Source organism: Alnus glutinosa, chromosome 6, assembly GCF_958979055.1.
Source record: "Alnus glutinosa chromosome 6, dhAlnGlut1.1, whole genome shotgun sequence".
In the NCBI taxonomy this organism is placed as follows: Eukaryota; Viridiplantae; Streptophyta; class Magnoliopsida; order Fagales; family Betulaceae; genus Alnus; species Alnus glutinosa.
Genome location: NC_084891.1, coordinates 26,240,512 through 26,366,253, shown reverse-complemented (window position 1 = coordinate 26,366,253; position 125,742 = coordinate 26,240,512). Strand labels below are relative to the sequence as shown.

The following is a 125,742-nucleotide window of genomic DNA, read 5'->3' as shown; positions in this document are numbered from 1 at the left end:
GCGGCGACAAAAAGTTGCTGCTATTGACCCTATACAATAAAAAAAAAATAGAAAAAAAATATTAATAAATCATATTTATTAGCGGCGACATTTAAAGTTGCCGCTGATGCTAGATCAATAGCGGTGGCATATAAAAGTCACCGCTATTGACCCTACACAATATAAAAAATTAAAAAAAAAACATCAAATTCATCTGCGGCGACATCTAAATGTCACCGCTAATAATTGGTCAATAGCGGCGATAGTTGGGTTCGCCGCTAGGGGTGTAAACGAGCTGAGCTACTCGTGAGCTTACTTGAGATCGGCTCGAATAAACTCGACTCGTACTCGAATCGATTATTAAATGAGCTACTCGTGAACACGAAATTAGACTCGATTATTAAACGATGCAAACTCGTATAAACTCGGCTCGACTCGATTAAAGCTCGTGAGCTCGCTCGTATAAGGATCGACTCGTTTATTAAGGCTCGGCTCATGTGTGTGTGTGTGTCTATATATATATATATATAATATTTGTTAATATATAACTTATTTTTGTAATATACAATATTAATAAACAATATACTATACGTAAGTATAAATTAAATAACAAATAATAATAGTCATTGGTCAGTATATATTAATTGGTTATATGTATATAAAATAGTAAAAGTGGATAATATTAATACTTAATTGTTGTTTTTAACGAAAGATTTAAGTATTTCACAGATCAAATATCACAATTATAAAGCTCTTACATCACAAAGTATAAAAGTCTGCGAAATTAGAGCCACATGCTATGATGTTACAAAGTCATAGATACAAACAAAATTCTTACAATAAAGTTCTATTTATGACTTTCATCTTCCGCTAACCCATGTACACAAATAATTAAAGAGCATATCTGCTCCGAGCAGATTAGATTTAAGATAAGGGTAGTCAAATATCATAGAAAAATTTATTTAAACCGGCCATGAGAGATAACCCATCACATAGAACTATCCAAACCGTGAAGGATAACCCCTCACACTTGACTAACCTCCATCCCATAAATCATCCATGGGGGCAGATCTATAGAGAATAAAACTCTTATTCAAAGCCAAAACACAACTAACAAACAGCAACAACGACAATGAAGGAGATGAACAATACAACACTGAGATAGATGGACGAATGCATAGATAATCTTATCTATAGCTAAGAATTATATAGTTAAGAATTATTAATATATAGTTAAAAATTATGAAAATTATGACTTATAATGATTATACTTATCATAGATAATTTCATAAGTTGAGTGATATGATATGATTTATAACTCATAGTCATAAATATATATATAATTATAAATTAAGCTATAAGTATAAATTATAGTCACATAATGCCATATAAATATACAAATACAATGATCAAGTATTTAGATACTTTATACTTAGATACACTAATTAAGTATGATTTAAGATTTTTTAAGTATTTAATAATTATTAATAATACTTAGATACAATGATTATGTATATAGATTACATACGTAAGTATGAATTCACACTAATCATATGATATAACAACATTTTTTTAAGAGGATATAACAACACTTTTGAAATTTAATCATATTATTCATATATAATGACAATGCAATTCATATAATTCCAAATTAAATTATTAGGATTAGAATTACAAATGTGTTAATTATAATTACAATTTAGGTATTATTATTATAACTTATATCATATAATCTAACTTTCTATTATACAACCATTAAATATGATCTAAGTATTATCATTAAACTTGAAAAAAAATAGTATGATTATTAGATATATAAGACCATATAATAATATAATAATTATTATTGTTAATGTTTTAACATAACATTTATATTGACTATTTTTACTTAATATTTTTTTTATAATTAAATACTGAATCATTATATACTTATATCGCATTATTTTAGATCAAATATCAAATGACAATAGTTGTGTGTTCGAGAGCATATAATATAATCACTATATCTATATTAACTTATTAAGTATATAAGTATTAAGATTAGGTATTTAGATTATGTTTCTCAAAAAAAGAAAAGAAAATAGGCATTTAGATTATGAATTGTATCATAATTCATAAAGCATTAAGATTAAATATTAAATTGGAACCTTATAATTATAAAAGATCTTGAAAGATGCAAATATGGGAATGGACTTGACCAAATCCATATAATAAACTAAGATTTCATTTTTCTCATAGTTGCATAATTTCGCTAACTTTTTAATTTTTAAAATTTCAAGGCAAAACCAAAAGGAAAAGAAATTTTCCTTTAATGAAACAATTTAAAATTTTGAAAAAATATTCTTATTTTCTATATATAAAAAAACATAAATTAAAAACCTAAACTTAAATTCCTATTCTTTAATTGCATTAATCGAATTAAACGAATTTCCCAATAATTGCATTAATATAAACAAAAAGAAATTTGATGCAGTACTAATTTTAAATTTAATTGCATTAAACATATTTAAACACAAATTTAATTGCATTAAGCTCATTCCCATGTGAATTCTGAGCGTCATATTTTTATTGATTACATTAATTAAGAAGATCAAATAAAAATTGAAGGTATTATTGATTTTAAATATTATTTGATGTTAAATTAGAACGTTAGAATTATAAAAGATTTTATAAAAGCAAATATAAAAATGAGATTGACCAAATTCACCTAACAAAATAAGCTTTCATTCTTTCAAATATAAATTTTTATTTAAAGATTTTATACAAGTTAATTAATATTTATATTAACTATTATTATAATTTTTTATCATTAGATACTTAGCAATAATTATATTACATGATTTAAGATCTAAGATAATCTGAATTATTAATATTAAGTATCTAATTATATACATAAAAATATAATATGTTATATATAATAATTATTTTTGTAATACAAATTATTAAAAAAAAAAAAGTTGCATTTTTTTTAGTCAAAAAAACATTTTAAAACCTCTAAATTACTGCATTTTTTTTAGAAAAAAAAACATTTTTAAACCTCCAAAATACTGCATTAAAAAAGGATTAGAATGAATTGTGTTTAATATTTGTGGACCTTTCCATTTTTCAATGCTCAACTCGGCATTTTTTTTTTTTTTTGGGAGAAACAGTTGTTCTAGTATATAGGCATATAGCAATTTTATAACTTAAAACTTTAAACATGAATGACACTTATGACAGCCAATTAGCCCAGGCGCGTGTGTAGAGATTTTTTTCAAATTTTTTAATTTACATTGCTATGAATGACAGGCGACAGTCTAACATTCACGCATACCGAGTAGGAGAGCATAAAAAAACGCTCCTCAAAATTTAATCTGGGTTGTTCGATTATTTTACTGTCAATCATAGCCGTTCATTTTTAATTATTAGAATACAGCTGTAATCCATTTCATTCAATTGAAATTATACTGTGTTTTAAATTTACATGAGCACATTATTATTGATATTATCCGATGACTTATATTAAATCGTGAATCAATCATTAAAAATTAACGATCAAGATCACATGTAACACTGATTTTAGCTACATGACACGCAAATTTATATAAAATCTCTGACACATGGATTGATACATTGAAAACCAAAGAATGGGTAAATATTTAGCTCGCCTAATTTCCTTACGCAGTTTTTTAACCCATCTTCTTCTCTCTCATTTTCTTCTGCAGTTGAAGAATGCTTCAACCAAAAAAAAAAAAAAAAAAAACATATTTACCCATTCTACAAGTATGATACACTTAACAATAATCTTATCATCTTGTAATTTTCGATCATTGGAATGGATCTTGTGACTGAATTTTCTCACATGCACATGGATCGGCGACCTACGAAGAGGGCGGGTCTGGGTGGGACATTCTTCCTCAGGTCTCAAAGGCGAAAGCCCAAAGAGATATTCTTTCCCTACCATCCTATACATCTCTCAGAGGTTTTTTGTATTTGTTTAAATTTGATTTGTAAGTTCAGTTTATTATAAATGTATAAATTTATTTTGTAATTGTTTTGGAGGAATGATTGATAGTAATTTTTGTTTCTTTTTTATTTTTAGACTTCAATTAAAAAAAAAATTAAAGAATTTTACTCGAGCCGAGCTTGAGCCGAGGGCTCGAGCTCGGCCAAAATGATCGAGCTCAAGCTCGATCTCGCACAGAGATCCCACTTGTTCGAGCCGAGCTCAAACACAAAAACTAAGCTCGTCACGAGCTCGAGCTTGAGCTTAAGAGAAATTTAAACGAGCCGATCCCGAACAAGCACTACTCGCTCAGGATCGGCTTGTTTACACCCCTATTCGCCGCTATTAACCCTACACAATAAAAAAAAATTAAAAATAAATAAATAAATCATATTCATCAGCGGCGGCATTAGATATCATCGCTATCAATAGCGGTGATATCTAATGTCGCCGCTATTGATCCTATACAATAAAAAAAATAGTAAATAATAATAATAAATCATATTCATTAGTGGCGACATTTAAAGTTGTCGTTGATGCTAGATCAATAGTGGCGGCATATAAAAGTCGTCGCTATTGACCCTACACAATATAAAAAATTAAAAAAAAAAAATCATATTCATCAGCGGCGACATTAGATGTCGCCGTTCATGTTAGATCAATCGCCTAAATGTTGTTGCTTATAATTGGTCAATAGAGGCGATAATTGGGTTCGCCGCTATTGACCCTACACAATTAAAAAAAAAAAAAAAAAAAAAAAAAAAATCAATCATATTCATCAACAGCGACATTAGATATCGCCGCTGATGCTAGATCAATAGTGACGACATCCAAAAGTCGCCGCTAACAATAGGTCAATAGCGGCGATATCTAATGTCGCCACTATTGATCCTACACAATAAAAAATAAATAAATCATATTCATTAGCGGCGACATATAAAAGTCGCCGCTATTGACCCTACACAATAAAATAAAATAAAAAATCATATTAGCCTATGAATTTTTTTTAAAACAAATCAACCCTATACATAAAAAATGATTTTTTTAAAAAAAATATTTTTAGTGAAGTTTTCGATTTACTATGCTTTTTTAATATATATATTCACCGTTTATATATATTTTTTTTTAGATATATATTAATTGTTTTCGCCATGATTGATCATGACAAGATCATAAGATCGATAAAAGATATGATCCATCCAAGTGTATTACTCTGATTGATTGAACATCTGATTGAACCTATTGCATTAATCTGATTAATCATGATAGAGTTCGGTCGATCAAACTTTTTTTCAAAACTCAGGTATTAATAAGATATTTAACCCTTTTTTTTTTTTTACTAGTTTGTTAATTTTTGGAAAAAGTATACATATCCCTTTTAAATTACTATTCAATTATCAATGTACCCAAAAAAAAAAAAACCACAAATTGTTTCAATGTCCCATCTCAAACAACTAAAAAATGTCAACGTCTCCCCTAAGACCAACGGAAGGACAAAATTGCCCCTAAATTTTGTTAATTAAGACAAAAATGTCCTTATAAATTCAAAAAAACAAAAACTAAAACTAAAAAATTAAAAAATATAAAAATTATTATTATTTTTTTTAAAAAAAAAAAAGCAAACGAAAAAATAACTGAAAATTATAAGAACATTTTTTTTTAAAAAAAAAAAACAAACGAAAAAGAAAAAAGAAAAACCAATTTTTTATTAAATTTATAAAGCGAATTTTATTTTATTTTACTTTTTTAAAAAAAAAAAAAACAAACAAAAAGAATAACTGATTTTTTTTTTTTTTTTTAAAGAATAACTGAAATCTATCGATCCTATTGATCTATCATGATCGATCGGATGATCTATCGATCCTATGGATCTATCATGATCGATCGGATGATCTACCATAATTGATCGGATGATCTATCGATCATATTGATCTATCATGATCGATCAGATGATCTATTGATCCTATGGATCTATCATGATCGATTGGATGATCTATCGATCATATTGATCTATCATGATCGATCGGATCTTCTATCATGATCGATCGGATCTTCTACCATGATTGATCAGATGATTTATCGATCCTATTGATCTATCATGATCGATTGGATGATCTATCGATCCTATTGATCTATCATGATCAATCGGATGATCTACCATGATTGATCGGATGATCTATTGATCCTATTGATTTATCATGATCGATCAAATGATCTATTATGATTGATCGGATGATCTATCGATCCTATGGATCTATCATGCTCGATCAGATGATCTATCGATCCTATTGATCTATCATGATCAATCGGATGATCTACCATAATTGGTCGGATGATTTATCGATCATATTGATCTATCATTATTGATCAGATGATCTATCGATCATATGGATCTATCATGATCGATCGGATGATCTATCGATCCTATTGATCTATCATGATTGATCGGATGATTTATTGATCCTATTGATCTATCATGATCGATCGGATGATCTATCGTTGCTATTGATCTATTATGATCGATCGAATCTATCATGATTGATCGGATGATCTATCGATCCTATTGATCTATCATGATTGATCGGATGATCTATTGATCGTGATAGAGTTTGATCGACCAGACTTGACTTAGTGAAGGTTCGATCGAATGTCCGATCGATCCTAGTGTAGTAGACTGATCAATTAGGATAGAATAATATGATCGATAGACCATCTGATCAATCATAGTGCATTAATTAGTTCGATCAATCGTGATAGAGTGAGATCAATCATACTTGGCATATATAAAACTAAATTGAAATTAAATTCTTTAGTGACGTATGAATTTAGTTAATTAAGAATATAATTATATTAAATAAAAATTATTTAGTAATGTGCCAAAATTGCCAAGTTATTTTTAAAAAACAAATTAAAAAAATAAAGAAAAAAAAAATTTCTTTTCTTTTCTTTTTTTTTTTTTTAAAAAAAAAAAGAAATAGAAAATTATGTTAACAATTTTTTTTTTTAGAAAAAACAAAACAAACGAAAAATAAAAAAGTAAAACTAGTTTTCTGTTAAATTAAAAAAGGAAAAAAAAATTAAAAAGAAAAACGAAAAAAAAAACTGTAAATTAAGAAAAAAAACAATTATATATATATATATATATATATATATATATATATATATATATATATATATATATATATATATATATATATATATATATATATATATATTTGTTTTTTTTAAAAAAATACAACTAATGATAATTAAGCATTTAAGGATTAAGCCTTTTGGAGGGGGTGTGGGGAGAGGGAGACGTTTCTAGTGGGTTTGCTGCCGCTGGGGAGGACGCCGACGCCGGCGATGTCGGAGAGGGATTTTTCCGACGCTGCCGACCCCCCTTGAATACATAATCCTTAGTCCGAGAGTCCATGACCCAAACAACCTAATATTATACTAACTCATGCGAAAATCATTTACTAATGCCATTCTTCCAACTATGAAATTAATATCCAAAATCACATTAAACACTACTCGGTTATTTTGAATAAAACATGATAATCTCCAAATTAACCTACAGCTATCACATAACCTCAACAAAAAATCACAGCAAAACAGCATACCCAATTCCCATAATTAATTCAGTTAAAAACAGAAGATAAACCTAGCTCCAAAAGTTAACAGATCACCAATACAATCGGACAAACACCTAACAAAATCTATACCCAATTTTCAGAACATAGACCAATCACTCTCAGCTCACACACACATAACCAGAATAGGAAACACAATAACGTAGTAAAATCAGGGACTATACAACTAACAAAACTCAAATCCTCAATATGAAAAACACATAATCATTCTTCAAAAAATACTGAAAATAGGGGATAATACTATAATCGGCTACACAGCTAAACAGGAAATCCAAATCCACAATTTATCAACTAAAATCAACCCACAAATCGGCTAACCAAAACAGCATATATACACAGGTTCTACCCGAGAATTCCATCAACGATTGATTATACCCCAAATCAGAGTACCCATCAACAATGGACACAAACCTAACCCATAAATCCAAGAACATATATATTCACGGCCAACACCCATATACACTGTCAGCCGACTACTAAAACAGGAAAAAAACCAACTCAAATGGAAACAAAACAAGCATCCGGCTAATCCACAGAGAACCCCCAAAAATCATCAACCCATAATCCAACAAAACCCAATTATCACAATCAGCCATACGGAACCCAAAATTCCCACAATCGGATACATGGGTTCAATAAGAACCCAAACCCTCAAAATTAACAATCTAAAACACCCAATTGTTTATCATCAACAATAAATCAAATAGAAATTACAAGAATCACTTACACAGGGTACTTCTGTTCAACTCAGAAAATCTACTATAAATCGCCAGAAATCGTTCACTGGACCGCTGGAAAACCAGCCTTCAAGCCATCAGAATTGCGCCTCCGGTGACCCATGGAAGATCGGGTCCTCACGGGTTCACGAACTGCCCGGGTTCTCTCTCTCAGGTCTGGCGGGCTGCGGGTCATGGCTTCACCGGAAAAATCGCACCCCTAGCTCACCGGCGACGACCCAGCTTCGGCCCCGACGACCCACAGAGGATGTCACGCCCCCGTTTTGGGAAAAAGGGGATACGTGAACTTGAGAAAAATAAAATCATCCACAAATTTAAATCTTTTAATATTAAAAGAGAATGACACAACAAACACAGGATGTAGATTAATACTTATAATTTCACATACATAATAAGTCTTAGTAACATTTCAGCTAATACAGATAGTCAAGGATCACAAAATAAAACACTGTTCATACAAAAAAATCATCCGGTCTTCGTACTATTTCTTGGAGGGATACTACTACTATCTCCATGCTGGTTCGGACTAGCAGTGTCATTAACTATACATAAACAAAAATAAATCCCTGACTAAACGTTATGATCACGGGCTATCAAAACAAACATAAACCCACTGATCGGCATCAATGGGCCAGAACTGTGGATCATCATAGGTAGCGACCCCTATGGGTACGCCCGCTATGAGGATGATGATGTGAAGCGCCATCTGTAAAGAATTGTAAGGGTAAGGGGGTGAGTTCAACAACTCAGTAAGTAACACAACAAAGCATAAGATATAATATAAAATTAATTTACACATTTTAAAAATTTTCACATAAATAAAAATTCAGTAATAATAAGAAATGTGCATTCATAATAATCATTCATAATGTGTAAGTTTTATCTACCACTGGCCCACTTCCGCTATTTAACCGTGAGCGGTGCACGTTAGGCTCGTCCATAGGACCGATCCCAAGGGATCCATAGGCTCATCCTGTCGTCACAGGGAAGAGCTGCCGGGTTAGGAAGCTCCCTAGGTGAGAACCCCCCGGCCGATAGCCCCACACTTTTGGTGTGGTTGCCCTGCTACCCATCATTATCATTAAAAGATCCGGATCACATCATTATGGTGCCGTGGGATTAAACTTTATGTGATGCATATAAAACATACATTCATGTAAGTGAATCATTACTTCATCAACTTGTTCATGTAACATATAAATTTATTTTGAGAATCATCATCTTCATTCATACCATAATCTTCTTACTTGTTCTTGTGGTTCATAGGTAACATATTCATTATTTCATAGAATAAACAATATTCAAGTAAAAGAATCTTTTGAAAATTCCCGACGTTTTCTTTTGAAAACAAAATTTTATTTAAAAATTTGCCGGGGTTTTTAAGGTTGTGTTCCCTTACCTTGGTGGTCCTGAGTGAGGTGTTGGATACTTCTACCTAGTTAGGATCACAGAAAAAAAAATAGATTTTAAGGATATATATATATATATATATATATATTAAAAAAAATAATTAACTTGAGTGCATATGACACTAAAGTTTTAAAATAAAGACATGTTTCTGCAATGCAAATTTTAAAATTTCTATAATCACATGGGTCATCACTTATTCAAGTAGTGGTAAAAAAAAATTCTAGCAACTACAATATTTCAAAGAAACTCATGTGGTTTTAAAAGGAAATTTCCTAGTTTTCATTATTGCCTCTTTGCATGATCTGAATTTTTCCAGGATGTTCCAGTTTTCATAGTGCAATACATCCATGAAAATTGTGCATATAAATCTAGCTTAGATTGTGGTAACCAAAGGATTAGTTCATGTTCCTAATTTAGACAGCACAGGGTAACAATTCAGTGTTTATATCCCAAGTTAGTAGCCAAATAACAAGTCCCTAAAACAGGAATAATGGTTCTGTACCGAATTACTCTAAAGAATTTAAAAGGATGCAATTTGGATATAAGTCTAACTCTATCAGTAATTTATTCACAGGGACTATCAAGAAGAATTTCAATTAACACAAATACTGAAACTCAGCAAGAATAATCTCAATTCACACACCAATAAACATACTTTGTTTAATAACAACTCAATTTTCATATAAAAGAGGTTCAACATATCTGATATACCAAAAGAGATTTAGTGGAGAGTCTCAATATTTCAACAAAAAATCCAGAAACAAACCCTATATTAATTTACATATCCAAGCGTAGAATAATTGATATAATACTTCATCCAAAAATAACCATTCAGCTTTTATAATAAAAAAAAATCCTCCACAATCGGCTACCCACTAACTGGAAATTCCAATTTCCAGACACTACAAATCATCATATAATTGCACCAAAATCCCAATAACAACAACCAACAAACTCAGTTATCCATACCCAGCATCCAGAAAAAAAAAAAAAAAAAAAAAAGATCTATTCAGTATCCAAAACCACGAGAGAAAACTCCTCATTCCAAAAGCTTACAAACCAGAAATTTTCTACAACACAAGCCAAAAATCTTTACACAATTAAACACCAATATGAACAAATGAGAATCCAGAGTGATTTACACAAAATAAAACTCCAAAAATCCTTCAATCCCATTCGGTTCCTCTGCCTGAAAAACAACCCAGATTTGTTTCCTATCACCTGAAACCCAATCTGCTCTACGAACCAAAAGAACTTCCCACAAACAAAACTGAAATCTGAACAAAGAAACCAACAAAACCCATCTTGAAAAACCAAAAAAAATCGGACTCCCCTGCAGCTTGCCGACGCCGAGCCGTGGCCTACCGGCCCACTGCTCTAGTCCGCCCCAACCGGTGGCTCACCCACCGGTTCTCTCTTCCTTCTCCCTCTTTCGATCTCTCCCTCATCTCTTCCTCTCAGTTGGGCTCAACAGGAAAAGAAATCAAGGAACCCAAATAGAAACAAGATCAAAACTCTAAAAAATCTCTCAAGATCCATTCAACCTATATTCTGAAAATTTAAAACCCATAATTTAACACTCACAGGGAGCCAGACATCGCCGGAAAGACGCCCTCCGGTGGCGTTGCCGGCGCGGGGCCGCGATCTGCCGGCCCTGCGGCACCGTCCGCCCAGTCCGGTGGCTAGCCCACCGGCTGGGTCTTCTCTCTTCCCCACCTCCCTCACTCGGCCGGTCTCTCCCTTTCCCTACTCTGTTTTCTCAATTTCTCCCCTCTCTCCAACTCTCTCTCAGAAACAAGAAAAGAAAAAGAAGAGAGAAGAAAGAAGCAGGGGAGAGAAGAAATACTAAGGGGGAGGTGCGTCCAACCAAAGAAAAGAAAGGAAGAAAAAGAAAATAAATCATAGTGCTCAGGAGCCAAAAAAAATCGCAACCCATTTACAGAAATTAAAGCTTCAACTCAACACAGTTTAATTGATTTACAAGCAGAGAGTTCACAGAACTAAAACACTCTGAATCACCTAAAAGCTTAACGAAAGAAACAAAGAGGAAAATAAAAAAATACCTGCTGGATTAGGTTTTGAAAATGGGCAAGTACTGAATTTTCTGCCGATGCTTGGAATGCATGGCGAGAAGAGTAGTTAAATAGAAGAAGAGTGGAGCTATTGGCTAACGGGTTGATGCATGGGCTCAACGTGTTTACTCTGGACTGAAACATGGCAAGAAGTGGCTGAAGGTTTTTGAAAGGTGTCGATGTTTTCTGCTTCAGGCCATACTCTGAACGTGCAAGGGTATGGCAGCTTGTCAAGAGAGAGACGAAGGGTGGAAAACATCGTGTGAGAGAAAAAATTTACTCCCTTAATAAAACGACACCGTTCAAGAGCATTGAAGATTTTTTTTTTTTTTTAAACATATGTATATATATATAAATTTATATATATTTTTTTTTAAGCCCAAAAATATTGAAAAAAATTTGAGGTGTTATAGAGGATCGGCCTCCGGCTCTCCCTCTCTGTTCCGTCTCTGTCAGACCCGCCGAAAATCGAGCCAGAGTCCCAGGTTCACAGTCTCCATCTCTCTCGATCTCCTAGCATCTCTCTCACTCGATCTCTCATCTCTCTCTCTCTCTCTCTCTCTCTCTCTCTCTCTCTCTCTCTCTCTCTCTCTCTCTCACAATCTCTCCGTTCTCTCTTGGTCTCTGTGGGTCTGTGCACTCGGGAGAAAACAAGAAAGAAGAAATAAGAATTAAGAAGAAGACAACTTGCACAGCAAGTTGTTAGTTTTTTTTTTTACAACTTATTGAATAAGTTAACTTAACTTACCTAATAAATTTTTTGTATTTTTTATTATTAATATTGTGTCAATAATAATTAAAATATGGGGCATTACAGATGGCTTGTTATGAAACTTTGTCTGTTGGCTTGTACGAAAGTTCCATCGTACAGTGAAGAGGGGGATTAAATTCAACCGTTTATGTTGTATAGGTTTGTTTTCCTCTATTGTTCTTTTTTTAGGGGTAAAAGAAAGTTATGCATTGAGCCTCAAATAGAGATGGAAAATAATTAGATCGAGCAACAATTAATTAAAGGATAAAGGTGAAAATTAAAAGGAAAATCAGAAGATGGAGCAGTTGGAGGGAAACGAGGTTTATGTGGACAAGGGAAGGTACTAAAAGTAGGGCCTTAAAATTGCCCACATAAATAAATAAATATTTAAGAAAATTATAAAAAGAAAAATTGCATGTTACACCCACCACCTTTCTCTCTAGCTCATTTTAAACACATTTTTCACACTCTTGAAAAACCATTCCACACCCACTCTTTGCGGACCTCAAATCTCTCAATCCCTCTACTCTTCCATATCTATATATCTCTCTCATTTCTACTAACCGGATTACGTTGAAATCTTCTAAGATCGCGATGAAGAAAGCTAAAGTTTGCGAGCTCTGCAGCGAAGAGGCTTCTCTGTACTGCGCCTCTGACGCTGCGTTTCTTTGCTTCCACTGCGACGCTAGGGTTCACCAGGCCAATTTCCTCGTCGCTGCCCATCTTCGCCAATCACTCTGCTCCAAATGCAACGCTTTCACCGGATACCGAATTTCCGATGCCGGAACTTCGATCCTCCTCCCTCAAATTTGTCACTCTTGCTTGCCGCCATATGCACTTTCCGAAGACGTCGATTCCTTGTCGTCTTCTTCCACTTGCGTTTCCAGCACCGAGTCTCACGCCGCTGCTCCGAAGAGGATCGCGCTTGATGATCGGAGAATAAGAGAGCATGTATTGAAACAGAGCGTCTCAGGCTCTTTCACGGAGATATCCGACATGAATGAGAATGTTCCGGGCCCGGCGATGTTCTCCGCGTCGGCAAAGATGAAGGTCAAAGGAGTGTCGCTGAGCGTGGACGCGAAGGCCGAGGGCATTTTCATGAATTGGTGCAGGAAGCTGGGGGTAAATGGTATTTTGGTTGTTCCCTCGGCAGCGAAACATTTGGGATTTTGTTTGGACTGGTTGGCGATGTTGCCCTTCAGAGTGTCTATGGCGGTGTCGCTTTGGTTGGCCTTGAGATTTTGCAGGGACAGGTTAGGGTCACTGTCCACGTGCCAGAACCTGAGGAGGCTAGAGAAGGTGTCTGGAGTGGCAGCCAGGCTGATTCTGGCCACCGAGGCGAGGGTCACAAGTGTGGTAAGAGCCAAGAGAGCGCGACGTGTTTTAAAGGAAGGATGGGCCGAGTGCTCCACCGCCTGAGACGTCGCACGTACGAGTACGTACAACTTTAAGGAATGTGTTATTCCTACATCAGATTATCTTACATTAATTCTACACCAAGACACATTGAATGTGAGACTCATGTATATGAGACTCACATATATAAGTCCTACACCCTATGTGTCTTGGTATATGATTGATGTGCGATAATGTAATGAAGAAAAATTATTTCTCCAATTTTAATTATTTAATTATGAAGGAGATTGATTAGGGCTTAGCTGATGAGAATCATATTTAATTTTGTACGTTCATTTCTTTAATTTGGATGCATGCTGCCTTTTGTGATTGTACTTGAAATGACACTACGATCATTTCTTTTTAATTGTGTCTTTTGAATCTCCATGCACATGATTTAATTTCGGTTCCACGACTCGCTCAATACCTGTTTCTATAAATTTGATTCGAACTCTCAATTATTAAATGAGTTGTTTTTGTATAAACTCGACGGCCTATAAACTCGTACAACTTTTTTTTTTTTTTTTTAATAATATTATTTTAATTTCGTAATTAAAACAACTTAAATAATGAGAAATTCTCTTGCTAATATAATATATATAGCTTGAATTATTATTATTGTGAATCTTGATTTAGATATATGAGTTTTTGTGTGGACATGATCGAGTATGTTTATGTGTGTGCATCATGAATTTATATACATATTATAAAACATAAATATAAATTCGAGATTGGATTATTTAAGATTAAAGTTAATTTGTTTAACTAACTTAAATGATTAAATCTTACCAATAATTAATTCAATAAAAATTATTATAGATTTACCAAAAAAAAAAAAAATATCATGATATTTACTTTATATAAGAAATGAATAAGTTATTTGAGCAATTTGTAAACAACCTTGAGTTCATTCAAAAAATAAATGAGTCAAGCTTGAACAAATTCTAGCTCTGTGATATGTTCAAGTTCTATTCATTTAGTTCGGCATGTCGTCGCTATTGACCCTAATCAATAAAAAAAAATAGAAAAAAAAATTAATAAATCATATTCATTAGCGGCGACATTTAAAGTTGCCGTTGATGCTAGATCAATAGCGGCGGCATATAAAAGTCGTCGATATCGACCCTACACAATATAAAAAATTAAAAAAAAAAATATCATATTCATCAGCGGCGACATCTAATATCGTCGTTGATGTTAGATCAATAGCGGCGATAATTGGGTTCGCCGCTATTGACCCTACACAATAAAAAAAATTAATAATAAATAAATAAATCATATTCATTAACGGCGACATTAGATATTGCCACTGATGCTAGATCAATAGCGGCGACATCCAAAAGTTGCTACTAACAATAGGTCAATAGCGACGATATCTAATGTCGCCACTATTGATCCTACACAAAAAAATAAAAATAAAAAATTATATTCATTAGCGGCGACATTTAAAGTTGTCGCTGATGCTAGTTCAATAGCGGCGACATATAAAAGTCGTCGCTATTGACCCTACACAATAAAATAAAATAAATAAATAAAATCATATTAGCCTATGAAATTTTTTCAAAACAAATCAACCCTGTACAGAAAAATTGATTTTTTTAAAAAAATATTATTAGTGAAGTTTTCGATTTAATATTCTTATTTAATATATATTCACCTTTTTTTAAAAAAAATAAAAAAAAAAAAAAAAAGCAAACGAAGAAATAACTGAAAATTATAAGAACATTTTTTTTTTAAAAAAAAAACAAACGAAAAAGAAAAAATAAAAACCAATTTTTGATTAAATTTATAAAGCGAATTTTATTTTATTTTATTTTATTTTATTTTAAAAAAAAAACAAAAATAATAACTGAAATTTATTTTTTTTTAAAAGAATAACTGAAATCTATCGATCCTATTGATCTATCATGATCGATGGGATGATCTATCGATCCTATGGATCTATCATGATCGATCGGATGATCTATCGATCATATTGATTTATAATGATTGATCAGATGATCTATTGATCCTATGGATCTATCATGATTGATCGGACTTCTATCATGATCGATCGGATCTTTTACCATGATTGATCCGATGATTTATCGATCCTATTGATTTATCATGATCGATCGGATGATCTATCGTTCTTATTGATCTATCGATCGATCGAATCTACCATGATTGATCGGATGATCTATCGATCCTATTTATCTATCATGATTGATCAAATGATCTATCGATCCTATTGATCTATCATGATTGATCGGATAATATATCGATCATATTGATCTATCATGATTGATCGGATGATCTATTGATCGTGATAGAGTTTGATCGACCAGACTTGACATAGTGAAGGTTCGATCGAATGTCCGATCTATCCTAGTGTAATAGACTGATCGATTAGGATAGAATACTGTGATAGACCATCTGATCAATCATAGTCCATTAATTAGTCTGATCAATCGTGATAGAGTGAGATCAATCATACTTGACATATATAAAACTAAATTGAAATTAAATTCTTTAGTGACGTACGAATTTAGTTAATTAATAATATAATTATATTAAATAAAAATTATTTAGTAATGTTCCAAAATTGCCAAGTTATTTTAAAAAAACAAATTAAAGAAATTAAAGAAAAACGAAAAAAAAAAAAAGAGTTTTCTTCTTTTTTTTTCTTTTCTTTTTTTTTTAAAAAAAAAAAACAGAAAATTATGAAAACAATTTTTTTTTTATTTAGAAAAAACAAAACAAACGAAAAATAAAAAGTAAACCCAGCTTTTAGTTAAATTAAAAAAAGAAAAAAAAATTAAATAAAAAAGGAAAAAAAACTGTAAATTAAGAAGAAAAAAAACAATTATATATATATATATATATATATATAAATAAAACTAATGATAATTAAGCATTTAAGGCTTAAGCCTTTTGGAGGGAGGGTGAGGTGTGCACGTGGGACACGTGAATTTCGTGTCTTGCACGCGCCACTTCCCAAAAGTTAAAAGAAGAGCCTCTTTTTCTTTTTTTCTTTTTTTTTTTTGAATCTGCTTACATATTCTTAATTTGCACGTTCTTCTTCCTCCTAATTCGTTCTTTACTTCTTTTCCTTCATATTTTTTCTTTTCTTTTTTGAGAGGCCGAGAGAGGGAGATCAAAGAGGGAGAGGGAGATGTTTCTGGTGGGTCGGCTGCCGTTGGGGAGGACGTCGACTCCGACGATGTCGGATAGGGATTTTTCCGATTTTTTTTGGAGCCCAAACAACGGGGATCCGATTTTGGGGTAAGTTTCTTCTCAGATTTTGAATTCTGGTTGATGGGTACCGAATTTTTGGGTAGAAAATCTTTGGGAAAGCCGTATGGGTATGGGAAAATTTCCTGGGTTCTTGAGGGTTTTCTGGTGAAATTTTTTTGGGGTTATTTTGGGAGAGGACCGAATGGGCTTTGAGTTTAATTTGTTTCCCTGTTTTTTCCCTAGCAGGATGAGTTTAATTCATGATGGAGAAGAAACTAGCTAGGATGAGTAAAATTTTGGTTTAAAGGTTCTTGTTTTCAGAACAATGTGACCTGGAGCGTGATTTCCAGCAGGCTAGCGACTTATTTTCGGCGAAATCAGGGGTGCGACTTCCGGCGAGTCAAACCTAAATCTCGATGGTTTGGAGGAACGATTTCCGGAGAGTAATGTGACTGTCGTCGGCGTCTCTCCGGCGACTTGTAGCTCTTCTTCTTCTTTTTATATATATATATATATATATATATATATATATATATATATATATATATATATATTAAAAAAAATAAAAATAAAACATTATTAGCGGCGACTTTTTTTAAAATATCATTAGCGGCAACGTATTGGGTCGCCGCTATTGGTCAAACAATAGCGGCGACCTATGATTTTGGTTGTAAGGTATTTTACAGCGAGGAAAGAACGTTTTAGCGGCGACTTTTGTCGCCGCTGTTGAGTTATCAATAGCGGCGACCCATGATTTTGGTTATAAGTTATTTTGCGGCGGAGAAAAAATGTTTTAGCGGCGACACTGTGTCGCCGCTATTGATCATTAGCGTTGGAGTGTTTGCAATGACCACATCAGCGGCGGCATGTCCCCACTATTGAGCAATAGCGGCTACAAAAAGACTTTTAGCGGCAACTTTTTGTCGCCGCTAATAGTCTTTTTTTTTTTTTTGTAGTGTTGGTAGATCTCTGTTAGGCAATTTCAATAGTCCTTTTTCTTGGAGTAGATAGATCTAAAGCCTATAACAGAGATGTAGGTGCCAATTCTTTTTCAGATGAAGTTGTTGACACATTTGGTTGATTCAACTAAGTTTGGCTTTCTATGGTGGCCATGGATGATGTTCTTGTTTTTATACGTTTGGTTAATTCCTAATTCAACATAAAGTAAGGTTTCTGTTTTAATGAGTTTCACATCTTTAGTATTTAGTCTTATCTTTCATGATTGCTTCTTCTCCCATTTTGGGTCAAGTGAATCTTCATATTGGCTCCAATTCTTAATTCTCTCTACTCTCAAGTCTCTCACCTGTCTAATGATTTGCTCATGCTTGGATGGCGCTGAGCTAATTTTTGAGTTGCTGTCTTAGGTAGTAGAAAACTTGATGGTGCCTAGCAAGTATAACAAACGCTCAAACCACCTACTACAGAGCAAATTGCTGAAAAGCAGTGTCATTGCTTAATTTGCTCTTTTACCTTTCTTGAAGACTCCATCAGCACATACAAGATCCATGTGAATTCCACTTAGGTAGCCGGTTGGGGTTAAGTTGCATAAAGAAAAAGTTATCTTAAATCAAGAGTTTTGTTCATGAATTTTTTATACAAACTCAAGTCTTTTAAGTGACTTAAAAACTCCCAACAAAAAAAAAATAAAAAAATAAAAATAATGAATAGCATGCATTTATCATTGACAAGCTGAAAATGGAAGTATAAAAGATTAATAATTAATAAAACAACAGTGTGCTGCGTGAAATAATATTATTGTAAAAGTCATCACGGATCCTATAGTCCTTGCGTCGTTGTCGCGCAAGTGGTTCGAACCCTTGGGATTTGCTGGGTGCCTTAACTGACCAGTAGATTGGCTGCAATTCCTGTTCGAATTGTAACATGTCCGATTGTAATTGTAAAAATGCCTTAAGCTTGTTTAGACATGAGCCCATTAAGTACCTTCTCAATTGCCTGCCCGATTGCAGGAGGCGGGCAATGGTTTCCCACACAGGACAGAATTAACAAAAAATTTAATATTCACATCTCCTAGTTGGATTCCTACTCATCACTACCCTTCTCCTTCTGTAGTGGGGAATTAACCAGTAGATTGGTTGTTTGTAGTTTTTATTGTTGTTGTTGTTGATTTTTTTTTTTTTTTTAATAAGTACCTTGAAGAGAAAACAACTAACAAGCTTAAGAATAGACCATTTATTTAGGGGGAAAAAAAAGCTTAAGAATAGAAATAAACAAAGCAACTAATAACTAATAACTATCAGCTTATCAGCCTAATAGGGGTGGGTCTTTCCCGCTTACAATAGGAATTGAGGTAAGGGGAGGGGGAGCAGTGGGAATGCAACCAAAAAATGATTTAGCTGCGGCCCAATATGCCACTGAATGGGCATAGAAGTTTGCACTTCTATTGACTTTTCTGGCACTCCATGAGATGGAGGCTGGAAGGGAGTCAATGATATCAGAAACAACATGTGAGATGCGCCAATCAAGCATATTTTGGGGATGTTGCAGGGACATAATAACAACTTGTGAGTCACCCTCTATTATAAAATTCTCAAGATTAATAGAGGTGGCAAGGGAAACTGCTAGGCGCACAGCTAAGGCTTCGCCATAATTTGGCATGCAAGGAGGACTGATCTTGGAGATCATACTAATAATATGACCCCGATGATTGCAACAAACTGCTGCTTATGTTGAAAAGGTATCTTGAATTGCCGTGTCAAAATTGATTTTGTAGCCAGGACTTGTGAGAGTTAGCCAGGGTTCCGTTGGAGATGGAACTGTATGCCAAGCATCAAAATGTTCCATAAAGATCTTGTTAATATGCTAAGAGACATTAATAGCATCAAAAGAAAGGGCATCATGAAAGACCTTGTTGTGACAATGCCACAGAAGATCACATGACACAACAACAAAGATTTGGAACCCGTGGTGATCATTTATGGGAATGACAAGAGAAATTGGGGAGATAATTAACCCTGTCTACCATATTAGAGAAATTGAGGGTCGTAGAGTCCAATGGCCAATAGGAGTTTCGCCATACTACTCAGGCAAATATACAATTGAAGAACAAATGCTGAAAAGAATCTCCCGCTGATTTACAAAGTGGGCATTCATTCAAGGTGGAGGATACCTTGCTTTGACAGATCAAACATACTATATATGAAGTCATTCCCTCTCTCTGCCTCTCTTAATATATAGACGTTAGTGTTGGACCTAAATATAGAATTATCCTTCAGCAAAATGGGTTCAATTATGAGTTTCATGGTAAAAGGTTGGTTCTTTTTACATGCTTGAAACTATTTTTAGTTTTAGTTTTTTTTTTTTTTTTTTATTCGTTGTATCATGTACTTAAAATAAAAATAAAAAAATTGATAACGGAGATAACCAAAATGAGAAGAGAGTTTGTCTCCCCATAAATTTATTTTAAAGATAACAAAGGTGTCAAGTAGTGGAATTTCAACTACAATGACTGTGATCGGAAAAACCGATGGAATCTGAGTTATAAGATATTTAATGAAGATAGCATGTTAAACATTCATCCTAAAACTATTTTTTATTTATCTCCATATAATTAAGTTTTAAATTTATAATTGAATTTGTGGGATCTAATGTGAGTCTTACAAATTTAAAGGAAAATTGTATCATTGGTCTCCGTAATTGGCTTAAATTACAAATCACTCATTGTAGTATAAAAAATAATTGTACCGTCCTTGTAGTAGGCAAAAATTACAAATTACTTCCAGAAGTCGTTTTCCGTCTACAAACTTACTAGAGTCCGTCAGGTTGCCATGTCAGTCCCATTAAACGTGACATGAGTCACTCTTAATGAAAAAATATTAATATATGAAAAATTAAAAACATAAATGTTTTTTAAAAAAGAGAAAAAAAAAAAAAAAAAAAAGAGTTTGAGACTTGGGAGGAGTGGTTGCCACCGAGAGGGCGATGTGAAGTCCACCCCCTGCTCTAGGGTGGCCCGCGAGCCACCCTAGATGGGGTTGGGGTGGCGCGCAGCCACCCCCGGTCCATGGGGGTGGCTCACAAGCCACGCCCCTCCCAAGTCCCAAACTTTTTTAAAAAAAAAAAAAAAATTAAGTTTTTAATTTTTAATATATTAATAGATATATTTTTATTAAGAGTGATGTGTATCACGTTTTTATTGGAATTGGTGTTGCAACTTAACAGACTCTGTTAAGTTTGCGAACAGAAAATTACTTAGGGAGTAATTTGTAATTTTCGCCTACCACAATGATCTTACAATTATTTTTTAAACCACATAGAGTAATTGTAATTTAGGCAACCACAAGAAGTAATGGTGCAATTTTCTCACATGCTTTTTTAATAGCATTAATAAAAAAACATGTGATTCTCACATACTTTTTTAATAGCATTAATAAAAAAACATGTGATTCTCACATGCTTAAAGGATACATGTCATTTTTATATGTGGGTTGTAGAAGTACGAAACTTATGTTCGGTATAAAATGTATGAGATATGATATTTTGCTATCCAAAGACACAAGTTGAGTAAGATCAACTTGCGGCTTGCCAAAGAGCAGAAATTAAGAAGAAGAAAAAAAAAAGAAAAAAAAAAAAAAAGGAAAATTTATAATTTAACCCTCAAAACTACCAGTCGTTCTTCAAATAGCCCCTAAACTACCAACACTTGGACTCTAACCCCCCAAACTATCAAAAAGGCCAAATTTGACGAAAAATGCCTATAATACCCTTGCTACGTGTCATTTTTCAATTAAAAAAAAAACTAAAAAACAATTAAAAAAACTAAAAAACTTAAATTTTATTTTTTAAATTGAGAATAATCTCAATTGATTAAAATTTTATTTTACTTTTTTTTTTAATCTTTTCTCGAAATAAAATTGTGAACTCATTTTAAAAATATATATATTAGATTTAATCATTTAAAAAAATCACGTTTTTTGTAAGTTGCTTTTTTTTTTTTAAAAAAAAAAAAATTATTAACAGAATTTTTGTCATATCAACGAGTCAACAAATCACCATCTAAAACAAATTTTATTTAATAAATATTGCATACTGAATCTATCGACTAATTTTAATAAAATCTTTATCCAAAATTTGCGATTCAAATTACGTTTTCATTCGATTTAATCAAGGTTTTTATAAAATAGACTAAAAAGAGTTATGCTTTTATATATCTAAAATGGTAGAGAAAAAAAACTACATATTATTTTTTATATATACACCAGATTATGAAAAAATTATATGATAAACATGGGGCATTACTTTTTTTGGATTTACTAACCGATAAATTCTTACAGATTTATAACCTTATTAATCCAACGACCTACAACAAAGAACTGTAAAAGTGGACAGTTAAGATCTGTCCAAAAAAAACATTGGTGTTTGGGGGTGGCTCGCAAGCGGCAACCACCCCCCAAACACTTTTTTTTTTTAAAGTAAAATATAAATTTTTAGTTTCTAAGTTTTGAAGTTTTTTTTTTAATTTATTATTTTTTAATTGAAAAATGACATGTGTCAAGGGTATTATAGGCATTTTTCATCAAATTGTGCATTTTTTTAAAAAAAATTGGTAATTTAGGGGGCCAAAGTCTAAGCGTTGATAGTTCTGGGAGCTATTCGTAAAATGACTAGTAGTTTGGAGGGCTAAATAGTAATTTTCTCAATTGAAAAAAAAAAAAGAGAGAAAAAAAAAAAAGAAGTAGACAAAAGAGAAAGGATAAAGGGGTTGAAGTTTGTTTGTTTGTTTGTTTGTTTGTTTGTTTTTTCTTTTTCTTTTTTTTCTTTTTTTAAATACTTGAAAAAGAACTACAAACTAAAGCCAAAGCTAAGCTTTAGGCTTAAAGAAATGAAATTACAACAAACTAAGGCCGGCCTAAGTAACCCAACAATAAACACCTAAGAAAGTAAGGATGCAGAGGCAATACATCAAATGAATGACGCGGGCATATTGATTCTTGACATGGATGCCAAGAACCCATGCCGCCAATAAAGGCGATAAAAGATGTACGGTTAGGGCTCTAAACCCTATCCAAACACTTATTATGTATTTACAACGGGGAATACAGAGAATGAACATATAACTAAACGCCCAGAAACACAAAAATGGAAAAACAGGCAGGGAGGCGGAGCTGGGGCTGGGAGTCGTCGACGCCGGCGCGTGTAGACCACGCACCAGCACTGGAAGACCTCTCTCCAACAAATTAATCGCTTGCCTAACAGATCCGATCGAGTGCAATAGGGCAGCGTATGTGACAACATGTGGTGGGCCCCAAATGTTCAGGTAGGTGTCGGGCAGTCCAGGACCTACCTACTCAGGGTAGATAGAGACCGCCCCAGCTCTCACATGGGGCTGCCGTATTGAACTGAATTCTGATCAGCCCATAATGGTAATTTCGGGTTACCTCTTCTTCTTCTTTTTTCCTTTTTTTTTTTTTTTCTTTTTTTTTTTCTTTTTTTTGACATGTTTACATAAGAGGAGGGAGGGGGGGATTCGAACTAGTGACTTCCGCTTCATGAGGCGTGGCCCCCAGCCGATTGAGCTACCCCTTGGGGACGGGTTACCTCTTTTTGGACAAACATTATTTATATATTCTCTTAAGCACAAATCTGGAGTTACGGTTATTACTTTATGCTACATTTTATGGCATAAAGAATATATAATTATAAAGAATGAAGTAGACCCACATTTTATTGATACTTCTAAGTGCATGGAATGATCTTATTTTAGGTTGGTTGTCTTCTTTTATGACCGCAGAAAGGGATGCCACCGGAGGTCAATGTCTCTACCCGTTGCACCGTTGTAAAACTCTTCACCTGGTTTGTAAAAATCTTGTCCTTCTTAATTATATTATTGGTATTACTATTCTTATTGTAGACGGTTTAGGATTTATAGAATTGATGCTGATAGAATTGACGCTGAATAGGTAAAACACTTCACCTGGTTTTAAAAGCATCGATCTCAGTCTTATCAATCCATGTGTACATGCAGGTAAGGCATGCCCAAGGGATTCACAACGTGGAAGGGGAGAAGGACCACAATGCATACTTATCTTATGATCTTTTTGATGCACACCTTACCCCTTTTGGCTGGAAGCAGGTAATTGCTGGTTAATTATGTTCTAATTGTTACTTCATCATAACTATGTTCTTGTTAAGTACTGTTCTCTTATGAAAATAGTTTTATATATACCACTGATTTCCTGGTGGAAAACTTAGCTTGTTGTTCGTGAGTTAACTTTTAATCCTTAGAAAAATTTGAACGGCCAAATAGAACTTTGTAACAATTACTCTATACTGAGTAAAACTTTTGAGTCTGCAGACACAAACAAAATTTGGAAGAGACTTTTTTGTTGTACATATATAGGTTTCTAGATTTTCTTGTCTTGGCCTGCTATTTTGAATTGAATGATTCCATTGTAAATATTAATTCAATGATTTTGTGGTGCCATAACAGGTTGATAATCTGCGTACGCATGTTCAAGCAAGTGGACTTTCCAAAAGAATTGATTTAATCATTGTTTCCCCTTTGTTAAGGTAAACTTAGTCAGTGCATATTTGTTGCCTCTGTATCTAGAAATTTTCAGTCACCTCCTTGTGCTTAATGGTGTGTAAGTGGTGCAGATCGACCATCTTTTCTACGATTCTTTCCATAAGCTCATCACTGGATTCTGAATCTCTATTTCCATAGGGCCTTTGTTTTAGAAGAATTTACATGCCATCCCACTCATTGAACAAATTGGAGTCTACATGTTTAAATTGCCAGAACTCTTGAGCTATAAGTCATGATCAACAATGGCTTCATTACAGGACTATGCAAACAGCAGTTGGAGTCTTTGCTGGTGAAGCATATACAGATGGGGTAAATGTGCCTCCTGGCCCTCCTCTAATTGTTGCAAATACGGGGAACAGTGACCATCCAGCAATTTCAAGCCTAAATTGCCCACCATTTTTAGCAGTAGAGCTTTGCCGAGAAAGTTTGGTATGTCATGGTACATCTAATAGACATTGCAGGGCATTCTGCATTTATGTATGAAAATTTATTGCATTTGCAACATATTTCTCAATACTTAATTCAATTATTGATAAATAAATGAGTGAAAATTGTAGCAAATGAAGGGCCCTTCGATCCCCACTTCCTCCTTTTAATCAATTACTAGTTGTCATCTGAATTTATTTGTGTTAATTTTCTTACTACAGGGTGTTCGTCCATGTGATAAGAGAAGGAGCATTAGGGAATATCGCCCTCTTTTTCCTGCAATTGATTTTTCACTGGCAAGTAATTTATTCACTGTCAATTTTCCCCTGACTATTGATTTGTTATCCTAATCTTCAAGTCAATTTAGGTTTGGAATTCATTCTTGTTTTAATTCTTGTTCAGATAGAAAGTGATGATGACATTTTGTGGAAGACTGACATTAGAGAGAAGAATGAAGAAATTTCTGCCAGGGGAATGAAGTTTTTGAAATGGTGGTTGCCTATTTTACCTTCTTCTTTTTTTTCTTTTTCTTTTTTTTTTCTTTTTTTCCGAACTTTCCCAGAAACTTAATATTATATATGTTCTTCAATTTAATAGAACATGCCCTAAAATAATTTCTTTTCCTTTTCCCATTCCTCAATCGGTCAAGGTTGTGGACACGTGAAGAGAAGGAGATTGCAATCGTCACACACAGCGCATTCTTGCTTCATACCCTAAGTGCTTTCGGAAATGATTGTCATCCGTATGTGAAGAGTGAAATATGCGCACCGTAAGTATTGTATTCGTTTATATGCTTCACTTGTTAATAATCATCACTATTCATCAAAAAAATACGTCTGTGTATGCAGTTTTGCGAATTGTGAGCTTCGGTCAGTTGTCATCATTGATAGGAGGTAAGCATTGCCATTTACAAAATGTAGATCCCATATTCTATCTTAATATAGAAACTCATTTTCTGGTTCTTCTTTTTGCAGCCTGAATGCATCAGCTTCCTCAACGACTAACTATCCTGGAAAAATCTCTCATGGACTTGATCTTCCCAGTGATGTTGCAACTGAGAAGCATCCAGAGAAATGAGTGACTAACTAACTCTAAGCCTATAACTATGCTCATGTTGAAGATAAAGAGACTGTTGAAGATGAAGAAGCTCACGTAGTTTACATTTGTAAAGCTTTTAATTCTAGTGGTCAGAAAGAGTGATGTTAAATTTGTAACGTTTAGTATTTGTAAAGTCTTTTAACTTTTGTAACGTTTAGCATTTGTAAAGTCATATTCATGCCTATATAAACATATGATCTCTGAAGGTTAGTTAGAGGGAAAAACCAAAATCATAGTCTCTAACATGATATCAGAGCACTAAGACTTACTGTCGTATTTTCTTTTCTCTCTTCCTTTCTTTTAGCCATTTTGCCAAACACTTAGTCTACACATGGCTACTTCTTCAAGATCGTCCACCACAACTGCGCCCAATGCTACTCCCACCTCTTTCTTCTCTGCCCCACCAGTAAACATCAATCACACAATTCATGTTAAGCTGACTCATGACAATTTTCTTGTTTGGCGAACACAACTTCTTCCTTTCTTAATCGGCCATGATCTCCTTGGTTATGTCGATGGTAGCCGCCAGCCTCCTCATTCCATTTTAGTCCTAACAGAGGATGGGACTCAATCCTCTACACCCAATCCCACATACCAGACATGGGTTCAACAGGATCAACTTCTTCTCTCCACCATCATCTCCACCTTGTCTGAATCACTGATTTCTCAGGTAGTTGGCTTGCCGACTTCTCAAGCTGTGTGGGAGACTCTTACCAGCATGTTCTCTTCTCAATACCAAGCCCGGATTATGCAAATTCGCTACCAACTCTCCACAATCAAGAAGGGGAACCTCTCAGTCAGTGAATACTTTCAGAAAGTTAAGCACCTAGCAGACACGCTGCTATTCACCAACCTCTTCAGGACTGTGAGACAGTCTCTTATTTACTCGGTGGCTTGAGCACCGAATTTGATTCCCTGATGACTTCCGTGACAACCCGCATTGATCCAATGACACTTGATGAATTGTATAGGCATATGTTGAGTCACGAGCAACGCCTGGAACATCTTCACACATCTGTTGATCAATTGGGTCCCTCGGCAAATATGGCCACTTATCAACCATCTTTCAGAGGAAGAGGTAATCGTAATGGGTATTCTGGTTCTAACAATCGTGGTCCCATGAATTTCGGTGGCAGGGGACGTGGTGGTCGTGGTGTGCTCGGTGCCGGTCCTTCCTCAGGTGGCTCACGGCTCATATCTGCCAACTTCGCCAGAAACCAAGCCACACGGTGCTCCAATGCTACCGTCGCTTTGATGCTTCCTTTAAAGGATCCTCTACATCTTCTTCACAAGCTTATACACCTTCTCCACAGTCTGTCCCAGATCCCTCTTGGTATCAGGATACCGGTGCCAACACTCATATCACATCTGACCTTGGAAATTTGACTCTGGGTGCTGAACAGTACACTGGGACTGATACGGCGCAAGTAGATAGTGGTCAAGGTTTGCCCATTCACCATATTGGCTCTTCTGTTTTTCCCTCTTCCAAACACAATTTTACTCTTTCTAATATTCTTACATGTTCCTTTGATTCAAAAACATTTAATTTATGTTCATAAATTCACTAATGAAAATCAAGTCTCTGTTGATTTTCATCCCTCCTATTTCTATGTTAAGGATCTGGCAACGCGTCGTGTCCTCCTCACAGAACCGAGTAAGAACGGTCTCTATCCCCCCATGCTTGGAGCTGTCAAGTCTTCTTCCTCTCCGCAAGTCTTCTTTGGTGAACGAACCAGCCTCCATCAGTGGCATCGTTGTTTTCAAGTCGTTCGTCGGGTCCTTTCTCAATTCGGTCTTCTTTTTACATCAAATAGAGCTCCAGCCGTTTGTTCTTCATGCCAACAAGCCCGTAGTCATAATTTACCTTTTCCTTCTTCTCAATCTGTGTCCAATAATCCATTAGATCTAGTTTTTAGTGATGTATGGGTTCCTGCACGTGTGCTTTCCTCTAATGAAAGTCGTTATTATGTATCTTTTCTGGATAATTTTAGTAAATTTTGTTGGCTTTATCCCATTTCTTCAAAATCAGATATTCATTCTGTTTTTCTTCGGTTTCAAAATAATGTTGAACGGCAATTAAAATTAAAATTCTTCATCCCGATGGCGGTAGTGAATTCCGTGACTCACTTTGCACATCGTCTTTCTTGTCCACATACACATCAACAAAACGGTGTAATTGAAAGAAAGCATCGTCATATTGTTGAAGTTGGGTTGTCTCTTTTGGCGAATGCTTCTATGCCTCAATCGTTTTGGGCAGAAGCATTTCAAACTGCTACCTTTCTAATCAATTGCATGCCCACACCAGTGCTTCACCAAAAATCACCTTTTGAAGTTATTTTCCATACACCACCTGACTATCGGTTTTTAAAGATTTTTGGTTGTCTCTGTTGGCCCTGTATTAGACCATATGTAATAGACTAATCTAGACTATCGTTATGTACCTTGCCTTTTTCTTGGCTATAGTGCTTCTCGTAAGGCTATATTTGTCGCACTCTTCATTCTTCTAGAATCTACAAATTTTCCTTATGCTCATTTATCTCCCCATGGTCCTTCTGACACACTCAATAAAACTTCGTGTATATCTTCTCCTCTTCTCTCTCCTGCTCCCCCTATCCAGACAAGGACAACAACCCCATCTCTCATGCCAACTCCTTTGCCTTCCTCAAGTCCATTTTCTGTCATGCCGCCCCCTGAGCCTGAATCTTCAAATTTATCATCCTCCAATTCTTTAGGCACACCGCCCTCAAACTCTTCAGAAAATACCTTGGCCAAGGCTTCTTCACAGATACGCACCCATATGATGCGTACCCGTGCTCAGAATCAAATTTTTAAACCCAAACAATTTTTGGATGACACCATCAGGTATCCTATTTCTCGGGCACTGTTGACCACCATTACTTATCAGGATGATATTGAACCCACGTACTATTCGTCCGCCTCCAAAATTGCCGCTTGGGGTGAGGCTATGAATTCTAAGTTTGATGCTCTTCTTTGCAATGGTACTTGGCAGCTGATACCTCATACTTCCAACATGAATGTGGTTGGTTGTAAGTGGGTGTTTAAATTTAGAAGGAAAGCAGATGGCAGTATTGAGCCCTATAAGGCTCGTTTAGTTGCCAAGGGCTATCACCAACAACCTGGTGTGAAATTTGAGGACACTTTTAGTCCTGTGGTTAAACAAACCACGATTCGGGTGCTTCTTTCATTGGCTATTTCGTCCAGCTAGTGCCTTAAACAAATTGACATTTAGAATGCTTTCTTATATGGTTTTTTGAAAGAGCATGTCTTTATAGAACAACCCCCTAGGCTTACTCATCCACAATTTCTGAATCATGTTTGCCACCTGTGGAAGGCCATCTATGGATTGAAACAAGCTCTGAGAGCTTGGTTTTCTCGTTTGAGCAATAAACTTCTTCAACTTGGTTTTGTGGCTTCTCAAGCAGATTCATCATTGTTTATTCTTTGGAGCCGTACTTACTGTTTGTTCATTTTAATTTATGTTGATGACATCATATATATTGATTGGTTCTTCAATTGCAACAATTGAATATTTACTTGTTCAACTTCAATTGGAGTTCGCTATTAAGGATCTTGGCTCTTTGCATTATTTTCTAGGCGTTGAAGTTATTCTAATTAGAAGTGGTAGTTTACTTTCACAACAACGTTACATTATCTTTCTTTTGCAGTGTGCTAACATGGTGACAGCAAAACCAATCACTTCTCCTATGTCATCTGCCCATAGCCTACATTTATTTGATGGGGATCCTTTTGAGGATCCCAGTCTTTATTGTAGCATTGTAGGCTCTCTCTCCAATATTTGTCCTTCACCAGGCCTGATATTATGTTTGCAGTTAACAAAGTCTGTCAATTTATGCAACGGCCAACAATTACTCATTGGAGTCTAGTTAAATGTATTCTTCGGTACCTGAAGGAGACTGTTGGTCATGGATTGCTCATTCAACGCTCATCTTCTTCTTCTCTAATGGCCTACTCCGATGCAGATTTGGCAAGTTGCCCTGATGACAAAAAATCTATAGGTGGTTATTGTATTTTTATGGCTTGCAATTTAATTTCCTGGTCTGCAAAGAAGCAAAGTACATTCTCTCGTTCTAGCACAGAAGCAGAGTATCGTGCAATTGCTGATATCACTGTCGAGCTCACATGGTTATCGTCGTTGTTGCATGAACTTGGTATTTCACAATCTCAATCTCCTACACTATGGTGTGATAATATAGGTGCTACTTATTTAACTATCAATCATGTGTTTCATGCGCGAACCAAGCACAGAGAAATTGATTGTCACTTTGTTCATGACAAAGTAGCATCCCGTCAATTGACTGTTCAGTTTCTTTCTAGCAAGGATCAGATTGCTGACATTTTCACTAAGCCTCTTGTTGCTACCCGATTTGCTACATTACGCTCCAAACTCAGCTTCGTTCCTTGCCGTTGAATTTGAGGGGGCGTGTTGAAGATAAAGAGACCGTTGAAGATGAAGAAGCTCTCATAGGTTACATATGTACAGCTTTTAATTCTAATGGTCATAAAGAGTGATGTTAAATTTGTAACGTTTAGCATTTGTGAAGTCATATTCATGCCTATATAAACATATGATCTCTGAAGGTTAGTTAGAGAGAAAAACCAAAATCATAGTCTCTAACAGGTCAAGATGGAATAAACTTAAATACACACAATATGATTATTAAGCTTTCACTGAGGTAATTTCCAACTGAATATCTTACTACAGAAAATAAGGAGTCCATTTTTGTGAGGTTGGATCGAGTGTCGGGCGAGTAAATTGAGGCTCAAGATGCCAATGGTCGTTTCTACGTCGAACTTAGTGCCACTCAATCTTGGAGAGAGACACTTGTTGGCGATTTGACCGCTGCTCAAGCCGATAAAGAGAAGGCGGTGGCCGAAGATAAGGACTTAGACAGGAGTCCATTTTTGTCAAGAATTGTTTTTGTTAATGAAATGAACTCTTGACTTCAATGACATGTTATGTTTAATGCCGAGCTACCCCCCCAGTAATTGAGACAAAATTCAGACTTGTCTGAGTTATTTCTGAGGGTGTTAATTATTTGATTTGACCGAGTTACCTTCCAATCTCGAGAAGGTGGCTCGTGCATGTGACTGAGTTGGCTTCCAAACCAGAGAAGGCAACGCTACTAGTTTAATATTTTGTCCGAGGTACCTTACAATCCGAGGAAGGTAGCTCATATATGTGACCAAGTTGTCTTTTCAAACTGGTTGTATTTGAATCATCGTTGAGGGAGATAATCGGAGTGACTTGGATGTATTCCCGAACCGGTTGTATTTCAAACCGAGGAAGAAAACACTTTGAGTTGAACCGAGTCACCCCCCAGTGTTACCGAGGAACATGATCGGGGTGTGTGTTCCGAGCCGGTTGTGTTTCAAACTGAGGGAGACAACACTTTGAGTTTATCTGTTTTGAGTTGAACCAAGTCACCCCCCAATGTTACCGAGGGATATGATCGAGATGTGTGTTCTAAGTCAGTTGTGTTTCAAACCGAGGGAGACAACACTTTGAGTTGATCTGGTTTGAGTTGAACCGAGTCACCCCCCAATGTTACTGAGGGACATGATCGGGGTGTGTGTTCCAAGCCGGTTGTTTTTCAAACCGAGGGAGACCACACTTTGAGTTGATCCGGTTTGAGTTGAACCGAGTCACCCCCCCAATGTTTCCGAGGGACATGATCGGGGTGTGTGTTTCGAGTCGGTTGTGTTTCAAACCGAGGGGGTTTTCTCCCCGTATGGTTTGTTGTAAGGGTTTTCTCTCCGTATGGTTTTCTACCATGTATATATATTGAATAATGATTAGTTTCAATACTTGGGTTGATAGACTGATTTCCAAAAAACTGTGGTTTCTGGTGTTGTAATACAGAAAAAGCTCTTTGAAAGCACAACTGTTGTTGATTTAATTTGGTTTGAGTTGAAGCGATTATCTTCCTGAACTAGTTGTATTTCAAACCGGGAAAGACAACCTTTGTTGATTTGATCTGGTTTGAGTTGACTTGGTGGCCCGAGGCTAATGGTGGCTCGGGGACACGAGTCTTTGGTGCTCGAGTCATGCCGAGTCTACTCAAGCATGATTAGCCCACAGTTAAGGCCCTAAATAATATTAGGTCAAGCCATCAGGTTTGTTGCGACTTCTCAGCCTATAAATACATATTTATAACAGGTATAACTCTAGACTCAATTATCTTAAGCACACTATCTCTCTGAAATCATAATTAATATTCTCTGACTCAAGCATCGAAGGGGGATTGTCGACACTCCCGATGCAGTTATTTGTTATTTTGCAGATCATAAAAAACAAAACGAATCATCAGGTAACACGTCACCATGCTAGAAACTACATCAACACTATATGAAGTCATTCCCTCTCAATCTATGCCTCTCTTAATCTATATATATATATATATATATATAGGGAAATGCTTGATGGGGGACACTCATCCGTCCCCCATCATCCATTTATAATAAAATAATATTTTTTTATTAAAAAGTATGCTTTGATGTGACATCAAAGCTTACTTTTTAATAAAAAATTATTATTATATTATAAAAGGCTCACAGGGGACGGATGACCGTCCCCTGTGTAGCAAGACTCCTCAAGGATAGTGATGGTTGGGGGACGTTTTACCGTCCCTCAACCGGCTTTTTGATATAAAAAAATTGCTTTTTAATTAAAAGTGGAGGGCTGGGGACGTTTTACCTGCAAATTTGACTAAGACGTAAAGGCCACGTGACTTTTTTGTCCCAATTATGAGCCTTTTTTTTTTTTTTTTTTGAAGTGAGATTTCATTGACTAAAAAAAGACTAAGAGAAGTCTTGCTCAGTACTCTGAATAACCATAGGGCCATCCTCCTTCCACACTTGGTTAAGAGACTGATGGAGGACTGCTTTCGCCAAATGATGAGATGGTCGTTTGCCTCCCCCTCTGGCCTCTAGTGTGAACTGCATATAAAGATTGGAGACTATTTAGTCTAGCTTTTGTATCCTCAATCAATTGACCGTACGGACTCAGACAACACTCTTCCTGCCGCAAGGCTAGCACATGCAATTTCCGGTACATCTCCCTCAAGAAATACCTGTTGGAGCAAAATGGGTTCGAGTATGAGTTTCATGGTAAAAGGTTGGTTCTTTTTACTTCTATTCAATTTTTGTTTTATTTTTTAAATATATGATTCTTATTTATTGTCTTTCATCATATTTCTTTTGTTTCTGCATATTATCATTTAATTTCTTTTTCTATGGATATTGTCCAGCTGATCAGAATAAGCTCAGTCATGATCATATAGTTCATTAATTAGATAGCTTTCAATAGCTAAATTATACATGCTTGAAAGTTGAAACTAATATGTTAAACATTCATCCTTGCTATTTTTTATTTATTTTCATACACCTAAGTTTTAAATTCATAATTGAATTTGTGAGATCCAATGTGAGTTTTACAAATTTAAAAGAAAATTGCATCATCGGTCCCTGTGATTGGTTTAAATTACAAATCACTCATTGTGATATAAAAAATAATTGTAAGGTATTTGTGTTTGTGGTGGGCAAAAATTACAAATTACTTTCAGAAGTCGTTTTCCGTTTACAAACTTATCAGAGTTCGTCAGGTTGTCACATCAGTCCTAATAAAAACGTGACACGTGTCACTTTTAATGAAAAATATTAATATATGAAAAATTAAAAACATAGATTTTTTTTTTTTTTTTAAAAAAAAAAAAAGGTTTGAGACTTGGGAGAGGTGGCTGCCACCAGGAGGGGATGTGAAGTTCACCCCTTGTTCTGGGGTGGCGTGCGACCACCCCCCTCCCAAGTCCCAAACTTTTTCTTTTTCTTCTTTTTTTTGTTTTTTTTTTAAAAAAAATAAATATTAAAGTTTTTTAATTTTTAATATATATATATATATATATATATATATATATATATATTAAGAGTGACATGTATCGCGTTTTTATTCGAACTGGCGTGGCAACTTAACGGATTCTGTTAAGTTTGTGGACGGAAAACGACTTCAACGAGTAATTTGTAATTTTAGCCTACCACAAAGATCTTATAATTATTGGTTTACGTAGACAAGAATGATAAGAATGGAATGGAAGTAGGAAGGACACCAAGCATTTCTCTATTTTTTATACCATATGGAGTAATTGTAATTTAGCAACTACAAGAAGTAATTGTGCAATTTTCTTCAAATTTAAAAATAAGATGGGTATAAAATGTATGAGATATGATATTTTGCTACTCAAAGAAACAACTATTGACTTTTTAAAAAAAAAAAAAAAAAAAAAAAAAAAAAAAAAAAAAAAAAAACCACAAAACTAGACTCCAACCCATTTACATAGTTTTGTAATTTTTTTTTTTAATAAAAAAAGTCAATAATTATATCTTTGAGTGATAAAATATCATATCTCAAGATATATTTATATAATTTCTCTTTTTTTAATAGACTGCCATTGAAAATAATATCTCATTTAACGAGATAGATATCCAAATATCTGAAGTTTATTTTTTGTTCAAAGGGCAAAAAATAAATAAAAATAAAAAATAAAGACCAAAGACAAAGGATATAGGGGTTGAAGTTTGACTTGGCAGTTGTCTTCGTTCCTTTTGCTTTTGCTTTTTGTTCTTTATCATTGCTTTAATTGAAATATTTTGCACACCATGATTGATCGCTTGCCTAACAGAACCGATTAGGTGCAATAGGACAGCTTATGTGAGAGCATATGGTGGGTTTCAATTGTTCGGGTAAGTGCAGGGTAGTCCAGGACCTACCTGCTCGGGTCGGTCAGATAGAGCCCGACCTTGCTCTCACATGGAACTGTCGTATTGCACTGAATTCGATCTGAACGGCCCATAATGGTAATTCTCTTAAGCACAAATCTGGAGTTATGGTTATTACTTTTAGCCACATTTTATGGCCTAAAGAATATATAATTATAAAGAATGAAGTATACCCACATTTTATTGATACTTTTACGTGCATGGAATGATCTTATTTTAGGTTGGTTGTCTTCTTTTATGACCAAAGAAGTGGATGCCACTGGAGGTCAAAGTCTCTACCCGTTGCACCGTTGTAAAACTCTTCACCTGGTTTGTGAAAATGATCTTGTCCTTCTTATATTATTGGTATTACTATTCTTATTGTAGAAGGTTTAGGATTTATAGAATTGACGCTGATCCACATTCTTTTGGGAGATTACTTCTTGGGGTTTTTTGTTTGTACTTTCAAAAGTATGTCAGTCTTGTCAATCCATGTGTAAAGGTAAGGCATGCCCAAGGGATTCACAACGTGGAAGGGGAAAAGGACCACGATGCATACTTATCTTCTGATTTTTTTGATGCACACCTTTCCCCTCTTGGCTGGAAGCAGGTAATTGCTGGTTAATTATGTTCTAATTGTTACTTCATCATAATTAACTATGTTCATGTTCTTGTTAAGTGTTCTCTTATGAAAATAGTTTTATACCACTGATTCCCTGGTAGAAAACTTGTTGTTCGTGAGTTAACTTTTAAAAGTAATGTCGTTGAATGATATTGTGGTGCCATAACAGGTTGATAATCTGCGTACGCACGTTCAAGCAAGTGGACTTTCCAAAAGAATTGATTTAGTCATTGTTTCCCCTTTGTTAAGGTAAACTTAGTCGGTGCATTTTTGTTGCCTCTGTATCTAGAAAGTTTCAGTCATCTCCTTGTGCTTAATGCTGTGTAAGTGGTTCAGACCATCTTTTCTACGATTCTTTCCTTAAGCTCGATCATCACTGGATTCTGACCTAGATATAATAAGCATTATTTGTTGATGAGAGCTATTTCATCGACACGCATTTCCAAGTGATGCCTTCTGACTTGAGCTTGTGATTTCAAAGATATTTATTTTATTTCTGGACACATATTTGGCCGTGTCCAAGTTGTATCCTTGTCCAATATGTGTCGAACCTTTGATATTTCAAGGGTTTTGAAGTATCTGTGATTCATAGGTTCTTACATCAAGTAAAGTAAAGAAAAAATAATTATTTTTTAGAAGAATTTACATCCCGCTCTTTGAACAAATTGGAGTCTACATGTTTAAATTGCCAGATCGAACTCTTGACTTATATAAGTCATGACCAACAATGGCTGCATTACAGGACTATGCAAACAGCAGCTGGAGTCTTTGGTGGTGAAGCATATACAGGTGGGGTAAATGTGCCTCCTCTAATGGTTGCAAATACGGGGAACAGTGACCATCCAGCAATTTCAAGCCTAAATTGCCCACCATTTTTAGCAGTAGAGCATTGCCGAGAACGTTTGGTATGTCATGGTACATCTAATAGATATTTCAGGGCCTTTTTTCTGCCTTTGTGTATGAAAATTTATTGCATTTGCAACATATTTCTCATTACTTAATTCAATTATTGATAAATAAATGAGTGAAAATTGTAGCAAATAAAGGGCCCTTCCCACTTCCTCCTTTTATGTGTGTTAATTTTCTTACTACAGGGGGTTAATCCATGTGATAACAGACGGAGCATTAGGGAATATCTCCCTCTTTTTCCTGCAATTGATTTTTCACTGGCAAGTAATTTATCATAGTTAGTGCTTTATCATGTGAACAAGTGCCTTTGACAGTCAATTTTCCCATGACTATTGATTTGTTATCCCAATCTCCAAGTCAATTTATTCTTGTTCAGATAGAAAGTGATGATGACATTTTATGGAAGACTGACATTAGAGAGAAGAATGAAGAAATTGCTGCCAGGGGAATGAAGTTTTTGAAATGGTGATTGCCTGTTTTACCCTCTTTTTTTTTTCCCAGAAACTTAATATTATGTTCTTCAATTTAATAGAACATGCACTAAAATAATTTCTTTGCTTTTTTCTCGTTCCTCAATCGGCCCAGGTTGTGGACACGTGAAGAGAAGGAGATTGCAATCGTCACCCACAGCGCATTCTTGCTTCATGCCCTAAGTGCTTTTGGAGATGATTGTCATCCGTCTGTGAAGACTGAAATATGCGCACCGTAAGTATTATATTCGTTTATATGCTTCACTTGTTAATAAATACATAAATAGCTCAAGAATGGAGATGTTAATAAAAAATTTCAACTTATAGGATATACTGTTTTTGCCTTAGATCTTCGTCCAATGTGACTAATTAAACACAACAACAACAAAAATACATATGTGTATGCAGTTTTGCGAATTGTGAGCTTCGGTCAGTGGTCATCATTGATTGGAGGTGAGCATTGCCATTTGCAAAACGTAGATCCCCTATTCTATCTTAATGCAGAAAAATAATTTTTTGGTTCTTCTTTCTGCAGCCTGAAGGCATCAGCTTTCTCAACGACTAACTAACTCTAAGCCTATAACGATGGTCAAGATGTAATATACTTTCACTGAGGTAATTCCCAAGTGAATATCTTGCCACAGAAAATAAGGCGTACATTTTTGTGAGGTTGGAAGATCTGTTAGGCAATTTCAAGAGTCCTTTTTCTTGGAGTAGACAGATCTAAAGCCTATAACAAAGATGTAGGTGCCAATTTTTTTTCAGATGAAGTTGTGGACACATTTGGTTGATTCAACTAAGTTTGGCTCTCTATGGTGGCCATGGATGATGTTCTTGTTTTTTGTACGTTTGGTTAATTCTTAATTCAACATACAGTAAGGTTTCTGTTTTAATGAGTTTCACATCTTTAATATCTAATCTTATCTTTCATGATTGCCTTTTCCCCCATTTTGGGTCAAGTGAATCTTCATATTGACTCCAATTCTTATTTCTCTCTACTCTCAAGTCTCTCACCTGTCTAATGATTTGCTGAGGCTTGGATGGCACTGAGCTAATTTTGAGTTGCTACCATAGGCAGTAGAAAGGAAAATGATTGGTGGGGGACAAACAACCGTCCCCCATCACCCTCTTTTGGTTTTTTAAATCAAAAAATATAAAAATTTGTCCTTTGATGTCACATCAAAGGACAAATTTTATTTATTTTTATTTAAAAATGAAAAAATAGGTAATGGGGACGAAAAACGTTCCCCATGTATCACTACTCAAGTAGAAAACTTGGTGGCGCCTAGCAAGTATAACAAACGCTCAAACCATCTACTACAGAAAACAAATTGCTGAAAAGCAGTGTCATTGCTTAATTTGCTCCTATACCTTTGTTGAAGACTCTATGCAGCACATACAAGATCCATTTGAATTTCACTTGGGTCATAGATCATGATTTCCTGAACCGGTAGCCGGTAGCCCGTTGGGGTTAAGTTGCATAAAGAAAAAGTTATTTTAAATTAAGAGTTTTGTTCATGAATTTATGATACAAATTGAAGTCTTTTAAGTGACTTACAAACTTAAAAAAAAAAAAAAAAAAAAAAAAAAAAAAAAAAAAAAAAAAAAAAAAAAAAAAAAAAAAAAAAATTGAATAGCATGCATATATCATTGACAAACTGAAAATGGAAAAATAAAAAATAATAATTAATAAAACGGCGGTGTGCTACGTTAAATAATACTATTGTAATTTCCAAGAGGAAGCAAAAGCCATTATGGATCCCGCAAGTGGTTCGAACCATTGGGATTGTAACATTTCTAACTGCAATTGTAAAAGACTTTGGCTTGTTTAGACATGAGCCCCATCGAGTGACTTCTCAATTACCTACCCGATTGCAGGAGACGGGCAATGGTATCCCGGTCCTCCGGAGCCTCTTTCCTTTTTAAGTTAATGGCGGTCCCTCCTAGACCGTGTTAGGGAAAATGACGGTTTTCCTTCTCTCCTTTTTTGGGCCTGAGCAAAATGACCGCTTTCCTACATGACTGATTTTGGTCTTGTAATGATAAATTTTGATCATTGGTTTTCACTTTTCAGAACGAATATGACCACGTGCTTGTGAGAAATGTGTAACGCAGAGTACGTGTAAACATGGAACATGTAATGCGTATATACATTCTCTGGAGATTGCCTGGGATTCATAGAATTATGAGTGTGGCCCATGTACTGGAGCCCTACCCCCCGTAGGCTCATAATGAATTTCTTCTTTTCTTCTTCTTCCCCCCTTGACTGATGTTCAGATATATTCGAATTTATCGTGGAAATAGCTTTCAAACCAGGGGCTGTCATGTCATGGAGCTTGGCCGTCTCGGCTAGAAGGCACAAACCAGAAATGGACGTTTTTAAAATAAAATTTCAACAAATTAAAAGAAACTGCATGTCAACAAATAAGATTCAACTCAACACTTTTCCCACACAGGACAAAGAATTAACAAAAAAATTACTTTTCATTTGTAGGCCTACAAAAATTAACCCCACTAGATATTGTGACTGAGGCTTTACCTGAAGAACTACGACCTTGATCCCCTAAAAACATAGAGAACAAACCCCACTAAGATAGATAGGAGAAGGAAGAGAACAGCACCCATGCCGTTGACACTATCTGACTTAGTAGATTTTTTTCTAATTTCCTCTCTCCTGTCACTTCCACCTTTCTCTACGGGTGAGATAGATGCTGAATAGAAGGGAATTGCCACATCCCAGAAGGACTTGGTGACCATAGATGGAGCTTCATTTTCTGGTTCCAAGATTGTTGAGGTATCACTTGGAGCTTCCATGGACATTAGCTCAACACAATGATCTTTTAGAACCTAGGTTGAACATAGAAAGCAGGAGTAAGAATAACTAAGATAATGCTAATCATTTGGGGGAGGGAGGACCAACTGCTGAGCATAACAGAAAGGCAAATCAATTTTGCAAGAACATGTTATTTCAAGATCATCAGAACATATAAAATTCATTAGTTTGGTTCAATACTAAAAAAGTTGTTTTGTCATATGGATATTATGATTGACATCAAGATGATCTGTGAAGTACGGAAAATCATTATGCAGGATTGTCCAGACCATGCATAACCACACAAACAACCCAAGGAAGAATTCCAGAATTCCATTATTCATGATACGCCAGTCCAATTAATCTTCTGTTGTTTAAGAGAATCCCTTTTCCTAAAAAAAAATCCTTGCAACAAACCATACAACTAGATATTTTACTCATTTAGTTAGATGTACAAACCTCAAGAGTCTCGGATGACTGTAAGTAGTCGCATATGTATGTGCCTGCCAACCAAGGAAGAAATACTCTTCGAGGAAATGAAAGACTGCATTCTTTTCTGTTCTCAAACGTATAACAAAAGATGTAGTCAGTGCTCAGATCATGTTCTGGCAAACAAAAATAAGTATCAATGAAATGTGATTGCATAAATACGATGATTCAACTCTTAAACAATTGCTTCACAAGAGATAGATTAACCGCCTAAAAGCAAAGTGATGATGGAGGAAAGGACGGAGTTGCAATGAAAAACTAAAGGTAAAAATAAAGACCTTGTCACACACAAATAGACCCCTTAATTTAAATTAATTCTACTTTTAACAACAGGCTCACAAATTGTTGTAAACCCATGGTAGATGGCAGCAGTAAAACAGCTACATTACACGAGCCCAGGCATCCTCCATGGATCCTTCAAAATGTCACATAACTATGGAGAGGGAGAAAAGGAAGGGAGGTGGGGAGCCTAGGTATTGTCAGGTAATGACACATGATTGATAGCTGCATACATATCAAATATGGCAGATCCATGCCATTGATCAACATTCCTCACAAAATTGATGGAAATGACAGTCATACACGAATTGTTATACTGACAATGACCGTTAATTTCCTGTCAATACTATCCTCATAAACAAAACAAATACATATCAATATAGAGCTAACACACCTTAATAGGTGCAGGACGAGTTGCGAAAGAGGTTTCTCAGTCAATATCAGATCATTTGCTTCCTGCCTAACATCATCTCTTGGCCCCACATCTTCATATGCCTCATCACAGATGATATCTAATCTACTTCGCAAACTCATGATGATATCCCCCTATACACAAAAGGAAGCGAAGTTTGCACAGGACAATGAGCAACAACCATAAGCTATTCATAAGAGTAAGACTCTCGAGAACTATTTATTTTCCTAGCAGCAAATATCAAAAGGCAAAAAACAAAACAAAACTTCAAGTCTTGCATTTCATGGGCAATAAAAATGTAGCTGATGAGAAAAGCAATCCGAGTCGTACTTTGAGAAACTAGCAGCAACTACCTGAGATGGAAAGACAGGACTAAAAAATATGCAGAAGTTTTATGTGATAATTATCCACTTCTTGTTAGTGATGAGCCACCCTTTTCTTTATCTTTTGATAAATACAGCCACCATATGCAAGCCTTCCACTTCAAAAGTACATATAAATGAATATCATAAGTTAGGCAATTGTAGTGCAGCACATCAAAGAGACAGAATGCTTTGGCTAGAGACGCCTAAAATCTCGGGTATACAAAAAAACCACACTTGCTAAGTTGCTGACACCATTTATCGTATTCATCTGGTTTTTAAGTATGTCTGCAGTGAATACAATAAACCAGCATGAAATTCAATCAACCAATAATAATTCAAGGCATTTCAAAGGAATGTCAAATTTACACGACCCTTCAATACTGAAGCAAGAACAAATCTTCATTGTAAACTAAAAAATAAGCCTGAACTGATTATTGAATACCTTTATATCAGAGACAGCTTGTGAAATTGGTTCTTTCGGATTCAAGTATGCAAAAGAACACACGGATCCATTGAAGGCAAGAACACCAAGAACATCTTTTTGGCTGCATGCTTTAGAACACGTAAACAAATAATTAGACATAGACATACAATTATAATGTAAAACAATGGAAACATCACGAAGAATGGCATGGTCAAGAATTGGAAGAAAAAAAAGGAGTGGGGGGGGAGGGAAAGGAATTCCCAGCACACCTTCTGCATATGTATCTTTCATGAATGGTAGAAGCAGTTCAACTTCATGCACCCTGTCCAATGTGCACGGTTCATCATTAAGAACCTAAAAATGTATGGAAGATCCAAAAAAGGAACTCATAAAAAACAGATATTACAGGAATCCACTGACAAAGCGACTTCATTAAAAAATGGCAAATTATAGAAAAATACAACAAAAGGCAATGTTGTAAACAAACTTTTTAAAAAATATATATAATATATATATATAGATATACCACTGAAAAAATCCGATAAATCTCACATTATAGATGACTGGACCACTTATTAGCTCTTACTATTAACATATCAAGCCATGGCCTTCCAAGGACTACTAACATGTTTGCTTGTCAGATTTAATCCATTGTCCTTTGCTTTTTATGGAATAAGTGGTTCCTACAGTACTCAGTGCCAAAGCTTATCCTCATCAAATCTTCATTGCACAAGGAAAAGTCTGCTGAGATTTGCATCTCAAGCAATGAAGGAATGGAAATTTAAATTTTCTAAGCAGTGCTCTTAAGAGTTTATAGAGACGCAATGAAATCTTTCAACATGGAGTAAGAAACAAAAAAACAAAAAAAATTGTGTAACTGAAGTCTGCCTAGCAAAAGAATTTATTAGTAAAAGATGGATTCTAACCTACAGGCCTACCTACTTTCCATTGTTTGCCTTGAGATCTATTATCCTTTCAAGGTATTCAGATTACACTGCAATCAAGTGCAATGCCATTCAGATACACAAGAAGGACTGCATCCTGATGTTGCATGGTGGCTGTGCTGATGCAGATAAGCTAACGTGCATGTCAACTTTGATCTTATCTTCTCATGGAAATTGGAATAAATCTGGATTTAGTATCTTCTGGAGTCATCATGTCATATGTTGACGTAGACTAGATTCTAGTTTCATTTTCCTGCTTTTTGAAGCAAAAAGGATTTAGTGGTATACTGTAAACATTTTTTTACACCTGACCTAAGTTTATGCATCTATCAAGAAATATCCAAGTTAACTTACAAATGACTTTCCACAACACCATTCAAATTTGACAGACATTAACTACCATTCAGTAGCACAAATTTATACACTGGAAAAAAAAAAAAAAAAAAAAAAAGAAAGAAGAAGATCAAATTCTACATGATGTGTAACTTATGCAACTGAGAATTTTGATGAGAGAACTATTTTGGCTAAATGGGACATATTTGATAATCCATTACATCACCAAATATCCAGATATTATATCTTTTTGAATGGATAGTTAGATTGACAGATAGAAGATAAATAGACAGAAAAGAAATTCCAAACGGCATATCATAGATTGTCTTACCAAATTACCATCAATCACTGCCTTTGCATCTTTTAGCTCTTTAGCATGATGAGAAATTCCTTGACGAAGAACATCACTTAATGTTCTCACTTTTGATGCACTTTCATGAAATATGGGCCATCTGTGAAAAGAAAGCTTCAACCATGAGATATTACTCAGTAAACATTTAGGTCCTACTGTGAGTCACATCTTAGAACGACAAGCACCAAAAATACTGTTGAAATTTTACAAATAGAATAAGAGGTGACAGTACGATTGCCTGATATTCTAGTCCCAAAGGTGCACAGTGATGCTTGCATCTAATGCAGCCAGCACAGCTTTACATACAGAAAGAACCAGGTCCAACTTCAAAATTGACCTCAGACATGACTTAATTGCAGCTAACTTCATTGACAAGTTTTTGAGTGTTTGTGGAGTGGATGATAAAATATGCAAGATGGATTCTAGTTGCACCTTGGTTAGATACTGATAAAACTTCTTGGGGCATTTATCAGTTCATGCTTGACTTCAATATATTCATGATTTTTTTCCTCGTCATTCTCTTTACAAAGATGACATCATATCTAATGTTTGGATACATTAGTGTCTTCACACCAGCTCATATAGGGAAAATTCTAACAAAGAGGATCTCCATCAAACCCAGCCTCCTAAATATTAACTTATGTGGCAGAAGATTTTTTATCCGACATAATGCAATGAGATATGATTATATGAACAGAAAGCATCAATTGTCATAAGTAATGAAAGACATTACTGAAAATTAAATAAGAAAGATCATTAACCAATAGTTATGATATGGAAGATTGATGGCTGATGCAATTGTTACCTAAGGTTAAAATTGTAGGTGCACTTGAAGGTCTGAAGGGAAGCTAAAACCCTTCCCATTTTGAAATCACAGGGTCGTAGGCAGCTTGATGTAATATTTGATGTCCATGTGCAGTTTCGACATGTCCACCTTCACAAATCAAATCTTTTTTCAGCATGACAACCTATAAATTAATTAAGATGGTACAGTTGGGAAGAGGAAGGACATATTATTATTATTATTTTGATAAGTGAGAAAGGATATATTATGTTAGATAAGATTCAAACCTCATTGGACTGTAACAAATGTGAATGAGTAGTCTTTCCTCCCGATCAATCTCTGATACAGGTGTTGCTTCTGCAACTGCCTTTACAGTCTGCAAGAGCTATTTTATTAATTGTTATTAATCTAAGAAGCATCAATATTGACATGGGACACAAATACGACACGGTAGAGGTACAGCAATGTGACAATCCTTGAAAAACTAGGATTCAGTACAGTATAGACACATTATTAATTGATTATAATATATTATAAACAAATATTTAAAAGACAAAAAATAAGCATAGAAAAAGTTCGATAATGTATTTACTGTCTACAGATACGAAAGAACAGGGCTCGCAAATAATGCCCCTTTTTTTTAACTTTTTGTTTTAATATCAGTATATTAGGTACAAGAGGTGCACTAGACCCAACTAACACCACATATGGGCCAGAATATAATTCATTCCTTTTGCTTCTTCCAAATCCAAAAAAAGTGTGAAACATGAAGCAAGCTATAGTGGTTGTACAGATATCATGTGAATGCAGCACAGGCAGAGGTTGTATATTGAAGCTTGATCAAATTTGCAATACTTGGCTTGATCATAAAGACCCATCAACGGCCCGTATCTATAAAAGCCTCTTTATTTGGATAGTAGAATACCTTAATCTTATACCAGCTTATACAGTATAACAATCCATCAACTCTTTATTCTCCCCATTCTGAGGTTTTAAGCACAAGAAGCTTTCTAACCCACGAGCAAACACCACAGTCCACCTACCTATAGAGAGAGAGAGAGACGCAAAAATGGCAGAGGAGGTGCAAGACAGCAAAAGCTCTAAGACAGATGTGAAGGAGTCAACACACTGTAACGAGCCCCAGATTTAGAGCACAATCGCTCAATTTGTTCACTTCAAAGAACAATCCAGGACTCTGTCTTTCTCTTATCTTAATTGATTGGTGTGCTTTTGGAGAGGAAAATTATAATGTTGCGATGCACAAAAGACTGAAGTTTTTCTTTCTTTTTTCTTTTGTGTGTTTGATTTAAATGTACGTATAATAAACCGTATCGGTTACATATAGTTGAAGGGAAAATGATTGGGTGCCTCTACTACAAATTTCTTACAAACTCCCGTAACTTATGAAAAAATTAAGTAACCAAATTTAAAAGGCAAATTTCATTGTTTAGCTACAATTTCCTTACAAACAGCAACCGAATCTTATGAAAAAATTTAATTGTTTAGTCCATGTCATGGTAAGTGTCACATGGAGTGCTGTACGGGAGTTGTATTAAAGGCTGGCTTAGGTAAAGTGTCTTGCCATGTCCCAAAAGTATCAAATTTTTAATTCAAAGCTAAATCAAGTTGAATGAGAAAGGCAAAAATTACCTGACAAAGTGTTATGGTTGAATTTTTGAAAGCACTATCGCTAACCCATATATAGATGCCAACCACTTTTATGCCGCCCACTAGCATTCTAGCCACCTGAGAAACCGATATAAGAGCTGTAAGCAAAGCTCAAAAAAATTGTAAAAAAAAAAAACACATGATTAAAACATTCAGAACAATGTGGTTCCAAGACAAACCTGACGAGCGTGTTCGGCGATCCAGTCGTGATCGATGAGCAAGGAGGAGGAATCGGCGGCCTGGGATTTGGATTTGGGCCCCTTTTTCTTGTCATCCTTGACGGTCTCGACGAGGGAACACGCGGGCTCTCCGGCGTCGTTTGCTGGGGTTGGGACCAAATCGTAGATGAAACCCCGGTCTAAAGGCGAGCTCAGCTTGCCTATTACGAGACCCACCTGCGTTAAACAAAACCCTAATTCAGATTCATCTAATTGAAATGATATATATATATATATATATATATATATATATATATATAGAGAGAGAGAGAGAGAGAGAGAGAGAGAGAGAGAGAGAGAGAGAGAGAGAGAGAGTGCCTGGACGGGGAGTCCGGATTGGCTGAGGCGATCCTCGATCGATTTGAGTCGGGTTTCTTCTCCAACCACCGCTTTCACCATTTTACTGACAGACTGAATGTTCTTCGTAGGATCAATTGCTGTGACACAAAACAAGAGCTCTAGAGCGAAGCCGTCGTGACTCGTGATTCACTTTTTTATTATTATTATTATTTTTTATTTACACGTTAACTCAGCTTTAAAATCACAATTTTTAATTATTTTATTTCAAGACTTGAACTTTGGAGTTTGGAATAGTTTCAATTTCTTGATGGACATGATTTGTTTTAAGATAATCTTTTTTAGAAAAAAAAAAAAAAAAAAAAAAAAAAAAAAAAAAAAGGAAAATAACTTAAAATGCCACACCTCAACAAATATAAAATAAATATAATAAATAGATATAAAGAGCAGCATTATTTTTTTTTTTTTTTCATGTATCAATATCACAGGTAACATAAACTTATGATTATATTTCAAAAAAAAAAAATCAACAAAAATCAAAATAACTCTACAAGTTTTCACAAGATTTCAATTTTCTCGTTTTAAAGTCAGCTCTTAATTCCCTAAATTTTTCTTGTTATTAATTCATTCCTTCCGTTGAAAATTGATTATATGATAATTATGTATGGGGTCACGTAAACAATTTATCATATAACAATATTCATGTGTTTAAAAAATTAACTTTTATTATATTCAAATAAAATAAAAATTATAAATAAATATAACTATAAAAAATAAAAATATGGCCCAAAATCTCCATAAAGGTTGCCGGACCTAAGGAGGTTAGGCTACCTTCATGAGGATTTCGGACCATCCTTAAATTTTTCAAAAAGAAAAAAAAAATCTTGTAATTTTATTTTTCTTTGAATATAATTAAAATTAATTTTTAACAGATGACATACGTGACGTGGCAAACTACTTATGTGGCATTAATGAAAGCCGTGTTTGGCAAAGGAAGGAGAGGAATCAGTCGTGCTCTTGACAGTGTCAAGCAGAGCACCGCGTAACCACGTTTACTCAAGTCAACTGAATAAAGTGAACTTCAACTTTGAATTGATTATTTTTACTAATTTTCAGTTTTGCTCATCAAAGACGTCAACTTTTGTTTAATCTTCTCTCTCTCTCTTCTTAGGCAAAGATGAGCAAAACTGAAATTAATAAATATAATCAATTCAAAGTTAAACTTTACTTTGTTCAATTGATTTGAGTAAACGTGGCGCTCTACTCGATACTGACAAGAACACGACTGATTCTTCTTCATTTTTTTACCAAACATGACCGAAGTGGTTCGGCTACCTTATCGGAGATTTCATACCCTCCCTTAAATTTTTCAAAAGAAACTTATTGTAGGACAAGGCCTTAGGCCTAACCACAGCTGTGGCTACCGGCTAGGTAGGGTCGTGGCTACACAGGCACCCAGGCAAATGATTTTTTTTTTCTTCATTTTTCATTTTTCTTTTTAATTTTTTTCATCTTAAAGACGTAATTTTAATTTCACATTATCAGTGTTATTAATTTAACAGAAAAAATGGGCAATGATTATCTCATATTAGAAATTATGTAAAGTTCCAGTCTTAAAATTAAAAAAATTAAATTAAATTAAAGCTATAGTGTTTTTTTTTTTTTTTGAAATGACTATAGTGTTAAAATTAAACTAAAATAGTCAAGTCCTAGAACAAAGCATATGGATCACATCCCAAGCACAGCAAGTGAGCTCAACTTGTACTAAGAAACGACCAAAAAAAAAAAAAAAGAGTGAGCTCAACTTGTGAAACTAGGATTTGAGAAACTATTTTCTGGGAAAATTGAGGAAAAGAAATGTCAATCGGACTGAGGATTACAGTTTTCTTTACCCTCTTGTCAGCAGCTAAATATGCCTTCAGCAGAAGAAAGATGAAGCAGCAGCTTTTTGTCTAGTCTGAACTGAAAACAATTAGGTCTGCTTCACTATGAATGTTACATTGATACAGAAGAGATGTCCAGTCCTGATCATAAGCCGTGTGAAGCTTCAGCCCATCAGGTAGTGACCAGTTCAAGAAAATCCCCAAGTCCCATGTTACAATTCAATGGATATAGAATGCTCCAAACCTTCCAACATAAGAAGATGATTTCCCAAGGGTAATATCTTCACGCCATCATCATTCACAATGCTAAAATGCTTGCATGGGTCAACCCCAATGCTTACTTGAAGATCACTCAAAGCTTTTGTATGTACACGGGCAAATTCAATCAAAGTTTTCCGCGGGGCTCCTCTGATCGAATTGGATGCTCGACCAAATAACATTATCACATGGCTCCCATCCATAGCCCCAAGGTTTAACACTGAGATCTGCGCTTCAAATTTCAAGCGATTGCAGGATGTTATGTCATCAACATGGATATAATCAAACCCATCTGAAGTCTGGTGAGTCATCATTTTACTTGGACCATCCTTGCTAGGAGCACTTGATACAATTATTTTGTCCAGCACCAACGTATATTTATAACTGTAATTGGAATAACTCAACCCATATCCAAATTCATATACCACCTCTCCAGTATAGAACCGATATGTTCGTCCCGGATAGCCTTGTGAAGGGTCCGGCCGCAAGCTCATGTCGTTCATCGGCACACTGGTAAATGATTCAGGATACCAAGTGATTGGCAGGCATCCACCTGTTTCTCTCAAAAACTGTCCAATAAATCTCTTTATGACAAAATATTGAATATTCAACATTAAGACTTCATTTGAGCTACAAACCTGGATTAAACTCTCCAAAGATAATTTCTGCAACCGCTTGCCCACCAGCCTCACCTGGGTATCCAATCCAGAGAATGCTTCCGATTTGTGGGTTTACTTTAGCAAAGGATACATCAATTGGTCCACCGCCAAGTAGGATCAAGACAATAGGCTTTTCACTTGCAGAAGAAACTGCAGAGATGAGATCCATCTGTCTACCAGGCAAGAGAAGGCTCACCCTGTCAAGTCCTTCATCTTCTTGGGACAGATCAAGCCCAGCAACTACAACTACTGCATCAGCTTCTCTGGAAATTCGAACAGCTTCTACAAACCCATCACTGGAATTGCATTGAGTGTCACCACAACCACTAGCATAGATAGTTTTGATGTAAGGTTGCAGTCCCTCAAAAAGGCTTCTCGGATTGCATGGTACACCTATACATTTAAGAAAGCCATTAAAAAATAACTTTAACCCAATAAGCGATCAATATAAGGGACAAGCAATCCTTTTTTTCAGAGAAACCTGTATAGTCACCACCCAGTCGGCTGGAATCATTTGCTGAAGGGCCAATAATGGCCAAGGAGGTGATATCCATTCGATTTAATGGCAATAAATTATTCTTGTTCTTTAAAAGCACCATTCCCTGCCTCGCAGCATCTAGGGCCAATTCCCTGTGCCCCAGAGTGCATACATCTTCCCTTCCCAAACTTCCAAAGTGTCCCTCAACAGGGTCTCCATTGAAAAGGCCAAGAAGAAGTTGAACAGAAAACAAATTTGATAGAGCTCGGTTTATGTCCTCCTCCTGAATTTTCCCTTGTGCAAGCGCCAACTGGGTATACCGCAACAAATACGTGCCACAATTTATATCCATTCCTGGTTCCAGTCAAGCCTTTCTCAGAAACATTACAAGCAGTACCGCTTAGTTTTATGAAGTTGATGAAGCTCATTTACAAGTTGGTTCAAAGGCTAAAGTATCACAGGAACAAAATGCATTGATTTCAGAGGCTAAAATACAAAATCTAATTCCTCGTGATGGAGGCGCACATGAGGTGTTTGCCTCTAACATCAAGGCTAGCCTTAAACCCTCATTTAGTATTTATCACATCGACAAACCAAATATCTTCAAATTCTGCACAACTATATGGCCAAGTCTAACTTCTTTTTGAAGATTTTGTATGCTCTCTTATTTCCTCAGCCCCTTAAAAAGGAAGATATATCGAGGCCTCAGTTCCTTAAATTCATTTAACAAACCTTAAACTTTTCAAGTGCAAAATAGTTTGAATATTGTATACAAACCTGTATGCATATATATAAAATATTTAACTGTTAGCGGCTATTTATCAACATCAGTGCTTGAAAATGAAGATATTCGCAGTAATAAGTCATGTTTATGCCAGTTAAATTTGGCAATGACAAAGCTTCAAGCACAAGCATCAAATTTCTAATGCATACAGGTTGCACATGTGTTTTTCCCATAAACCTAATTACACCATGCAACAAACTGACCTGCTTTAATAACATCAGCAACCGCATCTTCAGGAGCCTTTGCATATTTATGATCTTCAAACATTACAGCAACAGCATCACAGTCAGATGTGATGTATCTGCATTTTCCATAAAAAAAATTGTAACACAACACACGGAAGATAATTCATTCAGATGGCAACATTGCAATCCAAGCTTGCGATGTCAGTACATACCCTTTAAAGCCCCATTCCCTCCGAACTTTCTGTAGGAGATCATGATGTGCACATGAAGGCACTCCATTGACCCGGCTATATGAACACATCAAACAGGTAGCTCTGCCTTCTTCAACGCAGCTCTGAAATGGAGGCTGGTATGTATCCTCCATATCTTGCTTAGAGACCTGGTAAAATAGCAAAAGCCACCACAGGACAAAGAGAAGGAAACCAAATCATGTTCTTCATTTCATTAACACGAAAAAGCTTTCAGAGCATTTATTTTTATTCAATGTTTTTTGTTTTAGCTAAATTCAATGTCAAGAAAAATGTGTGCACGCTGTCAGATGAGACAGGATATCATCAAAACTGACTTCAATTTAAATCATTTCCACAAATGAGTTCAATTAGACTAATATATCCTGATTAAATGATTCTTCGCCGGGAAGGACACCCACTATACCATTGTGAACAAGAGTTCAATTGTTCCCTATAAGAAAAACAAAAACTTTGTGCTGGAAGCCCAAACTGTCTTGGGTTTTTAGAGTTTTTCCAACAGCAACCAATGACATACAAAACCAGAACATTAGACACTTCCTTACCATTGCATTGAAGCTAAAGCTCTTAAAATCCCCCCAATTCTCCAAATCATAAGCAGTGTAATGCTTGCAACAAGCAGATACCATGAACCCACCATCCCCATCACCCAGCTCCTCCCCCTGCAACCCCTTTACATATTCAACAGCATAAGCACTCGCTACCATTGGATCCTCGCCCGGCGTCTCTTGCCCTCTCCCCCATCTGGGGTCCCTGAATATATTAATGTTCGGTCCCCAAAAAGTCAACCCAGCCTGACCCTCATTGTACATGGCCCTCCCTTCAACCCCAATAGCCCGCCCAACCAAAAACCACAAACTTCTATTAAAAGAAGCCGCGGTAAGCAAAACCTGAGGGAATGCAGTCGCAGCTCTAACCGGGTCACTGAAAGAGACACCGGGGCCGTTTGAAGCTATGCCGTGGAGGGACTCGGACCACCACTCATAAGCAGCCAGGCCGAGCCTGGGTATGGCAGAGGCGTTATTGGATAGGAGGAGGACCTTTTCCTGGATGGTCAATAGGGAGATGAGGGACTGGGCTCTGTTTTTGACGGGGAGGGATTTGTTGCAGAAGGGGTAAGAGTGATGTGGTGAAGCACAAGAGAACTTCTGTTTTGAGGGGCGTGGTGGGCTTGTTGTGAAGGTGATTGGGAAGAGAGAGATTGGGTAGAAGATGGTGAGGAGCGTGAGGAGAACGAGTATCACAACGATTGCGTTCCATTTCCACTGCCATCTTCGGTACATTTTGCAACCAGCGAAACTCGAGATTCCGGGTGTAATGAAATCCTCATTCCTCTCTGAAGTCTGAGGACTAGTAGTCTACTACAGTAAGCATTCTCTTTCATTTTTCGTTTTCCGTCTTTGGGGTCAACAAAGCCCAAAGGGTGAGCCGTCAAAATATAAAATTGCAATTGGTACTGGCCTACTGGGTGGTGTTTTCGAGACCAGATCCTCTCCGGTTATCTTCAGTTATCTTCCAACTCTGCAAAGACGAATCTAGAAGAAATTTCATTAAAAATATATTTGCTTTTCCAATTGTCATTGCAATTAAAAAAATACATGTAAAAAAATAAGTGATAATTTTATAGATAGAGTTGAATGAAGTTTTTTCAACACAATTTGATATAAATCTTTGTAAAAAAATATTAATAAATGAAGGCATAAACAATATTTTTGTTAGCACAAGGAAAAATTTCCCAATTCCCATGCACTTTTATTTCCATGAAAAAGTCGTTGGATCTTAATTGAATTTGTTCCTTAGAACAATTTAGTGCATTTTTAAAATGTCTAGGAAGAGCTTTGATTGATAACACCTTTTTTTTTTCTTCTTTTTTAAATAAAGATATTAATAAACAACTCAAAATAAAAAAAAATATTTAAAATTAATTTCACATTTATGTCATATTAGAACATTTTTCAAATAAAAATAAATCATACTCTAAAAAGCATTAACAACAGAAATATTATTGCAAGATATAAATGTGACAATTGGTTTTTTCCTTGAGGTTGATAATAGGTCAACGGGGATGGAATGAGATCTCCTATAAGTCTATAACTGATTAACTGGGGTGCTTCAGTTTTACTAAATTAGAGGAATTTCCTCCTATTTAATTGATACGAAAACCTTGTCCTTTTCTTAATTTTGAAGTGTTTTTTTAAAAAAAAAAACAAAATAAAAGTAACATTAGGAACTATCACTGTTTTCGCGGCTTATTCTGCTCCACCCACACAGTTTTAATCACAGTCTGCAATTGGTAAACAATATAATAATCATTCATTTGCCATGTGATTAAACCTCAGCATATTATTTATTAAGAAATAGTGTCATTTATTAAAAGAATACGGTGCATAAATATAAAAATGTTGCCTTTTTTATGTGAACGAAGTTATCATAATTAGCGTATGATTAAACTTCAGCAGCATGTTCTTAGGAAATTATTATTTATTTTATTAGAAATATTCTGCCCACAAAAAAATCAATTTGTCAAATAAATAAATAAACTAACTCCGATACTCAAAAAAAAAAAAAAAAAAAAAAAAAAAAAGAGTCTCCAACCCTTCCTTTTCACGCCTCCACAAGGACCCATTATTTTTCCTTCTTAATCAATCAAACAAAACCATAAAAGGTAGGTCCCCCGTTCCCAGATGCTCCCAACCCCGACAAACTCCACAAAAGGACCTTCTTGTGCACGACAACGCCGCTTTCCACCCAGTTTCATAGCGTGTCCCCTAAATGGATTCCAAACCCCAATCTCCTCAAACCCTAACCCTATCCCTCTAAAACCCCAGATCGTTTCCAAACAAAATTCAATCCAATCCAATGGAAAACTACGCGTACTCGTCCTATCCGGATTCCGGAGACTCCTCCCCTCTCTCCCGAGAAATCGAATGCGAAAACTCGTCGTGGGACGAGCCGCCGCAACAGGCTTCTTCTTTAAACTACAAAGTGAAATTCATGTGCAGTTACGACGGGAAAATCCAGCCCAAGCCATACGACAACCAGCTCGCTTACGTTGGCGGCGAGACCAAGATCCTATCCGTCGATCGTACCATCAAATTCTCCGCCATCAAGTCAAAGCTCTCGTCTCTAATACCTGATGTTGATGCTGTTTGCTTCAAGTATCAGCTTCCAGGTGAAGATCTTGACGCTTTGATCTCCGTCACCAACGATGAGGATCTCGAGCACATGATGTCGGAGTACGACCGCTTGTACCGCGCCTCCGCTAAGCCCGCCAGGCTCAGGTTGTTTCTATTTCCTTTGTTAAACCCTAATGCTGCTCCGGATACGGCTCCGGCCCTGGCGAGCTTCGGCTCTTCGCAGCGGCAGCCGAAATCGGAGCGCCAGTGGTTCGTCGACGCTTTGAATTCAGTGCAGATCGACGGTTCCTCACCGCCGGGGAATCCGGATTTTCTCTTTGGATTGGACAAGGGGTTTCCCCCGACGAAGTTACCGGAATCGGCTCCCCCGCCAACGGTTACGGACGCGGCGACGAAGGACGTATCGTTCGGCTCCGATTGCGGATCGGAGGATCGGCACCTGGTTGGCGAACCGGCGATCTCTCCGACGGAGATCCAGAGGCAAATCCATGAACTGCAAAGATTGCACATTGCTCATAACGTCCACGAGCAGACCGTATTCCATAGAAAAAGCGACGAGGGAAACCCTAGGGCATACGCTGCCGGAGACTTCTACGCACAGAAAGTTCCAGAGAAAATCACACCGGCGCCCGCGACACAGATCCCGGTGCCGATACCAGTGAATCTTACGGGGAATTACTTTCCGGAGAGGGTCATGACCACCGGAGGGGGCTATCATCCCGTCTCGGCTACTGGAACGGACCATCACCAGCCGGTGTATCTGATTCCCACACCAACTGGAGTCTATCAAGCCGTACGACCGATGACCGGCCCAATCGGTCAGGCATACTACGGGGTTCAGAGGATGGTTCAAGAGGCGTACCGGGAACAGCCGGTATACAATGCAGTGCCTCAGCAGCAGCAGCCAAAGGTTGTCGGGGGAGCTTATAGTACCGAGGGGAATAGTCAGATGGTGCAGCAGCCAACCGAGCCCGGGTACACGCAGGTCTATTACACGACGCAGGGAGGGGTTATGTCCGGCTATCAGACGGTCGCGGTTGATGCTAGACAAGGTGGCGGCGGTTTGAATCAGGAGGGTAAGGCTATTGCCAAGACCTCTGCTGTGTGAATTGTGTTTTGGTTATTAATCTATACTCTATTATTATTATTGTCGTTATTGTTATTATTCTTTTTCATAAGTGGAGCTTAAATAAAAGGAATTAAGGATTTATTTAGGTTTTGGTGAATTTTTTGCTTTCTCGAGGGGACCAACTCTTTGGTGGTGTGGGTTTGAGTTGTGTGATGATACTTGTTTGTGTACATACTGGTTTCAGTGTTGGTTTGTGTGCACATGAGGGATTTGTTTAAGAGTGTAAATTTTGTGATGTTTTCACAATATTATTTTAGTGCAATTTGGTGTGAGGAATGTAAGGAATATGACCATGAACCACATTTTCATCTTAACGCCACTTTCAATTGGCTGTTAATTTTTTATTTTTAACAAAAATTGATTTAAGGCTCGATTGGAAACGTCAGTAATAATTGTGAGATAAGAATATAGTTTCTAGTATTACTCGTAATGCTATATGCAGTCTATAACTCTTTTAGAATTTGTTGACATGTGAGAGTGTATTAACAAATTGTAAAAGAATTGTATACTAATTGGAGGTAGCATTTTTTTTTTTTTTATATAGGTACGAGTATCTTAGTTTACCTATAGCAAGGTTTACCTTGAAATAGTTGGCCCATATAGTGATAGCGTAGCCGAGCACAGGATCTCCACACTAATCTCATGCTCAATGTTGGACGCCAACATTTTTTATTTTTCTTTTATATGCAACCCTTAAGTAACTTTTTCTGTATAAGTTTCACTTTTAAGTATACTAACTGACATGACAATAAAATTTATAATTAAATTTAAAATTTAATAGTAATTTATTAAAAATTTAATGATAATTTTTACCGTTAGAGCATGACTTAGAAGCGAATGTATGTGGCACTACACTTTCAATACTAGTAGCAAATATAGAATTGAGTAGTTGATCGAGCTGCATTTTTTTTTTTTTCAATAATAAAGAAAAACCTTGCATTCTTTTCACGTTGAAGAGAAATTAATAAGTTAACTATATTTTTTTTTTTTTTTTTGACATGTTCACACAAGAGACATGATGAGAGTTTTAATAAGTTAACTATTATGAACGTTGAGTGTGCTCATTATATGTGGGAAGCTAAATTTTAAATGGATTGTGGTAATTAAGGTACCACCCTCTGGCAAGCATAAACGGTGCCGTCTTTGTAGCCTTTACCGTTGGAGTTAACCTCAACAAATTCTTCCTCTTATAGGGATTAATGGTGCAATTTTTTTAAAAAAAAATAATAATAATAATAAGTAATTGATGTGATATAGAGCAATGAGAAAAGGTGAAATAATAATAATAATTGTTAAAAAATAATTGGTTATATAAAAAATGAAAAAAACTAATAAAAAAATTATTGATGTGATATAAAAAGTTAAATGTTTTGGAGTTGACTTTTTCAAGGCAAAAAAATAGAGTGGTTTGCCAAACATAGGTATGTTTTTTAATGAACTTTTTGTTTAAATAATAGGATAAATGTCTAATAAATCCCTGAGTCGGAGCGCCATTTGAATTCAATCCCTCACTTTTTGAAAGTAAGAATTCAGTACTTAACTTTTTCGCGAATTTGAAACAGGTTCTTTCGTCATTTTTTCATCCATTTTTCTAAGGAAAATGATCGTTACACTTCATCTACACAACTTGTGCACTCACACCAGACACAAGGAAGGGGGACCCACACACTGGGCCCCACTTCCTTGTGTCTGGTGTGAGTGCAGGAGTTGTGCAGCATAAGTGTAACAATCACTCCTCTTTTCTAATCACCGTTAGTGCCACGTCACCCTTTTTGTCATGTCATCCTAAAATATTATTATTTTATTTTATTATTAATTTTAAAACTTAAAATTTATTTTTTATTTTCTAAAAAAAGAAAAGTAGGGGGTATGGGGCCGCAACCACCCTCTTGGACCGGTGAGTTTTTCGGTGAGTGCCTTTTTTTTCTTCGTTTTTGTTTGTTTGTTCTGTTGGGTGGTTGTTTTCTGATTGAATAACAGAGGGTTTAGGTCATCCCTCTCAATCTCTCCAGGACCGTAACAGCAACAGTGGGTCAAGAAGTCGATGAATGCAGATCAACCCAAGTTGGAGTTGGATGTGTTTGTTGGAAGTGCATTTGGTTCATACTTGTCTGAAATTTGGGTTGATGGAATAGGCACAAAAGGTGTTCGAGAGATTGCCGATGAGGGATGTTGTGCTTTTGAATGCAAATTCCATCCATTTTTCTGCTTTGTTGCTTGTTGTGCATAATGTGAGAAAAGAATTGGCCTTTACTTACAAAAAAATAATTGTTGTGCACAATTTAAAATAAGTTGAAGCGAAAAAGAATAATCAACTAGCCAAAGAATCCGGTTCAACCATTTAGAAATTTTACAAACAAATAACCAAAATATGTTAAAGGGAACACCACCAAGCGCAGATCCATGATTCTGACCTGGAGGGAGAGGCTACTTCAACAGTTCAACTTGTTAGCCTTTTCTTGGTCGAACACGCAAAACGTGTAAAGGTACTTGGAGCAACGAACCTTGAACTTGAGTCTTGACAACACCTTTGCTCTTCTTGATCCTCACCGAGCGCGCATCTTTCCTTCTTGCGATGACAATGAAATCTTTGATCTCCTGGATTTGCATAGGCTGTGGGTTAAGCGACAGAGAACAGAAAAACACTCACCGTAGAACTCATCAGTTCAAGGGAGGTGGCTGCCGCCCCATACCCCCTACTTTTCTTTTTTCTTATTTTAGAATTTTATTTTATTTTTTTTAAAAAAAAAAAAGGAAAGAAATTTTAAGTTTTTAAATTAATAATTAAATAAAATAATAATATTTTAGGATGACATGGCAAAAAGGGTGATGTGGCACTAACGGTGTTTAGAAAAATGGATAGAAAAATGACAGAAGAACCTGTTTCAAATTCGCGAAAAAGTTAAGCACCAAATACTTACTTTCAAAAAGTGAGGGACCAAATTCAAATGGCGCTTTAACTCAGGGATTTATTAGACATTTACCCTAAATAATAATACAAAATTATTGATGCAATATAAAAAGTATGGATATTTTTAGTTTTATTTTTTTAGAAAAATTAAAATGGTTTGCCAAATGGCCGTTCTGTTTGGGATTCAATTTTAAAAACGTAGAAAAATGGTGGTTTCAAATAGCAAGCTATTTTTAAGAAGGTATGATTATGAATGCTAAACCGTAATTTTACTAAAAGTTTAACCGCATTTTTAAAAATTGCTTTCTCATTAACTACATTTTGAAATTCTAATGATTGTTTGTTATTGTGTTTTAGAATTTTTTTTTTTTTTTTTTTTTTTTTTAATTTGAAAAGGTGTTGTTGCATAACATAAACGCACAAACTATTTTTGTGAAAACTGTTTGAATTGTCTGCTAAAGGTGTAACACCAGTGGTGGAACATTATTTATTTATTTGCGTCTTTCACGCCTCTGAAATGCCATTAATTAGTCCATTCCCCAGCTTATAAATTGCTTATTCATTATTGTCAAATAAATCACTTCCATGTCTACTCCATGTCTTTCTGAAGAGTAAAGAATTACTGTTTACCTCCCCTTAACTTTTTATTTTTTGCAAGTCTGCCCTCGACTTCTTAGTGGTTATACAAATGGGCTTCTATAATTTCATCAGTTGTTGTTGTTGTTGTTGTTTTTTTTTTTTTTTTTTTTAATAAAGTTATAATACTTTTATTACTCAATCAAAGAAATAGAGCAGATTACTCTAACAAAACAATTTCACATATACAGTCAGGAATTTATTCAATTCAAACCTTCTATGATATGTTTAACAACAGTTTTAGCTAACTCGTGCGATAATAGCGATATTTTGAAGTGTTTAAAAACGTGCTTAACATTTAGACCGCAGGATTTCAATAGGGTGCAATTACTCGCTCATATCCAGTAATTTGATTTCGATCGGGTGCATGCAAATTGATTCACCGGATACGGGCAGCTAATTGCACCTTATTCCGGTTCGGAGTGAATATAATCTTCCATCAATTGAGTCTTACTTTGTTAGTACTCTTTTATGAGGTGATATAAGTTTGCAATCTCATTCTTCTCAAGGTGATCACTTTTTACATCTTTTTTAAAATGTTGTGCCTCTTACCGTAGAATGTAGATTTGTATACAAACTCCACTAGTATTCACTTCAAACTTTTGGTAACCGAAATGTTTCATTATACACGACTATATAAGCTGCTATATATCTAGGTAGTATAGGTTGAATTCAGAGCGTAATGTGGCCTAATCTTATGCAGCAGGTGCCTTATTTATGCTGATTATTGCTGCATCCTTGTGGGGCAGCCTGAATGCCGCTGGATTCATTTGTTTATTTATAACTCCCACAACCGCCGCCACCTCTACAACCTCCTCCACAACTGCCCCTACAGCTCCCACCTCCACAGCCTCCTCCACAACCACCCCCACAGCCCCCACCTCCACCACAACCGCCACTCTTCACAATATCTTGATGGCCACAACCTCCATTACACCTGCCAAGTGCGGTGCCTTCCACCAGAGCTTCACACTCTTTGCTGCAGTCTATGTCATTTTCCTGTTTATCCTCTCTGTTGTCAGTGATGAAACCACTATAGCCCTCCTTCCTCAAAATATCAGAGATAATAAAAGCTGATAGGATTCCGGGCATTACAAGCCATTCTTCCTTGATCTGTTCATCAAATATTAGAATCTAAGCATCATTATCATTGTTATTATTCTGCTAAGCTTTATGTCTAACAAAACAAAAGAAAATACCTTTAGGAAGCCAGATTTTAAGTTGAGCAAAGCCACGGCTTTTCCATAAGGATTTTCTGCAGAGAATTCAACAGCAGTCATGAAGTTCTGTTCATTTTTTGGCTTCTCACAGCAGTCGGTTTCGTACTCTAGTTTTCTACCAGGAAAAATGATCACCTACAGGAAGAAGATACAGAAGAGTGGTAAGCTGCAAGCTGAATATTAGTGCTAATGATATCGAATAAAGTCTTCCCCATTCTAATTTGACCTTTCAAAAGGGATCATCTACTGCAGTTGATCATCAGTTGATCCAACCATCTAAATCAAGCTAGGAATAGAATTGATACTCACCTTCTTGATGCCTTTGAGCTCAAAAACATGGCCATCTACACTGAGTTCCTTATGAAGCTGAAGTGACCAGTTTGAGTTCATTAAGGACCACCCTTTTCCAACAAACTCTGCAAGCACTTGATTTTTACCAGATTTAACCATGCCAATCACTTCTTTCTTGGAAAGACCATTGCTTCTTCCATCTTTTATTGTTGATTCCCTGTCATGCGCAACAAATGAGCAGAAAATTAGTGCTGAAACTGTTGGAAAAAAAAATGAAGGGACTTTAAAGCAAGTTTAAACAATAATATTTGGTTCTTTTATCCCTAATTAGAAAAAGAAGAGCAGAAATTTTTGGCTAGCCAGATTCATGCTTCTATGCATGCATGAGCACAAGCCAGCAGAGATAGCATGACAAAATGATCATAGGTGTCAGCTGATGCCTTACAATTAAGTGCTTACTGCAAATTGAAAATTCACCTCATGAGGAAGCTGATGACCTCATTGCCAGCCTCATCCAGAACACATGTCCAGCTATTAGCATGGTGAGACCTTCCAGGGAGTGGAATGAAACATGAACCTTTTGAGACTGGACACATCTGAACCATTTGCACCACATAGGGGGCTGGAATGGGAGCAGTCAAGGAGAGAGCAATACGTAAACAGATTGGCTCGGAACCCACGACTCCAGAAGTTGGCATCAGCTCAAACCAGTTCTCTACATGGATGGGATTCAGAAGGTTGTCAAGAGAGATTGAAGCACTCCCCAATACTTTGACTGGCCTTGCAATGGGCAGGTTAAAGGATAAAGATGTCATAAGGTCAAAGACAAGCTCTCCATTAGGTTCACATTGGAAGACAGCAACCTGTTTCTCTCCTGAATCAGAGGATATGCTCATTTGTTTCCTGGTGTTGAGGATTATATCTGGCTGTTTCTTACCAAAAGAGATGAAGAGGTTGCCCTCGCTCTCTAATGGTAAATCTTTGACCCCCACAATCTCCAGCATAATCTGAATGAGAATTAGGGAAAAAAAAAATGTAACTACAGTAGTTCAACAGTGTCTGAGCAATAATAGGTAATAAAAGTGCCTGTGACAGAATTCATTTCTTTGTTATGAGTTATATGTGTTAAAGTATTGATTAAATAATTAAATTGACTCCTTTATTATAAGCTTAAACTTTTATGATAAGTGATAATTTAACAGAACGTTTATAACAAAGATAAAGTGGCAGAAGATGATATTGGAGGCCACCTCCACTAGAGTTTTCTTGGGAAGCCGAATCATATTCTGATACTCATTGGATGGAGCAGCTTTCATGCTCACAGTTTTCAGTTTGTGCAGATTGGTAGTGAGAGGAGATGGTGCATGCCCTCTATACAATGCTCCTGCCCTCCAGTACCTCAAACCAAATGCCTCTTCCCACTGTTTGGTGGTTTCAGAAAACCCAACATCCAGCTTTTTACCCTTGGTTCTATCAAAATCTGTGTCATCATGCTCTAATACCTTCCCCATTGTTGCCACCAGATCTTTACAGTAAGAGGCAGGATGCAGTTGGTGTGAGTGCCAGATGAGATCAATGTCGTAAGTTGGGACACAGAAGTAATTGATTCTCTTGATCAAATGTAGAAACCCCTTATATCTGGCCACTGCTCCTTCAAGAAAGTGATAATCATTCATGTTGGGCCTAGATACCTGCAACATATATTGGCAACAAAATATGATGCCAACCTTCCACTGATCAATTACAAAATATTATTTGTCTTTTCCAATGCTATGCCAAGAATGGTTGCAGCATAGTGCTTTTGGTAGTAGTTTATTATGCCAAAATTGAAATTTAAGAACTTTAAAGCATTTCAAAGACCAGTCATATTCTAGTATAGATATTTCATATAGAATTCTTTTGACACCTGAAAATTTTCTTCATTACCTGGTAGAAGAAAGAGGTTTGCCTTCTGACAGCTGAATCTAAATCATACTTGGTGCTTTCTGAAGTTCCCAAAATTGTTACACCAAAATTCTCTGTCAACTGGCTCCTCCAATTGGGTTCATATGGTTCACTTGGAAATATCCTGTTCCAAATTTCTTCAGTTTGCTTTTTGCAAGTTCCCTGAATAGAGGATTCAACATTCCAGTTGTCAAGAACTCTCCCATAAAGTTCCTGGCAGTCATTCTTGTAGCGCACCTGAAAAACCAATAAACTTTTCTACTTAATCCAAGCATACTAAAAAGCAGACAGTTTCAAATTATGTTGTGAGTTCTGAGGCAGAAGCCTACCGGATTAAGCCTATGACAATGCCATATCCATTCACAATCAAGAGGCACAACCAGAGGGCCTTCTGTAACATGAAACTTGGTGTGTTTGGCAAGTAAGGGAAGCCAGCAATATTTGTACCTAACATTGAGCATAATAAGAACAAACAAACCAAAAAAAAAAATGCTGGATTGGTAACATAGTTTGATGACCTATGCATACCTGCAGCTTCATTATTACATTTATCAGTACAGCCATGGGGCCTTGAATTGTTAAGCCAGAAATTCCCAAGTATATAATACCCACTAAAAGTATTGGGAGAAAAAAGTCTAAAGGGAGCTGGTAGTTGGAGATTCATGGCCCTGAAAAGTTTTGATCATTGTTGAGTTCAACCTGTCACACTCCCCTACATCTTCTTACCACAAAATCACAATAATGCTGCGCCTCTGAACATTTGAAGCCTTATACCTAGCACAAAATGGGTATATAGTGGCTTGCTCTAAATCGCAAAGTATTTTGATGACATCCTAACATTCCATGGGTAAAGTGAATGTTCTTTTTTCCCCTCTTTAAAATCAGTGTTGAGACGATCTCAGCTGTTTATCATTGTTGTTCATTCTTGTGTGACTTTAGTTTTCATCCCCAACAATGTTTTGTGTGTGTGTGTTTTTTTTTCCCGAGCAAAAAGACAAAAGAGGACAACCAAATGTGCCATGCCTACTCCGGACATAACCCTCTCAAGCCTTAAAACTGTTAGAATATAAATTAAATATTAAAATTAACCATTTTCGTATCTCTTAAGCTTTTGAGATAACTGGTGATTTAACATGGTATCAAATCAAATGTCATAAGTTCGAACCTTAACCCTTAACTTCGTCGTTCATTCAATTAAATATTTCACATATTGGACCTCACTTATTAAGAGAAAGATTGAGCCTCACACGTGAATGTGAGTATGAATATAAACTAATAAATAATTAAAGTTTACGTTTTTTTTTATCAAGTTAAGCTTTTGAGACATGTGTTGATTTAACAAAAACAATCCTTAAATTTGACGACTAATAACGAAAATGCCTAGAGTACTACAGTTTTCCTATAATTCCCTTACAAATTTACCCGGCGGTTGACGTGAGTTTTGCACAACATGGGTGAAAATGAAAAAAAAAATTAAGCAACAAGATTCGACATGTAAATTTAATTGTTTAGTGATTGATGTGATAAATGTCACACAGACTATCATATCAGTTTGTAAGAAACTTGTGGTAAAAGCTACAATACCTCTAAAAACGTACACTCAAACTAATAAACCACGGTCGTTTTCAGCCCACCTAAAGGATTGGCATTTTCATCCGGACCAAACAACCACACCGACATGCTAACCTCAAAACATGTTTAAGAGTGTGTACAGTACTAGTACCTCAAAATGGCTCGGTCTAAAACAGGGCTATCATAGAGGTGGCGGTTCCTGTCAACCTCCGCAAGAAATCGTAGCTGATGTTTAGCCGCGGCCACAAGGTCCTCGCTTATCACAATCTGCTGTGCTTCGGCCCACTCCAACGCTTGCTTCTTCTCCATTAGAGGCTATAAGTTGAATATTCAACCTCAGGAAATTTGTCTGCTGCCAATGGAGATTTGGCTCTTGATATTTATAGCACTTCAAACATGTATGGAACCTAAAGCAGAAAGATTCAGTAAATTACCAATCTACTCTCAATTCGATCAGTGTGACAGGATTGCACCTAGACTCCATGTATATTGAACTGGTTCATGCAACTTTCTAACACGACTTTTTGTTTGGGAGATAGATAGCACTTACTAAAGAGACTGACACATTGAAAAGTCTTTTAGTGACACCATTATATTGTTTTAAAATTTTAAATTTATAGATTTAGACCAAACTATGTTATATGAGTAATGCTATTAGTTATACACAACACTTTTATCTCACTTTGCTGATATGATAACACAATCAATTTGCTTTTGTATTTTTGTTTTTTAAAAGGCTTAATGACAAAGCCACATTTTATATACCACATTTTTATCTAAGAACTATCTCACATTTTCTTTTTCTTTTTTAACAAGAATTTATCCAAAAATTAATTAAAACTATTAGATAAAAAAAATATAATTTTTAACATTACTTTTATTAACCATTTACACTTCTATAACGCTTATCTCAAAATCAGGCTTCGAAATGAGCGGAAAACAATAAGGGCCTACTTTCTTTCCGATGAGTGGTACATGCACAATAAGACACATAGATAAGATTCATCCATGTGGGTTCCGTATGCATAGATTTTATCCATGTATTTTGTTATACACATGTTGTGCAAACTTTGTTGTGTAAAAATTATTTTCCCCTCTCATTAGTTGTACTTTTTGTTTTCTTTTTTATTTTTTTCTAAGCAATGCATTAGTTGTACGTATTGTTTGTCACGCCTTTGGTACTTTGCCTACAAGCGGACGGGTTTCGTGGCACGCAAATAAGAAGCTTCCTTAGCTGTTTGTTTTGTGGGAAGATTATGATTTATGAATCATCCAACCACACATGCAACCTTGGTGGTGGCCGGCCTTCATCTTCATGAATTGTGTGTGAGTGAGTCCGCTTGAAAAAAAATACGTCACGTTTGCAGCACTGCCAAATTGATAGCAAGGTGCCAAATATGCACTTTGCCCAACGGGTGCTGTGCGATAAGGGCAAGTGATATTTTGTTTTATTTTCTTTTTTTTATACTAATAATAATAATAATTATTATTATTATTGTTATTATTTGGGGAAGGAATATATATGTTGAGTGTAATAATGAAATATACCAGTTTAATAGATGGATTAAAAAAAAAAAAAAATCAAACCATTTTTTTTTCAATATCTTTTATTTTTTATTTTTTATTTTCCTTCTAGCTCTTTCGTGCACGTACCAGTTTTCAATAGAAAGTAATCTCGTTGTCCAACCTAAACCACAAATTTCGTCCCTTCCCAGATAACGTATCCAAGTATGAACTGTGAAGTATGGACGGTACAAGTGGCAATGAATGAGGGTTTTAGGCAACGTTTTCATGCTGTATATATGTCTCGATGGAGTTGATTTTTCCTAGCTTTTCCATCACACGATATCTTCCACTTTCTCGCAATACGACTCTGAAAACGTTATTTATTTATTATTATTATTGGAATCGAGCACTTCCCTTATAAATAATAAATTAAGTACAACCTTCCATGCAGAAATGATGTCAGAAATCAGGGACGAAAGGAGGGGGCTGGCAGGGCCATGCCTCCCCCAATTTCTTAAAAAATAAAAATTATTAAGTTAAAAAAAATAAAAATTCTAAAAAAGTACAAGATAAAAAATAAAAATTTAATTCACTCAAGATTATAAATACAAAGTGAACTTCATTAAGAAAACATTATTCATCATATAGGGATAATGTTTCCTTTGCAAGACAATAAGCCGCACCATTAAAATTACGTTTAACATGAATAATCTGTTACTTCTGAATACCATTCAAAAGTCTACAAGTATTTTTAATGAGATGGTCATAGTTGCTCCAATTTCTCCTTTCTTTTCTCGGTGCTTGTACTATTTGAAAAGTATCATCTTCTAGAACTAAAAGCTCCAATTCACAATTATAAGAGATTGCCCTTAATGCCGTCATATATCCTACAATATCAAGTTTAATAATATAATTTATTTGTTCAGACAACGTGCCATCACCTCACCCATTTAGATAATCATCTTCATTGAATTTTTATCGACAGTCGTACCTCAAATGGCTTTGACAAACCCCGCCATTGAAACTAGACAGCCATTAATGACACGAAGGGCATGCAAGAGCCACCTCTCATTTCAAGTATGCAGGAATCCAAGATCATCATATCTTGGTTGATGAAGCTATTTTCAAATCATCTATCGGTATGTCCCCTCGCCCACCGACCCAACCCCCCCCCCAAAAAAACTATATTAATAGAGCAATAATAATTTTTTGGATTAAGATCCATGGTGGGGGTAAATTTAAACTTTTCTTTATTGTATATCTACAAGTACTGGTAAATCATCGCTAGCTCTAATAATTATAAACTAATGTTAGCATTATAAGAACACAAAAATCTAGGGAAGAGTTGAGGGGTAAGATAGAGAGACACATAAAATTAAGGTGGTTCGATTTATAACATGCGTCCACACTTTAAAGCATTTTTTTGATTACATCTTTCTTTGATATATTTGATTGTATACAAGATTCTATTTATAGAGAAATAATATGAACATTACAATTTAATTTTACTTATACACTAATAATAATTTATCATCTTGTAATTCTTGTTTCTTGAGTGTATGTAATTTTTGTCTCTTGAATGCTTGTAACTCTTGTCTCGATAAGCATTATACAATTTGTTAAATCAATATTCCTTACATAGTAATTCTCATACCTATCAACCATACCCATCATATTGCTCACTTGTAATCACACAATGTTTATATCTTAGGCTTACTATTGGATTAGGATTTATTTAAAATCAAGCTGTTTTTTATATCAAAATAACGTGAAAAATGCTACATATTAAAGTTAAACAAAAAAAAATATTTTAAAAAGCTTTTTCTTTACTTTTAAAAAGACGCTCATTTTTTACTAAATCGAAAGACAATTTTTTACTCAAAGCTTTTATACGACATAAAGTGTAAGAAAAAACATTTTGAAATGATTTTTTTTTTTTCATTATTAACATGTCATATCTTTAATATGTAACATTTTTCACGTTATTTCCATATAAAAAACGGCTTGATTTCAAATAAATTTAAAATTTTCAAATTTATTTGAAATTGTAAGAAATCCTAATCTCTTACCATCGCTAGCTCAAGCTCCGAATTTTGTCAGCCGCGTTCATGGTGACTTACTAAAATCACATAATGTTTTTGTAAAAATATTTGTACACTTCTAAAAATTGGGTGGCTTAATTATGGAGGGTTTTTTTTTTTTGGTCACTGTACCTTATATTCTGATTCTTTAAACTTTTCATTTTTTTTTTCTTTTTCCTGTATCACTCATTTTTCCTTTTCCTGTTTTCTTATAATTGTTTTGATTAACCACCAAAATCAAGATTGTATTAACATGTTGTCCCACATATTTAATGATAAATTCACAAAAATAAAATAAAATAAAAATAAGAAATGAATGTGCAATGTATATAGCTCGCTAATGAAACGATCAACCTCTTAAGAGCATTCCTAGTAGCCTCACCAAAATAGTTTTTTAGCTATTTTGATGAGCCAATTTGATGAAAATCCTGAAAAACCACTCCCAGCAACCTCACCATTTTAACCAAAAAAAATTGATGACTAAAATTACTAACCAAATTAGATGAGGCATTTTCACTCAACAACCCACTCACCAAATTTTGGTTCACCTTTCTCTCTCACATGATTAGCACACTTTTTTCCTTTTTTTCTCTCATTTTCTTATCTCATATCTCATCTCTCACACGACAATATCCTTATTTCATGGATATGAATGATTTTTTGTAAAAAGATTATATAGAGAAAAAATAAATAAATATGAAAAAATTATTATTTAAATGGAATAGTGAATATTAATTAGTTAAAATGATGAGACTGTTGGGGAAATTTTAATAAAGTGGCTCACCAGAATAAAAAAAATAATTTTTAATTATTTTGATGAGTAAAATTTGGTGAGGTTATTAGAAATGCTCTTATCTGTGTAATTAACTTTCTCTCCTTCATAATTACTTTACATTTTTTAAAATGATGCTTATCATAATTCTCCAAACAAAAATAATTTAAAAATCCCACTACGCTCTATCTTTTCCGGGAGGGGAAGCAAGTGGATAAGAAAGGAAGATGCCCATGATCCCAAAATGACCCACCTCCTCCCATCAAGCTACACATATTTTGTCTTCGGTTCGCCTAGCTAGGCCCTAGGTAATAAATTAATTAGTATATTGCTTTAAATTTTCACTATATTTGATTCTCGAAAATATCGAGATTGCAGAATTCTCTTTACCTAACGTACCCCCCACCACCAAATAAAAAAATAAAAAATAAAAAAGTTGTCCTTACAATAGTCACAAAAATCAAAGGCCGGACAGCCGGAGGATTATTGTCGTTGTTCGTCCGTAGGTCAGAATCTGTTTTACATTTTCGATTTTCCTTTTGTTTCACACAAATAACTTCTCCCTCTTTAAAAAAATATTGATTCAAAAGATAATATTAAATGTTTTCTATTTACTTCTTCCATGTTAATCTAAAAATGAAAGAATATATATTATATTATCGATAAATAACGTTTTATATAAAAAATAAATAAATAATATGTTTTTTTTAAAGTTATTATATTCTATTAAGGAGACAATTTTCTTTCACAGTGGGTTAAAATCTTTTTCCTTAATCAAGTCTATTTAACTAACATGTATTGGAGCTCCAATCCGCAGTGACAGAGGGGGCTCCCAATTTCTTAAAAAAAAAAAATCAGAAGATTTAATTTTTTTTTTAAAATAAATATAAGGTAAAAAAATTAAAAATTTAGCCTATTGGCTCATGCCAATAAATTTCTTTGCCCACTGGTCCCTGCTCATAAGAGCTTCTAGTTCCGTCTCTGCCTATCCACCAGCTACATCATCGGCGCTGGCCTCTCTTTCGCTTGATCGGTTCCCCCTTCATCCTCCTGCTCTAAGCCATAGTTCCCCCAGTATCTTGAAGTTTTTAGATTTGATTTTTTTCAAGTCAAATCTACTAACTTCAGGTGGCTTTTTCACTCATTCTTCTACACCACTAGGTTACATGGCCTTCCAGCTCCAATCCACCAGTCACGGCTTCTTCAACGAACCTCTCCACACTTGAGCGTGCACTCTATGCGCCGACGCCCGTTTGTGAAGCTATGGCTCTCCGCCAGCTTTCTCCAGTTTGGCCAACTTCTGACAATAGTTTGGCCACTATCGATGATGTATTTTGGATAATGTTACTACTTTTTGTGTTTGTTTGTTTATGGGTTTTCCTGTTGTTTCCTTCTCATGTTTACTCATGTACTTGTGTTTTGGGTTCTTGTGGCTCCAAACACACCCCAAACAACTTTTACTAGTGCCCCCCTAGATTCTTGGCTTCCGTGCCATGAATCTTTTGACCCGTATATTTTAAAGCATTGTCATCACATACTTTCATGTTTAAGTTTAATTTTGGAATGTCTAGATCATGTTTGTTGTTTTTTCTTACGGTAATTTCTGATGACGTATCTATTAAAAAAAAAAAAAAAACTAGCATGTGTTCAAAATGCATGTGAGAGCATGTAAGAATCACATGTATTTTAGACATATGTTAATGTAATAAATGAGATGCGTTTGATGTCATTCTTTTGCACATTTCTTTTGAAAATCTACTACTAAATCTGCATAACTCACATGTGGCCACACAGATTCAATAATAAATTTGCATATCTCTCATACAAAGATAAGCAAAAAAAAAAAAAAAAAAATCTAAACATTTCTCTTAATAGATTAGATTTATTCAACCAACTTTGGAGAAAAACTTCACCCCCATACTAAATTGTATGTTATGGTAGTAATCTCCAACCCATTTAACTATACATAATGATTGAAATTACTTCAAAAAATAAAATAGAAAAATAAAACCATAATCCACTTTTGCAATATAGTGTGTGTGTAAGCCTTTTTATTGCTCAGTAGTAGCCACTTAACAAACCATAATGTCCATTTATAGTCACTTTTGTTTTTCATTAGTCCAATCGCATTTGGATTCTCTCTGGTTCATCCAATTAGTGTTATTTGAATGGTACAATTATCCATAAAAATGTGAAAGAATAATTTTACCTCTTAAATAAAACTAACTGGATCCTCATTCATTTCTAGTTCAAATGAACTAAAGATGATCGTTGTCCAGTCCAATCGGGTTCCTATTTGATTGGTTATTGCTATTAAATTGGTAGGAGCGGATGGCTGGACCACCCAAAGCTCACATTAGGAGTGATTCGACCACTACCTCCCACGGGAGAGGGTGGCTACCTTGGGGGGTTTGAGTAGGCTTGGCAATTCGGGTTAGCGAGTCGGGTTTATGTCGACCCAATTGACCCGATTATACAAACGTCGAACCCAACCCGATTATTAGTCGGGTTGAAACTCGTGACCCGAACACGACCCAATTACAAACCGGGTAACACGAACCGACTCACTGAACACGATTGAACTTGGTTATTTGGAGCCCCATTCTGGTGGATCTTGTTTCTTGTGGTCATGACCCATTACCCATAGCTTGTAAAGCTCTGTAGGAGATGCAATTGTAGATATTTTTGACGGATATCAACCAGATCTTGTAAGGCTCTAATACCGTTTGGAGAAGGTGCTGTCGGAGGTGACTGAGATCTTGTTCTTCTCGCAGGTGACGGTGACGGATTCGCCGAGAGTGCCGACCTTGCTGAGATCCTGGAGGAACTTCTCCAGTGAGGCGATGTCCATGATCTTGTCCTCCACCGGCTTCGCGTAGTGCCGCAGTCGACCACGAAAGCCGCTCCCTTCTTTTTCTATGTCAAAAGGCGTGCTGTTGGTTTTGTTTTGTTTCTTTTCTTTTATCTCCTTTTGATTGAGGGGGGAGATTATTTGGTGGAGGAGGGCTTTCACACCGGTGGAGAAGCGTGGTGGGGATTGTGGGTTTGAGATGGGTCTGTAGGTGCAGTTATGAAAACATTGAAAGGGCCAAAAGGCGTGTGGTGAGGCTAGGGTTCTTCACTGAAGTCTGAAATCTAAATCACTATTTTTATTTTTTATTTTTAAATAAGACGTGTCATAATCGTGTTCGCGGGTCAACCCGCGAAACACTATTATAAAACGGGTCACAATCGGGTCAACCCGATTATGTCCCGAACCCGATAATGTTAAACCCAAACTTGGTTTTCTCATGTTGTGTTCGTGCCGAATTCGCAGGTCGTGTTAAAAATTGCCAACTCTAAATTTGAGGCACGATGGAACTACCACCAACCCATCTACCCTCACCCTTCTATTATTATTTTTTTTGCATGACGTGGCATATATGTCATAGACAACATGGTGTAATGTTGTATTAATGGTGGGATATGGTAAATTATGCATGTGGTAGAGATATCGTTAATTATTTGGATGATAGGTTAAGTGAGGATTTGATTTGAAACGTGACTAAAATCTAAGAAATTAATTGTTAAAATTAGAAATATGAAAACTAGATTGAAATCTCAAAAATGTTTAGGACTAATTTTATTTTTGTTTTTTCCCTGATTTTTATTGAATGTTATTTGCTTTTAAAAAAAAAAAAAAAAAAAAAAAAACCGACCGATTAGATTAGACCATTTGTCAACGACCAGTTTCATTAGAGCGTCCCACCTAATCCCTCCAAAATATAAGCCCAAACGGGACCCTTCAAATTCCCCATAAAAATTCAAAAGATTTCTTCACTGCTCCCGGTTTCTTTCGGAAAATCGACTCGCCCGGAATGCCAAATTTTCTACGATTCGCTTTTTCTTTTGCTTTCTGACCTAACGATAAAACTTGAATATTTAGGAAAGCGAAAAAGCGGCCTATTTAGTAAAGCTTTGTTTGTTCTGCTTTGCTGAAATATCTTGCTCTCTGGTGCGAATGCTGAGATTGAGTTTAGGGAAAAGATAATTCGAGATAGAAAGAGATAGAGATGGTGGTGAGGAAAGTAGGGAAGTACGAGATCGGGAGGACGATTGGCGAGGGAACATTTGCGAAGGTTAAGTTTGCTCAGAACACGGAGACCGGTGAGAGCGTCGCCATGAAAGTCCTCGATCGCAATACCATTATCAAGCACAAGATGGTCGACCAGGTTATGGGATCGATCGGAACGGTCTAGATAACTCTTTGATTTGATTGCTTTGCCATATATGCCGCCTGAGCAGGCATAACGATATAAACATTAGATAATCTTGATCACGGCCTCTCGTAATCCGATTTCAAATTTCGTTTCTCATGGTGTTTGATTGTTGTAATCTTGCAGATTAAGAGGGAGATAACGATAATGAAGCTTGTCAGGCATCCTTATGTTGTTCGTCTTCATGAGGCATGCTATTTGTTTTCTGAATTCTAAAATTTGGACATTGATTTTACACTGATTTTAACGCTCCATGCATCTTCTGAATCTCTCTCATAATGTTCGTTTTCTCTAGGTTCTAGCGAGCCGTACTAAGATTTATATAATATTGGAGTTCATCACAGGTGGTGAATTGTTCGATAAAATAGTGAGTAGTCTAATTTTAGATCCAACAGCAAATTGTTATTGAGGATTGTTTTCTTCTTTCGCTTTTGAGTTAAGTTAATGATTTATGCAGGTTCGTCACGGACGTCTTAGTGAAGCCGAAGCTCGAAGATACTTCCAGCAGCTTATTGATGGCGTGGGTTATTGCCACAGCAAGGGAGTCTACCATAGGGACTTGAAGGTTCTCCTTTGCTGGAATTTGGAGCGCAGTTGTTCAATTTTAGTTTAGAAAGATTCTTATAAGTTATAACGGTTTCCTTTTTATTTTACAGCCTGAAAATCTTTTGTTGGATTCCCAAGAAAATTTAAAGATTTCAGATTTTGGTCTGAGTGCATTGCCTGAACAAGTGAGATTCTTGTTGGAGTTATCATCGTCTCAGCTTTTTTACATTATCATAATCTGTGTGAGATGAGATCAAATGGGTTTTTACTTGGTAATTTTTGCACCTAGGGAGTTAGCCTTCTTCGGACAACATGTGGGACTCCCAACTACGTAGCACCTGAGGTAAATATAAGGGTGGCTAGCTTCTAAGTTGGGTTTGACATTAGCTGATATATATTTCTTAATGCATGCTTATCAATCGATTATTTTCATTTTTGGTTTTAGGTTCTCAGTCACAAGGGTTACGATGGTGCTGTGGCAGATGTTTGGTCCTGTGGAGTCATCCTTTATGTTCTGATGGCTGGATATCTCCCATTTGATGAGCTTGATCTCACTACGCTATATAGTAAGGCACGGGCTATTATCATGAGTACTATTTGATGATTATCACGCAGATAAGTAGCTTTGCATATTGCAATCAGCAAGTTTTTTTGGTGATGGGTGTAAAAGTCTTCAACCAATATTTGGCTTTAATGGTGCAAACCGTGAAAATTAGTAAAATTAGCCAGATTTGTAAATACAAAAAGCATCTGTGCTTTGCATCAAAGATGTTAAACTTTCATAATGGTAGCATTATTTTTAATTGTTTTCTGCAGATTGAGAAAGCAGAGTTTTCATGTCCATCCTGGTTTCCAGTTGGAACAAAATCCTTGATTCATAGAATTTTAGATCCAAATCCTCAAACTGTAAGTATTGGCTCTATGACTAGACATTGCTTTTTATATTTATCATTTGCACATTCTCTTGGCTGTGTCTGATAATTAGGATTTGTGACAAGGGCTCAAACACAATGGTTTGGAATCAAGTTGATGAAATGACGACATGAAAAGCGTGCAATGCGATAATGCATGTGCCACTTCCCAATTCAGTATGAGTTGTTGGGAAAATAGATTGGCAAAAAGAGGACTTTCCCTGTTACTGTCTTTCTGACATAGTGTTTCAAGAGCATCAGTAATTTTGGTAATTAGAAATCTGACTTGGTCTATGCGGTGGTTGGCCCGAATTCTAAGCTTGCACCGAGAAAAGTTCATTCTTGACTTCATTGCCTTTTCCATTCTATTGTTTTCTTACTTATCTTCTTTTCATTGTGTGTGTGTGTATATATATATATATAATGAAAGTTCACGTGTCAAAGGGGATGGATATGCATAAACAGATAAACTAGCTGTAGCAGTCATGGCCATTCGGTTTATCAACTTGCGCATATTTTCTTGCTAGGCTAAGGGTTTTATGTTTCATGGGTCTCACACAAGCAATCAATGTCTTGAAATGTTTCCATGCGAAAGTATATTGAAGTAAGCTAAGAATGTGCTTGGGCCATAAAAGTCGAGATTTTTACTTTTAGTTATCTAGTTACTTAAATTATCCTGGTAAGTATTGACATCCTTTATATGGACTACAAATTATTATTTATTTGTGAGCCACGAATTGAAACAAATCAAGTTTAATCTGATGAGATCTCTTTCTAGAAATAGAAAACTAGATGACCTCTTAGAAAAAATTATTTATCTACTTCATTTTCCTTAATGGAAAATCGAAAGCTTGGACTCTATTTCCAAGCCATATTAGTTGACATACTGGGTCAAATGTTGGTGATAATGGATAATTGTTGCATATTTAATGTGATACCCCAGAAGGTTATGTCCTACACTGGGTGGGTGGATTGTAATGGTGTTATATAAGTATCAAGTCCCACATTGGTTCCTTATTAGGTGAGACTGGTTGTTGTAAGTGATTCTAAGGATCTTCAGTTGTAACTTGACTAGTAATTTTGGAGTAATAGCGCAAATGTGATTAGTGTATTCTCTTGGTCATGACAATTAAGAAATAAGAAATACTTTTTTTTTTAATATCTTATCGATAGCAATATGGCGCGCCTTCCTCATATAGTAATCCAATTTTCCTATTTCCTTGACATCACTGATTTGGATTGATTGGTTTGTTTGAAAATCAGCTGTGTCCTACCATGTCTCGTAGACAATCAATGGAATCACATTAAAAGCATACCCTTTTTAATGACTTAGGAGGGCCAATGATTGAGGCTAATAATTCTGATATTCCTACAGTTTGATTGAATATCAGTTATGTTCTCCCCTATCTAAGAGCAATTATGATGATATTAGACAACGCGTTGAACCATAATAAAATCATCTCCCTTCTGAAGGCTTAACTTCTTAAGGGACCCTTTTGTTTGATGCTCATAGAACTTATTTTACCATTTTAGGCCACCTGAATGATGTAGTTCCTATTTGCATTGCCTTATAACACTCGGTAATTAATGCTGACTTGTTTTTATTTGAAGTTAGTGCATTGGTTCCTTCACTGTTAAGTTCCTTCTATCGTATGTTTGTACTACTAGTAAAACAGCCTTAGTGCAATTGATGGCTTTGATCTACTTACTTTGGTTCTGGTTGTTTCTGAGGAGTTCCTCTGTGTCCTGTGCAGCGTATTACTATTGAAGAGATCAGAAATGATGAATGGTTTAAAAAGGGTTATGTTCCTGTCAAACTTCTTGAATATGAAGATGTAAACCTTGATGATCTAGATGCTGTTTTCGATGATTGTGAGGTTGGTAAGGCTTTGAAATGCTACGTCTTTTTCCCCTTTATGATGCCTGCTTTGATTGAGAATTTAATGTGCTTTTGGTTTTATCGTCGCCATAAAGGTTTGACGATTTGGTTTATGTTGTAATTGGAAAAGTTTGTTGCTAGCAGTCACCAAATTCTCCTAGTATAGGTGTTGCTCCTACACTTAAACCACAAATGGGAGGATGGGGCAATCCTTCCTGATCTCTACCATCCTCCCGTTCAATTCAATAACCATTGACTATTGTAATTATAGTTGTTCTGGACGACGCTCTCCTCTCCTACTTTTGGGAAACATAATGTAGAAGTCCTTGTGGTTTGACTTTTATCAAATTACTCTGGGGTTTAAAATGCATCAAATCACTTATTAAGGTATGGACCATTATCAAATCACTCAGTTAGATTTTTGGGAAAAAATATACATACACCTCTCAAACTACCACCCATTGTCAATGTCCTCCAAGAAGTTATGGCTTTTGGCCAAAACGGTTGGTATGGCTGAGCCAAAGTGAAGGTAGTAGATCTGGATGCTAGATGAGTATACCTGGCTTCAAAAAAATCTAATAACTATATAAAAAAAAAATAAAAAAAAAATAAAATCGGCCACCCCCTTGTCTTTTTTTTTTTTTAGTTTTTAGTTTTTCCTTCTTCCCCCCACCCCCGCTCGACAATTTATAAGAGTATTTTTGCATTATTAAAAAGATTTTAAGGTTATTTTTGTCTCTTTGCTAGCCTTGGAGGGGGGGGGGGGGGGGGGCATTGACAATTTTTAGTTATTTGGTGGGAACACTGACAAATGCAATGGAAGTTTGAGAGGAGGGGATATGTGTACTTTTCCCTAGATTTTTTAACAATGAGTAATGACACGTAGACTGATGGCCACATTATATTCAATAAAATTTTGATATGTATACATTTTATTGAGACAACATCAATTAACTGTGCCACAAAAAAAGAAAAGGAAATGAGAGAGAGAGAGAGGTGATTAGGGGGTGGTTCGGCCATCCCTAACCACCTCCAACCTATCCCTTGGCCATTGGGGGTGGTTAGGCCACTTCCACCGTGGCCTTTGGGGGAGGTGGTTAGGGGTGGTTATACTTTGGCCATTGGGGGTGGTTAGACTCCACCATGGCCTTTTGGGGTAAACGCCTTTTTTTTTTTGAATAATAATAATTATTATGTAGTATTTATAAATGATTTGACAAAGTTAATTGGTGTTGATTCAACGACATGTATACGTGTCAAAATTTTATTGGATGTAACGTGGCCATCAATCTACGTAATCGCTCATTGTTAAAAAAACTAACGAAGGGAATGATTTGATAACAGTGCATAACTTAAGGAGTGATTTGATGCATTTTAAACCAAAAGGAGTGACTTGATAAAAGGCCAAACCATAGGACCTCTACAATATTTTTCCCCCTACTTTTTCATTTTCTTAATTTTGGATTTTTTATTTTATTTTATTTATTATTATTTTTTTACATATTCAAAAATCAAATTGTACCAGTTGCAAATTAGTTTTTCTTACACTATAACTTTGTGATTGAAATATTTTTCTAAGCCCACTTGGAATACGAGTCCTGCTATGCCTATCAAGCTTACCAAATATCAAGTTGATTATTGATTAGGAGCTATCTCATCCATTAAGGGCTCAGGATTTTTAAGGTCCGTGCTGTTTTAAAACATTAAGAAACATGCTTTTTTTAGATCCAATACATACCAACATCCAATCAATATGAGCTTTAGAATTGAACAGTAGTTGACTAGGTTTACATTTTGATGCTGTCTTAGGTGACTGTTGAGAGCGTTGATTTGCAGTAAACCGTAGGAGTGGATGTGTCTTAGGGCCCGATTGGGATTGTGTTAAGAAGCTTAAAAAGTACTTTTAGTACATAAAAAGCTGTGCAAAGCAAAAACTGGTCTGTTTGGTAAAAACCTAAAAAAATACGTTACTTTTTTGTTCTAAAAAAGGCCAAAACACACTTTTGAGAAAAGCTTGAAAATGAAGCTTTTTCTCAAAAGCTCCTTTTGACTATAAAAGCTATATTTCCAAACACAATCCCAAACAGGCCCTTAAGAGTGTGCCAATTTTGATATATAGCTAATTCATACAATCAGTAATGAGATCCTCATTGTAGTTGGTTGTCACATTCTCATTCTAGAGTCAGATTCTATAATCATGTCTTCTGCCTTCTAAATAAACTGTCCTGTTAGCGTGTGTGGAGGAGGTTGATCTGGTGTGTGCTGGAGTATAGGCATGTATGCAGGATGAATGCGGATCTGGTGTGTCTTAGTTCCCCTGGAACTTGTGAGTGTTGAGAATTCATGCTGTCATTTATGGAATCTGTAGTACTACGGATTCACCCTCAGGGCATCAATCTGTGCTCTGAGAGAGCATATTCCCACACTATACACTTAGTTGAAGCTGTATGTGTTGGGAACATTCTTCAGTCTCCATATGACAGCTTAGATGATCAACATTCAAGATAAAGTTCTTCAGATTGTATGTTTTATTTTTTCTTCAGTTCTGAATGAATACATCATACAGATAGTATACCCATTCAAGATACTGATATACACTGAATACATATGATTGTCCGACTCAGGTGTCTTTGCTTATTTGCATTGGTTTGGTAATAATCTGCTTTATTCTTTTAATTCTCTTGAAATCATGGTTTACTGTTAGGAACAAAGGGCTGATGAGCGATGTGGGAATGAGGACACAGGTCCTTTGATTCTTAATGCTTTTGACTTGATAATTCTATCTCAAGGATTAAACCTTGCATCGCTGTTTGATCGTGGCCAGGTATGGGTTATTAATTTTTTATCTTTTGATATTCATTTAGCTAATACCTACTTTAGCAATACCATCGCTAGTGTGAAAATATTAAAATATCATATAGATCAATGTAACATATTAAGCTGTGATTTGAGGACACACAATTGTCTTGTTCTGAGACGAACATGGACATGAGCTGTTGGACAGGCAACTTCTTGAAACCTAGACTATGATGGGACATGGATATTTATGTGCATTTGTGGATGCCAGTTGAACAGATGTTTTGATCAATGTAATAGTGCTTCTTGGCATGTCAAAGAACCATATAAGTGAGACATGATAATTTGTACTCGGTAATAACTTCATTAACAAAAGGCACATAGTCTTTTACTCCTAAACATTTCTTAGGTAAATAAAGGTGGACATTACTATGAGTTCCAAAACAGGTGTCAAACATGCGTTCTCTCTATCTAATGTTGCCAATCATCCTTTGGAATAAGTGTCACACAGATCACAGAGATAAGAAACCCCATGCAAAATTGGACCTGCTAATATAATAAAATCTCACCTTACATCTGTGATATAATAAAATATCAATAGCATGCAATAAGTGTATGTTTTCATTATATACTTTAATAGATGTTTCCTAGTTCCATCAAGATGTTCAAATTTCTTGCCCTCACTTACAGGACTCTATGAAGTGTCAGACACGCTTTGTTTCACAGAAGCCAGCAAAAGTCGTTTTATCTAGTATGGAAGTTGTTGCACAATCATTGGGTTTTAAGACTCATATACGCAACTTTAAGGTTAAACCTCTGACCGTTTGCTACTATAATACTCTAGCTTTTTCAGCTTTTCTATTTTGTTTACTCTTTTTTTCTTGGTAGTTATTATTATTATTTTTTAATTTTTTTTTAATTGATGTCATTCTACCAATTAGTTTGTCCTATGGCACCTTTTTCTTCTGCTCTATAGATATATAGTTTCTTAAGGGGATAGTAGTCCTGCCAATAGTACTTTCAAGCTCGTGTATATAACATTGTATTAAATTTCAGATGAGAGTGGAAGGTCTTTCAGCAAATAAGGACAGTCATTTTTCAGTTATTCTGGAAGTAAGCTTTCTGACCTGACTTCCAGATTTTTACCTGCCCCTTATTTCTTTCATCTGCTCATTTTTTATATTAATTTCAATTTTAATTGTTTTGGCTGAAGATTTTTGAAGTCGCTCCAACATTTTTAATGGTAGATATTCAGAAAGCAGCTGGAGATGCTGGTGAATATGTCAAGGTCGGTTATGTGTAATTTTGTCATTGCAGTTATATTCAAGTATTGTCTTAACAATTTACAGGTTAGATCGCCTCACAGATCCAACCCCCCCCCACCCACCCTGCGTTTCTTGGTTTTGGATCCTGATAAGAGAGTTTCACTTGTTGCAGTTTTACAAGACTTTTTGTAGCAATCTTGACGATATCATCTGGAAACCACCTACTGACTCAAGCAAATCAAGGATCACCAAGGCAAAGAGTAAAAAGCGTTGATTTTGTTTCCTGTAACATAATCTAGTGGGTTACACGTCCCAATCTAGGGTTGACCCTAAGTTGTTTTTGTTTCCTGTAACATCATCTACATTGTTACACATTCAACTCTAGGGTTTACCCATATAGGCTCTCAGATGTTACAACCTGAGGTTAGGACTACAGCTTACCTAAAGTGCAATCAATCCTCAATACCCCACCAAACATCCTCCCCATTTTTTTTTTTTTTTGTCAGTTGAAAAAAAGAGAGGAATTAGTGTTATACATGCCTATTTGTTCCCTGCCAGTCTAATGCTAGGTTTAAGCCGATGGGAGTGTACGACTTTGTTGGTGAATTTGAGTTGAATGTAATGTTATAGTTCTTTAATTGCCAAACATAGTGTAAGTTCAGAACTTATATTTAATTTTTGCAGCTTGTATTATAGTGAGATCTATTTCAGTTTTGGGACGATGGAAAGCACCCCTCCCACTCTCTCTCTCTCCATTTACTTTTACTTTTTGGTGACCTTGCTTATTATAATATGATGTCACAATTTTAAATGATATGACAATATATTCATGATTAGATTAGATCTGATCTGAACCATAAAATGGTCATCTCAATTTTACTTCAAATAGAGAGGATTTTAGTGGCCGATTTCTCTTGTAGCGAGAAATACTTTTAGGGAATATTATAACCAAACATCATTCCATAAATCAATGAAATTTATTTGATTCCCCTTGCTTATGTTCGACATTTTTCTCTACAGAAGTTAGCACTAGTTATGTTAAGCACAGTTCGACCACTTAGAAAAAGGGAAGAGATGTCATATTGGACCTTATAATCTAGTATTTTTGTTTAGTAGTCCCTCCAAACGAGACAAAGTCCTTTTTGATAGATATATGCAATATTCTGATTGTTTACATCCTGAAGAAAATTTCTCACCAATTGTTTACATCCTAAAGGAAATTTCTCACCAAATTGGTTGTAAAAAAACTATGAAATATTTAGACCATGGAATATTGGGGGTCTACTGTATTCCGAAGATGCATGCACAAAAGTGAATACAAATGGTAGAATAAAGGATAAAGAAATGCTTATTCAAAAAAAAAAAAAAAAAAAAAAGGATAAAGAAATGCTAAAAGTGAGCCAATAGTGTAGGTACTACTGGGCTTGTTTGGCAAGTGACATTACAAAACAGAGTAGTGGGTTGTTAGTTTTTGAAATTAGTAAAAAGTGATGATGTGATATAAAATAAAAAGAATTTGTATAAAAATGTGAAAAAGTTTTGTATTGTAGTGAATTTTTTTATTTGAATAGTAATAAAAAATTATTGATGTGATATAAAAAAATGAAAAAAGTGATAATGTTTTGATGTCGATTAGTAGTGAAAAGTATAAAAAAAAGAAAAAAAAAAAGTACATGAACAGTACTGTAATGTATTGTTCATTGACAAACAACCCCACTATTTGTGCGTACAATTTATCCACGGCTAGCTTAAGCGCTAACGTGGCAGTGTGACGTGACATTGCAACGTCAACTCCCCTACCCCAAAAAAAGAGGTTGGGTATTTTCTCCTGACGACCTCCGAGGGTTGTCTGCACTACCATTGAAGCCCTTCTCGAGGTGGCCACGACCACTCTGACATTCAGTTTGTTTGTCGCGGCCATCAGACGTTTTTGATCTAGTAGTTGCGATTATCAAATCTGATGGTCACAACTACCTCCACGTGGTGGTTGGGACTGACACGTCCAAAGGGCTTAGAAAAAAGGTTGGGTACTGTGCTCAAAGCCATAGCTTGTTAAATTCATCGGGTTAGGCCTGGCTCAGCCCAAAATTGATTGACGGGCTTGGACTAAAGTCACTCAACCAATAGTGGTTGAACGTAGACAAATTACAAGACCTAAAACCAAAAAGAAGAAAAAAAATATTAAAAAAAATAAAACGACACCGCAACGGCATATTAGTTACGACGTCACACAGTGACGCTGACACGCGCGCTTTCCAGTCCCGCAGGCCCCCCTCAACAAATCAACCTCTCGACCAACCCACCCACAGTCAAAACATAGAAACTCAACAAACACACACACTCTCTCTCACGCGCAGTTATGGCAATGGCGGCAATGGCTCTTCGCAGAGTCTCCTTCTCCGTCAAGAACACTGTTCGACCATTCGTCAATCACATGGTACTTTTTTCGATTTTGAAATTATTTCTCCGCGAGATCGTTTTCTTTTTCTCTATCTTGATCTTCATTTTTACCCGCCATATCCTTAATGTTGATATTGACTTTGGATCGCAGTCCTCTTTGCCCAGCGAGGCAGTTCAGGAGAAGGAAAAAGCTCGCGCTACCGTAAGCCATTTCTTTCTTAACAAAACGCATTTAAGATCTCTGATTTTTTTTAAAAGTTTATTCAAAAGCTTTAGCTGATCTGGTTCTGATTATTTTTCATCAAATGAAATGAATTTCGTGCTAAGAAGTTTTTATTGCAGTGGATTAAGCAGTTGAATGCTCCGTTGGAGGCCATGGATCCGGAAATCGCCGACATAATCGAGCTCGAGAAAGCTCGGCAATGGAAGGTGCAGGCGTACATACATCTTATCGAGCTTCTCTTTTTCTTCAAGTTCATTTTGAGCGATAAGATTACTTTAGATTTTAAATCTTTAGAGTGGATGTCAGGATGTGATATAATTGTTGTTTAGGACATTTCAATCTGAGGTTTAATTTGAAAGTTTTAGTTTGTGGTGATTGGGACAATCTCATTTTTGTATATGTAGGGGCTTGAACTTATACCTTCCGAGAATTTCACATCGTTGTCAGTGATGCAAGCTGTTGGCTCTGTCATGACCAACAAATACAGTGAAGGCTATCCTGGAGCTAGATACTACGGAGGAAATGAGTACGTGTCTCTGTGTGTGTGTGTGTATATATATGTATATTTATATATAATAACCGGTACTGTCTCATGCAATGAGGGAGTTTTTGATATTAATGAGGTAAATGAAATGACGGCTTCCTTATTTAGTGTGTTCTTTTCTTCTTCTTCTTTTTTTTGTAAGTGGCTTGTATTTTTTAGTTTTTTTGATTTATTGGTTTTTGCTTCCACTTTAAATTTCAGAATCTATATATGTTATATATACTTTGAATCTTTATCTGTTCAGGTACATCGACATGGCTGAGTCCTTGTGCCAAAAGCGCGCATTAGAAGCTTTTAATTTGGATCCCGCAAAATGGGGAGGTATCGAACTAAACATATGATTTGTATCCATGGTTAGGCAAACATCAGTATTATAAATTTAAGTATACCTTATATATATATATATATCAGTTTGATGAGCGTCCTCTCCCAATTGTTTGCCTAAAGTTAATTTCACAGTTTTGAAGAAATAATTCCAGAGAGCCTTACTGATACAATAATCAGATATTACTGATAAAAGACAGCCCTTGAAGTTGGAGTTTAGTGGTTCCCAGTGCTCTATAGAGGTGGGCCAAAAGCCTCTAGATTTTGGGGTTTGTTGATTGGAAGGCTAATTTAAGCCAATATATGGGTTTCCTTTTTGTGTTTGAAGTCATTTTACAAGCATACAATTATCGTAACCTGTTAGTCTTGCCCTCATTTTGTGAGATAATATTTATATTTGTATGGGCAGTTAATGTGCATTTATGTTGTCAGGAACTTGTTATATTCGTTGGCTTTATCCCTTGCTTTTGTTGAGTCATGCTTATTTCTCTTTTATATCATTCGCATTTTCATTTTTGCCACACAAAGGGAACTGTATCATGAATTCTTGCTTTATAGAAGTTACTGCATGCTTTATTTTTGCAGTCAATGTGCAATCGCTATCTGGATCCCCTTCTAATTTTCAAGTTTACACTGCATTGTTGAAACCTCATGAGAGAATCATGGCTCTTGATCTACCTCACGGTGGTCATCTTTCACATGGATATCAGGTGCCTATACCTTTGGTTTGCCCGATGAATTGGGTTGTTTTTTTTTCTGCTTTTGGTGATTACAAATGAATACCTCTCTCTAGTTCTCAGTTGGTTGGTACTTGGTGCCTTTGCTTTCCTTTTTGGCCTGGGAAGCAAAAGTCAGAGCAACAACCTTTGTCAACAAAATTTAACAGTGCTTTTCTTTTATCAATTTAAACTTAAGTTTTAGATGCACAAACAGTATTTGGCACATGGTGATGTTGTGTATGATCTTATATCTATGTCGAGCATGTATTAACTACCCATGTACATAACTATTATATATAATCTTATAATCTTTTCAAATGTAAAGTGGGTTTTTAGATTTATGTTTTTTTTTTTTTTTTTTTTTTTTTTTTTTTTTTTTCTATATTAAAGATAATATGCAATGTGTATAGACATAGAAACTTATTCAATACAGGGGGCAAGTTTCCCAATCTTCTGCTTACTGATTTTTAAAATTAATTCTTCCAGGTTTTATACATTAAGTTTGCCATCTTTACCCCTTAATGTCAGCTCTAATATACTACCCATGCACATAACTATTATATATTATCTTATAATCTTTTCAAATGTAAAGTGGGTTTTTAGATTAACTAGCTCATAATCCGCGCAATGCGCGGGATTATTAATTATAATTTAATTTTGAAACTTAAAAAAAAAAATCTCCATTGCACATAGAACATTACATGAATATATAAATCACATAAAATTTTACTATCAAAAGAACCATAATTTTCGTTTTAATCCATATAAATTAGAACATTTAAAATATTCCCAGATGTGTAGTTTAAAATGGAAAGAAGTGTAAAGAGAAAAACCTGGATTCTGATTATCAAAGCATTAATAGTAGGATTAATAGTAAGATTCTCTGATATTGTTAGTGTGATACGTATTACGTTTTTTAATTTTATTTTTTTTTAGTGTGTACTACGTAGGACTTTGTGTACAAAGTGTATGCAAGAAACATTTCTCTAAATTAAAACATGTTAAAATCTTAGTTCCCATAGGTGTAGTTTAGAATGAAAATGAGTATGAAGAAAAATAGCAAGAAGAAAACCATTATTTTGATTACCAAAGCATAAAATAGAAAATTAGCAGGAATTTTTTATATTGTCGGTGTGATATCTATTATATTTCAATCCTATATAATTCTGAACATTCGAAAAACCAAATAAACGAAGAAAAAAAATTATGGATTCATGCCACATGTCACAATTTTAGGCCAACTCTAAATTAGAACTCAGCTTTTATATATGTGTGTGTGTGTGTGTGTGTGTGTGTGTGTGTGTGTGTGTGATGATAAGGAAAAGTTTTTAATTTTAGATTTTTTTTTTTTAAATTCTCATCACTTAATGCTATAATGCGAAAAAGTCTTTATTTTGGTCTCATGAAGATTCACACCCATGATCTTTTCATTAAAGCACAATAAATTTATTAAAATTATGACAAAACCGGTTCAACCTTTAAAATTCACCGGTTTTTTTACTTAAAAGACCAGTTCAGTGTTTAAAAAATGATGGGTTCACGTCACTTGTCACAATTCTAGGCCATCTCTAAGTTAAAATTCAGCTTTTATATATATATATATGATTAGTAAATGTTTTTTTTCTATATTAAAGATAATATGCAATGTGTATAGACATAGAAACTTATTCAATACAGGGGGCAAGTTTCCCAATCTTCTGCTTACTGATATTTAAAATTAATTCTTCCAAGTTTTATACATCAAGTTAGTCATCTTTACCCCTTAGTTTCAGCTCTAATATCTTGGTCTGTGGAAACAATATGGATTATTTTGAGAACATAAACATTTATGGTTATGAATATATGTGAGTGAAATTTGGGTCAGAAGTAAATCATTGTTTCGCTGTCTATGTGTTCTTTGTTAAGTTCAACCTTAACAGAGCCAGATAAATGGTTAACAGAAAAGATGGGAAGGAAAATTTTGTAAGTGATTTTATGGTTGAGAAGCCTTGTGATGAAGTACACATGTAAGACATTTGTGATGAAGCATACATGTGGTGAAGCACACATGTATTATGTAAGCACTTGGCAGTCTGTGGATTTATAAGCCAATTAACGATCTCTCTCTCTCTCTCTCTCCAAAATCAGCATAGATTCTCCAAATACACAATATATTATTGCATGCAGTGGAAAGGGCATTGCCATTACTTATCATAAGTTGCCATATCTTGAACATTTAAAATTGGACTATCTATAATTTTTGTGTAAATTTCACCCGGAAAACCAGCATTTTTAAGGGCCATAGTATTTTCTGATTGCTATAAATAGACTGAATACATTTTTTGAACACCTTATGTGTAGATGATCAGGAATGTTCTTTTATGCATATCTATTTTTTTGATTAGTAATCGCATATTCATTAAAAAGCGCAAAGGTGCAACCCAAGTACATTAGAAGTATGCAAGAGAGACACCTAGCTAGAAGTAGAAAAAAGATCTGAAAAAATATGAAAGCTCGAAATATTAAAATAAAAAAAAGCATCCCAATGAAAAAGAGTCTTAAAGAATAAAACGTTCAATTCCACCCATGTCCTCTCACGTCCTCAAAATTCCGATTGTTTCTTTCCCTCCAAATACACCACATAAGGCATGACGAAATTATCTTCCAAACTGCATCAAGCTGAAATCTACTGCCTATCGCTCTCCAGCAATTGAAGAGATCTACCATCCGACTAGGCATAACCCAAGCCAATGCGACCGACTAAGCAAAAAACGTCATTCTCAAGAAAACCTTATTCTGCCAAATACGCCTTCAAGGGAAGGGAGTACTATCACGGGGAACAAGAACATTGTAGTATGATCTAATATCAAACAACCCTCTCTTGGAAGCAACCCAACAAAGTTTATCTTCACCACCCCGTCTCATCTTGAAGGAATTATGCATATCTATGTGGAAAAGATTTTTCTTCTTCTTTCTTTATATACAAAATTACTATGGGTACTGAAAGTGTTCCAGAAACTGTGCAACTATATCAAACATCTGAGAAATTGAATTTCTTGTGGTCTGAAGGGCTTTAGTATTTTGAAGTGGAATCTAATTACTGTATTTAAAGGAATACTGTTTGTCCATATACTGTATGATACGCTAGTGTTCATCAGTTTTTGGCCATTGTGCAGACTGACACCAAGAAGATATCTGCCGTGTCTATATTCTTTGAGACAATGCCGTACAGATTGAATGAGAGCACTGGTTATATTGACTACGATCAGGTACCTTATCATATGTCTTTCTGTGGAAATTCTCATACTAATCAATAGAAAATAGATGCTCTGGAATTCTACTATCATACTCGTTCATATGTTTTTGTAGAAACTCTCATACTAATCATATGTTTTTTGTCAGTTATGGCATGTTTGGCTGCAAGACCAGTATTGTTTATGTTCATGCTCAGAAATAGGATATATGGAGTGAAATGAAAGTTCTCTGTTTTACTTTCCGCAGATAATATTGGCAAAATCATTTGTACTGAAGTAATATGGAAATTGCAACTAAATTATGTAATTTTGGTTTTGTTGGTTCTTCATACTACAGTAGACTTCGCAAACTGTGTGTCAATAATGTTTTGTGCCAAAACAGCGGTTCTGCGGAGTTGCACATTATTATAATCACCACATATCAAAGAGTTAGATTTCTTTTAAATCAGAATGTAAGCCCTTGTGTTTCCTGGAGATAGAGAATTTCAATGTGTGATTTGCCAGTAATTAACTGTACGTTCTCGTTTTTTAAGAATATGACTGCTCAGTTGTTTCGAGTTTCCAGTGACCTACAGTGGTGAAGTATTTGCTGTTTGTCTGATTTACTTTCTCTATATCAAGAAAATGTAAGTTTGAGTGAGAACTGAAATCTCTCCCCCCCACCCCCCGACTTGTGCATGGATTAAGTAGGTTACATATTCTGATTTGGCAGAGGGCTAATTTTTTTAGCTCTTCAGATAATTTTTACTTTTGTTTCAGATTGTTCTTGGAAACTGCACTTCCTTTTTTTTTTTTGTAAAAAAAAAAAAAATTCTAATGAAGGGTTGAACTATGTGAATGAAAATGTCTGCAGTTGGAGAAAAGTGCCACTCTTTTCAGGCCAAAACTAATAGTTGCTGGTGCGAGTGCTTATGCACGCCTTTATGACTATTCACGCATCCGCAAGGTAAACTTTGGCTTGACCTTCACAATTGTGATGATCATGATCATGCATTAGTGAATTCTAATTGATTAGACTACAAAATTTACTTCCGCTGGTTTTGACAGGTCTGTGATAAGCAGAAAGCAGTTTTGCTGGCTGATATGGCACATATCAGTGGATTAGTTGCAGCTGGTGTTATTCCATCTCCTTTTGAATATGCGGATATTGTGACGACCACAACACACAAGTCGCTTCGTGGCCCACGTGGGGCTATGATCTTCTTTAGGAAGGGGGTGAAAGAGATTAACAAACAAGGGCAAGAAGTGAGTCCTCCTAATTTTAATTTTTTTTGAAAGCCAAATGATTAGAAAATGAATGTGGAAAGGAAAAAGTGTCATCTGTCTCCCAGTTAGAGTAGATTCATGCATTTCCCATCCTGTTTTGCTACTTGTGCGCAAGTTTTTCTTTAATCACTCATGGTTTTGTTTGGTACCAATGTTATAAGCTCTGGAGTAAGTACCTAGAATGAATTGCTCAAATGTTGTGTTTTATCCAACAGGTGTTGTATGATTATGAAGACAAAATCAATCAGGCTGTCTTTCCTGGACTTCAAGGTGGTCCACACAATCATACCATAGCTGGTTTAGCAGTTGCACTGAAGCAGGTTGTTTATTTGAGTTAAATCCAAAAGAAACTGCGATTAGTATCTTAGAAAAATGCCAAAGGGCCTTTTCTTTTAGAAAAAATAGCCATCTCATGTATATTTGGCTCTTGGACTATTTTGTGATTACAGGCCAGAACTCCAGAGTTCAAGGCTTATCAAGAGCAAGTTCTCAGTAATTGTTCGACATTTGCACAGGTACAATGAATGGGTACTTATCTAACATTTAGCAAGTTAGCTACATTTTTTCTTTTTGAAGTTGGGGGGGTTGTTACTGTGTTAGGCTTATACATACACCCCTTTTCTTGATTACCATTGCCAACAACTAGTAGTTGTGTTTTATTTTCTTATCTGTCTCGTTATTTTCCTCTGATAGCTTTCTCTTCTACTTGCTCTGAGCATGCAGAGTTTGTTAGAGAAGGGCTATGAACTTGTATCTGGTGGAACTGAGAACCATTTAGTGTTGGTGAATTTGAGGAACAAGGTAAAAGGAAAAATTCCTTCCTTTGGCAACAGTTTTGTTTAGTAATTTTTCTTTTCCTCTCAGGAAGTTTTATTAGGACTATCCTCGGGTGTTTTTGCATGTTAGATAAACTCTTCAAGAACAACTTTCCTATGATTTATTGCTGCATAAACCCTCTGTTACTTTAGAGAAATTCATTTGGGAAAATCATAAAACTTCGATGTATAATGGATGGATGTTTTTTATATTAGTTGGGCTACAAACAGTTTATATATGAGAAAGGAAATCAATAATTTCTTTTGTAAATTTTATTTGATAGGCTATCGATGGCTCAAGAGTTGAAAAGGTTTTGGAATTAGTTCATATTGCAGCCAATAAAAATACTGTTCCTGGGGATGTGTCTGCCATGGTTCCTGGCGGCATTCGTATGGGTACACCCTTCCTCCTTTGATCATCTTATACCAGCTGATTATTGGCTATGTACTTTATTTTGATGAAGGTCTGTTCTCTGTTGCTTCAGGAACCCCAGCTCTCACATCTAGAGGGTTTATCGAGGAGGATTTTGCTAAAGTGGCCGACTTCTTTGATGCAGCCGTGAAGTTGGCCTTGAAGATCAAGGCTAATGCTGAAGGTTTACTATTTAATCACCTCTAGATGTTCGTTGTTTTATTTTAATGCTCTAATGTTTAGTGGTGAATTTTAGCTGCCAACATTATGCTCACGTATGTGTTCTGATACCGTAAATCCAGGAACAAAGTTGAAGGATTTCGTGGCAACTATGAAATCTGATGTGCACATTCAATCTGAGATCGCGAAGCTCCGGCATGAGGTTGAGGAGTATGCTAAACAATTCCCAACTATTGGCTTTGAAAAAGAAACAATGAGATACAAGGACTGAAGAAGCTTGTTTCTGGTGCAAGGTTTGTCAACCTATTTCAAAAGCAAAGTAATTTTATTGTAGCACTTGTGCCATTTGTCAGATCTTCTTGGATTGTTTTGTCCCATGTCAGAATAAATGTAATTGTTTTCTCATTTAATGCATTTGTATTTATTTATTTGCTATTTTCATTATTCTTCTCATAGTATGCCTGTTCTTTACTATCTTGCAAGTAGAGGCTTAGGTGTTGGATGCCTATGATGTTAGTTGTGAGATTTTAATTACACGTGGCATTTTATTCTTATTCTTAGGCTATTTAAAAAACCACTGAAAATTTAGAAGAAAATTTGAATATAACACTAACTCGATGTGACACATTTCTGTAGCAGTTTGGATTTTCTTTTTAGAAATGGCATGACAGACATGAATGAAAATTTTCTCCGTACGTGTAGGAGTACAATCTTGATTCTCGTGTAGAAACATTAGAATATATAAATTTTACCCATTCACACTTCTAACTTGTTTCTGCAGAGATGCATTCCTTACTGGGCGGAACATCCAAGTCGGCGTCAATATGTTCTCTATATCTGAGGAAGTGAAGGAGGGATAATAGCATAGGAGCATGTCGAGCTTTCGTTTATATAATCCAGATAATGTTTGTTTTAATGTTCCCCCCACCAATGTAAATTAAAATTCTGTTAACTGATGCTTTGCAAAATATAAACATTGATTTTCTCAAAAAAAAATAATAATAAAATATATATATATATATATATATATATATATATATATATATATATATATATATATATATATATATATATATATATATATATAAACATTGATTATTAATCGATTTGTTGTCAACTTGCACGGTCTACTTTTTTTTTTTCTTCTTCTTTTTTGGGGGGAGGAGGAGAGCCATAAAAGGGACAAATGGAACAAAAAAAATCTCTATAGTCGTGGGTCTGCTGACCCACAAGCCATGGGTCCCTGACCCACGACCAGTTTAAAGTTTTATTGATTTAATTTTTAAATGGGAGCATTTTGAGAATTTTAGCATCCTTTGTTAAGATGTACACGAATGGTTGATATTGTAAATTTTTTAAATAAGATGACTAGACATTGCAATTTTTAAAATTTAAGAGTAGGATTGTAAAAGTGCTACTTACATAAGGGGTAAGTGAAAAAAAAAAAAAAAAAAAAAAAAATTCTCACCCCAATATTTAGGAAAGCTTTATTTATTATTATTATTATTATTTTCCCACATCTTCATTATGTTAGTGTAAACTCTCAATGGATTATCTATTTGTAACTTTAAGTTAGAATAGATAATAAAAGTGTTAAAAAGAGACTCCATCAGCTTATGTATTCCAAATCTATAATAGATTTTCCTTAATTCCATAAATAGTGGAACTCTACATGTAGAGTTATACTATTCACTTATCTATTTTTTTTATTCTTTATCTCCACTTTTTTAGCTTTGCTTTTTTTCCTTTTTCCCTCCATCACTCCACGTTCTTTTTTTTTTTTTTTTTTTTTTTTCTTCCTTTATAGTGGAGATTTAAGAGAAAGTGTGCAAAGTAGTGGAGTTATAAAGCGGGACCCACGTGAAAAAAATACTATAATGAAATAAATAAATTAAAAATAATAAAAAAATAATATAGAGTTAAGAATAGATAATCGGATGTATAGTGCATTTAAAATTCATTAGCTAAACTATATAAAATAGATTTTGATTAGCTATTCTAGATTGAAAAATACATAAACCATTGGGAATGCTCGACGTGGATACATCAGACTCGACCTTATTTCCTGTGTATATCATGTTGACTGAAAATAAGTGGGTGCTTGATCCAAATTCCAATGCATAAATTATTATAATTGACAGCATTGTAAGAACATTTCCAACAGCTTTCCAACTACTTCTCTTAAGTATAAAAAATAAAACTACCTTTTACTTTCATATAAAAAAATACACAATAGCAGCTTTTCTTAATTTTTTCCTATATCATTAAAATATTATTTTTTTTACTTTTACTTTAATTAAAAGTAAGAAAAAGAAGATAAAGTAGGAGAGAGATAATATATTTTGTGAATAAATAATTGAATGGAAAGTAAATAGTGTTTCCCAATGCATTGGAAAGTACTATTCACTTCCCAGGGAAACGAAAAATTTTAGGAAAGCTACTGTGGAGGAATTTTTGTAACTTTCTTAAAATTTTTCCTAAAATTTAGGGAACAGACCCACTTTAGGGAAGTTGTTGCGAATGCTCTAATGCATCAGCAAATATCTACGAAAGATGTCCTTAATTACCATGAAGCACAACATTCATACGTACGAGAGATATGATTTCTTACTAATTTTTTACACAATTAAAAACATAGTTATTTTATGTGGCAAAGAATTATAAGCTTTTTTTTTTAAAAAAAAAAAAAAAAAATCACAATTATCCTATAATTCCATATCATATAAGATAGTTGTGTTTTTAGTTATGTAAAAAGTTGGCAAAAAATCATATCTCTATCTACGAAGACAATCTAGTTCATACAAGCATAAAAAAAATAAAAAAGAGCAAAATAAAGTTTTCGTGAAATTCTTGTAATACAGTTTACTAAATTAATATTTATCTTTAAAATATGTCATTCTTACATTTTTTTTTTTAAATTAATAAAGAGATTCTCATGTGCATCTAAAAATCACATATTGTAAATTTAATATGCGGAATTAAAGAAAATTCTCAAAATCAAGTTTGAAGATATATATATATATATATATATATATATATATATATTTTGAAAAATAGAGAAGAGATAAATTCATCTTAAATTTTTATATTTAATTACTATTTCCAGCGGGTGGTAGTTAGGCGTTGGCCTAAGTTACAAAGGCGTCCCTTCCCTTCAGTTCCCTCCACAATTTTACCCGGAGAAACAGATAGGAGAGGATAAGTAGTTAAGTACGCTGCTGACTGCTGTATACGAATTTCCTTTAATCCGACATACACGCTATCCCAAAATCCTTCATGGCTTCTTTGCCTTCTGTTGCTGTCACTCGCACTCCCAAGCTCGACCCAGAATTCAGAAAGCATCCAACCGGTTCTCCTGCCACGGAAAAGGTACTTAAAAGTAATTAAAGAAATCTATGAATGTTTAGCTTTGAAGAAACTTGCATATGTTGGCTGTACATGATTTGTTGTTAGAAACCTCATAAAATTCGTGTATACATATACCTGGTTTTAATTCCATGGTTTCGCTGTTTGCATTTTTGTAGGGACGAATAACATGTTCAAATTAAAGCCACTTAAAGCTTTTTTATTTTTTATTTTTATTTTTATAGCTTTGGTGAAGCTACATTTTAAGAGCTGAATAAGCCCAATTTTCAATTTAGGAAGCAAAAAAAAAAACAACTTTGATAATGTTGACTGATACATGATGCCAACATTTAAGCTTGCTTTCATGCGCTTCTTTTTTCCTACATAATGTGTACTATCAAGCATGGAGTGATCATAAAGTTGCATATTGTATCTCAGAGTCAAAGCATCTCATATCAGAAGAATCAGACACTCACCCATTTGGATGGAAGTTCAGAACTGAGGTCTCTGGATTTCCGAGAGGCGCTTTTGATGATAAAAGAGGGGCCGGAAAAGGTCCAATCATCTTTCTACGTCCCCCTTTTGCAAGAATGCATAGACAGAAATTCTGTTTTGGAAGCACAAATCGTTCATGGTCACATCATGAAGACAGGAACACATGGAGATTTGTTCATCATGACGTTCCTTATTAATGTTTATGCAAAATGTGGAACCATGGAAAATGCTCTTAAAGTCTTTGACAATATGACTAGAAGAAATGTTGTGTCCTGGACGACCCTGATGACGGGCTATGTTCACAATTTGCAGCCAGCACTTGCCATCCAGGTTTTCCAAGAAATGTTGGAGGCTGGGGCTTATCCTACGAATTATACTCTAGGAACTGCTTTAAATGCTTGTTGTTTGTTGCAATCTGTTAGGCTGGGGAAGCAATTTCATGCCTATATTATCAAATATAAGATTGACTTTGACACAAGTGTCGGCAATGCCCTTTGTAGCTTATACTCCAAACTTGGCAACTTGGAATCTGCTATTAAATCCTTTGAGGGGATTGGGGAAAAGAATGTGATCTCATGGACTGCAGTGATATCCGCTTGTGGTGATAATGGTGAAGCTGCAAGGGGTTTAAGGTTTTTCTCTGAGATGCTTGCCAAGGACATCAAACCCAATGAGTTCACCTTGACTAGTGCCTTGAGCTTGTGCTGTACAACACTGTCTTTGGGTGTCGGGGCTCAAATTCACTCTATGAGCATTAAACTTGGCTGTGAATCATATCTACCCATTAGAAATTCTATCATGTATTTGTACCTTAAATGTGGATGGGTTAGAGAGGCTCATAAATTGTTTGATGGAATGGAAACTGTTAGCCTGGTTACATGGAACGCACTGATTGCAGGCCACGCCCAGATAATGGACCTTGTGGGCGATGATCTTTCAGCATGCAAAACTGGATATGAGGCACTTAGCATTTTCATTAAATTGAACCGGTCAGGCATGAAACCTGATCTATTCACCTTCTCAAGTATCTTAACTGTATGTAGTAGATTGGTGGCTCTAGAACAGGGGGAACAAATTCATGCTCAGACCATTAAATCTGGGTTTTTGTTGGATGTGGTAGTGGGCACTGCACTAATTAATATGTATAATAAATGTGGAAGCATTGAGAAAGCAAGTAAAGCTTTTGTGGAGATGGATACAAGAACTATGATATCATGGACTTCTATGATTACAGGTTTTTCTCAGCAAGGCTGGTCTCAGCAAGCGTTGCAGCTCTTTGAGGATATGAGACTAGCTGGAGTTAGACCAAACCAGATTACTTTTGTGGGTGTTCTATCAGCTTGTAGCCAAGCTGGAATGGTCAATGAAGCACTAAGTTATTTCGAGCTGATGCAAAAGGAATATAAGATTAAGCCTGTAATGGACCATTTTGCATGCTTGATTGATATGTTTGTGAGGCTGGGTCGGCTAAATGAAGCTTTTGATTTTATCAAGAAAATGGATATGGAGCCCAGTGAGTTTATATGGTCGCTCTTGATTGCAGGGTGTAGAAGTCATGGGAATTCTGAGTTGGCTTTTTATGCAGCTGAACAATTACTCAAGCTCAAACCAAAAGATACAGAGACTTATGTCTTGCTATTGAATATGTACCTCTCTGCAGGTCGATGGCAGGATGTTTCCAGGGTGAGAAAAATGATGAGAGAGGAGAAGCTTGGAAAATTACAGGATTGGAGCTGGATTAGCATCAAAGACAAGGTTTATTCATTTAAACCAAACGACAAGTCGCATTTCCATAGCGCAGATATTTATGAATCATTGGAGAATTTGCTTGACCGAGCAAAGAGTCTTGGATATGAGTCTCTAGAAACTTTGGAGGTAACTGATGAGGATGAGGAAAAGACACCTTCTTCAACTGCTTATCACAGTGAAAAGTTGGCTATTGCATTTGGTCTGTTGAACATGCCAAATGCTGTGCCAATAAGGGTTATCAAGAGTGTCTTTATGTGCAGGGACTGCCATAATTTTGTTAAGCTCGTTTCATTGCTGACTGCTAGGGAAATCATCATTCGAGATAGCAAGCGGCTTCATAAATTTGTCAATGGACGCTGTTCATGTGGAGACTTTGGTGGTCTTCTTTGATATCATTGTCTTGGGGGGCGGTATAAATTCCAAAAATTCTTATTCCCGTGAACTTTTAACATGTCAAAACTTTGTTGATCCTCACGTTTTCAATAAAGTTGAGGGAGGTTGATGGATAGGGAGAGGGCTACCATGATAAATAGCCAGTTTGTGTTCATATACAAGTTGAATGACTTGATTCAAGGATTTGGCTTGCGTTCCGTGCCTCGGCATACCGAAGTTCACCATGGGTGTCACCCGTCTCCAAATACTGATATGCACTCCGTTGCCCAACCGGACTTACGCCGTGCTCTTGATCCAAGCTTTATACAGAAGCTATCAGGTATATAGCTTTTGCTGCTTGAGTGTCAGAAGAAAAAAAAAAAAGAAAAAAAAAAGGTGAAATGTATATGGGTTTATATACTCTGTCCTTTCGCATATTTTTTGGCCAAGTATGTCCTTAATCCAATTTAGGCACCATAATAGAATCTAATGATTCTTTATTTTTATCACATCTTACATGCTAACATGTTAGCATTATAGTGAAAAAAAAACTGTTGGTTTGCTAGAATTTTTGCTTAATTAATGGGTATTGTTTAGCAATTTCAGCATTTGGTTAGTCCTTCGGATATTGTAATTTTCAAGTCATGAACACATGCAGCATCAGAGATGTCATACACGGTATCAAAGTACGCTTCATTATTGCTCAGGAAAATGGTATTAAAATGTTCTGGGAGCTCTTTAGAGTATGTATAAACAACAAATTATTTTCTGCTGTGAAATTTCGTAAAAAAAAAAATGATGAATTTTTGTTAGTGTGTCACATCAAAACCAATAAAATCATAATTGTTGATACAGTTTTCAGTATGGCAAAGTGTTGCCTGATGATTCGCCTTGTTCTTCATGATCTGCAAAATAATAAACATTTCGTCAGGGGTGCCGACGATCCCCCTCCGATGCCTAAGTCGGAGAGTATTGATTATGATTTTTAGAGAAAACAGTGTGCTTAAGATAATTGAGTCTATCTTTATATCTTTATAAATATGTATTTATAGGCTGAAAAATAGCAACAAATCTGATGGCTGGACCTAATATTATTTAGGGCCTTAACTGTGGGCTGATCATGGGCCTAGTGGCCCACAACCTTTATGAGCAAATAATTTCCCTAACAATAATATATGTTGCTCATAATAAAAATAAAAAACTAGAAATATATAAAAATTAAAATTAAAAACTAAAAAAATTATAAAAAAAAAAAAAAAAAAAGAAAAAAAAAAAAAGAAAGAAAGAAAGAAAGAAAGAAAGAAAAGAAAAGTGGGGCCGTAAAAGGGGGTGGCCAACACCACCATTCTCTTCCAGCAACACTGCGTCTTCAAAGTTAGTATATTTATTGTGTTATGTGTGTATACGATATTTATATTATTTAAATTTATTAAAAGACATGTTAATATTAAAATCATGTGTGGTTAAATAAATCAACTTTAAATTACAACCATAAAATAAAATGAAAATGAATGATTTGCAATGAAAGGTAGAGGATTCTTATCTAATTATGTGACCCCATGAAGGAGAAAATTAAAAGTCTTGGAATGATGGAGACATATTGTGTCTACGTGCCAATTGGATTTTATGCGTGTAAATCGTTTAGAATCTTTTACAGTCAAACTAAAAATGATTGATGTTGACCATTATTTTTGTTCTTACTAAACACCGTAAAGTACTAAAATTATTTTTTAAAAATTATTTTTCATTGAAACAAACATAGCATTAAAATTAAAACAAATGGAAATGATTTTTTTTTCCGATGCAAGTCACCATCACCCAGAAGTAGCCTTAATATATACATGCAGGCTCTCCCACTTCCTTGTTGTCGTCGCCCTTAATTGGCCTGCTGCTGCGAAGGATTTTTATAGTCATATACGGACAGTAAATAAACATTATAGTAAACCAAAAAGAAAACCCAGGATATTATAGTAAAATCAACGACCTCGCATGCATATTGCATATACATAGCAGTCATATCTCTCTCTCTCACCCGCACTGAGTACACACGCAACATGGAAACTTTGGAAACAGAGGCAGCACGAAGCAAGGAAGTGACAGACGTAGACGAAGAGGAGCAGTCACCAATAGAGCAAGTCCGGCTGACGGTACCCACCACCGACGACACGTCACTCCCGGTATGGACATTCCGAATGTGGTCCCTGGGCTTGCTCTCCTGCGCCCTCCTCTCCTTCCTCAACCAGTTCTTCTCCTACCGCAGAGAGCCCCTCATCGTCACCCAGATCACCGTCCAGGTGGCCACCCTCCCCATCGGACGCCTCATGGCCTCTTTTCTCCCCACGACCAAGTTTCGGATCCCCGGCTTCGGGCCCCGCCACTTCTCGCTCAACCCTGGCCCCTTCAACATGAAGGAACACGTCCTCATCTCTATATTTGCTAACGCTGGAAGCGCTTTTGGGAATGGTTCTGCTTATGCTGTCAATATCTTTGACATCATAAAGGCTTTTTATCACAGGAGGATCTCTTTCTCCTCTGCTTGGCTTCTTATCATCACTACCCAGGTCTTATTTTCTTCCCTGGCCTTCCTTTATAACTTGAATATTCTTTCTCACTTTTGCTCTGTTTTGGTTGCCAAATCCGAAGGGAAGAGTTGGAAATGAAATCCCGCGTAGAGTATCATCAATAACATAACTGATTAATATGACATTTCTTGCGATCCTCTTTCGAACAAAACTGAAATATGCACTGAATCTTTTGTATACTTCCTCTCTGATTCCCATGGACTAAATCCAGCTTAAACCAAGCCCAAACGCCCAAGTGTTGTAGTTTCAACTACGTTAGAGCACTTTGGCACTGCAATTTTTTCAATTTTAAACTAAATTATAAAAAATTGTATATTTTTTTTAAATTTAATGTATTTTCAAATCGTAAATAAAATGGTTTGTTTTTAAAAACACGTGTTTTTTAAAATTAATCAGTAATTTTATCAAACATTAAACTACATGTTAAAAAATTATGTTTTCAATCACAAGTTATAAGACCGTAATTTTTACATATTTTAAAATCGCAAATCTGAGGATTGCGTTCATGTTAACACGCGCGTATGGTGGTGGTGTTGGTGTGTAGGTCTTGGGATACGGCTGGGCTGGGCTCTTGAGGAAGTATGTGGTCGAGCCGGCTCATATGTGGTGGCCCAGCACTCTTGTTCAAATCTCTCTCTTTCGGTATGCTTTTAAAATTATGGACACACGTGCATGTAACTAATTTTATTCCAATTTTTTTTTTAAAAAAAAAAAAAAAATTCCAATAACCTTGCAAACTAATGTGATAGCACAAATTTTTAGTCTTTTTTTTAATTGAATAAAGAAAAGGGTTATAGTAGAAGATCCTTCCTAATTCTGATTCAAAAGGAAAAATAAGTGAACGATCTTATAAACAAAAAATGGATAGACTCCTCAACAATAGACCCAAATCGAACTAAAACAGTACTAAAATAATTATATAGGGTTGAAAATGGGTCAAACAAGTGACCAAATCCTCTCAATAGGCTTTATTTTTAGATTTTAATGAGCAATGGTCAATGAATGCATTATCCAAACTTTAGTTATCCCTCGACTACCGTTAGACAGTGCCACATGGGGCCCCATTATTATGATTCCAATATCATGGAATCACTTAAGGCATGTGCCCATGTCTTTGTGGGGTATATACAATGTGATTCTCCTTTTCGGGCAAGTGCAATTATGTCATTCTCATAAGTTTGAATTTCATGTTTTCATATAAGAATTTGGATCGAGTGAAACCGTATTACATGTAATATACAAATAGTCATATAGACTTTCTCAGGTGCAAAGTCCACCTGCCAACTGATCGATATAATCCTATTTCTATTTTTTAACTAACTTTTTCTTCTTGCATGTTCTCTTAACTCTATATATGTCACTTGCCTCTTCCTCTTTCCTTGTAAACGGATGATTATTAAGATTTATTATCATAATAATTCTCACGTAATTATATATACAAGGTTTAGATAAACTAATTTGACATTCATTGACATTGTAGGGCATTGCATGAAAAAGAAAAGAAAGAGTATGGAAAGAAGCCCCAGTTATCACGAGTGAAATTCTTTGTGATCGCCTTGGCTTGTAGCTTTTGCTGGGAATTGTTCCCCGGGTACCTATTTCAAACCCTACAAAGCATTTCGTGGGTCTGCTGGGCCTTTCCCAAGTCAGTCACTGCCCACCAAATCGGGTCGGGTTTGAAGGGACTTGGGATTGGGGCCTTGACCTTGGATTGGACAACAGTGGCTTCCTTCCTATTCAGTCCTCTAACATGTCCCTTCTTTGCAATTGCTAACGTCTTCGTAGGGTATGCATTGATAGTCTACGTTGTAGTTCCCATTTCCTACTGGGGGTTGAACTTGTACAATGCTAAAACTTTTCCCATTTATTCGGCGGACTTGTTCTCTGCTCAAGGTCAGAAATACAATATCTCATTGATCGTCAATGACAAGTTTGAGTTAGATCGTGCACAGTATGATCAGCAAGGGAAGATCCATTTGAGCATATTCCTTGCTCTTGCCTATGGCTTTGGCTTTGCAACTATTGCATCCACAGTTTCTCACGTGGCTCTGTTCTATGGAAGGTAATGTTTTCTTGATAATTTGTTGACTCGTTAAAATATTGATTAAATAGTTAAATTGACTTTTTTTTATTAGTTTAAATTTGTGAGCTAAGTGATGATTTAACATATATAATGTCAAAGTCAAACGTCCTCAGCTCAATGAAATCAGTTAAATGTCGATAAGTTAAGTCGGCTGGTCATGGCTTTTTATATTGGGCCAAACCTCTTTTTTTGGAGGAAAATTGGGTTTTTTTTTTTAGTCAAAATGATTGTTTTTTGGGCTAAATACGTGTTTATTGGACATGTTTTTGAGATAAATAAGCGACGCAAAAAATTGAGGGTCAAAGTCGATTTGGTTAACCGACGAAATAAAAAATTCTAGCTACCGCACCCACATCGAAACAATTTTTTTATTCTGACTGCCAGCCGCAGGAAGTCGATAGGTTGTCGGTAAGTGGTAATCGAATATTCTATCCACCTCTACGGCCCATCCCACTATGATGATGCGAAGGATATAGCATTTCTCTATGATGTTTTGTTGCCTAAATTGTGAAGGTTTTCGAAGAAATATTTTGTTGTTCCTTAAGCTGTTAACCGATGATCTCTGCTGTATACAAGATTGTCTATGAATTGTGTTTGACATTGAAGTATAATGGTAATTGGTACAGGGAGATTTATGATCGATATCGAGCTTCTTCAAAAGGGAAGGAGGATGTTCATACAAGACTAATGAAGAACTACAAGGACATACCTTCATGGTGGTTTCATTTGCTTCTACTTGTGACTCTCGCAGTCTCCCTTGTACTCTGTATCTTCCTGAAAAAGGAGGTCCAGATGCCTTGGTGGGGACTTCTCTTCGCAGCTGCTCTCGCCTTCATCTTCACCCTTCCCATCAGCATCATAACTGCTACGACAAATCAGGCAATCTTCAATATATAAATGGAAAAACTTCACTAACCAACCTTTCTGTCAAAATTTACCGTTAAATCAAACCGTTGATGAGTAAAATCTCCAAAATATCCCTAAGATGTTTATAAAATTACAAAAATACCTTGAATTTGGACAGAATATTTTGGAAATTTCACTTCCTCCATTAAGATTTAATGGTGAATTTGGATTAAAGGGTTGATAGCCAATGCATGTCATCGTCCAAGAATCATCATCCACTAATTGTTCACTTCATGTACGTACAGACCCCAGGGCTAAATGTCATCACGGAGTACATAATGGGAACAATATTGCCTGGAAAACCAATAGCCAATGTCTGCTTCAAGACATATGGGTATATGAGCATGAGTCAGGCAATCTCATTTCTTAATGATTTCAAACTAGGGCACTACATGAAGATCCCTCCAAGATCAATGTTCCTAGTACAGGTATGTTCACTATTCTAGCTTTATACTAGAATAATTCTTTGATATCTTTATAAAATATTTAGGAGTGGAAATTCTAGCGGCTGCAAGTAGTTTATCTGAATTTTAGTAAATCTAAGAAATCATTTCTATGAAACATTCTAGCGGCATTCATATCCGGCTTAGCAAACTTTAGCTAAAGAAATCATTTCTTCCTATTCTAATTTCACGCGATTTGGCGAACATTCTAAGAAGAGAAATGCTTGAGGTGCTACCTCAATTTATAAAGAATTTTGTAGTACCCACTCTTATGAGAATCTTACATATGACTTGGTTCATGTTACTTAAATTAACATTTATAAACAGAAATCATTCTTATTTGAATGAAACTGAAAAGACTGTTGTAACTTCCTACTTTCTGATGATTGCTTCGTCACATGCATTTGCATTCTAGTTCCTTGGAACCATCATAGCTGGAACAATCAATCTTAGCGTGGCATGGTGGCTTTTGAACACTGTCGACAACATATGCCAACCAAATATTTCTCCAAACAGTCCCTGGACATGTCCCAACTCCCATGTCTTCTTCGATGCGTCTGTTATCTGGGGTTTGGTTGGACCTCGCCGCATATTTGGCACTCTCGGAAACTACTCAGCCCTTAACTGGTTTTTTCTTGGGGGATTATTGGGACCATTTGCAGTATGGCTGCTACACAAGGCATTCCCAAATCAATCTTGGATTCCCCTCATTAACCTACCGGTGCTCCTGGGAGCAACAGGCTATATGCCACCAGCAACAACGTTAAACTATACTTCCTGGATTTTGGTCGGAACAGTCTTCAACTTTTTCATCTTCAGGTATCGAAAGAAATGGTGGCAGAGGTATAATTATATCCTGTCGGCAGCTTTGGATGCTGGAGTCGCGTTCATGGCTGTTCTGCTTTACTTCTCTCTGGGCATGGAGAACAGAAACTTGCACTGGTGGGGTTCTAACCCTGACATTGACCTTGACCACTGTGAACTCGCATCTTGCCCCACTTCCAAGGGTATATCAGTCGACGGCTGCCCAATATTCTAAGTCTCAATTAAATCAATCTAAGAAACAGAAGGTGCATGCTTGTTGTATTGTTAATAATTGAGGTTCTTAATTTATAGTAGGCCTCTATAAAACTCTACTTCTGATTGGTGTACATTTTGCTTTCATGAATCATGCTTGATTTATGTGTGGGATATTAATTTGGTCCACAGGATAAAACTAGTTCATCTGTTCGATTCGTTTTTATTGTCGTGCCAATTGTAAAATTATATATATGCAAGACCATTTCGGCAACCTCAGTCTTGGTGACTGCATAAACCTGCATGACCCTATCCATCTGTGCAAGGATAATGAGTGTTAGAAGATTTACCAAACACCATTATAATTTTATTTTTATTTTTTAAAAAAAAAAAAAATCATTTTTTTCCTTCTAGCCCACCGTCCGATCCCTTGCCAGATAGTATTTTTTGCTCTCAACTTAATTCGCAGTATTGCACAATCTACGTCCTACGATAACAAGGGTCAATATACATTTTGCTTTCATGCTTGTTTTGTGTGTGGGATATTTGGTCCATAGGGTAAAACTATAGTAGCATATATAATTTCAGATCCACAACTAGTTCATCTATTCGATTAATTTGTTTTATTCCTACGTGCCAGTTGTATAATTAATGGACAAAATTTTATTTCAAATTGAGTTGAAAAAAATACATTCAACTCAATTTATTAAATTGATTTGTGTCTATATAATAAGAAGATATGCGATGATATGATAATGAATTTATAATAATTAAGGAGGTTTTTTTGTTTAACGGATTTGCTAGTTATGCTCACATTTAATAGTGGACGCAGAAACAAGTTGAAAAGGATGGATCATATTTTTATCATGTTCTTGTAGGTTATGTCGTAGAAAAATTTTAAACGAAAAATTATCTTTTAGTTTAATGAAGAAAAAGCGTCTCTTTAAAAATAAAGAAAAAAACTTTTGAAAAAATTTTTTTTTTTTTTTGTGTTGCTTCGGGTAACATGTCATCAAGAGCGGATCTATTAAGGGGCCACGGGGCCCTGGACCTCCCGAGCCCCAAGATTTTTCCCCAACAAAAATAAATAAATAATTAAAATTTAACCCCTAATAAATAACATTTTTTTTTTTTTGAAGTTTTGGCCCCCTAAATTTTTTGTTTTCAACTTGGCCCCTCCAAATTGTTAAGTCTGGGTCTGCTGCTACTGCATATTATATCTTTAATAGATAACAATTTTTACGTTGATAGAAAAAACGGTTTTAAAATTATAGATCGAGATCCTAATCTAGCTATTTCACAGCAAGATTTTTTCTTTTTTCCTTTTTTGAAAAATTTCACAGCAAGATTACAACTAAAAAGTACTTTTCCCTAATTAATTTCACAGCAAGATTACAACTAATCACACGCTCGAATACCGGAAAAATGTGAGAATAATTGACTGTCGTAGATCGCGCATTAATCTTTCTAAGCGAGAATTTCGTTTACGTAAATAAATCTGACAAAAATTTATTCTATTAGTAGCATCGTCAATCCAGTTAAGGAGCCTTTGTTAAAAAAGAGTAAAATACTAAATTGGCAGTATCGCATATTCACATTAACGTCAAGATAACGAGGAGATCGATAAAACTAACTTGACACGTAAACGGTAAAACCCACAAGAGTAACAGCCACGAGTAACAGATCCCGCACCAATTCCGCTCACAAGTCAGACTCATTTTCTCTCCACGTACCTTAATTCCCATTCTCTTCACTTTATCAACTCGGACAGAAAAACCTCTCTCACTAGGCGCGCACTAGCCATGGCCGCCCTCGAAACCAAACCCACCGCCAAAAGCAGCGACGACGAGTCGCCCATCGAGGAGGTACGTCTCACGGTGTCCAACTACGACGACCCAAGCCTCCCCGTTTGGACCTTCCGGACTTGGTTCCTGGGCCTAATCTCGTGCGCGCTCCTCTCCTTCCTCAACACCTTCTTCCAGTACCGGACCGAGCCGCTCGTCATCTCCATGATCTCGGTCCAGGTCGGGTCCCTCCCTATCGGGCGCTTAATGGCCAGCGCGCTTCCCACGACGACGTTTCGGATCCCCGGGTTCGGGGACAGACAGTTCTCGTTGAACCCGGGACCCTTCAACATAAAGGAGCACGTCCTCATCTCCATCTTCGCCAATGCAGGTTCTGCGTTTGGGAGCGGAGCAGCATATGCGATCGGCATCGTGGATATTATCAAGGCCTTTTATCGTCGAAAAATCTCCTTCTCCGCTAGTTGGATCCTTGTTATTACTACACAGGTGAGGTATGATTATATATGGTGATGAACGCGCGTGGCATAGCAATTAATGGCTAGGTGATTATCAATTTTTATCTGCTTATGCTCATATTTAAAAGTACAAAATAATTTTACAGTGTTAATTTTTTATATGATTTAACATATATATGGTTAAGTACTTGTTTTTCTAATAATTAGTAATTTATGCTATTACAAATTTACAACAGTAATCTTTAGTCTATAATTTTAAATCACTATTTATCCAATAAGTGAGGCATAACATTAATTTGAATTAGGAAGATATGATTAACACTTAAATTATCACTTAATAAAAAAAAAATGACAAATTTAATCATTTAATTAATATTTTAATACATGATCATTTTAATCTAAAAATATCATATTATTAAATTTACGATTTACGGCCTTAAATCTTTTGCATTTGGTGGATTGGGTACGTGCAGGTATTGGGATATGGGTGGGCTGGGATACTGAGGAAGTACGTGGTGGATCCTGCGCACATGTGGTGGCCGAGTAGTCTGGTTCAGGTCTCGTTGTTCAGGTAAATTTGATAATGAAAAACGGTGTCGTTGAATTAAAAAGATGGAAATGGATGACGTTCTTTTAGTAATCATAGTTAAGTTTAAGCTTTTAGTAATATTGAGCCATTCCATTGTGAAATGTCAATTTTATAACAATAAGAATAATCATAGTTTAAGCTTTTGAAATAATCATAGCAATAATTGTAGATTTAAATCCTAACTTTACTCTGCCTCGCTTTTAAAGTTTACTTTTGAGATAATTGGTTATTTTGGCACAAAGCTATCAAGCTATAATGTTGCCTTAGCTTGATGCATTAATTTAACAAAGACGACGAAGATGAGGACTGATAATCAACTGCCCTGTTTCTTTGACTAACTTTATACAGGGCTCTACATGAGAAAGACGACCGCCGCATGTCACGAGGGAAGTTCTTCCTGATTGCACTGATATGCAGCTTCTCCTGGTACCTAATGCCGGGCTACTTTTTTACCACTTTGTCAACCATTTCATGGGTCTGCTGGGCATTCCCAAAGTCCGTGACAGCCCAGCAGATTGGATCGGGCATGGATGGGCTCGGTCTTGGGTCTTTTTCCCTCGACTGGTCAGTCATTGCCTCATACCTTGGCAGCCCTCTCATCAGCCCCTTCTTTGCCATTGTCAATGTTGCTGCTGGCTATTTCCTAATCTTGTATGTGCTAATTCCAATATCCTACTGGGGAGTAAATCTGTACGATGCCAAGAATTTTCCAATCTTCTCCTCACATTTATTCACTGCCCAAGGACAGAAGTACAATGTTTCTGCCATTGTGAACGACAACTTCCAGCTGGACATTCCAGCATATGAAAAGCAGGGACACATTCACCTGAGTTCATTTTTTGCTCTCACATATGGTATTGGTTTTGCCGCCATCATATCTACCCTCACTCATGTGGCACTGTTTAACGGGAGGTAACTAATTAGCTCTGGAATTTAGTTCTCTTATTATATTTGATAAACCATAGAGTCATGGTCTGAATTCAGAATATCTAGGTTTGATACCATATTAAACCACCACTTATCGAGATAAGTAGTGATTTAACATAGTATCGTAACAAAAGTTCTGAATTCGAACCTTATCTTCATTATTGAATATTATTGATACAATATTCCTCGGCATCATAGTTCTATTGGAAGCACAGGCTGAAATGGGTGTTTTATCAGGGACATATACGAACAATTCCGAGCTTCATATGGTACTGGGAGGGAAGATATTCACACAAGACTAATGAGGAATTACAAGGACATACCCAACTGGTGGTTCTATGTGATGCTTGCGTTGTCCTTCATACTATCTCTAGCATTATGCATTTTCATGATCGATCAGGTCCAAATGCCATGGTGGGGACTCATCTTTGCGGCCGGACTTGCATTAACTTTCACTCTTCCAATCAGCATCATAACAGCCACAACAAATCAGGTAGCGAGTCAGTCCGAACAGCCATCCCCTTTTTATCAAACAGCTCGTTCTTCTGGATGATTGCAAGCCGAGCAGAAGTTGCACTTACTTGATATCAGCTTCTTTTTTTTTTTTGATTAAAAAAAAATGTCTTTATCAGTTATATAACTAGATTGCTCTTCCACTGTCAGTCACCAGGACTAAACATCATCACGGAATACATCATGGGTGTCATATTGCCAGGTAGACCAATAGCCAATGTCTGCTTCAAGACCTATGGGTATATAAGCATGGCACAGGCAGTTTCCTTTCTGAGTGATTTCAAGTTAGGCCATTACATGAAGATTCCACCGAGATCAATGTTCATTGCTCAGGTAAATACTCTGGAACACGCATTTTACTTGAAAGGAAATAATTAAAAGAGCAATACAAAACGTGCTCCATTGGGAGACATATCTTTAATCACATAAATTGGCATATATATGCAGTGTCCAGTCACGTCAGCAATTTTTTGGATTAGGTATTTTTGTGGGTCCCGCCTGAGAACCATTTTCTCTTATCCGACTCCATGGTGTCATTTCTTCCCTTCTCAATTCCCTTGGTATTGTGTAGAAAAAATGGAGCGTGTCCTACCACGGCCAAGGAGCGAGAGATGAATGAGTTCTTAAGCATCATGGGATTCCATTCCAGTCGGCAATTGGTTAGATGGAGTATCTTTGTGGATTCCACCTAAGAATCATTGTCTCCTATTCAACTCCAATAGTATCATTTCTCTCATTCTCAAATCCTTTGGTATTGCATAGAAAAAAATGGAGTTTGTCCCGCATCAGTAAGGAGCAGGAGACAAATGAGTTCTTAAGTACTAGGGAAATGATATTTGGGGGACGGAAAACCATCCCCCAACCAGCCCTTTTTAATAAAATAAATAAATATAATCAAAAAGTGTCCTTTGATGTGATATCAAATGACACTTTTCACATCAAATGACACTTTTTGATTATATTTGCTTTTTTTATGATAAAGGGCCTGCAAGGGAATAGTTTTCCGTCCACTGCATATCACTTCTCTAAGTACTATGGGGTCCTCTTCCGGTCAATTGCTTGGATCGGATATCTTTGCAAATCTCGCCTAAGAACCATTATCTCTTATTCTCGTATACATATGAATTTCATAGATTGATAATGTCATTCTAGTGTTTATTGTTAAATCACCACTTATTTTAAAATTTTATATTAATTGAAAGATGTAACTTTAATCATTTAATTAATATTTTAACACGTATTGAATTAGGAAGCAAGACCCCTCGATTCTTTGTCACACATGTCAAAATAATAACAGGAAACTCAATTGAATTTCAAACGTTATCTAACGCCTTAATTGCTATATAATTTCCTTTTTGCTGTGTTCCACAAAAGTTCGTAGGGACCATAATAGCGGGAACAATCAATCTTGCAGTGGCATGGTGGCTGCTGAACACCGTTGAGAACATATGCCAGGATGAATTACTACCTCCCAACAGTCCCTGGGAATGTCCTGGTGACCGTGTCTTCTTTGATGCATCTGTCATCTGGGGTTTGGTTGGGCCAAAACGAATTTTTGGCTCCCTTGGCAACTATTCGGCACTCAACTGGTTCTTCCTAATAGGTGCCTTGGGACCTCTCATGGTATGGCTGCTCCAGAAAGCTTTCCCCAGCCAGGAATGGATCTCACTGATTAACCTTCCAGTACTTCTCGGATCTACAGCAGCAATGCCACCTGCTACAAGTGTGAATTTCAATTGCTGGATTGTGGTTGGAACTATATTCAATTACTTCATTTTTAAATACAGAAAGAGTTGGTGGCAACGGTATAATTATGTTCTCTCGGCAGCCATGGATGCTGGGTTGGCTTTCATGGGGGTGCTTCTGTATTTCTCGCTTACCATGTGGGGCATCGGCATATCCTGGTGGGGTGTTGATAGTGGTGAAAGCTGTGATCTGGCTACGTGTCCTACTGCCAAAGGAATACTTGCTGATGGCTGCCCTGGGTCTTAATTCTCCTTCTACAAGGTACCTCTGCAGTTTGGTTTCGTAACACCATTGTCAAAAGGGTCTGTAAATATTAAGGTTTCTTTGATTAAGTACCACATTGATTAAGGCTCTTTGCATGGTTGTGATTAATTGAAGATCAGTAAACAAATTATGATGTCTCTTTTTTCTTTTTCTTGTTCTTTTTCTTTTTTCAATCGTTCTCTCCATATCGTCTATATAAATTGGAATCCTTGCTAGATAAATAAAAATAAATAATTAACAGAAACTGCAACTATAAAATACATAGTGGAAACTGGTATAGCCTATAGGGTATATACAATAGACTCATCATGTTTTTTTTTTTTAAGGGAAAGTGTAAAGATTTCATTAATAACACCCCAAGGGTAACGAAAGTACAGATTACAAATAACGGGGACTTAGCATAATACAAACGCCCCATAACAGTTACCCAAATCACAGATTATATCAACAGCTGCTACTAATAAGCTAAGCCTAGCCAACAGAAATGTGCCTCTACGTTGAGATATGAACCTCTACTTGCACTATGGAGTCGGTCACAAAACTGTGCTAAAAAGCAATGACCAGACTAAATCAACCCCAAAGCAAGCTGTTAAATACAATCTGTCCAAAGCAAAAAACACCCAAAGCAGGATCTGTCGTCGGAGGAAAAACCACCGGAGACGGCGCGTGTATTACCGAACAGCCCTTGCAACCGCCTAAAGCAAGAAAAACCCCCGGGCACCACCCTGCACGGCAAAGATACAAAACATGTCCATCACGCGCGGCCCAAGATACGAAGAACACCCTGGCGCGTGGAAGCCACGCGCCGGTCACCGCTGAGCTACCCAGCCGTAGAAGGCAGCGTCTGAACCAGAGGACGTCGATGAGCACAGCAAAGGGGCGCGTGTCGACTGGGGGGCTGTGGAACAGCGCAGATCTGGCTTTCAAAGGATGGAAAAAACTGTAAGCCAACCAAGATTACGCCAGCCACCGAAGCGACGGAATCTCCTCCTCCGACGCCTCTCTGAGATGTTTCCTGCTTACCGAATGAAACAAATAAAAAGACTAAAAAACTACCCAAACCTCCATAGTCCAAACGGACTAGGAGGACTAAAATCCAACACCGGACAAGTCCGGGGGATACAAAACTCCAGACAGCCCTAGTGGCTGGGAGACTAGCTCAAAAACCTCTCTAGCCCAAAAGGGCTAAGAGAAGAACCAAAACAAAACCGGAAGGAGGGAGGCAGCAGCTTGAAACGGAGGGAAGGTCAGAAGAGAGAAGAGGGAAGAGAAAAAAGGCTCTTCTTATGATTTAATAGACTCATCATGTTGTGTTCGCTATTAAGAATCTCTTTTAGGGACCTACAACAAAAAATAAAATAAAATAAAAAATCTCTTTTAGGGGCCCTGTTTGAGGCTTTATTAAAGGTCAGTTACTTTATTCTCATTTTCTACATATATCAGAGCTTCGTTTGGCCTCTTGGTACAGAGAAGAAATTAAAAATATAATAGAAAAGTCCCGAGTATGAAATTTTCTCTTTGGGCATTTAATGAAGTGGGTCATTCAATTCAACTTCCTCCTTAGCAAAGTGAAGATGCCGGATCTGGATCCCAATAATTTGATGTCGGAATTACAGCAAGTCGGGCAACAATTATGATTTTCTATGGAGTCCACATACTTCTTCAACAATTGGGTAGACTGCTCAAGATATATTCGAACAAATAGGTCTCATAAAAACTTACTTATATTTACTGTCCGAATTACTAGCAATCGAACGATACCAACAGATCATTTCCATTTCAGTTGAAATGGAGAAGAGCCGGTCCCTTGTATAACAATAAGCAAAATTGTCTAAAAAATTAAAATGACAATTTTACCCCTTATTTTATAAGGGACCAGCTCCTCTTCATTTCAATTGAAATGGAGAGAATCCATATTCTCGACAGCAAATTGCTGGAAATATCTATCCAAAGACGCTATATTAGAAAGGCTCATCAACAATAATCTCACGCATTGCGCAGGTACAAAACTAGTTGAAGTAGTATATTGGTAAAACGTCCCTTCATACCAGAGGGCTCACATTAAGCTGTAGTATTACCATTACCAGCACGCGTGCACAGGAAGAAAATGAACACAACTGCTCAACTTTATGCCACAAAAATCCCAAAGAAAATTGATCTCACAACCAGGACTTTGTGAGAACTATTAAGCACATGCAAACCCAAAAAAACAAAGGATCTCAGTGCCAAATCCTTTTGTAACATATCAAAGGAAGATCCATGAATAGTACATGATATTACTCATTGATCAAAGAAAGATCAATGAAAACCAAAAGGACACCACCAAATAACACAAACACGCATGTCTGCATTGCCTTTTCATTCTCTTCACAGAAATTAGCATATATAGTACCACAAGGGGAAGAACAAACCCCTTTAACTCCCCAAGTATAAAAGGTCCATAATCCCCCTATATATTAACCAGCTATCAACGAAAATTGTTACTTATCTCCCAGGGATTTTGAAGAAGGTGCAGCATATCTAGCGGAGAACCCACGTTGGGAGAGGTCCTCATCACCATCATCCCAGCCTTCATCAAAGTTCTGAGCATAACTTAAAGGGTCATACCTAAATCCGCCACCAACTTTACCCACACCTCTTCTTACTCTTTGTTGAGTCCATGGAAGCTTCAACTTGAGACACCCCCAGCATGAAAGCAACCCTTCTTTATCCGTGCTTCTTGGACATTTATTTTTCTCCATGACTGGGATAGCTAGCTTTTCGAAAAGAAACTTTCAAGCTTGGAAATTCAGATGAAATGAATTATCGTTCATGCAGGGTTGTGGGGCTTTTTCCTGTCTCTTCCTTTTTCTTTTGTTAAGGATTTATAGCGTGTGGTAGAGAAGATGGTACATATATATAAGATCAAATGGAATAATGTCTCTCCATTTTTAAGAAAAGGAGGACAGTGAAACACAAAAAGGAAGTGAGTGAAGGCAATGATTTATCGTTTTGGGTTTATTTTGGTTTGACAAGAGAATCTCCGCGAGCATGAGTATGGCTACCTTTGCACCAATTGGACAGCTAGCAGTCTACATCTTCCGGAACAAACCAACTGGGCACAGGACAAATGTGTAGCTATTGCTATCCAAATAAATGGATGAAAATATATATATATATATACTATCGATATTGTTAATTAATTATAGAGAACAGGATTTAAATGCTAATTCCAATTTTTTTTTATTACAGTTTTGGAGTGATCACATTTTACACTTACTGCGTGAGTGAAAATTACGGTTCTTGCACTTATTCCTAAAAGAAAAAAATTGATTTAAGAGTTCTTTCCTATTAGTTTGTTTGCCTTGGTTGTGGGTTGTGGCGTACGTGTGGGGGATAATCTGGGTTTGATCATGAAAGAGGAGTATTTGTTTGGTGGTGCATGTTGAGCCGGTGGCCGAGGAATTGGAAGTTTATAAAGAGAATATCCGTGCCATGCATCATCATCATCCTCTAGAGTTCACACGTGGCGTGGATTCTTGAGTCAAGCTATGTGGTTGAGAACGCTCATAGGCCTAACCGTCTCACGTACGATGGCTCATCCTTTGGCGAGGACCAGGGAGCACACTTTCGCCTCTTCCTTGCGCTCTCGGGTATATACGTTTTAGCAGCATTTTGGGTTGACGGGTCAAAGCATGAATTAGATTTAAAGACGTCTTTCTTTTTTGTTATTGCCATTAGCCAGGTTAAAGCAAACAGCACAAATGATTGGATTTTGATCCTCTATAATTCCATGCCCAAAAAATAGAGGCAGAGAAATTGTAGGTGGGCTATGAGAGAGAACCCCTGCCCGTATAAGAGCTCCCCCACCCGAACAAGTTGTTCGGACGGTGAATTCTTGCTCTGGCGAGAAGCCCCTTCTCACAACCTCCTACCTAAAGGAGGAGGAGCAAGAGTAATAATGGGTGTCTTCGATTGTAATAAATCCCGGTCCCAATGCAAATAACCAAGCTATGCACCCATATCACACCCAAGCTCTCGAATGATGAGTCAAAGAGAAGAACGGCTAAATGCACTCAAAAAACAAGGGTGAACTTTTTGTTTTCTCTTTTTATAAGATAATACAAGTTGATGTAGAGCACTGCTGTAAATCATTCTACCAGGAGGAGCAGGGTAAAGGAGGCAAAAATGTAAATCTTAAACATTCACTGTGAAATCAACGCGACAGCATGCACTTTGATTCTCCCTCAATTAACAATGCCGACCAGCAATAATTTACCTACTCTGTGATCTGTAACAAAGAACTCGACAATAAGCACACCAAGAACCTACCAAAAAACAAGCATGCGGAGAAACCATGCCACTACCGAGTTTAAACTCTAAAGTAGCAGTAGTTGTGTTAGAATTAGCACGCCATAAACAAAACAAAACACAAAGAAACAAATATGAACACAGGATAATGTATGTGCTTTGGCAATATTTACATAAAATGGCGGAGACAGGGTGAATATAAAAGCCCAAGTCAAAAGGAACCAATCCGGTGTAATGCTGACAAGAGCACAACTCACATGTTAGCGTGCGTAACTAGAATGAGTTCATCTTAAACAAATGATGTCAACATTAACATTAGAAGTTCAGTGGAAATAAAGACAAATAACCCACGTTGCTAATGTGACTTAAATTTCAACGTAGAACTTCATTAGTACTGGGTAATAAGGACGTGTGGAGTTGGGCAATGTTGCTTTTGTAGCTAATTTCACACGCCTCTATTGTACATCATTTGCAATAGCCCAAGAACTCATTTTGTGAATATTACCATGTTTTGAAAGCTTAACTACATGTTATTAAGCTATACCAAACTTCAATAAATATAAATTATAATGACCCGGGAAAAGCGTTAGTGACATCTGCGATATCACTCCAGAAAGACTAGTCTAATTGCAATTGGAGCTACCCTAGAATCACTTATAAAGCTCAGCATCACCTAATAAGGAACCAATGTAGAACTTAGCACCCATTAGCTCATTTATAATCCACTTACTCTGTGTGAGCAATTCATTTTTTCAATGTGAAATTAACTTTTTGAGGTATCACAATCTCCCCCACTCAAATCCCTAACGTTCTTGTCAAAACCCACAACATGTAGTGTCACTACCACATAGTATTACTAGGTTACTCTGATATCATTTATAACAACTTAGGGAAAGCGTTAGCTCCATTTGCGCTATCACTCCAAAATGACTAATCAAATTGCAATTGGAGTTCCCTAAAAATCACTTATAAAGCTTATAAACTAACTTTATGTGGTGTCACAATCATCCCCGCTCAAATCCCAGGAAACACGCTAGCCACATCTATAAAGCTCCAAAAGGACTTGTCAAGTTGCAATTAGGGCTCCCTAGAATCACTTATAAAACTCAATCTTACCTAGGAAGGAACCAATGTGGAACTTAGCATTCATAAACTCTTTTATAATTCATCCACTATATGTAGGCAATTCATCTTCTCAATGTGGGAGTAACTTTCTGGGGGTGTCACAATCTCTCCCACTCAAATCTCTGACGTCATTGTCAAAGCCCACGTCATGCAGATGCAATGCTTCAACACCACATGGTGTTATTAGGTTACTCCGATACCATTTATAACGAATTAGGGAAAGTGTTAGTTACATTTGCGTTATCACTCCAAAACAACTAGTCAAGTTGTAATTTGAGCTCTCTATAATTACTTATAAAGCCCATGAACTAACTTTCTATGTGTCACATACAATCTCCTTCGCTCAAATCCCAGGGAAAACTCTAGCCACATTTACGTTATCACTTCAAAATGATTAGTGAAGTTGTAATTGAAGCCCCATAAAATCACTTATAAAGCTCAGTCTCACCTAGTAAAAAATAAACATGAGATTTAGAACTCATAAGCATCTTTATAATCCACTCATTCAATATGAGCAATCTATCTTCTCAAAGTGGGACTAACTTTCTAAGGTGTCACAATCTTTACCACTCAAATCTCTGACATCCTCGTCAAAGCCCACGTCATGCAACACTTCAGCACCACATGGTGTTACTAGGTTGCTCGGATACCATTTATAACGACCCAGAAAAAGTGTTGGCTGTATTTGCACTATCACTAAAAATTGATTAGTCAAGTTGCAATTGGAGCTCCATAGAATCACTTATAAAGTTCAATCTCACCAAGTAAGGAACTAATGTGGGACTTAACACCCATGAACTTCTTTATAATCTACTCACTCCATGTGGGCAATTCATCTTCTTAATGTGTGACTAACTTTTTAGGTGTTACAATCTCCTCCACTCAAATCTTTGACGTCATTGTCAGGGCCCACGTCATGCAGTGCTTCCGTACCACATGGTGCTACTAGGTTACTCTAACATAACGACACAAGAAAAGTGCTAGCCACATATTCGCTCTTACTCTAAAAGGACTAGTCAAATTGCAATTTGAGCTCCTTAAAATCATCTAATAAGGAACCAATGTGAGGCTTAACACCCATGAACTTCTTTACAATTCACCTACTCCATATGGACAATTTATCTTTCTAATGTGAGACTAACTTTCTCAGGTGTCACACTAATAAACTCTACCAAGCATGGATGAAAATTAACACCGCTAGCAAACAAAATCGTCTCTAATTTGAAACTACAAAAGCTAAAAATAGACACTTAATCAGAATTGAGCTTTAGATGGATATTTCTTATAATATAGGATATCATCACCATGATCGTTTAACAAATAATGGATTCTGAGAAAAACTGATTGCTTCATATTTCTTGTTCATTTACACTCATTAGGCAAGCAAAATTATTCAAATCTGCATAACAAAGAATGCAAGGTCCTCTATAAGTTGGTATTTTGCTTTATAAAGCACTATGTACCCACATGGATGATTTTTACGACCAAAAAAGAAAGTGCAATAATATGCAACAAAAGCTAGGGTCCCTCAATGTATCAGATCACTGAATATCATAAATACAAATATTACTTGATACATTCTATCTTCAGGCAAAACTAATTAAACAAAGCTTTTAACAAGAGAAGGGAACATAACCAAGATATTCCTAATTAAATAAATCACAATACAAGGAGTGGCTACAACATGTTTGAGCAACAATTTCAGGCAAAACTAATTAAACAAAGCTTTTAACAAGAGAAGGGAACATAACCAAGATATTCCTAATTAAATAAATCACAATACAAGGAGTGGCTACAACATGTTTGAGCAACAATCATCCTAATAAACAAGTCATTTAATGTCATGGATATAAATAACCTTCAATTCAGAGTATCTTGAGGTAAACCAATCAAATACTCTTCTCTATGAAAAGTTAATGGAAAATCTACAAGATTCCTCAAATAAATAAAATCGCAATACTGTTGGAACCAATGATATATTTTAATAAAAAAACATCGTTATAAATTCTTGCGGTATAAGAGATTATTACTGCATGAATAGCAACTAAGGGGGTGATGCAACTTTCAGAAGTATGCATAACTCAGGCGGAAAAACAGAGAACACTTATATAAATGTTCGTGAGAGGTAGAAAGTATAACCCAAAGAGCAAATAGAGTGAAGGCAAGATCACATGACTATCTAACAAAATTGATTTTGGATTTTGCTCCTCCCAACAAAAAAAATTACAAACCAATGGACTTCAGAGTCTTAAGCAGTCATTAAGAGGCTAACAAAATCCAAGGGCATAAGTTACCAGTGACCAGACATCCAAGAGCAAAAGATGAAACGCATTACAGACTACATTCTGACTACCACCTGTTCTGCTGAACTTTTCTTCACAACTCCTCTGGAGCACAACTGATTCAGTAGCTCCAAAGCCTCCTTAGCCAAACCTTCGTTAGCTATGCCTTCAATAAGAATGGTGTATGAAGCTTCAGTAGGTTTACATCCTCTGGACACCATATAAGCCAAGAAATCAATCGCACGACTGGTTTGCTGAGCCTTACTGAGTCCCCACATGATAGAGTTGTAGGTAATAGCATTGGGCCTGACACCCAATCTTTCCAAGTCATGAAAAAACTTGATTGCTTCATCAATCTTTCCTTCTCTACTAAGCCCTCCTACAAGTGAAGAGTAGGTAATTACATCAGGTTTAAGACCCTTTCCTCGCATCTCATCCAAAAGTTCTATAGCTCGTGCTGTTTGCCCAACTTTTGAAAGTCCATCAATCACTGTATTATATGTGATTAAAACAGGAGAGCAACCCTTGCTACTTAGCTGATTAAGTATCTCGACTGCAACATCAACCTTCCCATCTTTGCATAATGCTGTGAGCAACGTATTGTAGGTCACAATATCAGGGTAACAGCCCCTAGACACCATTACATCCAGATACTCAATTGCTCTATCCATCTTCTTTTCTTGGCAAAACCCATGAAGCAATGGGTTATAACTCAAGGAATTTGGAGTACAACCATGCTTAGGCATCTTCTCCAAAATGTCAATTGCTCGACCGAGTAAACCCTTTCGGCACAAGAAATTTATCAAAATATTGAAAGTAACGACACTAGGAGAACACCCTTTGCGAAGCATCTCAGCTAGGAGTCTTTCAGCATCCATCCACCTCCCAGTGCTACACATGCTCCGCAAGATAATATTATGGGTAATTACATTGGGTTGGCAACCATATGATGGCATGTTATTCAAAAACTTGATTGCCTCATCCAACCTCCCTTCCTTACAAATTCCATTGATAAGAACATTGTAAGTAACCACATCAGGTTTGCATCCTTTATTCCTCATCTCATCTAGGAGTTTCATTGCTTGCCCAACCCCACTTTCCTTGCAAGTTGCCTCAATCAATATAGTATACGTAATCACATCTGGATAACACTCCCTTTGCAACTGCCAATCGAGAACTTCCATTGCTTGCTTCAGTTTCCCACTATCACACAAAGTTCGCAAAATCGTATTATATGTAACAACATCTGGAGCAATGCTCATTCTGTCCAGGACCCGTAAGGCATTGTCAATCTCCCCAGACTTGCAATACCCACTAATCAAAACATTGTAAGTTATAACATCAGGAACAGCTCCAGACTCCTCCAGAATGTCCATAACCCGAGTTGCCTTCCTAGTTTTACCCATCTTACAGAACCCACGGATCAGACTAGTGCAAGCGATAATATCCGGTATATCACCCCGATAAACCATGTCCTGGAGAAACTTAAACCCTTCTTCTAATTCCCCATTTCTAACCAACTTTCTTAGATGATTATTACCCTCAAATTCCTCAAAACTGTGCGAGGTGGTCGATGAGGACTCTGTGCCATTCAAATGCCCATGTGGGATTTGTTCACCATGTTGCAATCTACCATTTGAACCAAAATTCTCGACGTTGGAAACAGCAAACACACGAATCTTCCTTTGTTTCCGGGGCCCCTCAGGTTTTTTACCATGAATACCATCAGCAGAGAGGACAAAAACGTGAGCTTTGCAGCCCATATGGACTCTCGCTGAACTAAAGCTGGAACCAAAACTACCCCTAACCCTACCTCCAAAACTAGTAACACTTCTAGCGCCCTCCCTATGAAAATCTGAAAATGAGCAAAACCCTTCAGGGGTTTGCTTTGTGGGCACCATGAAATCCATAATTTTAACCTACTTGTATAGAACCAAAGACAAACAACCAAAAAGCATGCTTCAAAGAGATATATAAACTAAAACAGGCATTAAGAACTTATTTTCCCCGGTTGAGGGTTTTGAGGATAGAAAAAAGTCCTAATAGCCGTTCAAATGGGCTTTGGGAGAGAGAGAGAGAGAGAGCTCTTACTGAGAGAGTGTTTATGAGGATGAGGGAGTGCAGTGCCGGCGGGTTGCTTATCCGGTTTGTGTCGTTTTCTGGTTTCTGCAGGATGCGCGGGGGTGTATATTGTGGGGGGGTGAACTGGGACTTGTGGCTTGTGAGATGACCGAAGCCCGCTGAGAATTTTTTGAAGGCCCAAATTGGGGGAAGCCCAAGATGAAGGCCCTTCTCTTTAGATTTTTTTTTTTTTTTTTTTTTAACTTGGATATTTGATAAAGATAAATGCAGCACACACTCTCACTCCCACACATTTAAGTGCACACTTTCCGATTAAAGTGACAATAAAAATTATCATTTAATCCAAAATTCAATAGTAATCTATTCAAAATCTAATGATAATTTTCATTGTCACATCAAATAATGCACTTGATTACTTGAAAGTATGTGTAACATTTCTCTAAAAGCCATATCAATGTCAAAGCTGTAATAATTGAAATTGATCTATCTGTTGGGACTTATAGGAAAAGTTATTTTTGGTCACAAATAATAATTTTGGAGAAAATGTGAAATTGGTACTTTCCACATGACGTCACTAAAATATTTAATCGTTTATCGATTACATTCATGTTAATTAAACGCCAAAATATTATGAACAGTTTCAATTGACATGTTATTTTATTTTGAGAACAATATTGTAAAGGTCATTAAGGTTTAATATTTTATAAAATCAATCCTTAAGGTTTAAAATTAATCAAATCACTCTATAATGTATGCTCCATTATTAAATTGCTACTTATGTATACTTGTTAGGTTTCTAACCAAAACTATGACACGTAGGCATAAGATCGCGTCTGACCCAATAAAATTGCTCAAAAAGAGAGAGAAGGAACATAGAGACTCTTCCACCAATAAAGGTAGTGGATGTGCCCCCCACCCTCATACAGAACCCACCCATGCCCATTAACGACGTGCATAGGTGGGTCACCCCAGTAACCATTGAAGGGGTTGGGATTGCCCCATTGCCCCATTCATTCACTGGCAGAGGGCATGGGTCGCAACATACCTATGCCCACTAGCAGCATGCATGGGTGGGTCACGACCCATACCTTTTTGCCAACGGGTGGAGGAGGCAGGGGCACGACTCCACCCTCCTTCTTTATTGGTGGAGAACCTACACCTATTAGCATCATGAATGGGTGAGTTACAACTCATGCAGCAATTGATGGGGTGATCCCACTCCCACCTTCGTGGACCATGAAGGGCGTGGGTGGGTCTATTCATGCCATCCATGCTAGCTGGTGGAGGGTGTGGGTCATTCCAACAGCGCACGTCGCTAGTGGGCTTTAGTGGATGGGATGACTAACCCACACCCTCTATAGAGTGGTAGAGTGGTGATCCACCCCACCACTCCTTATATGGTGCACTTGTACACATATAGCTATTTTATTGGGTCCAACATTGTCTTATGCCTACGGCTATGTATCACATTTTTTTGTTAAAAACCCTAACGGCAAATGTACAAATAAAGCGACTTTATAATTGAGCATAACTTAATGAGTGATTCGATCAATTTAAATCTAAAAGACTAATTTGATAAAATAAAACTGCATGGATCTCTATGGTATTATTTTTTCAAAATAAAATAGCATGTCAATTGGAATGGTTCATAATAATTGTTACCAACATATTTAAAAGGGATGCCGAGCAGGGAATGGTACTAAGCAAGGCTTTTGTCCAACTTTAAATTGGCTAGGAGCATAAAGTTGAAGAATTAAGGGGCCAGTTAGTGTGCCTCCAAATTGACCTAGCTAAAGGGAAAGCAAAGAAGATGTGTTACAAAGATTTCGAAAGCCCTTGCCATAAATGGGCAAGAGAGCAAATATGGGTCAATGCAAGGGATTGAATTTTAAAATATTGGTTTTCACAGGGAGAATGTTCTAGGTGATTTTTCAAAGGAAATGCTTAAACCTGTGCTGGATTTTAAGATTCCACAAACCTTTTCAATCCACCGTGGGTGGGGAGAAGGGTGGGACAGGGAGTTGGACTGACTTAACATAAATTTTTTTGAGAGGGGAGGGTATCCATGTCCATTTATCAGTGGTGAAGTTATGGACAGGTGAATGTTGGACAAAGGTTGAATTAAAAATGTTGTGTAGAAGGGGGAGTTCCAACATCTTTAAGAAGAGGAGATGAGATATGCAATAAGCAGATGTTAGACTCATCTCTTAGGAAAAGAGACGTAAAGTAGCTTGGGATGACATTGGCTACTGTTTTGATAAGGGTGGTGTGGGCTGCTTAGGAAGGCAGTTTGGCTTTCCAACCTAAAATCCTTTTAAGAATTTTAAACTTGAGCTCCTCGAAGGTACTGCTATTGTTTATGTGGAATAACATGAGAATTGAGAAGGGCAAGATGTTTGGCTTTACGAGGGATTTGGCGGAGGTTAAGGATAGCTTGGATGGAGGAAACAGTAGTAGGTGTACAATTTTTGTTGAGAAAAATTGAGGAATTTGAGAGGTTGACCTTACGACCTACCTAGGTAGAGTATTTGTTGAGACAATTGAGTGTGTTGGCTTCAAGAGCATTTCCCCTTGCAAAGACCATAAGGTCAACCACAAAGAGGAGATGGGACACATGGGGCTTTGCCTATAAATTTTGATGCCATAGAGGCTGCCGATAATCCCTCTATGGAAATAAGCATGGATGACACCTCAATTCGAAGAATGAAGAGGAGCGGGGATAGGGGATCCCCTTGCCTAAAGCCATGAAAAATGAAGATTTTGCCAAAAGGGAGAGCCATCTAGCAAGATGGAGAAAGAAACAATGGGCAATACATTGCTCGATGAGCTGAACCCAAAACTAACTGTAGCCTAAAGGCCAATATGACTTTGGAGATAAAGCCCCATTCCAAGTTGTCAAAGGCTTTTTCCATGTCAGGCTTAAGGGCCATAAGCTTATCATGGAATATTTAATGGGAGTGATGGAATTATCATGGATGGACCTACCTTTGATGAAGGCAAATTGATTGGGAGAGACAATTTTATGGAGAATGGGGTTAAAGTGATTGGCCATGGTTTTTGAGATGATTTTGTAAGTAAAGTTAACAAGACTAATCAACCTAAAATGGGTGACTTTCGATGGACGGTCAAATTTGGGGATGAGGGCTACGTGGGTATGATTGAACTTTTTGACAAATAAGAGCATTCCAAGTAGCTTTCTTAAAGGGGTCCGTTTCCAAAATTTTAAGAAAAATTTCAAAAAAGTCACAAAAACCCTTATACAACAGCTCCTCTAGAATTTTATATTCCCTTGGGAAATGAGGGAAGCATTGTTCATTTCCCAACACATTTTGTTTTCTTCCCAAAATTCATTCTCTCTCTCTTCCTTCAACGTCTCTCTCATCTCCCATCTCGTTCTCAACTCTGAATATCAAACTCTAAAATTCTACCCCTCTCTCTCACGTTCTTCCTCCACCGCGATGACCCATGCCCTCCAAAACCGTCGGCGAGGAGGGAGGGTTGGGTGAGGCCGATGGAGGGGGCTGAATTGGCTGAGGGAGACGATGATGGGTCTGCATCTTGCAGTTCTGGAGGGAGCTTGCCCTCCATGGGCCATGGCCTCACCCAGTGCCGTCCCTGAACGGAGCTCGCCGACTGCTCCGCCTTCTCCAAGCTCGAGTCCTTTTTTTAGGCCACCCTCCACACCAGATTCCCGCATGAACTGGACAAAGTTTGCAATATAGGATCAACCATCAAAGCAATTCCAAAGAATGAATCTTTTCAGCAAATAATCAAATGGGTAATCTTTAAAACGTCCAATCTCCACTCTCCAACTGAACTTTGCAAGATTGCTTTCCAATTGGAATATCAAGGGAATGAATCAGAAGGAATTTGGGGAAATCAGATGGAAAATAAGGAAATTTGTTGAGAAAAAGAAAAACCCAGTACCTAGAAGAAACCAAAATCCAAAAAAACTGCGGGTTTGATATTCATTCTATTGCTATGCTTTTCGATTTTCTTATGTTTGTTTGTACATGAATTGGTCAATAAATTGGGCACAGCAGGGATGGAGGGCTTGCTTGACGAAGACAACGAGAGAGAGAATAAAGAATAAAAAAAATAAAAAGTAAAAAAACAATATTTTAATGTTATATGGAAAAGTAATGGAAAGCTGTTGTGGGATTTTTGTTAGAGGAAAGCAAAAAGTGATTTTGTTCTTTATATTTAAGAAAAATGGTTTGAAAGCTGTTGAAAATGATCTAAGCCATTTTCTGAAAAAAGGCTTGAACCAAATTTATGACATTGGAATTTATAATAGCCTGGTAGGTCTTATATAAAAGCCCCATGAAGGCATCAAGTCCAAGGCCTTATTCAAGCTGAGCCAAGATATGGCTTGGGTGATCTCATTATTACGAGGGATACCACAAATACTAAAATTGTCATCGTGAGGAAAAATAGGGAGTCATCAAACCACCAATCTCATCATCGAAATTGGGATCAAAATAAGTGAAAAAGATTGCTAATGACAATGAAAATTCAAAACCAATTTCACTTTTGGTATTCAAAAAAGTTCCATCGTCTAGTTTGAGAGAAGTAATAGGATTATATTTGCGGCAAATGGCAATGAATGTACGGAATAACTTGGTGTTTAAATTTAGGCCAGTAAGTCATGTGAATTTTTACTTTCAGAGTTGCTCCTTCTTACAAAAACAAAGGCTCACTTAGGGGTGTACAAACAGAGCAATTATAATCGCTTTAAAATCGTCAACCGCTTATAACTGTTAACCGTATAACTGCATAACTGCTTTCAAAAGTTGTTATAGGCAGTTAGCGGTTATAGGGTTTGGGAAAAGTGGTTAATAACCGCTAACTGCTATATAATAATAATAATAATAATAATAATAATAATAATAATAATAATAATAATAATAAACTTAAAAACCTGGGAGAAGGGCGTCGTTTTGGACAAAAAACATTAAAACAAGATGTTTATAAACATTTTTTAGCCTTTAGGGTTTCATTTTATACTTTATTTCCTCACATTGCCGCCGCTCGTCCCTCTTGGCCTCTAGCCTCTCCTCTAAAGTCTCCACTCTCCAGCGTCGTTCCTCTCCGCTCAGCTCATCTCCACCCTTCTCTCTCGTTTTCCGCGTTTGTCTTTTTTCATAGTTCTGTTAGCATTTTCGATTCGCTTTCCATTGCTGCGTTTGTCTCGGCTTTTTTAGGGTTTGTGTGATTTTGGTTTATGTGATTTTAAATTGTTTGTTTTAGGGTTTCGGTTGTGGAGGACTGATTGGGAGTTTTCAGTTTTATGGTTTCATTTTTTTGTGTATTTGAGTTCCAACCAAGTGGGTGTTAGTTTTTTTATAGAAATTTTGGGTTGATTTTAAAATGTGTGATATGTACTGTGGCTACTGGTATATAATGTTATATGTTTACTGGATGATAGAAGTATATTATTTATTCACTTAAAACACTCCCAGCAGATTTCCAAACATTTTTCCTATATTTAGGGAATAAAACTATTTTTTGCTTCCCTATAAAAAAACACCGCACAATAGATTCCCTTAATTTTCCCTATATCAATTAAATATTATTTTTTACTTTTATTTTATTATTTTTTTCTCTTTCCTCCTTTTTTTTTTGTTATTCATTATTTTTTTCTTTTTTCCTCTCATCTTCTCCGTCCTCTCTCTCTCTCAAAACCCATCACCTTCATCTCTCATATTCTTTGTCCTCTCTCTCAAAACTAACTCATAAATCTCTTTCGGAAATTATAGGAATGCGATTTTGAGAAAATTATGAATGTGATTTTGTGGAAATTCTAGCTTCGATCTCGAAGGTAGGGCTCGAATCGTGGATTGAACCAATGGATGTGGATTCGTCGTCGATGGCGTCAAAGACCGATCATGATCCGGGGGTGTAGAACCACAATACGGCGTCGTCTCCCACTGCAATGGAGAGAGAGCAGGTAGGGGAGGCATCACCGGCTCAGTCTCCACCGCAACCGTCTCCGCCACAGCAGCACCAGTAGCAATGGGAGAGAGAGAGAGAGAGAGACCAGATTAATTGGATCAAGCAGAGAGAGATAGAGTCAAAGAGATTGATTTTTTTCAATAAAAAATTCAATTGGGAAGCTACAGTGCTACCCAAAAAGAAAATGAAAATTTGGGGTATCTGTTGTGGGGTGGTTTTTGTGAAATTTTCCCTATATTTAGGGAAGTGAACCAATATAGGGAGTCTGTTGGAAGTGCTCTTATATAACCATGATCATTCAAGAATCTATTGATGAATGTATTGTTGTTATGTTTTAGATTTGTATTTGGTATTTTTTTCTTTCTCATTTTGGATTTAAAACCTGCATTAAGATTGACCTAAAAGTGACAAAAACATGCCCAAAAATCGAGCCAAAATCGGTCCAAAACCCAAATTAAAAAGCAGTTATACAATCGCCGGTTATCTACTCAATAACCGCTAACCAGCAGTTATAAAAATAACCGCCTCTGTCTAGGCGGTTAGCAGTTGCGGTTGGTAAAATGCAATAACCACCTAGGCGGTTAGCGGTTTTAGCTAATAACTACCGGTTATAACCGTTTGTTTACCTCTAGGCTCACTCACTAACTTGACAATTTTTTTAACCCAAAAGAACAAAAACAACTTTTTAATGCCTAGCAAGTGTAATTTTGAAAAGAAATATTGCACACACTTCTTTTCCCATGATTGAAGTATACATTTTTTTGCATGATAGTAAAAAAAATTAATAATAACATATTCAAAATCAAATGATAATTTTAATTACCAAGACCAAAATG

The 125,742-nt window shown here is 36.2% G+C and overlaps 13 protein-coding genes and 1 long non-coding RNA gene across 16 annotated transcripts; 9 read left to right on the top strand and 5 right to left on the bottom strand.

Moving 5' to 3' along the window:
* Positions 1-13,163: 13,163 nt before the first annotated feature.
* On the top strand, positions 13,164-13,988 carry LOC133871669 (B-box zinc finger protein 32-like). Its single transcript, XM_062309095.1, has one exon. It carries the CDS (start codon positions 13,164-13,166, stop codon positions 13,986-13,988), a length of 825 nt encoding a protein of 274 aa, XP_062165079.1.
* A 6,133-nt stretch (positions 13,989-20,121) lies between these two features.
* On the top strand, positions 20,122-26,423 carry LOC133871668 (phosphoglycerate mutase-like protein 1). Its single transcript, XM_062309094.1, has 10 exons — positions 20,122-20,224; positions 23,902-23,990; positions 24,163-24,270; positions 24,628-24,707; positions 24,981-25,152; positions 25,371-25,445; positions 25,552-25,640; positions 25,799-25,918; positions 25,998-26,042; positions 26,124-26,423. The coding sequence occupies exons 1-10, from the start codon at positions 20,122-20,124 to the stop codon at positions 26,224-26,226; spliced, it is 984 nt and encodes a 327-aa protein (XP_062165078.1). The 3' UTR covers positions 26,227-26,423.
* Positions 26,424-33,106: 6,683 nt separating this feature from the next.
* On the top strand, positions 33,107-37,934 carry LOC133871240 (phosphoglycerate mutase-like protein 1). The gene is made up of 10 exons (XM_062308639.1): positions 33,107-33,403; positions 35,282-35,370; positions 35,543-35,650; positions 35,832-35,911; positions 36,405-36,567; positions 36,757-36,831; positions 36,948-37,036; positions 37,157-37,276; positions 37,450-37,494; positions 37,577-37,934. Exons 1-10 carry the CDS (start codon positions 33,373-33,375, stop codon positions 37,608-37,610), a joined length of 834 nt encoding a protein of 277 aa, XP_062164623.1. The 5' UTR covers positions 33,107-33,372; the 3' UTR covers positions 37,611-37,934.
* Positions 37,935-39,411: 1,477 nt separating this feature from the next.
* Positions 39,412-46,620, bottom strand: LOC133871913 (uncharacterized). 2 transcript variants are annotated; one of them, XM_062309376.1, is made up of 11 exons: positions 46,440-46,620; positions 46,083-46,298; positions 45,886-45,981; positions 44,523-44,611; positions 44,257-44,385; positions 43,431-43,551; positions 42,092-42,176; positions 41,841-41,950; positions 41,016-41,167; positions 40,313-40,409; positions 39,412-39,888 (listed from the first exon to the last, which is right to left on the bottom strand). In XM_062309376.1, exons 1-11 carry the CDS (start codon positions 46,518-46,520, stop codon positions 39,589-39,591), a joined length of 1,476 nt encoding a protein of 491 aa, XP_062165360.1. In that variant the 5' UTR covers positions 46,521-46,620; the 3' UTR covers positions 39,412-39,588. The 2 variants fall into 2 exon arrangements, with proteins under 2 accessions (XP_062165360.1, XP_062165359.1); XM_062309375.1 differs by having other exon boundaries at positions 44,523-44,620; positions 46,440-46,618.
* Positions 46,621-48,213: 1,593 nt separating this feature from the next.
* LOC133870359 (probable beta-D-xylosidase 6) lies at positions 48,214-52,435 on the bottom strand. Its single transcript, XM_062307458.1, has 6 exons — positions 51,459-52,435; positions 50,878-51,044; positions 50,684-50,781; positions 49,700-50,050; positions 49,198-49,611; positions 48,214-49,112 (listed from the first exon to the last, which is right to left on the bottom strand). Exons 1-6 carry the CDS (start codon positions 52,194-52,196, stop codon positions 48,514-48,516), a joined length of 2,367 nt encoding a protein of 788 aa, XP_062163442.1. The 5' UTR covers positions 52,197-52,435; the 3' UTR covers positions 48,214-48,513.
* Positions 52,436-53,574: 1,139 nt separating this feature from the next.
* On the top strand, positions 53,575-55,276 carry LOC133870360 (uncharacterized). The gene has a single exon (XM_062307459.1). It carries the CDS (start codon positions 53,773-53,775, stop codon positions 55,156-55,158), a length of 1,386 nt encoding a protein of 461 aa, XP_062163443.1. The 5' UTR covers positions 53,575-53,772; the 3' UTR covers positions 55,159-55,276.
* A 4,224-nt stretch (positions 55,277-59,500) lies between these two features.
* Positions 59,501-64,062, bottom strand: LOC133871666 (glycine-rich domain-containing protein 2-like). The gene is made up of 8 exons (XM_062309093.1): positions 63,905-64,062; positions 62,511-62,628; positions 62,164-62,418; positions 61,488-61,928; positions 60,715-61,244; positions 60,256-60,454; positions 59,926-60,081; positions 59,501-59,839 (listed from the first exon to the last, which is right to left on the bottom strand). Exons 1-8 carry the CDS (start codon positions 64,060-64,062, stop codon positions 59,501-59,503), a joined length of 2,196 nt encoding a protein of 731 aa, XP_062165077.1.
* A 7,843-nt stretch (positions 64,063-71,905) lies between these two features.
* LOC133870947 (CBL-interacting serine/threonine-protein kinase 8) lies at positions 71,906-80,464 on the top strand. 2 transcript variants are annotated; one of them, XM_062308248.1, is made up of 14 exons: positions 71,910-72,323; positions 72,495-72,557; positions 72,664-72,735; positions 72,826-72,933; positions 73,025-73,099; positions 73,204-73,257; positions 73,360-73,485; positions 73,731-73,820; positions 75,580-75,702; positions 78,409-78,528; positions 79,191-79,307; positions 79,557-79,613; positions 79,714-79,788; positions 79,938-80,464. In XM_062308248.1, the coding sequence occupies exons 1-14, from the start codon at positions 72,165-72,167 to the stop codon at positions 80,037-80,039; spliced, it is 1,341 nt and encodes a 446-aa protein (XP_062164232.1). In that variant the 5' UTR covers positions 71,910-72,164; the 3' UTR covers positions 80,040-80,464. The 2 variants fall into 2 exon arrangements, 1 of the variants encoding a protein (XP_062164232.1); XR_009900803.1 differs by lacking the exons at positions 79,557-79,613; positions 79,714-79,788; positions 79,938-80,464 and having other exon boundaries at positions 71,906-72,323; positions 75,580-75,706.
* A 1,579-nt stretch (positions 80,465-82,043) lies between these two features.
* LOC133870946 (serine hydroxymethyltransferase, mitochondrial-like) lies at positions 82,044-90,833 on the top strand. Its single transcript, XM_062308247.1, has 16 exons — positions 82,044-82,202; positions 82,317-82,367; positions 82,508-82,594; positions 82,793-82,914; positions 83,177-83,253; positions 83,842-83,966; positions 87,131-87,223; positions 88,062-88,154; positions 88,256-88,453; positions 88,690-88,794; positions 88,924-88,989; positions 89,198-89,275; positions 89,574-89,685; positions 89,775-89,885; positions 90,004-90,174; positions 90,663-90,833. Exons 1-15 carry the CDS (start codon positions 82,125-82,127, stop codon positions 90,150-90,152), a joined length of 1,545 nt encoding a protein of 514 aa, XP_062164231.1. The 5' UTR covers positions 82,044-82,124; the 3' UTR covers positions 90,153-90,174; positions 90,663-90,833.
* A 2,231-nt stretch (positions 90,834-93,064) lies between these two features.
* On the top strand, positions 93,065-96,348 carry LOC133871102 (putative pentatricopeptide repeat-containing protein At5g52630). Its single transcript, XM_062308466.1, has 2 exons — positions 93,065-93,250; positions 93,665-96,348. The coding sequence occupies exons 1-2, from the start codon at positions 93,158-93,160 to the stop codon at positions 95,858-95,860; spliced, it is 2,289 nt and encodes a 762-aa protein (XP_062164450.1). The 5' UTR covers positions 93,065-93,157; the 3' UTR covers positions 95,861-96,348.
* Positions 96,349-97,862: 1,514 nt separating this feature from the next.
* LOC133871034 (oligopeptide transporter 4-like) lies at positions 97,863-103,053 on the top strand. Its single transcript, XM_062308376.1, has 6 exons — positions 97,863-98,403; positions 98,969-99,066; positions 99,905-100,486; positions 101,134-101,386; positions 101,659-101,841; positions 102,272-103,053. The coding sequence occupies exons 1-6, from the start codon at positions 97,897-97,899 to the stop codon at positions 102,893-102,895; spliced, it is 2,247 nt and encodes a 748-aa protein (XP_062164360.1). The 5' UTR covers positions 97,863-97,896; the 3' UTR covers positions 102,896-103,053.
* A 1,622-nt stretch (positions 103,054-104,675) lies between these two features.
* On the top strand, positions 104,676-109,154 carry LOC133871791 (oligopeptide transporter 2-like). The gene is made up of 6 exons (XM_062309208.1): positions 104,676-105,164; positions 105,607-105,704; positions 106,071-106,634; positions 106,887-107,142; positions 107,313-107,495; positions 108,537-109,154. Exons 1-6 carry the CDS (start codon positions 104,676-104,678, stop codon positions 109,152-109,154), a joined length of 2,208 nt encoding a protein of 735 aa, XP_062165192.1.
* A 4,082-nt stretch (positions 109,155-113,236) lies between these two features.
* LOC133871360 (uncharacterized) lies at positions 113,237-119,019 on the bottom strand. Its single transcript, XR_009900848.1, has 2 exons — positions 118,961-119,019; positions 113,237-113,442 (listed from the first exon to the last, which is right to left on the bottom strand). It is a non-coding gene; the product is annotated as an uncharacterized LOC133871360 (long non-coding RNA).
* Positions 116,760-119,056, bottom strand: LOC133871359 (pentatricopeptide repeat-containing protein At1g09900). Its single transcript, XM_062308799.1, has one exon. It carries the CDS (start codon positions 118,777-118,779, stop codon positions 116,926-116,928), a length of 1,854 nt encoding a protein of 617 aa, XP_062164783.1. The 5' UTR covers positions 118,780-119,056; the 3' UTR covers positions 116,760-116,925.
* Between the last annotated feature and the right edge of the window lie 6,686 nt (positions 119,057-125,742).

Bases quoted from the DNA above. Each gene is read 5' to 3' on its own strand.
- LOC133870947 (XM_062308248.1), top strand. From the start codon at position 72,165: ATGGTGGTGAGGAAAGTAGGGAAGTACGAGATCGGGAGGACGATTGGC. The intron at 79,308-79,556 runs GTTAAACCTCTG...ATTAAATTTCAG, and splicing joins CTCATATACGCAACTTTAAG to ATGAGAGTGGAAGGTCTTTC. The intron at 79,789-79,937 runs GTCGGTTATGTG...CACTTGTTGCAG, and splicing joins ATGCTGGTGAATATGTCAAG to TTTTACAAGACTTTTTGTAG.
- LOC133871666 (XM_062309093.1), bottom strand. From the start codon at position 64,062: ATGGAGAAGAAGCAAGCGTTGGAGTGGGCCGAAGCACAGCAGATTGTG. The intron at 62,419-62,510 runs GTAGGCTTCTGC...TTGGTTTTTCAG, and splicing joins ATTGTCATAGGCTTAATCCG to GTGCGCTACAAGAATGACTG. The intron at 61,929-62,163 runs GTAATGAAGAAA...TATATGTTGCAG, and splicing joins AAACCTCTTTCTTCTACCAG to GTATCTAGGCCCAACATGAA.
- LOC133871102 (XM_062308466.1), top strand. From the start codon at position 93,158: ATGGCTTCTTTGCCTTCTGTTGCTGTCACTCGCACTCCCAAGCTCGAC. The intron at 93,251-93,664 runs GTACTTAAAAGT...ATTGTATCTCAG, and splicing joins GTTCTCCTGCCACGGAAAAG to AGTCAAAGCATCTCATATCA.
- LOC133871669 (XM_062309095.1), top strand. From the start codon at position 13,164: ATGAAGAAAGCTAAAGTTTGCGAGCTCTGCAGCGAAGAGGCTTCTCTG.
- LOC133871791 (XM_062309208.1), top strand. From the start codon at position 104,676: ATGGCCGCCCTCGAAACCAAACCCACCGCCAAAAGCAGCGACGACGAG. The intron at 106,635-106,886 runs GTAACTAATTAG...GTGTTTTATCAG, and splicing joins GTGGCACTGTTTAACGGGAG to GGACATATACGAACAATTCC. The intron at 107,143-107,312 runs GTAGCGAGTCAG...TTCCACTGTCAG, and splicing joins TAACAGCCACAACAAATCAG to TCACCAGGACTAAACATCAT.
- LOC133871034 (XM_062308376.1), top strand. From the start codon at position 97,897: ATGGAAACTTTGGAAACAGAGGCAGCACGAAGCAAGGAAGTGACAGAC. The intron at 99,067-99,904 runs GTATGCTTTTAA...TTGACATTGTAG, and splicing joins GTTCAAATCTCTCTCTTTCG to GGCATTGCATGAAAAAGAAA. The intron at 100,487-101,133 runs GTAATGTTTTCT...TAATTGGTACAG, and splicing joins GTGGCTCTGTTCTATGGAAG to GGAGATTTATGATCGATATC.
- LOC133871359 (XM_062308799.1), bottom strand. From the start codon at position 118,779: ATGGATTTCATGGTGCCCACAAAGCAAACCCCTGAAGGGTTTTGCTCA.
- LOC133871668 (XM_062309094.1), top strand. From the start codon at position 20,122: ATGACAAGAGAAATTGGGGAGATAATTAACCCTGTCTACCATATTAGA. The intron at 24,271-24,627 runs GTAATTGCTGGT...GTGCCATAACAG, and splicing joins CCCCTTTTGGCTGGAAGCAG to GTTGATAATCTGCGTACGCA. The intron at 25,153-25,370 runs GTATGTCATGGT...TTCTTACTACAG, and splicing joins AGCTTTGCCGAGAAAGTTTG to GGTGTTCGTCCATGTGATAA.
- LOC133870359 (XM_062307458.1), bottom strand. From the start codon at position 52,196: ATGTACCGAAGATGGCAGTGGAAATGGAACGCAATCGTTGTGATACTC. The intron at 50,782-50,877 runs GTATGTACTGAC...TGGAAAATGCAG, and splicing joins AGGGAATGGGGCTTTAAAGG to ATACATCACATCTGACTGTG. The intron at 49,113-49,197 runs GTTTGTAGCTCA...TGAGAGAAACAG, and splicing joins CTTTGGAGAGTTTAATCCAG to GTGGATGCCTGCCAATCACT.
- LOC133870946 (XM_062308247.1), top strand. From the start codon at position 82,125: ATGGCAATGGCGGCAATGGCTCTTCGCAGAGTCTCCTTCTCCGTCAAG. The intron at 82,203-82,316 runs GTACTTTTTTCG...TTTGGATCGCAG, and splicing joins GACCATTCGTCAATCACATG to TCCTCTTTGCCCAGCGAGGC. The intron at 88,454-88,689 runs GTGAGTCCTCCT...TTTATCCAACAG, and splicing joins TTAACAAACAAGGGCAAGAA to GTGTTGTATGATTATGAAGA.
- LOC133871913 (XM_062309375.1), bottom strand. From the start codon at position 46,520: ATGGTGAAAGCGGTGGTTGGAGAAGAAACCCGACTCAAATCGATCGAG. The intron at 44,621-45,885 runs GTAATTTTTGCC...TTAATAAAATAG, and splicing joins CAACCATAACACTTTGTCAG to CTCTTGCAGACTGTAAAGGC. The intron at 40,410-41,015 runs GTGTGTTAGCTC...GTTTGAGAACAG, and splicing joins CTCGTCCTGCACCTATTAAG to AAAAGAATGCAGTCTTTCAT.
- LOC133871240 (XM_062308639.1), top strand. From the start codon at position 33,373: ATGGGTTCGAGTATGAGTTTCATGGTAAAAG. The intron at 33,404-35,281 runs GTTGGTTCTTTT...ATCTTATTTTAG, and splicing joins TATGAGTTTCATGGTAAAAG to GTTGGTTGTCTTCTTTTATG. The intron at 37,277-37,449 runs GTAAGTATTATA...ATGTGTATGCAG, and splicing joins AAGACTGAAATATGCGCACC to TTTTGCGAATTGTGAGCTTC.
- LOC133870360 (XM_062307459.1), top strand. From the start codon at position 53,773: ATGGAAAACTACGCGTACTCGTCCTATCCGGATTCCGGAGACTCCTCC.